This window comes from Mustela erminea, chromosome 9 (assembly GCF_009829155.1).
Source record: "Mustela erminea isolate mMusErm1 chromosome 9, mMusErm1.Pri, whole genome shotgun sequence".
Taxonomy (NCBI): Eukaryota; Metazoa; Chordata; class Mammalia; order Carnivora; family Mustelidae; genus Mustela; species Mustela erminea.
Genome location: NC_045622.1, coordinates 83,858,388 through 84,002,566, shown reverse-complemented (window position 1 = coordinate 84,002,566; position 144,179 = coordinate 83,858,388).

The window sequence follows — 144,179 nt, the reverse complement described above, 5'->3', positions numbered from 1 at the left end:
GACATCGCGTGGCTTCTGGAGCTGCCGTCAGGGCCTTGAAAGGAACCCAAGGTCGGGCGCTGCCGGGACCCTGCGCTCAGCCTTGGCAGCCCCTGGGACCGGCGGCTGATGCCTGCGGGGCGGAGGTAGGAAGGCTTGGACAGAGGCTTGGCATCCGCAGCCCCAAATTAGGGTACTGGCCTGGGAGAGTCTTCAGAGGACGGAAGGAGGGTGACAAAACAAAACACCTTTTTTTTCTATTATAAAATGAATACCTTCTTAATACAAAATAAATTGAAGACCACAAAAGGAAGGAAGGAAAGGGTTAGAAGAGCTACCTGGAAAGCCCGATTTTTTTGCTGCCCTTTTTTTTTTTTTTTTTTTTTTGCTGTTAAAAGATGGTTACATTGACACTGCAAATGCTGTTTTGTTCTCTGATTTTTGTCATTTTTTTCACATTCTTCATAAAATCTAAAGATCTCTCTTCATCTTTTATCATTATCCTCGTAAAGAATAATTTTTATACTTTTGTTGGAAGGAAAACAGTCATTGTCATGCGTATAGTAAATGAAGAAAGAGAAAAGAAAAAATTCGTCTGCAATTCCCCTCAGCGGTGTGGATATTTTCATGTGCATCATTCTAGTCTCTCTTCCTTCCCGTGCCTGAGCGTCTGTCGTGACGTAACACCGATGGTGACCACTTGCAGTATCCCTGTGACACGCCAAGCACTGTGCAAAGCACTTCAACATTTTCTGATTGAAGCATTCTCTCAGCCCAGTCAAAGTATCATTCCCCCCCCCCCCCCCAATGACAGGGCTGAGAGCGGGTTTAGAAGGATCAAATGCCTTGTGCATAGAAACATTCGAGAAAGAGTTGAATTTACCTGCAACTATGTGAGATAAAGCCACAGCCCTTACCCCCTAAGGCTCCTCCCCCACCTGATCCCCCACCTCTACTTTTGACTGCTTTGTAGCCATCCAGAAGGGTAAGGTAATCTCCATAATAGAGGTGCTCAGCACTAGCTGTGGATTAAAATCAACTGAGGAGGGGCACCTGGGTGGCTCAGTGGGTTAACGCCTCTACCTTCTGTTCAGGTCATGATCCCAGGGTCCTGGAATCGAGCCCCGCGTCGGGCTCTCCACTCAGCAGGGAGCCTGCTTCCCTGCCTCTCTGACTACCTGTGATCTCTGTCTATCAAATAAATAAAATCTTTGGAAAAAAAAAAAATCAACAGAGGAACTTTAAAGAAAATGTGGATGCCAGGGCCTCTAGTCCAGATCTTCCCACGGGGGCTGAGTCCCTGGTGTTTTCCAAGCTGCCCAGACGGCGCATGTATGTAACCAGGGCTGACGTGCCATGCTTCGGAGTTCACTTGCTTTGTGGCGTCTGGACTACGGGAAAGCCAACCAGTTTGCTAATAAATAAAAACAAAGCAGCGTCTGGCCACCGGGCAGAGGACGATTCCCACGTTCGCACACCTTTCCCTGGTGCTAAATTGAAAGCAAAACTCACTCCCTGATCCTTTGACCTCTGAGGAGAGGAAGGTGGGCCGGCAGGATGGCTGGAAGCTGGTCTTCAGGGTCCCTAAATGCGAGCGACCCAGCCTTGGACCTGTGCAGAGTATTTTGGGTCAAGGGCCTGTGTGCGCCTGAGTGAGTGCTTAATTTCCTTTTTCAGACCTCAGTAATTTCTAGCAGAGTGTGTAGAGTTCATGACACAAGCGTATCTGGATTTGGGGGTGTGGATCTGAAATGTTTGCAGGCTGATATGTTGGGAGCAGATGTTGAGTCGGCGGCCAGGGACGACGGGGTGATCTCATTGGAGGCCCCATCTGGGGCTCCACTTGGAGCAACATGGCCTTCCCTGCTGTCTCGAGATGTGCCCTAAATGTGGCTTCTTTGCCGCCTGCCCAAAGGCACCCTGTAGCCTTCTCCCTCACAACCAGGGACACCCGGAACCTCGATATCACTGCATCTGTGCAGAAAATGTCAGGAGGATGGAAAACAATTGCTTCTTAAAGGAGCTGAGGCCTGATCCACTCATCAGAACTGGTCCAAGCCAGCCCCAGGGTCAGCTCAGAAAGGAGCTCCAGAGCCGCTGGCCAGTCAAGGCTCCCTCCCTGTGCCTGGTGAGGAGAATGGGCTGGGAACCACACAGTCAGACAGAGCTGGGTCTGGGTACAGATTCTCCCACTTTCTATCCTTTCGATCTTTCGTGGAGGAGTCGTTTCTCTGAGACTGTTTTCCTGTCCATAAAAGGGGGACATGAAAGCTACTTAATGGATTGTTCAGAAAATGAGATGAGTGACTGTCACCCGTGGCCGGGTGTCCCTTCCCCTTCACAGAACCACTTCTTGATCGATACCGTCATCTGAGACGCATTTGCTGTGGCCGAACTAGCAGTTCAACAGAACGCCAGTCAACAAGTATTTCACCTCCTGAATGCCGGGTACTGTGGTCCTCATGGTTCTAGGTGTGGTCTGTCTCTGAGCATCAGTCATGTGACATCTTTGCCCGGCACGTGCTTCTCCTTATTTCCACCCTCCAGCTGGGTCTCTTCTTACCTTCTTACTTCCATTCTCCTGAGTGGATGTCATCTCTCCCCTTCCAGATAACTACAGTGTTTAGGTCAGACATTCTCAAACGCGAATGCATGTAAGGGCCACCCAGAGTATTCCAGGCTCGGGGCTTCCTGCCTGTGTCCATAAGACAGACATAGCTATATCACCCCCTCTCTGAGTTGTTTGTCAGGGGTTAGATGAGACGTCATGTGGAAAAGATTTAGCACAGGGTTGGACATACAGTAGGTGCACAATAAATGTTGGCTAATATAAAGACAACATATTCCAATAAATAATCATGGTTTATATAATGTAACAAATTTTGGCCCTAAGTAGAAGAGGCGGAAACGTTCTGGGCCTGGCAGTTGAAACAGCAGGATTGCAAAATCCAAATGGATTCGCAGATACCAGCTTCTGGAAATGCGACTACACTGCTCAGAGTTAATGAGTTGCTAGAATAAAGTTCTGTGTGGAAGGAAGAGATTTCAAGTGCCAAGTTCTATCCACTTCAATTCTCATGCATTGTAACCCTTGGCAAATCTTCTTCACCCAAGAGTTCTGATTCTGGCTCAGCTTTCTAGCCTGGTACCAGTTAATTACGGTAATAGGGTGAGGCATTCTTGGGCAGCGGGGTGGTTCTGGACAAGTGTGGGACAGCAGGGTTTGGGCTAGGGGATTTATTATAAGCCAAATAAATGGCATCAGAGGATTGGTGAGGAAATTGTGACCACTGCAATGAAGCCAAGGCCTGATGGGGTGGAGGGGAGCATATTGGCACGATCGAGGGCCATCCCAGTATATGAGCATGGAAGAGAATGGGATGGGTTGGGAAACTGCCCTGGATGAAGACAGAACCAGTACAGACAGGAAGAAGAGATGGGAGTCATACATCAGGCCCAGGACTCGCCCACAGGGTCTGGAGGAGTCTCCCAGCATGGGTACCTTTCCTCTGGTTGGATGTAGCAAGCCCAACTGCTCTGGGAAGGGAGCCCCCCACCCCCTCCACCAAAACAGCCCAGTCAGAGCCCATCCTGAGGCTTCTCTCTGCCACCTAGAATGTGCGCGTGGGTCCTAAGATCCAGAGCTCCCTGACTCAGATGCCAAGCATCAGTAGTTCTTTCTGTCTTTGACATCAGCCTACTTATGCCCCATTTCCTGTGGTTAGCGCACGATTTGGGTTAGAAATCTTAGCCTTGATCATCTCTCTGAGTCTCAGGCTCCTCACCTGTCAAACAGGGAGCATTCAGCTTATCTTACAAAGTTGTTAATAGGAGCAAATGAGAGAATGGAAGAGTGTGTGAGAGAATTGGGATAGGATGGTTGAAGAAATGAGGTCTGTCTCAGCAGTTAACAATCTGAGGGCTGCTGAATTCATTTCATTCAACCCTCCCAACCAAGCTGGACCTCTCCCCCGCCTTGCTAGATGAGGAAATGACAGCTTGGAGAGGCGAGGTCCCTGGTCCTATGCCATGGGACTGGAAAGTGGCCCAGTTAGGGTTTGACTCCAGGGCTCTAAGACTCTAGAACACCGCCCTGCCTTCCACATCAGTACCTGTGCATCCGTGGGCTGTCTTCTCTCTGAACACGGCCAGTGTTGGCTGCTCTGCTAGGTCCAAGAAGCCTGCTGGACTTGCTGACTCTCGCTCTAAGAGGTGCTTTTTGCCCTTTCTCTTCTCATTTATCCACAGACCCCCAGATGGTCACGGAGGTAGCCAGGTGGCCAAGAAATTCAGTTAGAGTAAACTCCATTTGCTTTCCATCCAAGATGACGGTGCATTTTCCAGGTACAGTCCGGAGCCCCTAATGCACAAGAGCCGTTGAGTGTGGCCTGGGCGGCTCGTGCATTTCTGACTCAGTCCCAGCAGAGAGCCTGTCTGTGTTGTTATGTGTCCTCACTCGTTAAGGATTCTCTGTATTGAGATGCAGCCTAATTAGGGTTGAGCTCAAAGCCTGTTCGTTTGGGGGCTTAGTTCATAAAAGATTAATGTTCATTTTCCTTGGGTTTTGTTGCAGAATTCAGCTGGAAAAAATCCAGGGTGCACTTTTTCCAAGAGAAGTAGCACTTTGGTGGTTTGTGAAAATCCCTTTTCCCTCATGTTAAAACCTTGTTTTTTTATGTCCTCCCCCACTCCCTGGCCTTTACCCTAGCATTTTAGTTTCTGAAGATGTATGAGAGGGGAAAAAAGTGAATTCTGGAGTCAGAGAAAGCTGCTGGACATAGTATTCAAAAGGAACATCTTTACTTATGATTAAAAAAAAAACAAAAAGGTGGCAAATTAAACAGGACGTATTGTAAAACAGCTCTGTGTTCATTCACTTATTCGTTCCACTGTTTAGCAAACATTTATTGAATGCCTGTTGTATGCCAGACACTGGTTATGTGTGTGTGTGTGTGTGTGTATACACACACACACACACACATATATACCGTATTTTACCTGATTTTTCTTTTTGTGATTTGCTTGAGCAACTTAATTCCATTATCAGAGTGCTAATACCTAGGAGTGAGTAGCTCCTGATGGTACTTCTTCAGAAGGAAAAACATACACATCCAGTTAAAAGAAACATTTTCTGTAATTTCTGGTAACAGAAGCAATATATGCTGACGGCTATGATACAGAACAATCTGGTTTGCTTCCATTTAAGAAGTAACAACATTTTATAATCCTAACCCCTAGAGATTTCAGTTGTTAATGGATTGATTGGTATATATTTTTCCAGGTTTATTTTTCAACAATAAACTATAATAATAATACATCTTTATTTACAGAAATGGGAAACAGCACTTTTGTTCTACAGCTTGTGGCGTTGGCTTTGTCATGTACCCTGTCCGGGTATGCGGGCCATAGTAGCCCAGAGAGAAGCTGGTCGTCACCGTAGTGCCGGGAGGCATCCCCTGTATAACCTCACTTATTCCGAAGCTTCTCCCCTCAAGGTATTTTGGTTGTTTTCAATTTGCTGTCATCACAAGCAATGCCTAAGTGGATCTCCTCATAGCTAAGTTCGAGCATTTCTTTTTTTTTTTTCTTAATATTTTATTTATTTGTGAGCGAGAGTAGAAGAGAGAGAGCACAAGCATGGGGAGGGGCAGAGGGAGAAGCAGGCTCCCCGCTGAGCAAGGACCCTGATATGGGTCTGGAACCCAAGACCCCAGGATCATGACCTGAGCCGAAGGCAAATGCTTAACCTACTGAGCCACCCAGGCATCCCTAAGTTGGGGCATTTCCAAGAGTGTTTCTCTGGATAGATCCCTAGAAGTGAAATATACTGAGTCAAAGCAAGGAATGCTTTTTTGCTCATTTCTCCATCATATGCAATGTCAAGACCCTTTATACACTGAAATGGTCTCTTCTGCAACTCTTTCCTTCACATGTTCTCTTTTCTCTGATTCCAAGCCTCTCCACATAATTTTAAAGTAAGCTCCAAATGCTAACAGGTGTTCGGGGGCAGAATGGTGCTCTAGATTTGAAAGGAAGAAAATGTAGAATGTAGCCATTATCTTTTTTGCTCAGGGCATCTCTGGCTTCCTGAGAGCAAACAACAACAACAACAAAAAGTAGCTGTTTCTCTTCTTTTGAGTCAGCATCTTTGCAAATCTTTGCTGAGGTGATCTTTTCCCCAAGAGAGGCAAAGGCCAGATTTGCTTTTCTAGGTGTTCCATCGGAGACCTGGCTGGCAGAAATCAATACTCATGGGTGCTCGTGGGGGAGGACATCGTGCACGTGGAATAGTGACCATATTTACCTGAAGGACACAGCGGCAACTTGACTTTCTAAAACCCTGCAAACTGCCATCACAGGATAAAGCACCTTAGTGATGTCAGGCGAGTCATTTCTGTGTTGCATCAGCTTTGGAATAAAATCATTCTATCCCTCGTTCTTCAATGTAAAATATTTACCCACATGGATCTCCCCAAAACCTACATTTTACTAATTTTGATATTTTTATCTTTGTTAAAACTGAAAACCCATAAGTGGATATGTTGTAGAAATGTATATCTTATTGATGTGGGCGTCTCCAGCATTCCCTGTCCTTCAGCTACAAGCTCCCGAGGAGGTTTTCTCCAGAAGGCTGAAGCTACAATGCTTTCTCAACTCTTGGGCCATTTTGCTAACTCGCCAACAGAGGGCAGTGCATTTCTCTCATTTGGGCGGCTGAAGTTTGTGAAAAATATTAGGTAAAAACAGACTTTTAACTTTCAGCATCTCAGAATCCAAGCACCTTTGTCTTCTTTAAACTCGCTCTGGCCCACTTCTGAGAACAATATGCCAGGGACTATTTCAAACATAAGAGAGACTCCCAAGATCCAAGTGTTCCTTACGCTAGAAACGGTGTTCTTTCAGGTTCAAAACTAAAGGTAGTCAAGTCTTTTCCTAATGTCTTGAGGTTGCTCTTTTTTACTGCTTTGGATTTTTGCTTGAGTATTGGTTTTTTAAATCTCACTATGCTGGAAGGTCAAGAGAGTTGATTTTGAAGACTCTATGATTAGGAATAGTTTAATTTGTCCCAATATTCTTCATTACCGAGTTTCATCTATTGTCAATTTGGGTATTTCTTATGGGGGAAAAAAAAAAAGAGGCAGGAAGCCTGATGAGTTCCAGAACTAAGAAGGGGGGCTGGGAGTGAGCATACTTTGTTGTGCTGATGGAAGGCTCTGCCACTCTTGGCGAAGAGAATTTTGCCATCAATTGCAAATAATCCCACTCAGTTTCCCTTAGATTGGCATGATGATTTTCAGCATAATGAAGAGTTGGGTCCAATGCCAATCACTGTCTGACTGCCAGTTAGAGTTTCCATCTTTCAAACTTCACCACAAGGGAGATAAGGCTGAGGAAGAAATGCCCAGAGAATTCTGGGAAGAGAGTACAGAAAGGCAGAAGAAGGCAACGGTCACTGCCTGGGCTTTGGTTTTGCCCTCTCTGGATCACTGTCTGGAGACTGTCTGGTATCCGGAAGGCCTCAGCCTACGCGACCTGCTTCCTGATGGAGCCACTCTGACCTGAGCAGGGTTCCTATTGTTTGCTTTCAAGTGGGAATTTCAAGGGAATAGCTGCCCTAACTAAGGGTCCTGGCATTCATACCCTGTGGGACCCTCTTCCTCCCCAGCCCGGGAATCTCCATTGTGCCTGTGATTCATTTCCGTCAATAGGATATGGCAGAAATGAGACCGGGCCAGTTTCAAGCCTTAAGAAGGCCTAGATGATTCCACTTGTGTGCTTTTGGAAGCCATCCACCATGTCAGAAGTGCAGCTGCCCTGCCAGAGAGAGTTCACCCAGAAGGGCCCTGGAGGGTGACTCCTCATGGAGAGAGATGCCACATGCGTGTGAGGAAGCCATCTTTGCTGTCCTCACAGAACTCCAGCCCACTCAGCATATGATTACAATGTTGAACAAAGGACGGAGCCTGCTTCCCTTTTGTGAACCATCAGGAGAATCAGCAAAGAAAAACGCAAGGTGAGGAAGGAGAGGTAGAAGGGAAGGAGATGAGGAGACCCTCACTCGTTACAATGCATTGAGCATCTACAATGTGCCCACTGTGGTAGCAGAATTTCCCCCTGCATTATCTCGTTAAACCCTTACAGTGGGGGTGCCTGGGTGGCTCAGTCAGTTCAGCGACTACCTTCAGCTTGGGTGATGATCCTGGGGTCCTCAGATCAAGCCCCATGTAGGGCTCTCTGTTCAGTGGGGAGCCTGCTTCTCTCTCTCCCACTGCTCGTGCTCACTCTCTTTCTCTCAAATGAATGGATAACAGCTTTAAAAAAAATAAAATAAAATAAACCCTTAGAGCAAGGGTGAGAAGCCGATTTTATGATTGCCATATAATAAATGAGAGGCTTGAAGCTCGGAGGGGTTAAGTATATTACCCAAGTTCACACAACAAGGAACTGGCTAAGCTGGAGTTTAAACTCAGCCTTGCCTGCTTTTATGCTTATCTCACATTCTGACAACTCAACACTGTTTTCCATCTTCTCTGGACCAAGTATGTGACCTTGCTTTTCATTGTCTTCATCTGCAAAATGGAAATAATAATAGTATCTACTTCACAGGTTGTTGTAAAGATGAAACTAGCTGAAACATATAAAATGTTCAGAATAGTTCATAGTAGTTGCTCAATAAAAATTAGCATTCTGTTCATTTTTGGTGTTTTCCTTTGTTACCCTTCCAAGCACTCTGTACAACACTGATTGCACCAAAAGTCAGGTGCTGCTCCTGGTTAGTTGCCAAAAATTCAGAATCTGTTGTCTGTTTTTACATTTTATTTAAAAAAATTTTTTTTGTAGCAATTTGTCTCACTTCCTTCTTCTTCTTCTTCTTCTTCTTCTTCTTCTTCTTCTTCTTCTTCTTCTTCTTCTTCTTCTTCTTCTTCTGTTTGCCATCTATTTTTAAACATCCGTGTTAGCTGATCATGAGCTAGCTGATCAGAATCATTTCTTCTAAAATTGGACCAGGGGAGAGAAGTTTTGGTGTACAAGATGTTTTCAGATATTAGAAATAGCAATGGAGGGAGAAAAACCTAGGGACAGCCATCCCTGCTTGACTGTGTGAGGCTGGCAGTTCACGCCATCTGTCAGAGCCTCAGTTTCCCCATCTGTAAAATGAAAACAGTAGCAAACTGCTTATGTCCCTCTCGGTGCTGCTTTAAGGATCCCCTGCAGAGCTGCCTGGGGTTGCACGGTGCCATGGACAAATGGGGGCTTAACCCAGGATGCTGCAGGGTCCCCGGAAGCTGGAGCAAACACTAGGCAGATCGCCAGCCCCTGGAAAGAGGCTGCATCTGAATAATGAACGTGTTATTTAAATGGAGCTGTGGCCCTGTGGAGTGCTGAGAAGTCATTTTCCACAGCTCACTGTTCTCCTAAGTCAATGGGGCTTGACTTGATTATCCTTCCTCCGGGCTCCAGGAGATGTGGGCAACATTTGAGATTTGTTAAAAATTCACTAAATAAAATGGCCCCCTCCTCCCAGGCAATAGTTTCTGTGAGTGATGGGGCTTTCAGAGGCTAATTTCTTAGGTGGGTATAAATTGGAACACAGAAAATACACGTTGTATGTCTATATACGTAGGGTTGTGCGTGTGTGTAGCTGGGATTTTTCATATTTAGAGAAGAGAGAAATTAAAACAAAAAGCCTGAATACGAGCCTCCAAATAAGAGGGAACCTCATCGGGCTGATTTCCCAGAGGCTGCCCCTCATCTCACCCTTTTGGCCCCCGTCTGTCAGGCAGACGTCAGTGCTGGTGTTTTTACGGTTGTGAGTCGTCAGAATAATAATATTGAAATGTTTTAAACAAAGAAATAACATTTATGAGTAAACTGTTTAAAATGTTATTTAAAAATAATTTTTAATAAAGAAAGAACCCTATGTTCAGATTTCAGAAGTACACTGTGGAAAATTTGACAAGTGCCGAAAATAAAAACCACTACGACCACCCCACTCGGAAATGACGCTTGAAGGGTTTACTTGCTGCCTTTTTAAATGGACACACATAAATCTATATAGAAATGCCTGCGCAAAATTGGACCATGCTGGATATATGGTTTTCCACATTGCTTTTTTCACCTGACATTGCGATGTGCACTTTTTGGTCCCTGTATTTTTGAATAGCTTTCAAAATCATGCTTCTTAATGGTTGCATAATTTCATCAAATGGATGAGGGATGATTTATTTAAATACCTCCCGGTTGCTGGAAATTTAGGTTAAACTGGAATAACTTTTCCATGGGAGAAAAAAACGATGCTACCTATTTATGAGGCAACAATGATTTCTCACCCTGCCTGAGCAGCCAGCAATAAAAGTCAGCGACACAATCTGGTATGTGATGAAAGGTCCAGAAATGGCCAGGAAATGGATGGGGAAATAGTAAGGGATGAAGTGAGTTATTAGTGTTTATTATTTATATGGTACAGTAAATACATGCAGCTCAGGACCACGCATTCACTCATCAGCGACTCGCAACCAGTCAGTGGTCCCTCGGAGCCTGGACCAGACTGAAATCCCCATCAAGGCGGCACCATTAGGGGACATGGCGAGTCAGCCACTCCTGACGGAAGAGCTCCTTCTGGACCATCTCAGGGCAAGTGCGTTCCCTCTGCCTGGGGATGAGTTTCATTTCAGAGGACAAGAACTACAGACCCCAGACCACTTGCAAGAGAGAGAGGGAGAGCGAATGTGTGTGTGTGTGTGTGTGTGTGTGTGTGCGCGCGTGAAGGAGGAAGGGTGGGCTATTTCCTTTATATCTTCAGTAGTTTTGTCTCCTCCAAGAGCCACTTGCAGTGGCCATACCCTGACCTTCATTTGTTAATCTCAGAGGAAAAGGCTTCTCTGTCTAGCTCATGTACAGAAAAGAGAGATTATTATGTCCAATTGACAGATTAACAAAATACAGTCAAAGACAAGTGCAGGGATGATCAAGACTTCTCATCACAAATGACAAACTAAAACTAAAACTAAAACTCAAGACCCGGGGGCACCTGGGTGGCTCAGTGGGTTAAGCCTCTGCCTTCGGCTCAGGTCACGATCTCAGGGACCTGTGATTGAGCCCCACTTCGGGCTCTCTGCTCGGCAGGGAGCCTGCTTCCCCCTCTCTCTCTGCCTGCCTCTCTGCCTACTTGTGATCTCTGTCTGTCAAATAAATAAATAAAATCTTCAAAAAAAATAAAACTCAAGACCCGAAGTCCCATGCCGTGACAACATACCAGCTGCCGCTGTAGGACCGCATTTGTGAGTGTCTCCCAGGCTCGACTTTCCTTCACTCTTTATACTTACTTGGCAATAAATCTCTTTATGAAGTAGAGGAAGGTAATTTGAGAAAGAAATTCTTTCCCAGAAATGGGGCTTTCCCTCAAACCCCCCAACCCCAGGGCTCTTGATTCTTCTTTTCCACTCTATTTTTCTCTAAAGCACATATCCTATCTAACATAGTGTAGATTTTACATAAATTTTACTTATAAATGTCTCCCCATTAGACATCCCCATTAGACTTCCTCCACTAGAAGCAGGTCCTTTCAAAGCAGTGTGAAGACAGTAGAATATATCAGTGATAGCTATGGTTTATTGAGTAGCTACTATATGTCAGAAACCTTCCAGACATTACTTTAATTTTTGGAATAACTTAGAAGGAGGAAAGCCTTTTTTACCATGTTTCTACAGGTGAAGAAAACCACAGCTCAGAATGGTGACTTTGGCATCTCCGAGTTACAGAGCTCTTATAGATTGGGTTGCTATCCAAGTCAGGCTGACTCTGAAACTGTTTCCCCCTCATACTGTTCTGGCTGAGAGGGTTGAGGAGAGATGGAGGCATCCAGCTAGGTCTCTCCTGCCTGGTGTCTAGGTGATGACTCAAGGGACATGGAGAAGGTCCTTGTTCCCAGGGCTTTCCAGGAAGGACTCCCGATCCCCCTGCTTATGAATGAGTTTATCAGAGTCTGCTCTTGGTGCCAAGAGCAAAAGAACCCCTGGCAGCCCAGAAAGGGGAATATTAGGAACAGAGGGTGATATGGAAGTCAAATTTTTCCCACTTCTTACATATTCCTTTGAACTGGAACCTAGCCCCTGATACAGACATTGCTCCAAAACAGAGACATGGGGAGTTTTTGTTAAAAGGCCCCAGAGAATCTAAAGCTATATGCCTTCTAATGAAGTCATCACTTTGCACACCTGCATGCATTAAGTCTGAGATGGGCAGCTCCTTGGGGGAGCAGGATCTAGATCCCTGACCTTATTCTTTGCCAGCTCCTTTGGCTTTGAAGATAAATATTTTAAACTCCTTTTAAAGAAATAGCACCTGAAGATTTTCATCAAAGAAAATCTGACATTGCAACCTAGCATGCAGATCAAAGCAAGACACGGGATATTTGGACAGGAAGTTGGAAGTCTCTCCAACAGCCCAGCCTTGCCTTGCTTTCTTCCTCCATCCCAGACCAGTCTTGCCCCAGACCTTTAGGACCTCTGGAAAGACTGTCCTAGGTCATCTGGGTCAGGAGAAGACGACTTCTAACAGCCCAGAGCCCAGATGCCTAGGGCCATCCCACAGGTCTCCGTACCCATCACATGTGGTGATGGACCCACTGAAGAAAGTGCATTTCGGTACATTCGGGTGGACAGCAGTCATGACTCGGCAGAGGCCAGTGTCCCTGAACCCCCAGTGCTGGGGACAACCTTCCTGGGTAACCCACACGGGGCAGTGGGCACAAGAAGGAAGCATATTATCTGAATATGGAATTGGTAGTTTTCTATGATGTGGCTCTCAATTTTCTGTTCTTTTTTTTTTTTTCAAGATTTATTTATTCCTTTATTTGGGAGAGAGGGAGAGGGATGGGTGGAGGGGGAGGGAGACAGAGAATCTCAAGCAGACTCCCCACTAAGCTTGGAGCCTGATACCAGGCTCAATCTCACGACCCTGAGATCACGACCTGAGCCACAATCAAGAGTCAGACGCTTCACTGAGACTGAGGGGCCCAGGTGACCTTCAATTTTCTCTTCTAAGTAGCCATGGACTTTATCATTTTTATATCCGTTCAAAGAAAAATAAAAACTTCAGATTAAGTTTTCTAATTTGTGAAACTGATTCTACTCTTTCATTAATTCTGCAAATACTGTCATGTGCCTATAATGCGCCAAGCCCTATACTGGACACTGGAAACATAATAATGAACAAGATGAAGGAAAATCATGTACGTTTCACAACTCAGTCCTGTTTCTGACCTTTACAAAGGATATTTTTCCCTCTGAGTCGTGGAGTTTATGTTCTCCAGTTCCTCTTCCCATGTGAACACCCAACAGTTAATTTCTTTCCTCCTAAAAGGAGACTTTTTTTATCTGAACTTCCTTGCACCATCGGAATGGTTATTTTAAACTGCTCTCTGGAAAAAAAAAAAACCTATATTCAGATTTGCTGCACTACTTAGAACAAATTTAAAACAGTTTATGATCAAATGGCATTTTAAAATTTGTCTTGATTCATGTGAAAGTAATTTGGATTCACATTAGTGTTCTGGAAACTGATCATTAACACTTTTAAACTGGTTTTGTAAACACATTTTGCTTCCAAAATAAACATAAACAGGCAAGGAGAACACTCAGTGTAGCTGAGGCATGAAGACACACACATTAAGAGGAAGGCCAGGATCCCCACCATCAAACGGGGAAGGCATTCGGGAGTCGTTTGATTACCAACTCGCTTCATGAAAAATCTGCAAGAAAAATGTGAATAATTTAATATTTGCCTGATGGGGGGACTTCAAGCTGCAGAGTTGTTTGTCTATCACGGATCATTGCAAATAATTAAGACGGGGTGGGAGGTGGGGACTGATTAACGTTTGATAAGTCAGGAGAGGGACAACATGTGGCAGGGATGAGCAAATTGGCTGGGCTGCCTCCATGCTTGGCCAGGATGGGAGTGTGGGACAGACACAAAACCGGAAACGTGTCGTGGTCCAGCCCGCCCCCAGGCCATGCCGGCAACTTCTCCCCAACATCTCCATGGAGGGGGTGCCGGGCCTCGGCCTGGAAACATACCTCCAGCAGCTCCACTCACCTTCGCATGACATCCCATTGACCTACCTGCGTTAGTCCAGAGCAGTCTGGCATTTAATGATACATCTTCCAAAAGAGCCAAAAATAATTGTACACGTCTGCGGATTCCATGGGAATCTGACTCATAACCCCCTTCAAACTTTCCTCGATTGCCTCCGTCCCGCTCTAACCTCAGAATGCCTGCTACCTCTCCTCCAACCATTTTGCTCTAGATTTTGTAGGCAAATATGTGAAATAACTCTGGAATCTTCTTGGAGGGCAAGAGAGGAAACGGAACTCCTTACGTAAGACTAGACTCCTCTGTTGTGCCTCTTACACCGAACGGCAGTGTGACACTCTGCGTTGACAGAGCACGGCTGGTTTCGGAACAGGTCTGGGAGTTAGAAAGACTTGCGTTTTCATCCCGCCCCTGCCCCTGGGTGAGATCCTTCTTCCTTGCTGAGCTTTACTTTCCTGATCCATAAAACAGAGAGAACAGAACTTACGCCCTCTGGGTACTAAACAGCCTAGATATATAGCAAGCATTTGGCACAGTACACGTTAGGTAAATGGACAGGGTAATTCTTCTTACCACTCCAGTCTTGCCTCTAAAACTTCCAACATCTTCTGGTGCTGGAATGTTCTGAGCTGCTCCCCCCTCAGTGTTAATTCAATCCAACAGTTACCAACTAGGCTTGTGCCTGTGAGGAACTGTACTAGGCTGTAGATCTTGAAGTGATGGAGACAAGGTCCCTCTTCCGCAGAAGCACCAGCACTCACTTGTCATTCCTCATAGAATTCATCCATTGTAACCAATAAACTAAAGTTCACATCTTTGGAAGGAAAGGGAGAGAGTCTGCTTTCAGATAAGCCCAGTTGTTTTGTATCTGTGTTGGTTTGAGTTTGGTTGAAGTAGAAGACACAGTGTTTTTCCACCCCTTAACTAGAGATGGGTCTCTGGTCTCTTGAAGCCTCAGTTTGTTCTTCTGTGAAATGGGGATTCCACAGCTTGCCTTGCCTGCCCCTCTAAGACTTTGTGAGGGAAAAAAAAAAAAAATAAGAGAGTGAATGGGATTTGGAACTGTAAAGTGCCACACTAATCTAAGGGGTTGTTATCCTTAGTCACTTAGTGTGAGTGACCTTGGTTTCGCCACTTTTTCCCCAGCTTCCCCTTACAAGTTGGAGAAGTAGAGCCTTAAAGATGTTCTAAGCATAGGAATGCTCCGCTGGCCCCCGACCCCTATTTTGGCAGGACCCTAACAAGCCAGAAGTGCCATGAGGCCCACAGCCGTTGCCATCAAGAATCAGGACTCTTTGGTTTTAGGGGACAAGGATGAAGTTATAACTGCCTTGAGAAAAAAAAGACAAATGCACTGAGTACGTAGGGTACTACGTACTCATGAGTCAAAGGCCACTCAGAATGCGGTTTCAGGAGATGTTCCTTCAATCCACATAGCTTTTGGAAAGCCACGGTGCCTGGTCCATAATGGCCAGCGGGCCTGATGCTGACGGCAGCTGTCGAACCTGCACCCAGAGCAGGCTGGCGTGCCAGGGTTCCTTCAGACACCCCCGGGCAGCCTGGGACAGCAAGAGTTGGTGCATAAATGTTCCAGCTTCCTCACTCCCCCATGGTGTGTTTCTGGTCTGGAACTGGATGCCAAAGGGGAGTTCCAGAAAACTCGGTAATCAAATTAAATCAGGCTTGGAGGCAATAGTTCTGAAAAAGAAAAGTCAATGCAAGGATGCCACGCCTACAAAATGTCAAAATTTTAAGTAAGACCGGCACTGATATCCCTGACTTTTCCTTTCGCCTCAAGCTTTCATATGGCCCTGCTGGGTGTGAGTGTGTGTCTTTTAACTGCTTGTTTGCAAGTTCAGTAAAAAAAAAAAAAAAAAAAACAGAAGGGAAAGTAGCCTCAAACAGGCTGAGGTGTCCTCCTCACCAGGCTTCTACCTGGGGCCACCAGTGGTCTGCGTGGTGCAGGATGCTAGCCCCCACGAGCGCTGCCCAGGACTCCCAGGCAAGGCCAAGTACAGGGACACTGTGGGAGCAGGAGGCCGAGGACATATGGCCGTTTATCCTTTGATGTCCTTGGAAGAGTGGTCACAGATTGCAGGATAGACGTCAACAACCAGATACATAACCTTCAGGGGCGTGAAGGTCATTTCAACTAACAAATCACTTGTTCCATAATGGAGAAAGCAAACAGATCAACACGCAATCCTGGTAAGTTCCTATGAGAGGGCTTTAAACCATCTCTCCCTCTCTCTCTCTCTCTCTTCTTTACATCTGTGGGTACCCTTGCCAGGTAACTGAGTAACACAAAGCACATAACAGAGAGGATAATGGCTTCTGCCGAAGCACACCCCAAACGACGACGGGAGTATGTAGAGAATAGTGCCTCTTTTGTGCGGAGCGTTTGATCCTTGCGCCATTCGAGACCAAGGTTGGGGGAAGCCAAGCCCACAATCAGAATGTAATTGAAGTATGTTTCCTATAATAGGTTCAGATGTTTGTGATCTTCAGCACTTTGTGAATTCCGCAGCAGATGGGCGAGGGCCGGGGAGCGGGCGAGAACAGACTGGGTAAGGCGGCCTGGCATTCTGACAAGGGCAGCCCCAGCTGTGGCTCGGGTGTTATTCAGCACGCCCACCCACTGCACCAGCAGCCTGCCTTCCCGATCTCGCGGCCACGGCCGCCTTAATGAAGAGTGGAGGTAAGCACGAATCCTGGCTTTCCAGGGATCGCAACATTTGAGCAACCCAGAAGAGTCGACATGATGGAAATGGTGCCAAGTTCTTTTGCCTCTTGCTTTTCAAGGAAAAGAGAAAGAAGGAGAGAGAAGAGAGAGGGGACCTGCTAATAAAATGCGTATCTAAACACTTTCTAATTTTCCTGGGCTTTTCATATTTTTCCCCCCTCAAAAATTCAGTGCTGGAGAGGGGAAAGCAGAGGACAAGAGCTGACACAAGGAATCTTGAACAGACACAAGAATTTACCTGTGCTGCTGTAATGGACAAGGCGTGGGAGCTGGAAGTCAAACCCTTGCCCTGTCAATTTCCCATTGTGTGACTTGGGCCGGGTTCTTAACCTGCCCAGCTTCCTGTTTCCTCACCTGCCAAAGGACCAAAATACTGTCTGTCTCTTAGACCGTGTGTCTCATGGAATGAGAGAACATGGTCATAACTAATATTTACTGAGCACTTACTATGGGTCAGGTTTTTACACATTAACTCTTAACTTCTCCTAACAGCCCTGTGTGTTAGGCCCTGTTATCATTCTCACTTATAAATGAGAAAACTGAAGGCAAAGAATATAAATAATGTGTCCAAGATGATAACCAGTAAGGGGTGGGACCGGATGAACACCAGTTCTGGGCTTCAGGCACTGGGCTGTGCAGGCTCCCATGTTCTTGCTGTAGTGCCCAACTCCTAACAACCAGTAGGGCTTCCAACTCGTCCGGCAGCAGAACTGGACCCAGTTTGGATTGTTTAGCACCAAAAACTCACCTGAGCTCACCTCAGATTACAGTTTTTATTTGTCCCATTTCAGGTGTATATTCATACATTTTCAGAGCAAAATAGGTGCATTTGCTGTTTGACCATGGGGTGTTGCTTCAGTTCTTGCTGGGAGTTAGACAAAATATCTGTTACAAAATCTGGAAATTCTGAATCCTGAAACACTTCTGGCTCCAAGGGCTTACTACGGCGTGGTGCATCTACGCTGCTTTTCCAGGGTAGGCACTCATCATGAGTTTGAGGACATCAAGAATTCCTTAGAATACAACAAATGCAACCAGCAGTGTCATTGTTTAAAAATATATTTGTTCAGTATTCATTCAACAAATACTTTTTTTTAAAGATTTTATTTATTTGGCAGATCACAAGTAGGCAGAAAGGAAGGCAGAGAGAGAAAGAGGAGGAAGCAGGCTCCCTGCCGAATAGAGAGCCCGATGCGGGGCTCGATCCCGTACCCTGGGATCATGACCTGAGCTGAAGGCAGAGGCTTTAACCCACTGAGCCACCCAGGCACCCCCAACAAATACTTTTTGCATGTCTGCTACATGCTAAGTCCCATTTTAAGCACTGGGGACAGAGTGAATGAAGTATGTCCTTTCTTTGCCCACATAAAGCTTAGAGTCTATGAGAAATAATAATTGGAGAAAATAAAAGAACAAATGTTAGCAATAGGGTCCGACAGACCAGAGTACATCAGGATGCCCTGTGTTCTTCTATGTCTCTAAGCATATACAACTGAAATGAACATGACCTGTAATAACGGAGAAATAAAAGAATTTGGGAGAGAAAAAAACAACAACCCATAATTATTCTGAAAGAGTAAAACTGTGTGCCTTGAAATATTGAAGTAATTATCAGGTTAAATTTCTATGATCCCTGCAATTTCCATGAAACCTGGAAATGTTGGGAGCATAGGCCTGGCATATCTCTTAAAGTAAAATTATACTTCTTTTTCACTCAGACTAAAAGGTCGTAATTAAAGATATAATGAAGCTAAGTGAGTAATGGGATCTGTGATTCACTGGGGAAGCGGATGCTGCCGGAGGCCCCCTCCTGCCGCTCGCTGGAAGTGGGGGTCACCAACTCATGGGGCCCTAGAACCACCCCCTTCCCAGGGCCCACCAGACTCAAGGGGTGAGAGAATGTAGAGCTGTGACCAGGGCCAGCAGGAAGTGGCCCTTGAAATACTGGGCCAGAGGAGAAGCTTCCCAAATTTATTATCCCCCAGGAATTTTAGCATTATTTTTTCTGAATATTAAACAAATATCTGCTCATGGTAAAATATTAGGAAAGTTTCTATTAAAATCTAAAGAAGTATGAAAATGTCACCTATATCATATCACTATCCTGAAGGAAACACTATTAGTATTTTAATATAGTTTCTTCTAGGTTTTTCTATGTGCTTTTCCTTTTAGTTGAGATTTGCCTATTTCACTTAAAATCGTCATTGATGCTAACAGAAGGAATTCATTGACCACTTTTTATGCCTCTTATTTAAATCTTTAAACAACTCATAAAATTAGTTCCACAATTGGCAATTACTTGATATCTTTGTGCCTCAGTTTCCTGTCTGTAAAATGGGGTATTTACAGAGCCTACCTTGTAGAATTAATAAGGTTGTTGAGTTAATATATCCAAAGCACTTGGAACAGTGCCTGGCATATGATAAGTACAAGATCATGTTGACTCTTACCATTATTCCACTTTACCAATGAGATCACTTAGGCATGAAAGGTTAAGTAGCTTGTCCAAAGTCAGTAAATAGAGGGGAGCAGGATCAGGACTTGAACCCAGGTAGCATGACTCCAGGGTCCATGACTTTAAGTCGATTATAGTAAAAGTAAAGGTGCTTTTGAGAGAACAGACTAGAATTTTGTCTACACAGTTGGGATTATGGCATTTCTTATCCAATGGATTTCCTGATGCTCTTTATGGAAGCCAGACTGCCAGAAAAGACAGCGGCGTCCTGAGGAACATCTTTCATAAGGAACGCTGATGTCTCAGGGTCCTTGACTGAGAAACCATATTGAGTATTCTTCGCTATTGTATCCCTAGTTCATAGAACAGTGGAACCGCACCTGACACATAGTAGGCATTCAGTAAAAGGTTGTTGACATGATGGAGTCACACGTAGCAAATGGCTTAGAGATCTGAGGGACTGATGGTTTCAGGGTGGCTGTGGACATCGGGACTCATCCTGACTTACCCACCTCAGCAGAATGTCTGTTCCTTGAGAGAAGGAGCCATGAAAACATATTATATTATAAAGCCTCTCTACTCTCTGTAATGCTTGAGACCCCAAATTAGCCACATCATCTCCCGTTCATCTCTCTTTTTCTTTTTAAAGATTATTATTTATTTTCGCAAGATAGAGCACAAGCAGTGAGAGCAACAGAGGCAGAGGGAGAAGCAGGCTCCATGCTGAGTAAGGAGCCCGATGTGGGACTCGATCCCAGGATCCTGGGATCATGACCTGAGGCGAAGGTAGACGCTTAACTGACTGAGCCACCTGGGCGCCCTTCCAGCTCATCTCTCGAAACCGTCATTGGCAAGGGCAAACTGCAATGGAGTCTCACTGGCATCTATCAAGCGGTGGTAGAAGTGTGGTCCCAGCGTGACCTGGGCAGATGGGATGGTGGTTACTTAGGGTACGGTGGGGGAGGTGAGCCTCGAGTCAGAAAAAAGACCTGTTAGTAAGTTCGGAAACATTAAGGGTTCTACCCGCTGTGTATCTCCACTTTCCTCAAAGGAACATAATTCAAGGAAAGGACAGTCTTGCTCATTTTGCAAGTAAGGAAACGGGAGAGAAATCTACAATGCGGGGGACTCACTAGCAGGACCCCAACTCCTTGACATCAAGACACTGCCAGAGAGTAAAACCTAAAAAAAGAGGTACATATGTGAAGTGATAATGTGTTAATTAACTCAGTTGGGGTGGGATAATTTCACAATGTATACTTACCTGAAATGACCACCTTACACATTTTAGATATACAATTTTATTTGTCAATTATACCCTGATAAATCTGGAAATAAGACACTTCCGGAAATCTGCCACAACAGGAGTGGCACTGGAACATTCCAGCTGAGTCTGTAGCAGAGGTTCTGGAGGACCAGCTTAGCTAGACATCACAGCAGGCATCAATCTGGACAAATTCATTTCAGTCCTTGGTAGAAGTCTGGGGAGGACTATCCTTCAAGGGGTTGTACTTACGACATAAGTTAGCAGAGGTCTGGGGTGATAAGGAAATGTGGGCACTAAAATGCTAATGGAATAACTGGGTTATGATGGTTTCCCCAGTTCCATATAGCTGGACAGGCAGACGGAGTGGTTGTTAAAGGCATGGACTTTAAAAAAATAAATTATTAAATAAATAAATGAAGGCATGGGCTTTGAACACAGATGGGCCTGGGTGAATGCCCATTCCCTTTCTTGACCTGATCATTTTAGCCACTCTGGTCTTGGTTTCCAAATCTATAAAACGGAAATGGAAATATAGACCCCACGAAGCTTTCTTGACGATTAAATATGCAAAGCGCTTAGCGAAGGCTCTGACATTTATCATCTATTCTCAATAAAGCATCCTTCTACGTTGGCACGGGCATGTTCACACCAATTGCCTCCTTTACTCCTTGCAAAAACTCTCTAAGGCAAGCATCGTTATCATCCCGTGTTCATGAAGGAGGACACCAGGACTCAGGGACCCTGAGCAGTTGTGCCTCTAACTCTAATCAGTAGACCTTCTGGGTCGCTTAAAGTGTATCGGTAAGTAATTTAACAATAAGCTAACGGACACATAAGAGGTTGACCTTTCCTAGTGCAAAATAATCCTGGATGCTGAACTTAAACCACAAGCAGCCCTTAGATTTAAGATATCGGGCTACCTGTTTTTGCAGGGACTTAGGCCCCCCAAAGTGACACCCCCCTCCTCTCAGAAACACCATCTTATTTCTCTGCTCCTTTGCTGCCTGAAATAGTTCCAAAGTCCCCAGGAAGGTAACAATGGTCCTGCAAACATGGAATTAAGGATGTGGTCAATATTTAGATGCTCTTTGTGGCATTGTTTAGAATAAAATGGGATCCTGTTAAGGAAATGCTCCTTCTTAGGAGATCAGTGGATTAAACTCTGATACACAGATAAAACCGAATGATATAAGGGACGTCTGGGTGGCTCGGTGTTTGGGCATCTCCCTTCAGCTCCGGTAGGATCCTAGGGTCCTGGGATGGAGCCCTGTGTCAGGCTCCCTGCTCAGCGGGGAGCCTGCTTCTCCCTCTCTCCCTCCCACTCCCCATGCTTGTGCTCTCTCTCTCTATCAAATAAATAAAATCTTTTTAAAAATAAATACAATGGAATGATACAGACTTAATAAATATGCTGTTACAGTCAGGGGGTGGGGGGGAGGTGTGCCTGGGTGGCTCAGCCAGTTTCGTACCTGACTCTTGACTTTGGCTCAGGTCATGATCTCAGGGTCATTGGATGGAGCCCCGTGTTGGGCTCCACTCTGCGTGTAGAGCCTGCTTAAAAATTTTCTCTCTCGGGTGCCTGGGTGGCTCAGTGGGTTAAAGCCTCTGCCTTTGGCTCAGGTCATGATCCCAGGGTCCTGGGATCGAGCCCCGCATCGGGATCTCTGCTTGGCAGGGATCCTGCTTCCTCCTCCCTCTCTCTGCCTGCTTCTCTGCCTACTTGTGATCTCTGTCTGTCAAATAAATAAATAAAATCTTAAAAAAAATTCTCTCTCTCCCTCTGCCACTATCCGACTGCTTGCGGCTCTCACATACAAATGAATAAATCTTCAAAAATAAAAAAATAAAATGCTGTTGCAGGAACATGTCTAATGGTAAGGAAAGTTTATCATGGAATATTATTACAACACAGTATGCTATGATCCCTTTTAAACAAAATATATAGTACTGAGTATGGAAAACACTTGGGAAGGGTATATATTAACTTGGTGCATTGGCTGAATGAACCAGATTAAGGATCTTTTTTAAATGCTTGTTTTTTCTGTTTAAGGCAAATCTAAGATCTAAGATTGGCAAATCTAACAATCTAAGATGGTTTCAGAAAAGCTGGGTGCACTGAACATATTACCTAGAGTTAGATATTCATGATTTTCTTCCCTTCAAAAGGGCAGTTAGGTTAAGACCAAAACTTCTTTCAGTATCAGGACTCAGTGCTCAGATGCCACATAAACCAGCACTCGCCAGGACTTCCTAACCATCCGTTTCTATCTTCCTTAGAGTGCTTAGCACCACTGCATATCTTTTAATTACTTGATTGCACCCTGAGCTCCCACTAGAAACAGATAAGTTCTTGAGTGCAGCGGCTTTGGTCCGTTGTTCACTGTCTCGCACAGAGTATGTGCCTAATACCTATTTGTTAAATCCGACATTTGTTAAAAGCAGTCGGATGCCTGAGGACCCTGTCGAACTCCGTTGTCCCATGAGAGGCAGATCTTCCTCTTCCACAACCATGCCTCTCCCTCCCCTCCCCCTCTCCAGCATTCGTCATCACCATCTACTGATAACTGCTGGGCACCCAGAAAACCCTAGAGTGTAGCAGGTAACTATGACATAAATTTGTGTGAGACAATGATTTACATCTTTTGTGTTGTATGATGGTTTTCTGTATATTGTGCTTTCTAGTGTTTTCCTCCTGTTAGTCTTAAAGGACAGTGGCAGCTCCTTGGATGCTGAAGGAGGGAGAAGGGGGTGGACTCTAGGGGTAGGAGTAGGAGGTTAGGTTACGGGGGAAGAAAGAAGGGGCTGCTACTCATTATTGTTAGTCCCTGGCCTCAGATGCAGAAAATGAGGATAGTGAGGCTCAGTGGCCTGCCCTAAACCCCTAGGATGTTGAAAGCTTCCCTTTGGGGACCCATAACACTTTCCACCAAAGCACCCATGCTTGTCTGATGTTCATCAAACTGTCAACTCTTGAGGCTAGGGTTTAAGTTTTGTTTGCTTTTGTAATCCCATGACCTAGAATGGTGCCTGGTACATCATAGGTGCCCAGTGAACATTTGCTAACTCAGTTGCCAAGAACAACATAGCTAGCAAGTGACGACTTTTGACTAAGACTCATGCCTTCTGATTACCTATGTGTTAGATGAAGTCTTGGAATGATCCATCTTTAACAAATGTAGTCCCTCTCTACATTGAGTTTCTCATTTCTTGTTTTCCTGTTCTCATTTCACTTTTTGTTGTCACTCTAGCTTCCCAACAGCCACCGTCTTGCCTGGTTCTTTGATGGACTTGATATCAAAAGCATGTTTCTGGGCAATCATCAAATGATCTTTGCAAGCTGAGTCTCATTTATGGGCAGGAGAGGGGGAGGAATCCAGGGATCCTCCGGTGCCCGAGCCGCTCACTAGTGGGCAGGGTTCCAAAAAGCAGCAGAATCTTTCTGCCTCTTCATCCATGCTTGAAGAAGAGGGTAAGAAAGGAGGGATGTGCAAGCAAACTGAAATTTTAAGGAGCTATAGAAATTCGGCAACAACAATAAAGCCTCAGGAAGTCAGGCTTTGAATAAAATCAGTGGCAGTTAAGTTTCATGTACATGCCAGGCATTGTGCTAAACACTTTTCATAAGACTTCCTATTTAATCCGCCTAGCAATCCTAGAGGACAGGTCTTATCATACCCATTTCGCAGAAGATAAAACAGAGGCCAGTAGAGGTTAAAGGACTTGCCCAATAGCACACCCCTAGTTTTAGAGTCGATGTTAGAACTCAGGCATATCTGTCTCCGGATCAAGTATTATTAATGCTTATCTGGGATGCCCATGCAGGACTTGTCTTTCCGGGGGTCCCTCTTCCGAGCGTCCCGCCACCCAGGGGATGGCGCTGTCCACCGGCCGGTGCTGGAGCGGGGCGCTCGGAGCAGGAGCCGGATGCGCCGAGCCGGCAGGGGCTGGGCGCGCAGCTGCCGCGGTTCGGCGGGGCCCCGGCGGGCGCCGGCGGGCGCGGTAGAGCAGATGGCGCCGGCGGGGGGCGGCCGTTTGGCGTTCGTAGCACTTTCCTTCGCGCATATGTTGCGGACGGGCGGGAGGAGGGGACGACCTCAGCCCGCTGAGGGGGCCGGTTCGCTCACTCTGAACCCTAACTCTGACTCGCGTCCATGGGAGAGGGCATCAGCACTGACGCATCTGCTCAGTGCTCCGGGTGGCAACCACACACGTACGTGTTATTCTCATCGTAGGGCTACAAGAATGCTTAGTCCCATTTTACAGCTGGAAAACTGAGGTCCAAGAAGGAACTGACCATCAACAGGACCAGGACTAGAACAGGAGTTGACGGACTCCTGCGTGAGTGCTTGGCTCCACAGGGGGACAAATGTGTCCCCAGCTGAAGGGTCCCATCCAAAAGCAAGGAACGTTCTTGATCTTGCCTGTCCACGTTCCAAAAATGTTCTTCCTTCTGTAAGGCCTTTGCATATGATGTCCTTTATTATAAACCTTCTCCCTGGTTCCTGCCAGCACCCTCCATTTCCTCCATTGGCTCCTTCAGATCTCAGATCGGGCGTCACTCACCTTCCTGAATACCACGAGAGCCCTAACCACCGCTAATACCACTGGATTAATGTTTGTGTTCTCACCCCTACCCCTCAAGGGTAAGCTGCATGAGGACCGGAAATGGGTGTACACTTTGTGCTCAGCCTTCTATTCCCAGTACATAGTAGGCACTTAAGAAACAGTTGCGAATGAATGAGTAGTTGAATACATGAATGAATACATGAACAGGCTTTGGTAACTAGCACCTGCTTCCTCACCATCCAGTGATCTGCCGCTCAGGGTCTGGGGTGAGGGCGGGTAAGACAAGAATGAAGGGCTCTTTGGAAATTCTGGGCCATCTCGACTACAGCTTTTTATTAAATTAAATGTGTCCTGTGGCTATTTCCCTTCCTTTCCCTCACCCGACTCCCCGGCACCGTGTGACTAGAGACCCAGCCTTTCCTCTCCTGTTGACAGAATGGAGTCTTCCTTATGTTGATGAATGCAGTGACCCTTAATAAGATGCAACCAGGCCAGAAAAAGCCAAATGAGAAAGCTGGCAGCATTGTAAGTGGTTTTTCAAGAGAAAAGTGGGAAAATGGACATTAAAATGAATCCTTTAAGTTGCTTTTCTGACCTGCTTGGTGGGAGAGCTAGGGATTCCAGGACGTTGGAGAGCTTCCCAGATGGGAAGAATTCAGAAGCAACAAATATTTACTGATGTCTACTAGGTGCCAAAGGCTCCTTGGGGCTTTTTGACAAATAGCTCGAAAGACGCTTGGCACATTCAAGACCTCATTTGAACCTCCCCCAAACTGGGGCCTGAGTTCATTGCCTTAGTTCTGCAGAAAAGGGAACAGAGGCTTATGGAGTCAAATGGGTTTCATTGCTTTTTGAAAAATACAAATGTGATTTTTTTTTGGTGATTTTTTAAAAACCTCTTCAATGGGTTGGTGCTTGCAGGTTGATAATTTGGCTGCTTTTATACCATTTCCCTGACTGGAAAAATGATTTCCTCCTTGAAAGGTCTTGCACTAACAGGGGCTGATGTACCTCATTTACTGAATTCAGCAACTTGCCGTTCATTGAGAAGACCAATAGCAATAAGTCCTTAATAAGACTAACAGCAATAGCTCATTAGCACTCATCATTTATGGACTAAGTGGTATATTAAATTAACATGTCGAATACTTTATATACATTAGATCACTTAAACTTCACAACAACTCTAATGAAGCAGGCATGATTTCAGTCCCCATTTGCCCATGAAGGAACTGAGGGAGTTAAGTAATTTCTCCAAGATCAAGCACTAGTGAGTTACAGTATCAGGATTTGAACCCAGACAGCTCCCCACTAGGTGCTGCCACGGTAATATTTTCCAGGCTGTTCTCCAAGGAATCCCAGGGTTCCACCCAGAGGTGAAAGAGATTAAGGCAACAGGACATGTGGCCGGGCAGGTCTGAAAGCCTAGTTCACCACAACCAGCTCTGCTCTTTTTCCCTAGGGTGAATCTGCATATTTTCTTGGGCAAAGAGTTTCCAGGGCTACATTTATTTATTTATTTATTTATTTATTTATTTATTTATATTTTAAATATTTACTTATTTGAGAGAAAGAGAGAGACCATGTGTAAGCCAGGGGGAGGGGCAGAGGGAGAGAATCCTCAAGTAGACTCCCCGATGAACATGGACCCTCCCCACCCCCACCCTGATGCAGGGTTCCATCTCATGACCAACGAGTTCTTGACCTCAGCCAAAACCAAGATTCAAATACTTAACCAACTAAGCCACCCAGGTGCCCCTCCAGTGCTAAAAATACTTAAGAATTGGGATGTAATAGACAATATTATGGGTCCCACAACTTCTGGACATCCAGCCTTATCTCCTTTTGGATTACTCCACAGTACCCAGGTCTGTGTCTAGTAAATAAAAGGTGTATTGAATGAAATGCATTGGAGTAGTTTGGGGTAACTATTCCAGTGTACTTTATACTTTGCTCCTTACAGAACTTCCAGGGACACCTGCAGCCATACAGTGAAGACTTCTCCAGATCTACCTCCAGCTGGTGGTCACAGAGCAGGTCAGAGAAGCGACTTGGTGGAAATGACTCTGAGAACAAGCCCAGAGAACACCTTGAAACTGTGGCTTTGATTTGTTTCCAGGAATTCCCTGGAGTTATGGGGGTAGGGAATGTTGACAGCATTAGGATAGAGAAAATAGGAATCCTGAGGCTTTGGAGGCAGGGGAAGGGCACTCCACTACGTGGCAAAAAGGTAAGGATTCTGCCTTTAAGTGATGTTGAAGATTGAGGCACTCATATACACACAGTCAGCCTGTTGGCAGCCTAACCTAATTCCCTGTCCATACCTTTCTTCCATCCATACCCACAGATTTTTGCGGTTAATTTCTTCAAGGTTACTCTTGATATTTACTAGGTACTCAAATCCCATTATGTTCTCCAATGTTAGACATGACGCAAAATTGGGTATTAGGGAAAACCAAAACTAAAACTAAAAACCATCAGCTAAAACTAAAATGAGATAAAGATATAAATTAAAATAAATGGTCAGGACAGAGAAGAGAGTTAGAATGCAGGTGTGCAGATGGTAACAACCTAGCCAGTTGTTGAAGTTGAGCTTCAAAAATAACTCTGGGCTTCCTAGTGGCCAGAGTGAAAAGAAAAACACAATCCATCATATGATTCTGATTCTTTTTTGAGGAGTTGCAGTATTGCTCAGGAGATGCTGAGCTTATTTTGGAACCCAGAACAAAGAGAATTTTCTTGTGCAGGGCTTCATCTACTAAGAAATGTAGATAGTAGTGTCCTTTACAAAAATCTTACAGTAAATTTAAGGTAGTTTTCATTTCAGTAGATAAGCTGACAAGTTAATGTACAAAATTGCACCTCAGTGAAAACAGTGCTTTGAAGGGCCATAAAGATATGGTTTTAAGGGTCCTGAATGCAGAAATTAAAGATGGATTTTGTGGGGAAATAGATGGAACAATATGTCCTTCAAAAAACCCTCTCGAAATAGTACTTCCCTCTACCAGGCTTGGGTTAGGACTTGGGCTGGAGATAGTTCAAGCTTCAAGTATGGTTTGTTGATCAAGTGCAGGTCCAATGTCAGACATTCTATCCAGACCATGACCAAATTTACTCACTCAGTGAACATTCTTCAAATCCAGAGACAAAGATGACAAAGTTCTGTGAAGTGGATCTCACCTAAGTGCATATTTTTAAATTTTTACAAATAAAATTTGCATTGATCTTATATAGGTGCTCTTCTGCTGTTTTTTTTCCAGATCCTTATCCAAGCCAGTTCTGCCAGTCTATTTAGACCTGGCCTTGGTATTTCTGGTTCATTTAGTGGGTGCAGCATTCATCTGCAAGGAAGGAAGAGAATAAAGAAGTCATCAATAATATTCCTACAGAGCCTCCAAGTCAACCAAGTTCTCCTAGTGTGGGAGGCAGTAATTTGTTCCCTGATATATGGGGATTGCTTTTCTTCAGTAGCTGAGACCCAATCAGTCTTCAGAGGTGGTTGTAATTAATAGGTAAGGAAGTGCAAATACATCTGAATTAATAGAGCCACTAGGTGTGACTAACTATAATATGATTACATGTGAAATTAACCCAGAGATCAAACTTAATCAATCCAGACTAATAACTGCCAGGACAACAATTTGTGGTTTTAGATGAGTTTATGTTGAAAGGAACTAAGGAAAATGAACTCTGTTAGAATGTAAAGGCTGCATTTTTTTTAAGTGTGAGCAGCATACTAAGACTATAAATATGCATGTAGATGATATTAATGTCCAGAAGTCATATAACTAAACCATTATTTATATTGACAAGTGAGAGTAAACAAAATTAGAAAATCAGAATTTAATGAAGAGAAGCACAAATTTTTTTTCAAAGATTTTGAAGTGATCTCTATACCCAACATTGGGCTTGAACTCACAACTTGGAGAATCAAGAGTTCATGTGCTCTACTAACTGAGCCAGTCAGGCACCAAAAGAATCACAAATATAAAAAGTGAAGCTGAAAGACTATAGAATATGAGACTCCCAACGTTGTAAATTTTATTGTTTTTCATCTGATTCCAGTAACTTAAAAAAAATACTAGATAGTAGGTCATTCATAGAATATACAATCTGTAAAGAGCAAGTTGATAAATAGCCATGAACTTACAACCCACCTTGAGAACCACAACCTCAGCAATTCATTGCAACCCCTGTGCATCACATCCTGATTGTAAACCTTCCTATTGTGCATCACATCCTGATTATAAACCTTCCTATCCCTTTCGCACCCCAGAAGCAAACACTCTCTTGACTCTTGGGTTGCATTACTGAGGGAGATTATATTGCCAGTCCTGATTCTTCAACCCTTGCTGTATCCACACTTTTTTCTATGTCATTTTGCAGAGCCCCCTTACTGTGAATAGGACACCTTTTTCCAATTTTGTTTTCTTCACTTGGTCACATAACTTTCTTTGGCTGGTAGAAAGAAGCAGAAATGTATGTTGCTTCTAAGCCCAAGCCTCAGTAGCGCCCCCTTCCACCCACCCAGTGTTCCGACTTGCTTTTTTGCACTTATTTCCATTACCATAAAAAGAACATGCCTGGACTAGTATGCCAGTCAAAGAGAGGATGAAAGACATGTGGAGCAGAGCCGAGTTACCCAGCAGGGCCCAGCCTAGATCAGCCAAGTCCCAATTCCATGAGAGTAAGTGATTATGGCTTCAAGATGCTGAATTTTAGGTGATTGCTTCTACAACACTTTTTTTTTTTTTTTTGTGGCAGTTGCTAACTTTCACACACATTCTTTCTTTTCCTTACAGTTGTATTACAGACATGCGTTTCAAACTATGAAAATGTGTTTCCAAACCTTATATAAAAGGTTAGACACTGGTGAATTCTTTTTCATAGCTGGCATTAGGATTTCAAAGGTACAAGTCAGTGATTGAGAAGAGCCCTGTATCTGCCAAGAGTTTTATAAAATTACAGGAGTAAGCAGGTAAACAGACTTCCAAATGGGCATCTTTCCAAAGAGCATCTCCAGCCAGGCCAACATAAACATTCGGAGCAGCACACAGATGATAATGCTGTTGGGGTAAATAGCAAAGAAGACGAAGGATGAGCCCTTCCTTTGGGGGTGCATTCCATCCAAGGGACGCCGTGGAGTCAAGCAGACCCATTTCACAGCCTCACACTCTCCTTCTCCCCTGGTGTAAATTTGATCAGTTGTTTTGTACTCGCGGAGGCTCAGTTTTGCTGTCGAAAGAATGCGGATGATAGTGTCTCCCAGCAGAACACTGAAAGCCCATCCATTCACTCACACCTATGAAAACAGGGGTTTCAATTCTAACTTTGTGGAGGGAATAAGAGGTGGTATAGTAACAGAATGGGATAGAAAGGAAGAGGAATTCTTTTTCTTCAGGGCCATGGAGGATTTGTGAATTGAAGGAAAGACATCACTTCCCTTCTCAGTGGCATAGAAAGAGAAGTCATCAACAGATTTGGGTGAGTCAGTAACAGAGTTAAGGTTCTGTGGAGGGAGCTGTGAACAGCCAGAGGAGAAACATGCCATTGACACTGCTTTGTGGAAGAGATCTTGAAATACTTAGAGAGTATATCATAGTATATTAGATTATGTAATGATTTCAGAGGTTTGTTAGCTCAACACTCCCATTTTACATGTATGAGAACTGAGGTCCAAAGAGATCAAATCTTAAAAAGTCATACAATGAATTGGTGCACATCTGGGATTTGAATGGTGGGCTTCTGAATCCCATTCATTCTGGTGCTTATTTGTTATGATTTATTTCTAGAACCCCTAAACTTCTTGAGGAATGGCATGTGTAGTTGTGATATTTCCACCCCAATTAAGACTGGGCCAGCCACGTTTCAGTAACCTTTCCTCATAAATTCCATTGCACTAAACTTTAACCAAGTTTTTTGTTTTTGTCTAAACTCTTAGCTCACATTCTCTCAATTCTTCTTCAGCTTTTGTCCCACCACTCCTCCTTAACAGCTCCTATGAGGGGTGACCAAGACTGCCATGTTACTAAGTCCAGTTGTCAGTTATCAGCCTTCAACTTACTTAAGTTGTTAACAACTCTTTTTTGGCATAGCCGATACCTCTTTCCTCCTTAAAACACCATTCTCACTTGGTCTTTAGGACACCTTGCTCTCCTGGTTTTCTTCCTACCTCACTGGCTGCTCCTTCCCAGTCCTTTGATATTTTATTCGTATGTCCCTGCCCTCATATCATTGGAGTGTCCCAGGTCTTAGTTCTTGGACCTCTTTATTTAAATCACTTACCTAGGTGATTTCATCCAATTGTGTGTCTTAAGGCTATGTACATGCTAGTGAACTTCAAATTTATGTTTTCAGGCTGCATCACTTCCCAGAGCTCCAGATTTATATTTCTAGCTGCTCAATCAACATCTCTACCTGGATGTGTGAAAGATTTCTTAAACTTATGTCCAAAACAGCTCCTCCAAATTTTTCTCCCCAAATTTGTACTTCTGTAGTCTTCTCCAACTTTTCTAAGAAAATGGAAATTCCATACATCCAGCTGCCCAGTTCAAAACTCTTGAAGTCATCTTTGACTTCTATCATTCTCTTAGCTCTCACATCCAATCTATGAGATGCATCTTAAACATACGTCCAGAATCTCGCCATCTCTTGCCATTTCTACCACTGCCATCTTGGTCTAAGCCACCATTAACTTTCACTTGGATTATTCTGACAGCTGCCAAGTTGGTCTTCTTTATTTCATGTTTCCTTATGGTCTTTTTTTTAACATTATCTTGAGAGAAACTCATAAGACACATGTCATCTCGTGCCATATCAGGCCACTTTTCTGTTCAAAATCCTCCAGGGGCTTCTCATTTCTCCCCCAAATAAATTCAAAGATCCCAGTCTTTATGTAGTTAGCCATGTGGTAACTCTGACTCAGCTACTACTTTCCCGCTTACAAACACCCACTACTGTCCCCTTACAAATGTGATCACACCACAGAGATTGTTTAGCCATTTGCTGGAACTTAACACTATATCTTGACAACCTTTTCACATTGGCACAATTTACTCCATCCATCCTTTGAAACAGCTTTTATTAGCAAAGGAAAATGTTTATGATATAGTACTTAAGTAACAAAAACTCTGTATAAATATACATAGAGGAAATAATTGCCTTAATTCTATAAAAAATTGAAAAAAAATACTGGAAATAAATATGCCAAAATGTTCACAATGTTTACAACCAATTGATAAGTTTTTTTGAATTTTCCTCTGCTTTTTTCTGCTTTTCTTTGATTACCAAATTCCCTACATAATAATTACATAAATTCACACAATGGTTGAATACAAATGTGTATGTGGGTGGAAGAAAGGCAGGGAGAGTTCTATATGGAATCAGAAGGAATGAGTTGGTATGTCCTTTAGAATAATAAGACCTAACATTTACCTAGTACTTAGTATACAGCAGGTCATGTTCTGAGTCTTTTGGAAGTATTATATCATTTCATTTTCCCTAGAATCCCTAGGAAGTCGATATCATGATTTTCCTACTTAATAGACAAGAAAACCGAGGCACAGAGGGGTTCAATAATTTGCCCAAAGTCGCACAGTTAGTGTGTGTTGGAGTTGGGATTTTACCCCAGGGGTGTTGAAAAACCACCTGGGGGTGGACAGTGTCTGCTGCTGGCAGCCAGTGGGTGGATGCCATGAATCCCGATAAACACCCTACTATGTATAGGACCGTCCCTACCATCCCCAACAAGGTATAATCTGGCCTCAAATGTCAACTGCTTGTAAATCCCACACACTGTTTAATATTGGTTAAGGGCTGTGTCCATGGGAGCCAACCCTCCTCCCTGCCAGGAGTCAAGCTACATCAATACTCTCGGTGTTACACTTCTTTATAAGAAGGTGGACCTGGTCAACTGCAGGGGGTTTGTTTTACTAAGAGGGGCTGCAAATAAGGAGCCAGAGCTGAATTGTTTAGGACAATAAAGGAACAATGGAGCATTTTGTGGTGGGGGTCGGGGGAGCAAGACCACAGGTGAGGGTGGGAGGGAAGGTCACCGAGGAAGGACCCTTACATGTGGTGAAGATGTTTTGACAGTTTGGCTGTAAGGGGTGCGTGTAAGGCCTGTCTTGCAGCTCTCCCACAACTTTTTATTAGTCTGTATTGCTTGGTAATATGTTTTGCATAGAGGATTTTCTTTGGAGAGAATAAAGAGAAAGGTAGAAGCCATGCCCCAGACATACATGTTGCAGAGTAGGAGAGGCTGCTTGCTCATGGGGGACATGGGAGTCACATGCCTCAGTCACATCTATAGCCTTGGAAAGAAGGAAGGCGACCTGTCACCTATACCCCTAGCCTTATCCATAAATCATCTCTTCTGTTCAGCTCTTCGGGATCAGCTCTTCCATTCTCACAGCTACCTCCTGATGATCCCCAGATGTCTGTCTCTAGCTCAGACCCTGCTTCTGAGCTGCAGACCTGTTTATCTAGCTTCCTCCTGGATATCTCCACCAAATTCTCAAAAATCAGCATTTTCAAATCTGAACTCATGACCTATCCCTCTCCCTCTCCGCCTTATTCCCACCTTCCTGGTTGTTGGAATTCACCCTGCAAATATTGTTCAGCCAACCACCATCAGAGCCTCATCTCTGCCTCTCCACCTCTTCCCCATTCGATCCCCAATCCCTCTCCAAAGTACCCCCTGACTGGGATCCCCATTCCTGTCCACAATCCCACAGATGTCTGTCTGTTGTTGTTATTACTATTCAACAGCGAAGTGGAAGGGCTGAAACACAGTTCCTCTGAATCAATATCTTGGGCTCTTTCTGCCTCTAGCTTTATAAATGACCCAGAAAAAAAAGAACAAATGTAAATTCATGGTGAGTGCTGATGATACAGAATTATGTGGCAAGCTGAGGCCGGGGGCAAAGAGCAGGAAAGATTCATCATGACTTAGATCAGCTCAGCAATTGAGCTGACACATGGCCAATTAAGTGTGTTCATGGGAGGCACCAGAGAAGTCTGCAGCGAGGCCCACAGAAAGAAGGCAGGCATGGACACGCTGATTCAGAACCAAACCTTATCACCTCGCCTAGAGAGGGAACCTCATCTCCTAACACGTGAACAGACAGGGTTGAAGAGAGAAGCTTGGATCCACCAATCCCAGACAGGGATATTTCCCCCATGTCCTCTCCAATGTCAGAACAACCATAGTTAAGTTGTCCTAAGGATTTTTTTTTTTCTTACTACTAGGCCAATGTGTCATTTGGATTGCAGATTTTGCTGAGCTAGAAAGGCCCTCAAAGGTCACCCATGCTGAGGTTCCCATCCGTGGATTACTAACCTCTGGGGAACCTTGGAGCTGTTGCAAGAGATGCCCGAAACCACCTTTACATTATGACTGTCTGTAAAGCTGAATCTGAGGACTATGGATCTACCCCTAGGCAGTTCATGGCAGACGGTAGGCTTCTATGAACCTTCTGAAATTGACTGCGAAAATTTTTATATGTATGTATATTTGACAATTTTTCTGGGAAAAAAGATCATTGCATTTTATTAGCATCCCACCCACAAAAACTTTTTACCCAAGCGAATACCATGTATAAATATTTCAAATATATGTTACATTTTGTTATAATTAATACAGTACGAATTCACTGAAGGCATTGGTTTAAAAAAAGAGCAGCTCTTTGTTATTGTATATTTTCTCAGTCAAAGGATTCATTAGTACTATACATTATTATTTCAGGGATTTTCAGGAATATTTGGTAGTGGGAGCTGGGGAGACAGGTGTCAGACAGGGGACTGAGGTCTTGCCTGAGTAGGCAATGACAATTTGAACTATTGCTGTAAACATGACCTTGTCAATATCCTCAGAGCTCGGGAAACTCTGATTTCACACAAGCTACACTGGCTGGCCAGTGGCATAGAAGAGACTAGAACTTAGCTCTCCTTTTTCCTTGTCTGAGTACTCTAGTTCATTCAATTCCTTATAAGTCCCTAACTCTACTTTCAAAAATTGTGGGGTGTAAGGGAGGGAAGAGGCAGGACTTTAGACCCTGTACAGAGGCTTTTAGAGTCCATTTCTTTTTAAGGTGAATAATCATCTACTCGTAGTTGTTGACTTTTCTTTTTTTAAATTAAAACTTTTTGGGGGGAGCGCCTTGGTGGCTTAGTCGGTTAAGTTTCAGTTCAGGTCATGGTCTCAGCCATGGTGAGATCGAGCCCCACTTCTGGTCTCTGCTCTGGGCATAGGGCCTACCTAAAGATTCTCTCTCTCACTCCCTCTTTGTCCCTAATTCCCTGCTCATGTGCATGCTTTCTCTCTCTGTCTCAAAACAAACAAACAAACAAACATTTTTTAAAGCTTCCTAACCTTCCCAAAATATCCTCACAAATCCACTTGTTTCCAGAGTGAAGTCCCAGGGGTTAGCTTAACCTGTGTGTGCAGCAACTACAGACCCAGACATGACCAGGCATCCCACAGACCCAGAAGGTGACCTCCTGGGGGCTCCTTGTAGAAGCAACCAAGACACCTCATGGGAAAGACCTCATTCTGAGCTTGAGATGGGAAATTTTGTCTTCCAGAATTCCTCTAAGGGAAACCACAGAATTTATTAGAAGGAATGACTTGATGAGCTCTCTTGGGGCAGGTGGTGAGTTATCAGGGAGGGTGTGTTGGCTGACTCCAAGACTTTGGGTTAGAGGAAGCAATGTGATAGAGGGTGGGGATTTGAATCCTCCAGAGGTCAATCCAAGAAGGAGAAGGTGAGCAATAGAGGCAGAAGGAGAGAAGAGAGAATACAGTAAGCCTGTGTGTTCGTGCATTCCCCCTTACCCATCACCACTGTATTTGACTAAGGTCTTATCTAAATTGATGAAGGGACTGAGGTTCAGGTCTGCATGGTCATAGGAGTGGGGAGGGCGCAGGGCCACATGGGCAAAGTAGAAACAGCACGTGTGCATTCAGGAGCTGGACCACTGGAAAGAAGCTCTTAGAATTAGCAGACGTTGTGCCAAGAACTTTAGACCATCACAGGCCCTGGAGATGGCTGGGATCCAATCTTAAATCTCCAAGGATATCTAGCGTACATATGGACAGAGAGAAGAAGCAAGCTTGACTGAGAACAATGGGGAAAGTTGTGCCACTCATATTTCTATTTTCCCCTTCCTCCAGCATCAAGCCAGCAAAGCAGCAGCTCAAAAGGCAGTGATTCTGTTGGAGCCCATCAGTCACTTAGGGGAGCTCTGTGCTGCTGTGGAGCTCTGGTTGGGGAGATAGGGGATGACACCTGCTGGCACAGGGGAAGAGGACTGGAGCCCTTACTCTGGACTCTGGGATGGCTTGGAAGAGTTCGAGAAGGGCTAGAAGCCCCCTAATTTTGTAGGTGGGAGAGGAACCAAGAACTATTGTTTTGTTACTATTGTTATAGCTGTTTTTATGCCTAACTGAACAGAACTTAGATGGGTCATGCCATTTTGAGTGTGTTGACACCTTGGTCATGGAGCAGCCATCTGGTAGGAAAGCGTACACCCAAGCAAAGTGCTGTGGTGATTTAGATAATTCAGTGACTGTGGACAAGGGCCAGGAGTCAGGAAATGGGGAGAGGAGGCACCGGGTGGCAGAGACTATGCTAGATTGGCCTTCAAACACCTGAGGGCAAGTTTCTGTTCTATTGATGGGCAAATTACCTCTTGTCTGTGGTACTTGGATATTTGAGAGAAATCAGCAAAACAAGATAATGTTACCAATGTCACAGTGGGTGACCCCTCTCTGTGCATGACCCCACAGTTTGTAAACTGCTGCCATAATCTGTAAGGGTGCTGGGCTCTCTCTGCCTCTGGCTTTATAAATGATCCCCCCCGCCAAAGAACAAATGTAAATTCATGGTGAGTTTTGTAAGCCTCAATTGTACCATCTGTAAAATAGAATCAGTAACCCCTACCTCATATGCTTACTACAAGTTAATAAGATAAGGATGGTAAATGTACTTCACAAACCATAAACGGTTACACGTGTGTAAGTTACCGCCATTAGGTTAAACCATATGATAGCCAATCATTTTAGAACTACAAAAACGGAAATTTCATACGGTTCGACCTTAAACTATTATTTTTTATGATTGTCAACGTAAGGACGATGAATTATGTCTGTGGAGATTTCAGGTAAAGGTAGAGTCTGGAAATGACTTTGTTTCAAACAGGATGTTGTCAAAAAGCTTTGCAACAGGAGAAAGTGAGTGAGATGTCTCTGCCGGGCAGATATCACAGGACTGCTTTCTTCTGCCTATTGGCCCCCTCAGGCTGCGGTGCTAAACTTTCAAGAAGAAAGGGAGAAGGCATTCCTTGTTCTCTGGAGCAGCAGGATTGGGAAGAAGAACTTTCTGTTCTACCTTTTGTGCCAACCCCAGGCCCTCATGGCCAGGCCTCCTTCTGGAGAACAGGCTGAAGGACAGTCAGCTTCAGGGCAGAGGGAAGTCATGCTGAAGGTGTGCAGGAATTTGAGAGAGAGGGAACTTGAACTCAGCGTCTCGGGGCTCTGCACCAAATTCGAATCCACATAATGAACCTGTTGATTTGTACCTTAAAGCAATTGTGGTTTAGACTGTGCAAGTCTTCCTGAGAACATGTAGCTCAATCCAGCTTTTATGGATGACTTACAGTATCAACCACAGCAATAGTATTAATGGCTAATTTGCCACGTGCGTTCTATAGGTACAATGTTAAGATCTCAAAAGCAGAATTTAAATGTTGGGGAGAAGACCCTATTGAGGTCTGCAGGCCTGTGACCTATCGTTTCAACCTATCTCCTATTCAAGAACCCTCATATGAGGGCTTGCCCGTCATTAAATAAGGCGAGAGCATGCGTAATGAATATCAAGGCAAAAGTGAAATGGTACTATTGGGTCTCATCCTCTGGAGCAAATTAATCCCAATCATTTCCTTAACATTACAATAACACATCCCTGATTTTTTTTTTTAAGATTTCTCTATTTATTTAAGACAGAGGGAGGGAGAGAGAGAGAGCATGTACCAGCAGGAAGAGGGGCAGAGGAAGAGGGAAAGATTTTCAAGAAGATGCCCCACCAAGCTTGGAACCTGACCAAGGGCTTGTTCTCAAGACCCTGAGATCATGACTGAAGCCAAAAATCAAGAGTCCAATGCTTAACCAACTGAGCCACCCAGGCGCCCCAGTATCACAGCATGTTATGTGACTATTCTTTGTAACCCTATTTTAAGCATTACATTGGAATTTCACTGCATTTTTATTTCTCTTTAATTGGTTCTTTTCTTAGAGAGAAGCCCCTTAGTTTAGCTGGTAAGAGACCCAGTTAACTGACAAGGCAAGACTTAGACATGCCTAGTCCCCTGACCCTAATCCTATCAGGTTTAAACATGGACCTTTTTTGTGCAGGAAGCTCTCTTATTGCCTCTTTCACATGGGCTCAGTTCAATGGGTCATCTTGGCTCAGCCTAAGGAAATCAATAACCAGCCATACCTCTGCAGTATAAATTGCTAGGAAAGGGTAGCCTGTTTTCAGTTCTATAATAACAGCATTTAATTTGAGGTCTAGGCATTTCATCTTGAAAACAAACATTGTGAGCACCAGAAGATACTGGTGGAAATTTGTACAATTCGAGAATGGCATCTTGGGAATCTAATTTTGCAAACTTGGCAACCTAGATCTCTTCCCTCCATAACTGCTGCCATTCTGATTTCTGGACCCTTCCATTCTATAGGAACAAACTGACATCTTAAAAGTGATTCACATTTCAATGTCGGGTATTTTCAGAAACATTTAACAAGTAAGGGATAGACCTAGAAACAAGTTCTTTCATTTTCATTGAAATAAATATTAGTATCCTCATTATTCAAACTGAGCCTTCACAGAATATATATGTTTCCTGAGAGCTTACATCTCTACTGCTTTCTAGACTTTTGTCTGTTGGGTATTTTAACCATTTTATCCTTAATGTCTCACAAAGAGCCAATACAAAGTAGGCACTCAATATTTGTTGGATAAATTAATACTGTCACTGAGACGGGGTGGCAGAATGGGAGGAGGAGACCTCCAGTCTGGCCTCTACCCTCCTCTGGAGAGTGAAACTTGTTAGCCTCTAACTTGTCTTCTCTGTTCTGGGGCTGACACCTTGAAGGGTAAGAGAAATGCACGTTCTTTCTAGACCAGCAATGAAGCTTGGAGCTTAACACTTTGCCCGCAAGTTCCTTCCCTCACAAAAAGGAGTTTTTGTTTTTTCTCTTTTCCCATCTCCTGTGGGGTTACAGTCAGAAGGGGTCAAAGGATTTCTCCATGGTTGCCTAGTAATGGCCTTCTCTGTTCCTGAACTCCTCCCATGTTTATCTTCTGTGGCAGGCCAGCGATGAGGTAACATTTCCACTCAGAAAACTCCCCCTGTGCCCTTGACCGCTGAGGGTTCACTCCACTTCTTAGGAAAGTGGCCACCTGGGTGTGGACAATCTCCTGCTCTTCCCTGGAGAGCTTAGACATAATCCTTCATTACACAAACAAATACAAACTTGTATTCTTTGCCCACAAACATGCCGGTGCATGTGTCGCCTCCATGGCGGCCATGTTGCTGATGACACTCGGGGACGCAGCTCCCTCTGCCCCGGGAGTCGTGGCTCATTATATTGTCTCCAGGGAACGCTTACCCTGAGCGAAGCATAATGGAATGACAGCTCTGCAGCTTCTTAGCGTGAGGGAGATTCCATTTGATTCATGGTTTGCCTGGAGGGGCTGAGAGGCCAAGAGGGCATGGGGTTAATTCACTCACCCAGCTTAGGTTCAAATCCCTCTACATGCAGAAATGGACAGGATGGGTGGCAGTCAATTTAGCATTTTAACAGACAGCTGTCTACCACCACCAAAGCCTCCTGGCTTCCCAGGACGCATGGCTAGAGCTGAGGAGAGCAAGGTGTTTCTGGAAGGTGAAAGCAGTAGAAATACTCCATAGCTGAATTGTGCTCCTGGACTCATGAGCTTCTGAAAAATCACTCTTTAAAAGAGCTCCTTTGGTCCTGGAGAGAAAGGAAGCATATTGTTCCACAGAGCAAGGAACTACAGAAATCTAGCAACTCAATTGCACCAGTGGGTCCTATCCATCCAAGCACACACTGACTTGACTGAAGACCAAGAGCTTTATGACACAAATTCTGTTATGTCATTAAAAGGGAGATGTCTTCTTCTTCTCCGAGCCTGGTTGTGTCAGGTGTTGAATACAGTTGAGGGATTTCCACGTGTGTGTATGGAGGGAAAAGGATTCTATACCAGAAGAAAATAATCAGGACATGTGGGTATAACTGTCCTGAAGACTGAGGAGCCTGGTTGTTACAAACTGGGTTTTGAACCAGACTGCCTGGTGTACTTCCCGCCTCTGCCACTGACAGTGAATTTGAGCATGTCTGTCTGCATTTCTGTCCCTTGGTTCCCTCAGTTGTAGAAGGAAGGTAAATAGCATTCCTAACTCAGTGGGTTGTTGTGAGGATTAAATTAGTACCTGTGAAGTGTTTCAAATTTGCTAGGCAGGCAATGGGGATATGATAGATATCTATTAATAGATAGTAGTTTGGTGCAATCATATATGTATAAAGAGGACAGAAATTAGGAGAAAGTAGGGACTTATGTGTGCTTTGGGCTTACTTTCCTTTGGTCTCTTGTTTCTTGACTCTTTTGACATCTTTTTGCTTTGTCTCCCCACCGCACCCCACGCCCCCACAAACCTCCCCCACCGCCACCAACTTTGTGTCAAGAGCAAAATCTGCCTAGAATAAAGCATATTTTTTATTGAATTTTTTAAAGATCCAGTGTTTGGTTTGGTTTAATTTTCCTCAGGAAGCTCTGAGCACCATTTAAGATTGCTTCTGAGATTCCCATTTCATAGCTCAGAGCTCTACCATAAATGTTCCCCAAATAAGACATCCCTGTGGTTACAAGAAATAACTCAAGAATGATCTGAAAGCTCAAAAAGAATGATGAAGGTATTTCTTAGGCTCTGGAGGAGATCACATTTTGCTTTTCTTTCTGGAATTTCCAGTGAGCAGGAAGACTGCCACACCCCATCCAGCCACCACCCCTGAATATCATAATTGGAAACCTAAGGGGTGCCTTGGTGGCTCAGTTGGTCAAGTGTCTGCCTTTGGCTCAGGTCATCATCCCAGGATCCTGGGACCTATTGGGCTCCCTGCTCAGTGGGGAGCCTGCTTCTCCCTCTCCCTGTGCCAATCCCCCTGCTTGTGCTCTCTCACTCTCTCTCTCTTTCTCTGTCAAATACATAAATAAAATCTTAAAAAAAAAAAAGAAAGAAAGAAAGAAAGAAAGCCTTAAAAAAAAAAAAAAAAAAGAATGAAAACCTAACACAGAATCTTCTGCTGGGAAAGTATGAAAGATCTCGTTCTTCCCAGGCTTCCAGACCTGAATTATCCTGAATAAACAAGGTATATAAGACCAGAGAGTAACCAACCCATCAACTCTTTGTTTCATAGCAGGGAAAACTAGAGCTCAGAGAAGCTAGGGAACTTGCCTCAAGGCACTGCCACTTAGGCAGGCCCAGGAGCCCCAGCTGAAATTCAGCCCTCTGCTACACTCCACAACTTTCCATCTCTGCTGACCATGGCACGATAGACTGAGCTTCCTCCCGGGGAGTCTTATTGGAACCAGTCCTCTGACTGGTTAGCACATTTAGTCTCCTGTTGTTCTGAAAGGAAAGATCATGGATTCTCCATGCCAGAGTCATCAATGAGGTGTGCCCACCCATTAGTCACGATCATTTCTCTCCACAGGACACTTTGGTTCACCTGTGATGGATATTGTTCTAAGAGCTCTATGGCTGGGAGGTGTGGAAGTATGACCTAAGACCCAGGCTGTGTTCCAGGACACAGAGATCCCGAGAATGCTGGGACCATGGAAGGAAGTGCAAACCCTCAACAAAACCCAGGAAGTCCTGAGACTGCACATGGTCAAGACCAAGAAGGGTACCTAGTTTTTATCAATCCACTTTAGGACCCACTTTAAGGATGGTATGGGGTGCCCGGGTGGCTCAGGGGTAAAGCCTCTGCTATCATGATCAGGTCATGATCTCAGGTCATGGGATTGAGCCCCACATTGGGCTCTCTACTCAGCAGGGAGCCTGCTTCCTTCTTTCTCTCTGCCTGCCTCTCTGCCTACTTGTGATCTCTGTCTGTCAAATAAATAAATAAAATCTTCAAAAAAAAAAAAAAAAAGAAGGATGGTATGGCATAGTGGAATGGGAGAGTCTCAGTTCTGCCACCAGTCCACCACGTGACTTGAGCTCCTCCCTCCACATCTAAGCCTCAGTTTCCCCTCTGCAAAATGAGGAATTGGATGATCTCTGAGTCCTTTTCCTGCTGCAAGAGGATCCTCTATGAAACTAAAGGTGTATTGCCGAATGATTAAGGGCCTAGACCTTGACGTCCGATGGACTTGGATTCAAATCCTACTGCCAGCATTGTTTGGCCTTGGGCAGGTAACTTCTGTAAACATCCATTTTTTCTCATCCGTGAATACAGAAAATGGTGCCGTCTACTTTGAAGGTTGTTGTGGAGGCTCAGCGACATAATACCCAAACAGTACTCAGCGTGGAGATCAATGGGTGTCAGTAGCTGCTCCATCTACCAGCCTCTCCTTCATCATCCAGAACAAAGGCTTGACATCCAGTTAGATTACACCCGTTTTACAGAAATGTCCCTGACCTTCCTATAAATCTTTCAGCAGTTGCATCAGGGTAGTGTGACTCTGTCATGATTAGACAAAAGTAGAAGAACCCTCTGCTGTTCATTCTACTTTGGGTTTGTTGAAGGTGGGAAAAGTTGAACAGCTCCTTGATTGGCTCTGGTGTGAACCCCTTACTTTGCTCCTTGCTCAGTGAGTTCCAATTTTAGTTGGCTCTTCCAGACTGTGGGCTGAGCTGGAAACATCCCCCAGTTCCGCCCAATGAATGCTGAATGGCATTTCCTTCCAAGACTCCTTGTACCTAGAAACGTCATTGAAGAATCCCAGAGCCAATGAAGGACCAGGTAAAGGGCAGCTTCATCTTGCCTATACATCAACACCATTAAACGCGTTATTACAACAACGACTGAAGCTGTCTGATGATATCATCGGTGGCAACTGGTCAGTGAAAATGTTTTTTAATTGTGACTTGAATGTGTTTATCAACCTTGCTTTGTGACATCGAAAAGACAGCAACAGAAACACAGGGAGCCCCAGTCCTCGGGGGAAAACGTTAGTCATCTGCGAGCGCGCTGGCCTTGGCAGATGGTCTGCTCCTCTCCTCAAGTCAGACTTCCAAGCCACCGCGCAGCGTCACTGCCAGAAACGAAGAGTGTTATCTTGACATTAAACATCTTTATAATAAAATTACTAATTGGTGACTAATACCACAGGCTTTGAGTTGGAAAAAAAAAAAAATCTCACAGAAGCTGGTGAGTGGTTGGCTGCATATTCCGTAATTAAAAACTCCTCCTGAAAGTCCACCAGTCCCATACCATGGCCTTTTCTGACCCTCTGGGAGATCCTGGTTGCCCAAAGAGCTATTCTGAAATATTTGGATACCTCATAATATCACAGTAGTTACACTCCTATTTTTTTTAACATCTTTAATTATATGACTTTGCATTACGGTTTCCAGGATCCTCCCCATCCCCCTCCTATTTGGCAACTCCGTAGCATCTGTCAAAACAAATTAGCCCTTTGGGTGGTAGAAATATATTTTTTATGAAAGAAGCAAATGTGTCAGTATTGGACAGAAGCTTCAACCTGATTTATTGGTTTGTTTTCTTGGGTTCCAGACCCAACAGGCAGAAGCTTAGGAAAGAATTTTTCCAGCCGCATCACTAGGGCACTTGCAGAATATATAAAACGCATTCAAATTCCGCCAGAAAGAGTCACTAATTATGATATGTATTTGCATATGTTTAATCACATATATCTTATTTCATTTTGCTATTTCTGCAGGGCCCCTCGCCTCAGGGAGGGCCCCCCCGCCGGCGCTGGCACTGCCCGCGCTCGGCAAAGTTCTCTCCAGCAAGCATTCCGCTGCCGCACTGTTAGTTTTTTGTGTTATCTTTTCCAATGAAATTTGAAATTTACAATTTTTAAATGATGTGTGTGAAATTGTATGACTCTATTATGTCATAATATTATACATCCCAAAATATTGGTAAAGGGTTCTCCCCCTTCATCACCTCCCCCCCAACTAGAGATCAGAGCATTACTGAGAAAATAATGATTAACCTTTAAAATCAGATTGGCATTTCTTTTTTCTCCAAATCTAGAATTAATACGCATTTTTTAATCATTAGTGTAATGTTCAGGATGATACTTTTGTTCTTTTGCCTGTTGAACTGTTACGGCTGCTAGTAACCCTTCAAATTGTTTGCTTCATTCAAGCATTCTTTCCTGAATAATTCATTAGGCATTATTATCCAAGCGTGGAACCCCTCATTTAGCACTGCTGATCTTTTCCTTATGTGTAGCTGACAGGCAATCAAAGTTTTTATCAGTGCAGAAAATTTGCAATTCAGAAATGTAGTTGCAGCAATTAGTAGCTATCAGGTAGCATTGGAAGGACAGCTTCATAAAAAGACAGAGTTGAATGAGCTCCACTGATGTTAGCACAAAAGTAATGGGTAAAACTAACCAGCTGTTTCTAAATTTACCAAATGGAACATTCCCTTCTTCTCAGAGTGGAGGCTTTAATTAACTTGGAGTTCTGTGTGGCTTCCCAGAGGGGGAAGGGTGTGGGTTAGGGTCCTTCCGTTCCTTGGGGCTGGGGCAGCTCTCCGCCCACTGGATATGTCGGGAGGGAGCTCTGAGCTCCCGTCTCATACGGTCCTGGAGGCAAAGGGAGAAAGTGAGTGGCACTTTTGCCGGGAAGATTCCAGAGGGGAAATGCCCATGAGATGCCAACTGGGTTCCCCCTTTTGGCATCTCAGATGGGATAGCTCTGGTGCTGCAGTTTGGTCCCAGTTTTAAACTTCTGCCCTTCACCTAGGCTCTGGCCCCAGGACCCAAACTGACGCGGAGGCTTAGGGCTGATCTGGGCCTCGTTCATTCCTTCGTTGTCTGACAGATTCATTTTTGTCTTCATACTTTCATTTCTCAGTTCATTTTGATTCATTCATTTGTGCATTAGTTTGTTAGATCATTTATCCATTAATTTGTGCATCCAAACATTTATTGAAACCTTAGTGGAATATAAACTTGAACCCACCCATGAGGCTCCGGGTTCTGTGTGTGGGACTCATAGGATCTCAGCCCCAATCTGTCTGTCAGAACCTGCTCTCAGGTCTGAGCCGCCCATTTGCACAAGGGGTAAAGTGCAGCCCATCTGGGGGAGGGAAGTGGACGGTTGCTTGGTAACACATTGGCAGCATCAGCCCCTAGGGTGGCCTTGTGGGGGTCTCTGAAACCACAGCATGGGGGTGGCCTCTGCTCTGTGTCCACTTGAAGCTGCTGCAGCCAGGAGTTTATTCCAGAGATGGTGGGGATGCTGAGGAAGGACCCAGGTCTTGTCTCTTCTCTACCGACCAACCCCAAGATGGTCCGGGTGCCTCTCGCGGAGCTGAGTGGCCACCCAGAACCAGTGATGGAGGATTCAGTCTGCAAATCCACTGACACTCAGCTCGGTTGACCAGGTAGCAATATGGCTGCCCAGACCCACACCTCCATGTCTTGTCTCAACGTCAACTATGTTCACAGGCTGTCTTAGAGAATGGAATATCACAGTACTTCACGTCTCAGACGTTGGAGTTAAGCAGACCTGGGTTCAAGTTCCATCTTGGCCACTTAAGGAGTTGTTATGTGCCCCTTGGAGTCCTAATTTTTTTCATCTTATAAAATAGAATATTACTCCTCATGGGGTCATTGTTAGAATTAAATGCAAGAAAGTGTGTAAAGTGCCTGGCATGGTTAAGCACGTGGTAGGTGTTTAATCAAGAGTGTCATTATTGTCACTAGGCTGTGGCTTTTGTAGCAGGAAGAGCCCTAGAGGTTAGAAGCACTGACCTGAGCCATACCGCTGGGTTCTAGTTCTTGTTATCTCAATCAACTTGAGCAAGGAACTTAACTTCTATGTCTCGGTTTCCTCATCTGTAAAATGGGAATACAAATAGTACTACCTCATAGAACCATTCTAAAGATTAAATGGATTCATATGGATAAAATTCTGAGAACAGAGCCTGGCATGATAAGTGCTACAGAAATGTTCACTGTTATTGTTCGTTCGTTTGTTTAATTTTTATCTTCAAGGATCAGGTAGTGCTTAGCTAGTATCAAGTTTTGATAAATATTTGTTGAACAAATGAATGTAAGTCCCTAGAAGTCTTACTTCTCAATCCACTCATTTTATAGATGAGTACTATAGGGCCCAGAGTGCCTTGACTAAGGTTAGTGGCAGAAAAACAACCGATTTCAAACCTCTGGACTCCCAGGGCATTGCCCTCCCCACGCTCACCCTGAAGTATAGCTTGTCCTTGGCCTTGGATGACTTGGCCAAGAAAGCAGCCAGTCCCCTTTGCCCACTGCCCTTGCTCTGGCCAGAATCTGTCTACTATTTCTACAGGACCTCAGGCTGTCTGGAGGGGCTGTAAGAACTCTGAATGGGGGGAGTGGTCTGCTATCTGCCCCTGCCTCCTGAGAACAAGACTGCAGAGCAGATAAGCTCTTCCCCCCCTTCTAGCACAACACACACTGAGCTCATGGGTCTGGCTTCCCTCTGGTCTCTAGACAGTCAGTTGTTGGAGAAGAACAGAGCAGCTGTCCCAGAGGATGCGACAGGCCATGAACACACAGCCACTTAGCCACCTGGTATTGTCCTCAGCGTACTGAAGGCTATTTTGGTCTCATGAAAATAACACTTCTGTACGTTTTAATGCAGGTTTGCATTTTCACATGCATTGCCCTATTTTATTTCTAATCCAGAGAAAGGAAGTTAGTCACTCAAGGATGCACAGTGAATGGTCAAGAACTAATCTTTCAGCTCCTTGTCTGGTGCACTTTCCACCACACCACATACCTCTTTGGAAGGGGATGCCTCCTTTGAAATTTGAATAAAAAGACTTCCAGAATATCATGCTGCTATTGAAATAGAGTACGTATTGTCATGGAGAGATGCCCATTGTTTGGTGAAAATAGTAGCTTACAGAATGTGTGTAATATAATTGCACTGAACTTATATGTGTTTAAGGAGTCTAAGAGAATATTCAACAAATGACTAATGATGGTTATTTCTGTGGCGCCTGAGTGGCTCTGTTGGTTGAGCATCCAACTGACTCTTGGTTTCAGCTCAGGTCATGATCTCAGAGTCATGAGATCAAGTGCCACATTGGGCTCCCTGATGAGCACAGAGCCTACCTGAGATTACTTTTCCCTCAGCTCCTCCCTCTACGCTCTTTTAGTATAAGTAGATAAAGAAAGAAATCTAAAAAAAAAAAAAAAAGAAAAGAAAAGCAAAAAGATGATGATGATTCCTGGGAACATGAGATAATGGGAAAACTTTTGCTCTGATTAGTTTATACATCTGTATTGCTTGCCCCCGACTTTTTTTTTTTTTTTTTTAAACAGGGAGCGGAATTGTTTTATAATTAAAAAATGATGAAGATATATTTCTAGAGAGAACACTAAATGTTCACATCTTCATTGCCCAGGAGGGCCTGGAAAAAATGAGGTTAACTTTCGTAGTGGTTTGGTAAGTTTTGGCATATCATCATACTTAGTGAAGTCCCAGCGACATCCGATGAAGGCTGGAGAGAAGGCAGAGGTCCCGGGAGGGTTGGGGGTGGGCAGGTTTCCTGCGATGGAAGTGGATGTGAATGGGGAGGGGCAGAGCTGGACCCCACACAGGGAAGCCCTCTCCAACAGAGTAGAAAGTGCCCAGCGAATCGTCATGTCCACAAAAGGTGCCTGGCATGGCTGGGTGCATCCCTCTCTTCCAGCTCCTTCTCTTTGGGAAGAAAGAGGGAGGAGGCATGGATGGCATTAGGCAGGGGACGAGAGGATGGAGATGGTCCAGGAATGGGAGGAGGAAAGTGATGGTGCTAGGCTCTAGCACCTCACACGTCCATCATACCTTTCAACCCAGCACTTTGACTTCTAACCACTTGTCTTACATAAATACTCAGAAAAGTGTATGAACTTGTACTCACTCAAGGATATCAAAGTGTGAAGCAATAGTTGCATCACATCTTGTGTTCTAGGAACGTTCCCTTTATTGATTCATTTAATCCTTGCAATAATCTTGGGAGGTAGGTGCTATTACTATTCTTCCCACTTTTGAGATGAGGTAACTGAGGCACAGAGAGGTTAAATCACTTGCCCAGCATCACAGCTATTAAGTGCCAGAGCTAGAGTTTGAACCAAAGCAACCAGGGTTCAGAGGCTGCGCTCATAATCCCAGGGTTGTAGAGCCTCTCACTGCTGGCACTTTTTTTGGTTTAAATAAATAAATAAATAAAAGCTCTGGAAATCAACTAAGTGTCTACTAATAGTAAATTGTTTCAGTTACAGTTCATTCATACAAGGGAATATTATGTGACTGTGGAAAGCAATGAGGTCTATCCATAGGTGGTGATGTGAAAAGGGTTCCAAGATGCACAACTAAGTGGAAGAAGATGAGCAGAGGTGTGTATGTATAACGGGGACCCCTTCACACCCCTTAGAATGGCTACTGTCACAAACAGTAACAAGTTTTGGAGAGGAGGTGGAGCAATTGGAGCGCTGTGTTAGTGGGGCTGTAAAAGTGTGCAGCTGCTATTGAAAAGAGCATGGCAGTTCCTCAAAAAATTAAAAATAGAATTCCCGGATGATCCAGCCATCCCATATATGCTGCCAAGAATTAAAAGCAGGATCTCAAAGGAATACTTGTATCTCTCCACTCACAGCAGCGTTAGGCACATAGGTCACATAGACGGTGGAAGCAACCTGAGTGTCCATAGACAGACATACGGTAAACAAAAGGAGGTATATACACACAAGGAAGTACTATTTAGTCTTTTAAAATGAGGACATTTTCATACATGCTACAGCATGGGTGAGTGTGGAGGACATGATGCTAAGTGAAATAAGCCAGTCACAAAAACAGACAAATACAGTATGATTCCATTTATATTCCGTACCCAGAGCAGTACAGTTCCCAGAGACAAGGAAGTAGAATGGTGGTTGCCAAGGGCTGCGAGGGGAGAGAGACATGAGGGGTTGTTTACAGAACATAAAGTTTCAGTTTTGCAAGACAAAAGAGCTCTGGAGATGGGTTGCACAACCACGTGACCACAGCTGACCCTGCTGAACTGTACACTTAGAAGTGGTTAAGATGGGGGGCACTGGGGTAGCTCAGTCGGTTAAGCATCTGCCTTTGGCTCATGTCATGATCCCGGGGTTCTGGGATCAAGTCCTGCGTTGGGCTCCTTGCTCAGCAGGGAGCCTGCTTCTCCCTCTGCCTGCTGCTCCTTCTGGTTGTCCCTGCTCTCTCTCTTTCTCTCTCTCACTCTGACAAATAAATAATTTAAAAAAGAAGTGGTTAAGATGGCAAATTTTATGTTGAATGTGCCACAATTAATAAACAAACTAGGGATTTTTGTTTGGGAGAGAAACAAAACTGCTATTCCCTAAGTGCTTAATTGTACCCCCTGGGGCTCTCTCACTTTATCTCACCCACACTTTAGAAAATACAATAGAAAGATCCAGAATCTGAGGGTGCAACCACTCCTATTTGTAGATAACTTTACAGCTTACTGCACTTTCCTCAATTGAAATCCTGTGAGAAGGGCGGTGTGGGTTTTCTGTCCATTTAGTTCTATGGATGGGGAAACTGAGGAGGGCTTGTCCCATATCCCTCGTTCTCTGGCTTGGAATTCACAAGGGTGGGCCTTGAAAAACCCTGGGAAGTGTGACAGAGGGTCAGAGAAGGGCAGGAGGCCCTCAAGGGTATGGAAAGTTCTATAGCCCCAGGCACTAGGGGGTGGAAGCTGGGCTTTATAGAGGGTACTAGTAGTTCAGGGTAGTAGTAGTTCTCATCCCTTGAATTGCACAGACCATTGAAATTCTCTCCTGCCCAAGAAACCCTTGGACCTTGACTTACTGAGATATGGATGTTTATATTTGCCAACTAACATTAAAAATGAAAAACAGAAAAAACATTAAACATGAAAAAAACATTAAACATGAAAAAACATTAAACATGAAAAAGCCAACTATCATCCTCTGCCACCATTTTAATACCAAAAGATTAGTTATTTAAACAGAATGAACTTAGTTTTCTGAAAAAAATCACTGTATTTTCCTATCTTTTCACATTTCATGCAGCTTGGAGAAAAGAATGGCCTCCACCAGCCTTTGAGGACTTCTGATCAATACCAGTTGTGAAGTCATTCACAGTATTTGTGATCGATAATGATTAAGGCAACAACATGTGTGAATGAATTTTAAATAATTTTGAGCAGATTCGAGGTTATCAGATTCGAGGCAAACCAACACCACCACCCCACACCAAGATGTCCGGATCCTAATTCCCAGAACCTTAGAGCATATTATGTTACACGTTGTGGGTGAACTAAGGTTGCAAGTGGAATTAAGGTTATTGATCACCTGATCTTAGAGAGGCTACCCTCATTATTGGGGTGTGTCCAATATAATAAGAAGGAGCCTTAAATGACGAAGGGGGAGGTAGAAGAGCTAGAATCCGAGTGACTGCATTGTGGGAGAGACTCAGCTGACTATTGCTGGCTTTTAGGATGGAAGCAGACACATGACAAGGAATGGGGCAGCCTTTAAGAGGCAAGGGGATAGAGTTCTGTGATAGAGCATCCAGAAGGAACACAGCCCTGCCAATACCACCCCTTCTTTTTTATCCATTGAGACCCTTTTCAGACTTCCTCCAGCAAGAACTGTAAGATAATAAATTTGTTTTGTTTTAAGACATTTGGTTCATGGTAGATCATTACAGCAGTCACACAGAAAACGAATACAGATTTTATGCAATCTGGAGTAAAGTACACACGTGCATTAAAGGACTTCTGATGGATATCAGTTACAAATTTGTTCTCAATTTCTTACCGATAATGACTAAAGCAATAGGTGTGAATGAGCTTTAAACCATTTTGAGCCATTTCAAGTTTAAGCTTACAGAAATGTTACTTTGTTTTTTTTAACTGATACAATAATCTTTATTTTTCATTAACTTTTTTATTTTAATTCCAGTATAGTTAACATACAGTGTTTTATTAATTTCAGTGTATAGGGATTCCAGATAGAGAGTAGAAATCTACCTTTCTTTCTCTTTTATTTCCTTCCTTCCTTCCTTCCTTTCTTTTTAGAGAGAAGGGGGAAGGTCAGGTGGAGAGGGGCAGAGGAGAAGGAAGGAGAGAATTTTAAGCGGCCTCCACACCCAGCACAGATCCAGTCATGGGGGCTGAGTCTCATGACCTTGAGATCATGACCTGAGCCGAAATCAAGAGTCAGATGCTTAATTGACTGAGCCATCCTGGCACCCCGAAATGTTACTTTCTAAGCCACTTCCCTGGGTGGGAGGGAAAGAGGGTAGGGTTATAGGTGGGGCTGAAGTCATGCATTAGTCACAGCTGCCTTGCTTTTCTTTTTAATTGAGCACTCACTTTGTGCTGAGTACTATCCACAGTGTTTTATGTGCACAATCACATTTACCCAGCCACCCCTACAAGCCTGTGAGGTAAGTATTATTAATATTGCTGGCTCGCAGACTCAAGAGGTTAAATCGCTTGTTCAAGGTCAGGCATTCGGTACGTGATGGAGCCAGGCTTTGGACTTGTCATTTCTATGACGCTGATTGTACTCCTGGCTGTGTGTTGGGCATCCTCATGCTAGCGGTCAGGTGCGTTGTCACGCCTGCAGAAGGCTGAGAACTCTGGCTAACACGATAGCTCGTACGCTACACGGTGGTCCTCCCTGGGCCATGGGACGCAGCTGCTGTCATCACACGGGGCAGCCTTCTGCTGCTTCTCCCAATTTAGAAAGACAAGACAAAATTAATAATCATTTCAATGGAAAGACATTTGTCGATTTAACTTTTTCTCTGGTACTCTTTTTTTTTAAAACGTTGGTTACTTGGCTACTGCTGTTGGAGTCTCTACAATGTGCCAACACTAGCGGGGATAAAATAGAGTACTTTTTGTCATTCAGTCCTGACACCAGTATCAGTCCCTTTTACAGATGAGGAAACTGAGGCACAGAGATGTGAAGTAACTCGTTCAAAGCCAAACAGCTGACAAATGGTAGAACACTGTCAGGATTATCTATGACTTCATAGTCAGATGGCCCAAATTGTGTATTTAATCCTCTCACTTTAAAACACTGATGCTTCCTGGTTTTTTGCAAAAATCCTCATGACTCCCAGGTGCTTGGGCACGGACAGGAAGATTTGGTCACCTGCTGTCCCCCACTAGCAGACTGTCGACCAGACTTGAGCCAACATCTCTCTCCTCCCTATCCCCTGGCTGTTATTAACTTGACGCTTCTGAGGTTTAAAGCAAATCAGGGACTGGCTAAGAAAACATTCTAAAGCAGGTGAGTCATGGCTAAGTCTCGCCCACACAAGGAAGCCAAGTGCAAAGTCTGAGGGGATTCAAAGGAATTTCCCTGTCTCTCCCGCCTTCCTCCCCTGGAAACCTGACCGTGCTCCGGAGATGCGTGCGTGCGTCTTGGCAAAGTCACGGCTATTCCAGCACGCTAATGGGATGGATTCTGGGAGCGATAAAGGCCACAGAATGGAGGCACTAAGAGAAGCTTTTGTGTCTCCAAGACTCTGACCCCTTTGATGAGACAGATGTTTGAGCTGGGCCCTCCTTTAGAGGGAAAATTAAACCTCATTAAACAGCAGGACAACTTCCTCAGTGGCAATGGCCAGCCCACATGCTGGTCTTCCCTGGCAGCAGACGGGCTGGGAAAGAGGTGGTCTCCTGTCATCCAGCCCAGCGCCACCCCCCCCCCGCCCCCGGAGACTCCAGAGCTGGTGTCTGTGACACGTGGTCACCTTGGAGGCTTTGATTTATGGTTGACTTTCGGAAAGGCCAGCCTCCGACCTTGGCAGCCTGTCGCGTCACCATCTTTCCTCTTGGGTGGGAGGACCTTCCGTCGGGATCAAGGGGCATCCCAAGTCTGAACCCCAAACAGAGCTTCTGAGAGACCCTTCTTGTTCAAAGAAAGCAGGAAGGCTTTAAACAGAGGCTTTTCCCGAATCACCAGTATCCTAAGACCATTCTGCAGACACGTGTGGGGAAATCCAGGGCTTGAATTCTCCCCTGAGTTGAATCTCAGTGCAGCATCTGAAGAGAGGATCGTCCCCAAGCCCATCTGGCTTTTCTAGGTTTATTCCAAAGCATCGACTACCCAGCTGCCTTGCCAGGTTGCATTACAAAACAAAAGACATGGGAGTTCCTCAAGGATGACTTTCTCAAAATCTGCCAGGGAGTCAACGCACAAAGTTTAGGGTGTGGGTTTGGGTGGGGCCAATTATTTCAACAAAATTACGGATTTAGCATCATCTTCCTTGAACTGGAAACATCTACATGGAACATATCAGTGAACAAGAAGTTAGAAATGGGGGGTGCCTGGGTGGCTCAGTGGGTTAAAGCCTCTGACTTCGGCTCAGGTCATGATCCCCGGGTCCTGGGATGGAGCCCTACATCTGGCTCTCTGCTCGGCAGGGAGCCTGCTTCCCTTCCTTTCTCTCTGCCTGCCTCTCTGCCTACTTGTGATCTCTGTCAAAAAATAAATAAAATCTTTTTTTAAAAGTTAGAAATGGGTCTAATGGGTGGGTATCAGAAGGAAGAAATATGTATGAGCTTTGTTTAACTGAATAATAATACTAGCTAATACAAATTATGGGCCCAGCACTTGGTAAGCATTTTACATGTATTGACTCTTTGATTCTTTCAAAGGAAACAGACAGAGAGGTTAAATAACTTGTCCAAGATTGCACAGCTATTAGTGACAAAACTGAGGTTTGAACCCAGGCAGTCTGGCATCAGACTTCGTATCCTAATCATATGATCTTGCCCTAAAGAACTACCTAATAGTGAGAGAAGAGTGTGGCCCCTCCTAAGACAAAATCCTACTCCAACTTCAAATTGGCCGCATGTATATGAGACACATAAATGCACACATACACATACGTCACGAACTGAGACTCGCGTAGCTCTCACAACCCCCCTGTTCCCATCTCCTGGGAGCCAAGAGACAGGTCTCACCTCCCCAACTTTTGGGCAGGCCCTGAGGCTGGGGAGACCTAACTTCAGCCAGAGGCCTCCCCTGGCCAGGCAGCGGCCGGGAGGTGGCGCTGTGTCACTTTCCTACTCCGGAGCTTCTGTTTTCTGAGGCCTGAGGGCGGGAGGTGGGAAGGCTGATGTGAGCAGAGCCTGTCGCCAATTTCTCTGATTTGAAATCTCACTCTCTTCTGTCACTTCCTTCAAATGAGCTTGGAGATGTTCACCAGATGACAGTCTTGAAAGCGAGCCAAAGCTGTTCTCTTAATCCCGTCTCAGGTTGGATTTGAAAAGGGTGTTTCCAAAGGAGATTTCATCTGCCAGAGTTACATTCAAGTTGACCTCTGGGCCCTGAAGGGGAGAGAGGAAGAACACACCAACCCTCAACCACCTTGGAAGTAGCTTTGAGAGGGTCATGAAGAAGGCTCTGGTGCTCACTGTGCCCCAGGCGCAAGTCCGGCTGACAAGCAGGGACCTACATGGACCGTCTACCTGCACCGCACTCTGAGGCCAGAGCTTCTCGTCTCCCCAGGCCTCCATGGACTTGCTCGACACTGGTCCAGGGTGGCCCACCTGCCGCCATTTTCTTTCTGAGGAGTTGAGTAGTAGATAGCCCAGGGCCCTGCTGACGTGTGTAGACCAGACGAGCCCCAGGTCAGAGGAAAGATCACTCAGCATGGTGAAGCTTGGGGCAGGGAGGGGCCCTCCAAACTGAGTTTCTAGCTCCTTATTTTTCAGATGAGGAAACTGGAGCCCCGAAAGAGAAAGTGAATCACAAATTTGAAAAGTGGAAAAGCTAGTGGAAAAACTGCAGCTGGTTCTCAGAATACCAACAGGATCGCTGTTTCCATAGGATAGAGTTTTCATCCTGAGGCATAGCTGGGGGGTGCGAACTTTGGACTCAGACAGACCCCAGTTTGAATCGCAGCTCTGTGAGGCTTTGTCTGTGTGACCTGGGGAAAGTCACTACACATTCCTGAGCCCCAGTTTCATTTGAAAAATGGGGGCAATAATAACACGCACATCGTGGGGTGTGATGCAGAATAAGTGAGATAACATACACATGAAAAGAGTCCACCACATCTGTCTTCATCCCTTTGGAGGTGGGGGTGTTATTTTAAATCTCAACCAGAGACGCTGGTTTTGAATTGAGTGAGCACACAGCCACCGTGACAATCAAACTGTGGTCTATATCTTACCCTCAAACCCCAAAGCTACCTTCATCTTAACTTGTTAAAGAAGAGAATTGTCTTTTATATCCTTTTAGATCTGGAAACCAAGCCAGACTTAGGCATAAGCAAGTATCCACAGAACGTGCTAGGGAATCTAGGAAGGTTCTCCATTCCTTAATGTCTTATCTTTCTAAAACTCATCCTTTGGCAGCCACATGTCCTAAATACTTTTAGTAAATACTAGAATTTGGGTGCCTTTGTATTAAATCAGATACCCCCATGAGTGACATGGGGGTATCAGTGACATGATATCAGTGGTGACATCAGACTAACACCTTAGTATGAATTTTTTTTTTAATCCGATTGCCTTCTTGCTAATATCTGCACTAAGGAACTAAGCATATTTATTTATTTATTTATTTAAAAGATTTTATTTATTTATTTGACAGAGAGAGAGATCACAAGCAGGCAGAGAGGCAGAGAGGGGGGAAGCAGGCTCCCCGCTGAGAAGAGTCCAATGTGGGGCTCGATCCCAGGACCCTGCGACTATGACCTGAGCTGAAGGCAGAGGCTTAACCCACTGAGCCATCCGGGTGCCCCAGGAACTAAACATTTTTATGGGGCTTGGGGAGGGGCTGGAAAATAAGGGGGTGTAATTTTTCAGATGGCCCAAGAAGAAGCTTGAGCAGCAAGAGGTAGCATGAGGGGGCGCCTGGGTGGCTCAGTGGGTTAAAGCCTCTGCCTTTGGCTCAGGTCATGATCCCAGGGTCCTGGGATCGAGCCCTATATCGGTCTCTCTCTTCTGCGGGGAGCCTGCTTCCTCCCCTCTCTCTCTCTGCCTGCCTCTCTGCCTACTTGTGATCTCTGTCTGTCAAATAATTTAATAAATAAAATGTTTAAAACAAAAAAAAAGGTAGCATGAGAACAGTGGGGATGGAGAAGCACCATTAGGAAATGAACTTCATCTATCTGGAAGTTTAGTGCAGCAGGTATCTATGTAGGTAAGGTGACTCAGAAGTACCAAAAGGCTCAAAGGCTCCCAAAACAGCATGTAAAAAAAATTTTTGAATAAGATTTTATTTATTTATTTGACAGACATCACAAGTAGGCAGAGAGAGAGGAAGGGAAGCAGGCTCCCTGCTGAGCAGAGAGCCCGATGTGGGGCTTGATCCCAGGACCCTGGGATCATGACCTGAGCTGAAGGCAGAGGCTTTCACCCACCCAGGTGCCCCCCCAAAACAGCGTTTGTAAGTCCTTTGGAAATGCCCAGCACATGAACCCAACTTTGAGACTTTCTGAAGAAGCCATGAATGTAAACTTTTGTTGAACTCAGATAAGGCATATTCCTGGTACACTCTTCGCTCTGGTCTTCACAGAATGGACCCCTTCTCATTATTCAGTCTTAGCTCAAAGGTCCCCTCCTCAGAGAAGCCTATCCTGACCCCCAGGTCCAAGCCCACCCTTCCCACCCACCTCTACCCTTCACCCCATTCTCCTCTATTGTACCACTTCTCAAGAAACTCAAGCTCCATGAGAGCCAGGAGCTGGTCTCCCTCCACAGCTGTGTTCCAGCAAACTGTTCTCTCTCCCAGTTGGCTGGTTTTTTCCTTTGCCTACAGTATGCTCAAATTTCCAAGCTCCAGCTATAATTCAAGTGGAAAATATGTCATTTTCCCTCAAGCCATTTCTTTTTCTTTCTTCCATTTCCAGACTCTTTCCAAGGGTCCCCTTCACGGGCGCCAACTCCTACCTCACCTCCCATTTCCACCTCAGCAGCTTACCATGGGGCTCTGGCTTCAGCCCTTGGCTGACAAGATTCTCAGGAGCAGGCTGTCCCCGCCAGCCACAAGGGTGACGCACTACGGAACTCCAGGGTTGCCATCCCCACAGACAAGGGTGTGAATGGCTCCCTCAGGAGGTGGGCAGCTCTCATTACGTCTCCCATCTCCCGCTGCCTTGCTCAGGCACCTTAATCACCAACCATTTCCTTTTCTCAATTTTTAATCTCCTGATCTCTTGGCAACACAACACTGCTGATCTCTCCTCCTTGACATGATGAGGTACTATCTGCTCCCAATTTCCTTCGTACTTCAAGTTCTCCCTCCCAGCCTCCTTTCCTAACTCCTCTCACTTTCCCTCTTACAAACCATGGGTGTTCTCTCAGCCTCTCCTTGTCTCTACACGGCCAGCCTCAGGGATCTCTGCTCGGACGCCCATGACATCCACTGTTACTTCTACACAAATGACCTGCCTCATAGTGCTGGCTGGACGCCTCCACTTGACATGAGGGGAACCCCGAAACTCAACTCTACCTAAATCTCCTTCTTCCCAGGTTCTTGCCCTATCGGGACCGGTACTGGGGCCATGCAAGAATGTACCAGGAAACATGGCGCTGGGTGGGATCCTGGCACCTTCACTTCGCCTCCACAGCCGGCCCCCGAACCACCTCATGAATAAATAGTTCCTCTGAAGAACAGACTGGTGAAAAGGTGAGGAAAAACACCCAGCTGAAACTGTCTCTGCTTTGAAAGAGACAGCCTGATTCCAGGGACTTCTCAGGTCACTGAGAGTATTTACTGAGGACGGAATCTGTCCATACAGAGATTGGAGGGAGCCAGCTCTGACAGGTACAGAATAAAGAGTTGGCAGGAGCAGTGAACATTTCAGAGAAGAATGGCGGGGGGAGCCCTGACGGCAGCCTGACCTGATAGTCAGAGCCTTCTATTTACACTTGACTTCCAGTGTGGGTGTAGGAGGTGAATCAGCACGAGAGAAAGAAAGGAAAGGAAGGGATAGTTGCCTTGCACTGGCATCTACCTGTCAAGCTGTGGGGAAATGATGCTGGAGCCTGGAGATGGCTCTGGGTGCTGCTGCTTCTAGCCTGGCTGAGGGCTGTCCAAGTCCAGTAGACACAAGACACCCTTCATCTATCTGCACATCAGTTGGCTTGCATGGGAGTGGGCATACTGTCCCCAGAGACAAGGAGACAGTCTTAGCTGCCTTGGAAGGACTTCCTATTTTGGCAGCCTTCATGGAAGTCCAACCCAGAGTCTGCTGTGCCTTTACTGCATTTCTGGGTCTATGGAGAAGGAAAAGGAGGACCTCGATGCATTTTGTGTCTTTTGTGTTTGGGGTTCTGTCTGGTGTTTATTCGATCCTCTCCAGAGCTGGCACAACTTAGGAGCGCTGGTCTTTTTTTCAAAGTTCTGTTTAGACTCCAAAGATTCAACTGCTCTACTGGGGCAGGACAGGAAATGTCCCCACTGCATGGGGACAGATGTCCAGCTCTGACGGAGCTGCACTTTCCACAACGGCTGCATAGAACTCCTCAATGACCAGCTCAGGTCATTGGGATTCACTGGGAATCCCAGTGAGAGGAGGAAAACTTACTGGGGCAGGAGCAAGGTCCATTCAGAGCTCAGCCAAGTGCTTAACACAGTACATGCAGGGAGAGACCCACAGACAGGATAAGTACAAAAACTGTGGGTACACCATGAGAGATTTTGATAATAGCTGGTCATGACCTAACCATGAACTCATCCAAGTCATATGGTGAATATGTAGGAGCCATGAATTCATCTCATTAAACAGGGCTTATCTAGGTTGGGTGTTGGCAAAATTGCTCGGTAAGTTGCACACGGGGACAATAGGATTGTGTATTCGTTGGAAATTGCAAAATCTAATGCATCACCGAAGACAGTGCAAGGAGAACCCCTTTAACCTGTTAAATTCTCTGAGAAGTAATGCCATAGAGAACATGTTTACCCTTGTTAAATCCAGTGTTTCCCAAACTTATTTAGCGATCAACTCCTTTTGGAGTCAGAAAGGGGGTGCTGCTAACATATCAAGGACTTGCAATTCCTCAAAACACACTTCAGAGAAAACGTACTTTGGAGAAGACACTGTAGATGGTGAGAATGAGCAAGCAGATAATCCTTTGGTCCAGAATCTCCAAACATTTTCCAGCCACAGGTCCCATTTGGCTAGATGAGTCAGGGCCTCAGGTAACTACTCTGTTTGGATTAACTGGAATAATTTAATGACTACTCCTGATCACTTGATGTCTTGAAGATCTTTTTTCCTGCTCTCAGGGGCCCAACTTCCACCCAGGGTGGGACAGCGGGCACCACCAGCCCATTATCTCAAGCCTCTGGTTTTAATTAAATTACAAAATGGCGCATCTGAGGTAACAACAGCACAACAAGGCCAGGTAAGTTGGTCACTGAGGGAGAGGTATTAACTCCTTCATGCCACAAGGGGCCCATTTACTGCAACCTGGAGCTGGACCAGGGCACCTGGGATCCAAGAGTCGGGTAACTTCTAATTCTTGCCTCTCAGTCCTCTGTATGTTATAAACACAGACTTGTATATTTTTATCTTAAGTTTTACTAGTTATGTTAACTACTTGGAGTGCCAAGACATACAAAGACTTTGTTTTCCTTTCCCTGTAGTAGATAGTATGCTGGTGAACATTTCACAACTAGCTCTCTGTGAAGGTGAGAAAGCCTTGTTTTATAGCATTTGCCCATTTCTGTGGTGTAAATACTACCATTATGGCCAAGTTTAACCTGCCATGATGACCTTACCTACTACAAAGTGATAAACATCATCAAATCTCAGGGACTGGTGCCAGCCAAGTCACCACAGGCAAAATGTTGCTCTAGTGTCTAACTCTTCATAATATTATAGCCTGATATTTCCAGCTTATGGGTCTTCTGTAGGGCAGGCTGTCTGCAAGGCTAAGGTGGTCCCCCCAAAAAATCCAATCTGAGTGCACGGAAGCCACAGGAGGCAACCCCCTGATGTTAAGAGACCTGTAGGTATCTGTGTCCTTCTCTCTTTCCTGCTACGATCCTGGAGAGAACCATGCCTGAATCCTTTCTATGTTCCTGGATCCCTTAGTACAGTGCCTGGCATTTGGGAGGGGGCTGATGGTTTTGGATGGATCTGTGACCACTTTTATGGTATGCCCTGAGGTCTGATTTTACCTTTTTTGTTTCTAGACAATGTTGCCTCTGAATTCCTGGAAAACAATGACCCCCACCCCCCACCTTTTGTGCTCCAAGAAATGGCTCATTCAGAGAACTCTCCTTCCCCATGTGACTCAGATAAGATTCACAGATGACCCCCTTGTTAACCTGTGACAAGGTCAGACACTGACCCTCCACATCTCTTCTTTGTCTCATACATGATTAGCTGAAGAGTATGTCCCCATTTACCAATCTAGACAAAAGGCCTGCCAACTTGACTTGACCAAATTTAATCAAGCTTCTTGTCTTCCTCCAGGTCCCTGAACTTTGGTCTACCCTCAAGCATTTGAACATGGTACAACTCTTCCTTAACTTAAGGACCTGCGAGAGAATCAGCTGACCTCAGGGAAAAATGTTCCTTGAACAACTGTCCCATAATATAACCCACTCATCCCATTCCCCTGTGCTGCGTTTTTTCCAGCCTTATTTATTCCTTCCTATAAAAGCAAATCCCTTTCTGACAATGGGGACACTTAACTAACCTCATGGTTAGAGCAGCGTCTCTCTGGCCGTATTCAGCCTCCCCTTATTGAAATAGTCTTTTCAATAAAGTCTCCCCTTAACCTGGCCCAGATTTGTTTTCATTTGACATCCTCACCACCCTGTGCTTCAGTGCCCTGGGCCCTTTGATCTTGACCTTGGCATTGCGGGCTCTCTCCCCACCCTCAATCTCCATCCCTCCCCTACCACCAACAGTGTTATTGTTCAGAACTTATCACCGCACTATTTTCTTCTCCACAATTTCAAAAGTCAGAATGCTTTCTGAAAATGCTTAACAGAAGACTCAGTTCAGAATACTCTGCAAACAATACCTGAAACAATAAAGACATTTCATCATCTCACCAAAAATAGAAAGTCTGGAGGTAAGTGACCTTTCACCAGTGATGTCACTAAGAACCCAGGCTCCCTCCGTCTGCCTGCTCCACCATCCTTAGAATATACATATATTTGGTTGCTCACAATCACAAAAACAATCAAGATGGCCCATCATCACATGACATTGTCCAAAGCACGAAGGAACTGAAGGGAGAAAGAGTTTTCCTTGATGGTCACTCTCTTTATCATAGAGGAAATGTTGTTCACAAGCCCCTTGGGAGAGCTCCCCTTGCCTCTCATCAACCACAGCTGCTCACATGGTCACCCCTAGATGAGGCTGGGATGCTGAGTTGTTGGAATTTTCTGTCCCAACTATGGCTGGTGGTGGGTTCTGTCAGTTGGAGAAGAAGGGGGGAGAGGGGTGGGGTCTGCCCACCTTGTACAACCCATAAGGCCTGTTCTCTGCTCTCCAAGGAATCAGTTAGCCATTCTGATAGATGCGTCTCTGGGTTGATGGGCTGGAAAGCCTCTCTCTTCTTAGTCTGCTGGATCAAAGCAAAGCTTTTCTGAGTGCAATGTGTCCACACAATGACCTAATACTTCAGAGAAACTAGGTTTTTCAGGCTGGTAGAATAGCCAGGTGGGGTCTCAGAAAACTTTCGAATGAAAAACCACTCTGGAGAGCATATTCCTCAATGCCCCCATTTCCCCATCTGTAAAATGGGGGTAATAATACCAATTGCAAAGGGTTACTGAAAAGATCGATGAAATGGTGCCTATTAGGGGCCAGGCACGTGGTGAGGGCTCTGTATGGGCTAGTTTCCTTCTCCCAACCAGAGAGAAGGAGCCTGAGCCCTAGCTTCAGACTAGTTGCTCTGTCTCTAATTTGGAGCAGAGTAAGAGAGAACAGGGAGAGCCTTTTGCACTCCCTTCCTAGGGAGTCTCTTCTCTTTAGTTCACTCCCACCAGAGTACATTAAGTCCCTGCTGTGTGTAAGGTTTTTTCCCCAGGGGACGAGAAGGAGATGTCAGACACCATCTCTGCCAGGCCTGAGCATGTACCCTACCAGCAGGAGGACTGTGACGAGAGCGCACATAAGTATAAAGCGAGGCAGACATTTGACACTCTGGAACTTGCCTCATTACCTCTGAAAGCTCCCTCGCATAGCAGGGAGTTAGCAGGACGTGGTTCTCATAAACCCCAAAGTGGTGATTTCCATATTCAGTAACTTTGATTTCCTCCCCCCAACTACCATTTATGCTTTCTGTTTCAAGAGATAAAGCCCTTTGGAAAATTCTAATGCATTCTCTTTTCCAGACATAGAGCCACTTTCAACAGCCCAAGCTAATTGGAAATCTCTCTTAAAATCATGCTGCACTTTCCAAGGCCCTTTGAAAATTTGTGATCAATATTCAGATTGCCTCTGTGAGTCTAGCCATTGGGGTCTTCTTACTATTTAAAGTCCCAGCCTTGACTCTGAGAGCCCTGATATTAACCCATTGATCTGCAAGTTACCCTTGAAAGTCACAAAAAAACCCACAAAGCACTCAGACTAAAGAAAGGCCCTCTCTGATGAAAAGTGGATCTTCCATTATGAGAAATGAGATTGCCTCCATAGATGTGATAGAACTTGACATCAAGGGCCCTTCCTACCTACAAGAAGTCCAGGGGAGGGCAAGATGCCTCCGAAGATCAGTGTACTGAGAGTTTCATTAGAGCTCTGACCACACGGGCAGGGATTTTGCTATACCGTCTCTCTGACCAAGCTGTCAGTGCCCATCTGATGCTGGGCTTGGCCCATCGTGAGTACTTAGTAAGGAGTGGATGAACAAATGAAGGAAGGAGTGAATGAATGAATGAATGAATGAATGAAATAATAAAATGTGTCCAAAATTGGCATGAAAAAAGGTGATTCCTTGACAAGATGTGATCTTTTTATTTTTTTAAGATTTTATTTATTTATCTGAGAGAGAGAGCATGAGAAGGGAGAAGGTCAAAGGGAGAAGCAGACTCCCCATGGAGCTGGAAGCCTGATGCAGGACTCCATCCCAGGACTCTGGGATCATGATGTGAGCTGAAGGCAGTCACTTAACCAACTGAGCCACCCAGGGGCCCCCAAAAGACATGATCTTGACAAGTCTTGACAAGGCAGGTCGTGAAAGTCCCCAGGAGTCACTTGGCTCTACCGCCAAGAGACCAGGAAGAGAGGGTTTCCCGATCATCAAAACATCATAACACATTTTCAAGTTTCTTTATTTGATGCTTCAATATTTGGGGGCCTTGAGGGCTCTGGAGGGACTGTCCCTCCCAGGGTTAGGCAGTAAGATAGTAGAAAACTCACCTACAAGCCCAACTTGGTATGCAACCAACCAGTGCAGAGCTCACCTCGCCTGCCTTTACTGAGCTCTCACACTTGAGACCACATTCCCTTGCTCTGACCACCCCAGGCACAGGTCCCAGACAACCAGGGACAGCCTCTTTGCCCAGGGCCTGCCAAAATTATTCAAACTAGCTGACCCTAGACTTGTTTACCCTACTTTGCCCTTTCCTTCCTATGGCAACCACAATAGAGTCTCCTGCCCATGTTTTCTCCTCACTGTCTCTGCCTCTTTGGTGTTTCCCCCTGGGGCCCCCTGTGGACCTCCTTTTGAGGTCCATGAGTATAATAAACTGTCTTCTCAATGGCAGTCATCTCCTCATCTGCTGGCCTCACCATATGTGAATAATAACAAACCTACATTTTAAAACACAAACAATAGACTTGATCCCAGAGACAGAAATACCCCTACCATGAGAAAGTAAAGGATATCAAAGTATTCATTTATTTATTCATTGACTCGTTTAGTCACAAACATTTATTGAGCACCCACTGTGAACCAAGTTCTAGGCTAGGCTCTTAGTTCGCTTGAGCTACTATAAAAAAACACCATGAACTAGGTAGCTTAAACAATGAATGTTTACCTCTCAAAGTTCTGGAAGCTGGGAAGTTCAAGGGTAGGAGGCCCACAGGTTTGGTTCCTGGTGTGAGCTTGATTCCTAGCCTACAGATGGCACTGTGAGCTCCCTGGGCCTTTCCTCGGTGTATGCACATGGCTAGAGAGAACTCTTGCATCTTTTCCTCTATAATGGCACTAATTCCATTGGTAGATCCAGGGTGGGGGTGGGTAGAGGAGGCACGTATTATAGGAGAGAGAAAAGAGGTTCATTCGGCAGGTTGGAGTAGCATAGAGGTGGAGAGACACAGAGCAAAGGGATCATTCCTTCCCATCCATCTTCTTCCCTAACTATAGTAGAACCAGAGATGGTAGAGTTTTTTGTCTTTTCCTTTGTGTCAGGAACTGCCTTTCCTCATATTCTGATTTCCACTTGGGGCTGATGTTAGGTCTTGCCAGTCACATTCTCTAGGCTTGACTCTGGATATATAGATAGAGCTTACAGATTCTAGAAAAATTTTTTCTTTTCAACAAGGCTTGGTTTCAAAATTATGGCCTTATTAGAGACTCAAAAATCTCATTTGGAAAGTCAAAACTGGAAATTTACTCTTCCCTTTGCAATCTTCTTGAACAAGGCCAGTTGTCGCCAAGGCCAGTACATGCCCCTGGCATAATAGGAGAATGTCACAAGACCAGAAATATATAAGAGAAAATCTTATATCTATTTAAAAATATTATTCCTTAAAAGAATGAGAGGACAAGTCACAGACTGGGAGAAAATACTTGGGAATCACATATCTGTTAAAAGGACTTCTAGTCAAGATATGCAAAGAACACTTAATACTCAACAAGAAGAAAACAAACATCTCAATTTTAAAGTGATCAAAAGACTTGAACAAATACCTCACCAAAGAAGATATACAAATGAAAAATCACCATATGAAGACATTCTGAACATTATATGTCATTATGGAACTTCTGATTAAAACAACAGTGATAGGAGCGGACCAAGATGGTAGAGAAACCACTAAACACCTATTAGAGAGGCTAAAACCCAAAAAACTTATAGCACCAAATATTGAGCAGGATGTGGAGCTCTTTTATTGCTTGGGGAACCCAAACAAAAATGGTACAAAGCTGTATAACCACTTCAGACGATAGACTGGCGGTTTCTTATGAAACAAAGGTAAACATAGTCTTCCATGTGATCCAAAAATGATGTTCCTAGGTATTTACCAAAATAAGTTGAAAACATACATACACAAAAAAATCCTGCAATAAATGTGTACAGTAACTTTACTCATAATTGCCAAAATCTTGAAGCAACCAAGATGCCCTTTAATAGGGAATGGTTAAACAAACTGTAGTATGTCCATACAATGAAATATTACTTAGCAATAGAAAGAAATGAATTATTAAACCACAAAAAGACACAGAGGAGCCTTAACTGCATTTAGTATGTGAAAACAGCCCATTTGTAAAAACTACATATTATAGAATTCCAACTGTATGTTCTAGAAAAATCAATATTATGGGCGCAAAAGAAAAATCATTGGTTTCCAGGGACTCAGAGGGAGGAAGGATGTCTAGGTGGATCACAAGGGATTTTTCAGGTGGTTAAAATTGTTCTGTGATACCGAAATTGTGGGTACATAATGCTATACATTTGTCAAAACCCCCAAAATACAAATATACCAAAAAAATACAAAAAATATGAATATACAACACCAGAGTGAATCCTAAGATAAACTGTGGGTTCTAGTTAATAACAATGTATCTATATTGGTCCATCAATTATAACAAATTTACCACACTAAGCAAGATGTTAATAATAGAGAAAACTGTGAGGGGGTGGGGGAAGGAGGGTACATGGAAACTCTGTACTATCTACTTAGTTTTTTATAAACCTAAAACTAATTAAGATGTAATATAATAAAAATACCATGTATTTTTAAAATAAAAACTTGGATACAACTAAAGTTAAACTTACAGGGAAATTTATGGCTCTAAAATGCTTACATTAGAGAAAAGGAACATCCTAAAGTGAAGAAGCCAAAAATCCAAATTAAACAGTTAGAAAAATAAGCCAAAGAAAAGAGAAGACAGAAAATACTGAAGTCACAAATTAATGAAAGTGTAAAATAAACATGGACATAGAGAATCATCTAAGAGAAAGTTGTAGCTTTGGGGAAAAAATGAATAATATAGACAAATCTCTAGCAAGATTAATAATAGAGAATCCAAATAAGTAATATTAGTAACAAAAGTGAGATGAAACCATACATTTTACAGAAATTAAGCAAATAATAATATGTGAACATTTTGTATTAGTTTTCTATTGCTGCCATAAGAAATTTCTACAAATTCAGTGGCTCAAGGCAACACCAATGTGTGATCTTACATTTCTGTAGGTCAGAAGTCTGACAAAAGTCTCACGAGGCTTAAATCAAGGGGTCAGTGGTAGTGCATTCCTTTCTGGAGGTTCTAGGGAAGGACCTGTTTCCTTGCTCATTCAAGACTGCTGAAAGTCATTCCCTATTTCCAGAGGTCACCTGTAGTCCTTGGCTCATGACCTCCTTCCCCAGCTTTAAAGCTTGCAGTTGTGGGTCAGGTCCTTTTCCTGTCACAGCTCTCTAACTCTTCTTTCATCATTGCTTCTCTCTCTCTCTCACCACAGCTGGGATGGTTCTCTACTTTTAAGGACCCATGTAATTTGACTGGGTTTACCTGGATACCCAAGGTAATTTTCTCATCTCAAGGTCCCTACACTTAATCACATCTGCTGAGACCCTTTTGTAAATAAGGGAACATATTCATTCACCAATTCCAGGGATTGGGACATGGACATGTTTGGGGGCCATTATCCTGCACACCATACAATTCTAACTTATAAAATTTGAAAATTGAATGAAATGGGAAAATTCCTAGGGAAATATTACTTATTAAAACTGACTTGAAAAGAAGAAGAGTCCATAACCACTCTTTTAAATTTAAAGAATAGTTTAAAATAGTCCCACAAAGGAAATAGTCCAGATGGTGTCATAGGTTAGCGCTACTGAAATTTCCAGGAATAATATTAATTCTAATATTATATAAATACTCTGGAGGATAAGAAACAGAGGAAGCAATAATTTTATAGGGCTCAAATAATTTTATAGGGCTAGTCTCAGTAGGATGGTTTTATTTATTTTTTTTTTAAGATTTTTTTTATTTATTTATTTGACAGAGAGAAATCACAAGTAGACAGAGAGGCAGGCAGAGAGAGAGAGAGGGAAGCAGGCTCCCTGCTAAGCAGAGAGCCCGATGCGGGACTCGATCCCAGGACCCTGAGATCATGACCTGAGCCGAAGGCAGCGGCTTAACCCACTGAGCCACCCAGGCGCCCTCAGTAGGATGGTTTTAAATCATGTCACAAATTCTTTGACATTTCTCACATCAAAAAGTGAAGTCTCCCCTTGAGTTTGCTTTGACTTCCTCACCATATAGGATATGGTAGAAGAGGTGTCACGTGACTTCCAAAGCAAGATTAGGAAAGACTATGCAGCTTTGCCCAGTTTCTCTTGGGACACTTGCTCTAGAAGCCTCTGGAAGAAGTATAAGTGTCTGAAAGCTGCCATGCTGGATGGCCACAAAGAGAGATCCCACAGAGGCAGAGAAAGGTACCTCGGAGTCCCAGCTGTTTGCATCTTTCCTGCTTAAACTGCAGACGTGTGAGTGAGAGAGCTTTCCAGATTCCAGCCTTAGCCACCATCTGACTGCAAACACATGAGCAATCCCCAAGTGAGAATCATCTAGTAGAACGTAGGCAGACAACCCCCAGAACCACGAAAGATAATGATAAATAATTGAGTTGTTTTATACTGCTAAGTTTGGCATAATTCGTAATATAGCAACAGATCATCACAACACATTTTTATGTAGCAAAAATGAATGCAATGAACTAAGTACCCACATCACACAAAGAAAAAAAGGAAAATGACAAAAGTCCTAAACAAAATATTTGCAAACTGAATCTGGCTGTGTCTAAACAAAGATAATGTGTATGGCCAAGTTGGGTGTAGCCCAAGAATGCATTATTAGTAAATTAATTCATGAAATATGAAGGACAAAACTGTACAGTCATTTCAGTATATATAGGAAAAAGCATTCAATAAAAAGTAACATCTATTCAGGATTTTTTTTTAAACAAAAATCTTCTCAAATGAGGAATGAAAAGGAATTACCTGATAATAAACATCATCAAAAACTGGAAAGAAGGAGGGAAGGTAGAAAGGAAAGAAGGAAGAAAGGAAGGAAGGAAAAGAAAGAAAGAAAGAAAGAAAGAAAGAAAGAAAGAAAGAAAGACAGACTATCACAAATATCACTCATAATGATGAGATGCTGAAAACATTCCCTGTATGAAGGGCAAAACACGGATGGCCATTATCTACACACCTATTCAACCTGCTATCAGTCAGTGAGACACAGCCTGATAAAGACTGGAAACAAAATAAAACTGTGTCCTTTTGCAAATCATGTAATTATTTACCTAAAAGCACACCAATCTACAGATATTTTAGAATTTGAGAATTTAGCAAGGCTTCTAGATGCAAATGCAATATGAAACAAGTGAGCTGCACCTCTAAACACCACCAAGTTGGAATGGGTAATTTTTAAAGATACTATTGTCAATATAGAGAAAAAATAAATAAAAATAAGTAGATAAAGAGATCATGCAAATGTGGTAAAATACTAACCTTTAGAGTCTGTGGGAAATCTTTGTATTAATTTTATAAACTTTTTCTAAGTTTGAAAATATTTTAAAATAAAATTTTTAAAATAATTTCTCCTCCAACAAAGCCAAGAATTCCCTGAATAGAATAAAGAGAAAGCTTGAAACTGAAAATATGGGGTGCCTAGGTGGCTCTGGCAGTTGTTCTGCCTTCATGATCCCAGAGTCTTAGGATCAAGCCCCACATCAGTCTCCCTGCTCAGTGGGGAACCTGCTTCTCCCTCTCCTCCCTGGTTCTGCTTTCTCTCGCTATCTCTGTCTCTCTCCCAAATACATATATAATTTTTTTTAAAAGAAACTGAAAATATGTCTACAACACATATAACTCACAATTAATATCTAAAAAATATCAAGCCCTCCCACAAATCAATATGAAAAAGAAAACCCAAAAGAAAAATAGGCAAAAGGGTTTAACACACCTTTCATAAAAAGGAAGTACAAATGGCCCATAAATATATGAAAAGATGCCTAAACTTATTAGTAATCAGTCAATGCAAATTAACATCATAACGAAATACTATTTTACACTCACCAGAATGGCAAAAATTTACAAATTGGTCAATATAAAGGTGGAGAGGTTGCAGAACAATGGAAGCTCACATCCACTGATCATGGGAATGAAAACTGGTACGGTACCTTCAGTAAACACTTAGCATTATCAAGCTGAACACATCCTATACAGGAAACTAGAAATTCCACTGGAGGTATTTGCCCTAGAAAAGCTCTTACACATGTGCGCCCACAGATATACACAACAATGTTCATAACAGCGCTGTTAGGAAAGCCAGAAACAATTCAAATTCCCATCAGCAATAGAATGGATAAATAAATTGTGACATATTCATGCACTGGAAAGCTGTGTAGCAGTAAAATTGAATAAACCACAGCTACATGAATCAATTTGGATGAATCACTAAAACATAATGTTAAGGAATTAAATTATGGGAAAATATATAATGCGTCATTCCGTTATATAAAAACAGGCAAAACCAAGTGATATGTACACCTATAGATGATAAAGGAGAGGGAACAGGAGACCAGACCTCAAGCATAATGGTAACGACATTCTGCTTTGTAAGCCTGATGATTAATATATGAGGGCTTGTTCTATCATTATTTTTTAAACTACATATGCATAAAGCACATTTTTATGTGTGATGTAGTTCCCATTTTTAAAAAAATCTATGGGGGTACCTGGGTGGTTCAATCAGTTAAGCTGCCAGCTCTTGATTTTGGCTCAAGTCAAGATTTCCAGGTCTTGAGATTAAATCCTGCCTCTGGCTCTGCACTCAGCTGGGAGTCCACTTGAGACTCTCTCTCTCCCTCTGCCCTTCCCCCTACCCCCACACTTTCTTTCAAATAAATACTTAAAATCTTAAAAAAAAAAATCTATGAACATACAGAATACCTATGACCCTTGCCCTGAGGATTGGGAGTTGAGCTCATTTCCGCCTGCGGCACTTTATCAGCAGCCAGTGCCGTTACCACTGCTGTGCACTTCTTACCACATGCCTTCAAACACCTTTCTTCACCTTTCCCAACTGTGAGGCAGGCAACCACACCTACTGCATGGACAGTTGGTGAGCCCTGTATGAAGTGACTGACATATAAAACACCTAACACATGGTAAGCTTTTTTTTTTTTTTAAAGATTTTATTTATTTGGCAGAGAGCGATCACAAGCAGGCAGAGAGGCAGGCAGAGAGAGAGAGAGGAGGAAGCCGGCTCCCTGCTGAGCAGAGAGTCTGATGCGGGGCTTGATCCCAGGACCCTGAGATCATGACCTGAGCCGAAGGCAGCGGCTTAACCCACTGAGCCACCCAGGCACCCCACATGGTAAGCTTTCAAGATAACTTTTTAAAAAGTGGCAACCCTGATAGGGTCACTAGAAACTTCTTCCAAAAAATGTATTTTATTGAGATATAATTGGTGTATAATATTATCTTAGTTTTGGGAGTGCAATGTCATGATTCAATCTGTGTGGTGTGAAATGATCACCACAGGAAGTCTGGTTATACATACCACCACATATAATTACAAATTTTTGTTCTCATGATGAGAACATTTAAGGTCTTCTCCCTTAGCAATTTTAAAATATAAAAAGCAGTATTTTTTAAAAAAGATTTTATGTATTTATTCGAGAGAGAGAGCACAAGCCTGGGGGTGGGGAGAGGTAGAGGAAGAAGCAGACTCCCCACTGAGCAAGAAGCCCCCCACGGGGCTCCATCCCAGGACCCTGAGATCATGACCTGAGCGGAAGGCAGACACTTATCTGACTGAGCCACCCAGGTGCCCCTAAAAAACAGTCTTGTTTACTACACACTACATCCTCAGAACTTTCTTGTCTTATAACTGGAGGTTTGTACATTCTGGTAACCCGGAATCACTTAGCAACTTTTAAACACACGTTCAACGGGCCTTTTTCTGATTCTATTGATATTAACCAGTTGGCAGCTCTCCCAGGGAGCCCTTGTTGTTCATGGTATTTTTGTTTGGGGGTTTGATAGTTCTTATTTGTGGTGCCCCGCCCCCGTCCTGTATCGTCTACTCCCCAGAAGGATTTCTCTGCCAGTAACACGGCTGCTTTACTGAAATAGCTCCAAACTATTACTAGGTCTGGTTTTTTAAAATATATGCTGCGTCCCCAGAATTGTCTCTCATTAGCAAGAAATAACAGCAATGGTCCTTAGCCCTTAACCTCCAGGAGGACTGTTCTTTACCAAAACAAGTTTTTGAAATTCCTTGTGCACTTGAAAACAGAATAAGTACAGCCTGAGCTGTAACTGAAGGGCAGGGTCCTTGTCGGATTTGACCCCAGAACACCGGCTTCAGGTCGTGATGAGAGGTCAATAGCTCTTTTTATCTGTCTGATTCCCCAGCTAGACCATGTGAGCCCCTCAAGACCAAGATTATATCTTACTTACTTCTGCATCCTTTCATGCAGGCTTGGTATACAGTAGGTGCTCCATAGATGTTTTCTGAATAGCAATAAATTGCCTGAGAAAAATGTCTGATGGCCAGTGTCTAGCCATCTGAGGGTCAGCAGCAGCTTTTTATATCTTTCCATGGTACCTGGCACCATGAACTAATAAATTGCATGGATTAATAAATTGCATGGATAAATTAATTTATTAATTGCTTAATTAAATGATTGCTTGATTTGGGGTTTGGGAACTGAAGATTACTTGCAAACAGACATCAAACTAGGATCTGTGATGGTTGAAACTTGGCGGTAAATGGGCTTCCCCAGACGATGAATGAAATAGAGTGAATGTTCCAGTGCTGATGGCCAGAAGGAGGAAAGGCTCTTCCCAACTTTGCTCTTCCTTCAACCACAGTGACCTTCCAGCAGTCACTGAGGAGCCTGGCTGGCACTTATAAATCATTCCTCATCTGCTCATGGATCATACCCTCTTTCCACCATCAGGGACCCCTGCTAAGCCAGGTGCCTGCGGGCTTTTCAGCCCAAGCTCTGTCTGCCTAACTAGGCTAGGGGCGCATCCTTATTAAGTCTGAAGCAATGGGGAACTCTCTCGACTTTCTACTCAGGCTGAAAACTAGAGAGCTTGAGTGCAATGTACTGATTGACTTTAGTCAGTCGGGATGTACCCCTAAAGCTGGAATGGTGTCAACTTCCTCATGGGTGGGAGAGACAGCCTTCCAAATAAAATGAAAGCACCATTAGCAAGCAGAAGGGCAGCCCCCGAGAGCCAATGCCTACCACCTCAGCCAGCTATGGGAGTGAGGAGGAATGATCTGGCACAGGGAGGTTTGGAGTCGTGGTTCTGAATGGTAACTCAACAGAGAAGGGCTCATACAGAGGAACCCAGCGGAGCTCCGAGGCCCGGGGTTCCCACTCACCTGCTACTTGACCGGGAGCCAACCACTTCTGCTCTTTAGTCTGCCATTTTCTCTTCTGTCAGAGAAGGGGGCTGGGCTAAAGGGATTGCAAAGCCTCTTCAAGTCCTAACATTCTACAGGTCTCTGATTTCTCATTCCTGCCTGTCACCTGAGCAGGTACGAGAGAGAATAATTACTAGCTGTGGGATGACCCTGGCTGTGGTTCTTTTGAACAACAAATATGAGCTTGTTGCTTGTCACTTGTGAGGGGGTTGCTTAATTGGGGTCAAATTACCTGAGGTCCCTTTTGTCAGATTTCTAATGGTAGTCATATTGTGAAGCATTGTCTGAAAATTTGGGAATTTCAAGTGTCTCGCTGAACTTTTCTCAAAGCTGAGCAACGTGACTAGTTCGAATCTGATAAACTGGCAAAATGCCATTATGTAGGGAAAGTCATGAATAAATTGCATGAACTAGCCGGATTTATTCCAGAACAGAAACTGTATTTTACTCCTTTTTGCATTTCTAGTATCTACGGCAGTGAGGACCACACAACATAACAAGACAGCCCATTGCTTTGTCAGATGCTCAGTGAGCACCCGCCGTGTGCCAGGCACCTTGCAAGGACCTAGGGATACAACTGGGATGAGATAATGCCCTCAAAAGCTCCTTCCTGAGTAGGAGGGACAGACAGGACACAGACTGACAGAAGAGGCAGCTGCTGTGAGAGGAGAATGAACAGCAATAACAGGGCACCTGGTCCATGCTTGGGGAGCCAGGGAAATTTTTGTGGAGGTGACAGCCAGTTAGCTCCCAAGCAAGAAGCTCAAAGTCCTGGAACTCTCTGACTGAAATGTTAGCATGGCATGGGGAGGGATGAGAGAAAAACAGAGAGAGGGCGAGAGAGAGAGAGAGAGAGAGAGATTGAGAGAGGCAGATCATAAAGGGCCTTGATGTCTTACTAAGGAGTTGCATTAAGGGCACTCTGCAACCAGGTGTCGGTTTTTCGTTGTTTGTTGTTTGTTTGTTTGTTTTAAGATTTTATTTATGTATTTGACAGACAAAGATCACAAGTAGGCAGACAGGCAGGCAGAGAGAGAGAGAAGCGGAAGTGGGCTCCCTGCTGAGCAGAGAGCCCGATGTGGGGCTCGACCCCAGGACCTTGAAATCATGACCTGAGCTGAAGGCGGAGGTTTTAACCACTGAGCCACCCAGGTGCCCCCCAGATGTCGGTTTTGTTTGTTTGTTTGTTTGTTTTTAAGATTTTTTATTTATTTATTTGACAGAAAGAGCACAAGTAACAGAGAGGCAGGCAGAGAGGAAGGAAGCAGGCTCCCCGCTGAGCAGAGAGCCCGATGTGGGGCTCGATCCCAGGACCCCGGGATCATGACCGGAGCTGAAGGCAGACGCTTAACTGACTGAGCCACCCAGGTGCCCCCAGATGTCGGTTTTAAGCGGAAAACAAATACATATGCATCGATTAATATATGCTGGCGTGATTTGTTTGCACGGGCATGTCCTCATCTAAAAACCCAGGGGTGGGATAGATGATGGTCTCTTCTAGTTCTGACATTCCGTGAGCTTTGGAGTTTCTATTCTGATTCAGGTCAACGTTTCTCGATGTTTGCCTCCTCTTACTAGCAGCAGAAGTGGTTCTGGGCAGAGTAAGGGAATCGGCAGCGCACTTGGTCTCTCTCTCCCTCTCCCTCTCTCTCTCCCTCTGTCTCTCTGTCTCTCTGTCTCTCGCCCTCTCTCCCTCCCTCCACTAGACGGATGAGCGAGTTCCATTACAGAGGAGGAGAGCTTCCTTGTGACCAGCCTCACACCAATCCATCCATCAGCCTATTAACAGTGGCTGAAAGCCACTTATCAGGAAGGCTCCTGCCCTTATCACTGTCACCATCTGCAAATAAACATCGACTTTATGCTGAGTTTCCATATTTAACCACATTTAAGTAACTGCTGATACTTTCATTACATGACATTTGCACTTCAGAATTTAAAATTAGACACGCGCCTGCAGCTCGTCCATGAAATAGGAAAGACTGGGTTGTTTGGGGCCTTCCTGCCATTTGTTTTTCAAAGAAAGTGAGCTTCAAAGCGAATTCTGCAGAACACAAGAATCTCTTGTACTCTAAAAGCAGTATGGACAAGAAAGAGATCAGGACGAGGTAGTTTTATTTTTATTTCAAAAGGTCGGTGCCTCATGTAAAAGCTGTAATACATCCATAATGGATGAGATGCATAAATGATATATCAAAGTCAGAAAACACAGTCCTCTGAGGAGCAGAAGATCTTTCTTTCTGAGCTGGATTTCGCCATATAAAAGCTTCATGCCACACGCAAGTTTGTTACCTCATGATGAAAAACAACGTTGATCTAGACCGAAGCATGGATTAACAAACGCATAGCGAGAGCTTCATGGTGTGGGTGCAAATTCTGGGCCCATGGATTTAAAAAAATAATTGGGGATAAATGCATCCTTTTGAAAAGAAAATATTTCCGTATGATTTGGGGGGGGGGTTAAGCATAAGGTGTTGATACCATGCTCTTTTGAATCCACAACTTTGCTCATATTCCTCCTTTTTGTTCTCATTGTCTTGAAAACATTTTTTCATCCCTTAGCAGAGCATTTGGAACGTAGCAGGTGCTCAATAAAGGTGATCTGCATGAATAAAAGAATAAATAGCAACTACTTAATGTTTTGAGTGCTAACAATATTGCAAGCAGGTCCATGCGTGACCTGATTTAATCAACACAAGTAACCTTGATCTGGGTGATGTGAATATTCCCATTTTGCAAACAAGGAAACTGAGTCCCCGAGAGATAAAATCACTTGGCCCGGGAGCATGACTAGTAGTACTGGTGAGTGGTGACTAGATGAGGCATGGGTTTTATTTGAGCCCAGAGCTCATGGGCTTGGCCACAATAGGATCATGAATTAATAAACTGGCTGTTTGGGCCCAGTGAATTAAGTGAGAGGAGAGTATTAATGGATTCAAGGGATCAAATTCACTAAAAATAAAATGCGCTTACAGAGCTTTCAAAATCTTGTTACATAGAAAGAATAGAGAGTTCTACAACTGTATGCTTCTGCAAGAGTCATTTGTTCAATACCAAACGTGTGCTGTGTCAGGGTTCATCTACACTGTCCAATGATACAGCAGCCATCAGCCACATTGGGTTACTTCAATTTCACCAAAATTAAATTGAATCAAAAATTCACTTTCTCAGGAGCACTTGCCACATTTCAAGTGCTCAGAAGCCGCCCGTGGCTACTGTGTTGGACGGTGCAGATATGGAAAGTTCTGTTGGGCAGTGCCGTGTGAGGGTGCCTGGACACAGCCATGAATAGCACACAGACCCTGCATTCCAGGAGCTCGTCATCTGCTCAGGGAGAAGGACATGTAAACTGAGAGCTGCCAACCCGTAGGGTGATTCAAGCAGATAGAAGCGGTTTAGAAGTGAATTTGTGGGAGACGAAGGGGATACGGGATGGGGAAAGCAAAAGTAGGAAAGAGCAATGGCGAACTGCTCAGAACCTTAAAGGGGGAGTAAGAAATTAGCCAGCAGGCAAGGGCGGGACTTCCCGAAGACAGAGGAGTTTCAGACACAGGGAACCAAAAGCCTAATGGCTCAAAGTCAAGAGGGAACAGGGAAAAGCAGAGGAAGGGCAGGAAAAGTGTAGAAGGGAGGAGGAGGGAGGGAGGAAGAGACTAAAAGAGAGAGAGGAGGGGAGGGAGAGAAGAGAGAAGTATTAGCATCAGACACTTCTCTCAGTGTACTACCGGAAAGTGATGTTTAACCTGAGCCCTCTTTCTTAAACCCCATCCGCATTCTCAAAAGGGTCATTTATTTATGATTTGTTGCGACGAAGTTGGAATAAGTGATGTCAGCCACAGCCCTCTTTCCTTCAGGTCTTTGACACACGGCTGCCTTCCTGGCAGTCAGGGATTCGACGCAATGTCTCCTTACAGAAACATTCCCCTGCCTCCAGCCACTTCGTGTTACATCTTTCTATTTTCTCTCCTTTGGAACACATTTCACTGTCTGAATTGACACGATTAATGTGTGTGTTTGCTTACTAATTTATTATTGGTAATAAATAATGAATCTCCCCTAGAATTTAAGCTCCTTCTGGCTTGTGGACAGAGCTATCCCCATCTCTGGAATGTGCCTGGTATCTAAGAAGCCCTGCTAGGTATATGCATCAGCCCAGGCAACAATAGCGACCAGAATTATAATAGTAGCGGTCACAGTGAACGTGGCAGCTTACATTTCACAGGACCTCATCGCACGCCAGCCAGGCAGCCAAGTACTGTCACCACAGCATCTCGCGGGCTTCTCATAACAATTCTATGAGACAGATCTCTTATAAACCCCGTGTTACAGCTGAGAACACTGAAATGAGAGAGCGGGAACTCACCGCGGTCACCCGGCCGGGAATCGGGGAACCAAGAATTGAATACAAGCCTCGGAGAGTTCAGTACCTAAGATCCTAACCTCCTGACATCCTGATCTCCTCTTCAGCCTCCCTGACTCTGCTTCTGAAATTACAAGATCAGCAGAAGGAAGCCAGGAAGACAAAGCGACTTGCCAGGTCAAGGAATAGGTGTGACCAGGAAAGGTCTTCTCATTCCGTTGTCCCCAGCGCCTTGCCTGCTTTGCTCGGCTGGCTCTTCCTCAAATGGAAAGGTATTGTCTTGATTTGTTGACCTCAGATACTTCGACCGGACCCAAGGATGCTCTCCGAATGGTGCCTGGTTACACAGCTCGATCATTGTTGAAAGAATGAGCACTCATTCACTGATTCCGATGCCTCTACTGGACGCAGAGTTTCAGGATGTAATGCTCCTGCGAAATAATTCTGATTAAAATTTGTGAGTACATTCAGGTGACATGACAAAAGGCTACTCACTATTTCTCCAAATGTGCACAGTTAACGGCAGAGATCGCAGAGCAGGAAATTAGGTTATGCAAATACCTTCAAAGGGCAAATGAAAGTCTCTCTTCATTTGAGGGGATTTATTACCTTTTTCTTTCACGTGCCCTATTTTACATTTCCGCTGCATTTAAGTTGAAAGCTCCACATAGACAATCTCCAGTACAAACAAAACAGCTGAATTAAGGCTAGCGAAGAAGCTGTGTTGGTTTGTTGTGGGTTTTTTTTTTTTTCCTTTCTTTTTTTTTTTTTTAATAGTAAGCTTAAGTACTTGAGCAAATTATAGGCCGGCCAGCCCGAGCAGCAGTGAGCCATTTCAATTGTAAATGAACACCTACATGGCCTGTGGACAGCTAGGGTGCCTCACAGACGTCTTGAGCAATTCCTTAGAGCTTGCAAAAGGTTAAACCAGAAAGCAAGATGGGATAGGAATCGCTGTGTTCCCAGCACCGAGGACATTGGGAATTAAATAAATGCTGAGTTGATACATGGTCAGTGCTAAAATACATATTTGCCAAATGAATAAGGGAAGAAATGAGTTTGGAGTCCTAGAAATAGCTTCCATGGTGGCCTGTTTACCTGATGATGATGTTCATTCCTGCAAAGGGCCGGGAGGGCTCAGCTCCTTTCTTTATCAAGGCAATCAGACCTTGTTCGAGGTTCATATTCAGAATAAGAGCTCTAGGAAGCACCTTAAGAGAGGAGTGTTTTTTAATGGACACTTGCTATTCTTCCTCGGCTGGGGTTCACCCCCCCAGCTTCAGGCAACGCCCTCCTCATGCTCTTTGGGGGACTATGTCTCTCCCATTCTCAGTTAGTGTTGGTTTAAATGAAGATGAATCTTTGTCCAGGTGTAGGGAAAAGCATGTAAGCCAGGTGTGGCCAAAGAGAGTGTAATATCCCCTGGTCACAGCCACATGAGTCGATGTAGGCCGATCAGAGCCAAGAGGTCTCCATCCTGGAACTTTGCTGGGACTCTAGGAAAGAGGTACGCTTTCCCCAGTAGAGCTGCTGGGAAGGCAGAGTGAAGATGGAGCTTCTAGCATAATCTTATGAGCAAAAGGGGAGACCTTGCCTAAGAGTTAGGCCAGTAGAGAATAAGACAAAGTCAAAGGTTAGGGGGAAGAAAACCAAGGTCCTGGATCCAACCATGCCTGAATGCATAGTGCCTCTAGAGTTTTAATTAGATGAGCCTGCAAATGGTCTTTTTTGCTAAAGCATGTTGGACTTAGGGTCCTGATAATATTTGTAGATGGCAATGATTTTTCGATTGAAGGGCAATGATATTTCATACACTACCTCAAATGCTTAATATTGAAAAATTAGTATCTAGCAAGCCTCAGTTTGTAGTGCCTTGGTAAGTACACAAATATTGAGAAAAGAAATCCTTAGAAACCTAGAATAACCATTAAGCCAATCCCTTTACCAACATAATAATTACTATTATGCAGTATGGATTAAGAGCTAGAATGTTTATCCCTTCTGACTTAAGGAAATAATCTTAAATAATAAAAAAATTTATACTCATAGATATTTATTATGATATTATTCATAACGACAGAAAATCAGAAACAACCAAGTGCCCAATATATGGAAAAGGTCAGATAAATTTTATCACGAAGTGTCATATAGTTATTAAATACTTATTTAAAAGTTTCAATAACATGTTTATAGCATCATGTTTTGTTTTGTTTTTAAAGATTTTATTTATATATTTGACAGAGAAAGAGACAGCAATGGAGGGAACATAAGCCAGGGGAGAAGAAGAGGAAGAAGCAGGCTTTCCACCAAGCAGGGAGCCCAATGCAGGGCTTGATCCCAGAACCCTGGGATCATGACCTGAGCCGAAGGCAGAAGCTTAATGACTGAGCCACCCAGGTGCCCCTAGCATCATGTTAACAGGAAAAATTTTGTGTATTGTCCAATCATACTATGTTTAAAAAAAATTCATGAAGAGAAAAAAAAATTGAAAGTATTTTCAAATGCTAACATTGATTATCTTTAACTGCTAGAATTATGGATTATTTTTTTCTCTCTCCTTTCTACTTATTTGTAAATAAAAATCTGAATTGATCTGTAATTAACAGACCTTATTTTATAGAGGAAGGCATGTTATTAAACTTTCAAAATAACTCTCTCTGCTACCTCTCTGGAAGCAGTCAGCCAGCCTTGACTTGGATATGTCAAGCCTGCCCACTTTGGACCCAGAAAACTAGTGAATGCACACAATGGATCAGAGGTACAGCCACAAATCCCTCATGTGATTGATCTCCGGGCATGTATCAGTCACCTATTCCATGAGCTCAAAATGAGAATGCATTAAAAACTCTTACCACTGATCTACTTTCGTCTCTACAGGGACTTTGGACCAAAAGTTATAGTTGGGACTCTCATTACGTTACTAACCTTACTAGTGAGGAAAGTTCAAGCCTTAAATGCACATACCTCAAAATGATGCTTTTCAGGTTCTTCTGTTCTCTGGGGGCACATATGGAGGTCTTCTAGAGCAGAATGTTGAGACTCCAATTCCCAGAGCTCTCAGTCTTCTTGAATTAACCAGTAAGCTAGGCTCTGAAAAGACCCCAGAGTTTGATCTTGTCCTTGTCCAGAAATAAGGTCTTAGAAAGGTAAACAGACTAGGCCAGAAGGAGAAGTTAGGAGACATATTGATGAAATCAGTGGGCATGGTTATGATGTTACTAACAGATCTGAGCACAAAAGATGCCTCTGGAACCAAGGATCTCATTCAGGGCCTTGGGCAAACATAACTCTCCCTCCATATACCCAACTTCCTATCACTCTGTGCCCCTTGGAAAGCCATTTTGGCCGCCATTTTGTCTCTTGATCAATGAATATAAGGCATATTCTAGGCCTCATTGCTAAAGTAATGTACTGAACAAGTACAACTACAACAATTTTTATGAAATTACCTGGACGAGGCCTGTGAGCAGGAGGAAAAAAAAAAAAGGTAAAATGGATATTCATCCCAAAGAAGAATGAATGCTGGGAGAATTTGCCCCCTGATGCTCTTGCACCTATCTGGGGTAAGTGGCGAAATAGCAAGTTCTCTACAGAACTGTGAACTCAGCAGGTCGTCTTTCTTGGTCTCCCCTCTTCCATCAAAAGCTGGTACTAAAGTGCTCTTGGGTGGCTCAGCTGGCTAAGCGACTTCCTTCAGCTCAGGTCATGATCCCAGGGTTCTGGGATCGAGCCCCACATCGGGCTCCTTGTTCAGCAGGAAACTTGCTTCTCCCTCTCCCACTCTCCTGCTTGCTTTCCCTCTCTTGCAGTCTCTTTTTTTCTTTTTTTCTCTCTCTCTCTCTGTCATATAAATAAAAATAAAATCTTAAAAAAAAAATGCTGATACTAAGCATGTCTGTGACATCAATCACCTCCACCTTAGAAATAAGCGTACTACTTGGTTTTATCTGTACATTTGGTGTTGGAAGTGTTGGAAGCAGCCAAAAGCCATTGATTCCAGAATCGAAAAATAATTAAGCCCTTTCCAGGAAGCAGCCTATGTGAAGGACTTCACACACATCTAATCCTCATACCTGTGAAGTAAGTATTATTAGCATGCACCCCCCACTTCCCTTTAACAGATGAAGAAATCAAGAGCCTTTAAACAAACCTCCTGAGGTCACATAGCTAATAACAACGGAGACCATTAAAACTGGGGATGATGTGATTCCAAAGCCTGTGCCCTGACTTCTTTGCTTTCTAGAGATGCAGATTCTGAGCATACCCTATTTTTCTAGGGTCTAGAAATACAGTTCAAAATGAACCCACAAGTCATTCTACAAGGTCGATGTATATCAAATCATCACATTGTACACTTTCAACATACACAATGATATTTGTCAATGACTACTCAATAAAGTTAAAAAGAAAAAAAAAAGAAAGAAAGAAAAAACCAAACCACAAGTTCAAAGGAAACCCCTGCCCACACAGCACCCTCTAACCCAGCCTACATTTAAAATATCTATTCGCAGTCCAATTTCTCAATGAGCTGTGGAAGACATCAGACCCCGGTAAAGGACTGACTACAGCTGGTGGACAGAAGTGTCTGGGGACAGGGTGGCTTCAGAGTGAACCCAATTTTCATTCGGGTCACTTTCACAGGGAGCCAGGGGAGAGACCAGAGGATATGCCCTGTGGTCCACAGCTTAAGTGGCCCACAGTGGCACAGGAGGGCCGGGTGAGGAATGGTCCACCCCATCACTGGGATCAAAGCCTTTGGCAAGGGTGTCTTCCAGGAGCCCCCTCGCAGAGTCAGTGACCGCTGCTACCCAAGCACCAGCTTGTCTCTCTGTGGTCATTGAAGTGTCACCAGGAGACCAGGAGTCAGGGGAAAAAGAGAACAAGCCCTACAGGCTCCCCACCCATGGTGCCCCTCTGCCTTGAACCGGAACAGAGGCCTCAAGTCTTCTGACAGGCTCCAGAGGCACCCTTTAAAGGAGGAGGAAGATGGAGGGGTGCTGGGATCCCAGTCGTGAGAGCGACCCTCCTGTGTAGAAATCACTGTACATTCTTTCCAGCGTCTTCTTCCTTCCCAGGGACCTTACCATGATTATCGGGAGGAGTTCGCTGAGGGACACTGTGGTCACAGGGGAGGAGGGTGGGATGTTGTGGGCCACGTCACAAGTGCCATTCCTCCAAAATGCTCTGAGGGTACATGTGGCGAAAGAGGGGTCGGATTCCAGTATGCAAGAAAGCCAAGAACTGCCTCTGCAGTGCTGTGCAACCTCCCCCAGCGAAGCTTCTCAGAAAGGGTAATAATGTAAACATTCAGCCATTAGAGGAAAAACCTTAGCCTTCATGCCACCCTCCCCACCATTAACGACACTGGCAGCCCTATTAAAATACAAGTCTGATTTGTGTTTAATGATCTTGAAAGGAAAGTAATTGCTTGGGTATTACCATTCGAATGTTCTTAGAAGCGCAGATAATATTTACAATCAGATTGTCCTTTCTGAGGGGGGCAGGCAGGTACCACTCCCCAGGCCATTTGAAGCTGAGGCTAGGAGAAGTGACCTCAACAATTGGCTTAAGGGTCTTGGAGCTCGGCGTGTATTTTCCTCTTTCTCTTTTCGCTGTCAAGAGACTCCTGGGTAATGATCCCACCCCTGTCCTTTGAAGAAGGGGATGTGAGGCAGTGGAAAGCAACGGTGTTTTGGTTTTTTTTTCAATGAGGAGCAAATTTTACGGTACAAGTTTGAATGCAACCCAGTTGTGTCTTGGGAAAACAGCAGCCGGCATTTCTGTCAAGTCAGTAGTTGAGGAATTTGAGGAGAGCAGACTATATCATTCCTGAGTGGGGAGTGAGACCGAATCAAAAAGCAAGGATAAAAGAGAGAGCGAATGAAGTCACAGCCCAAACAGATGGATTTAAATGTAAGCCAAACTGTAAGGCTACGGCAGTGTTCCTGGAGCATCAGTTTATAGATTTATGAGGCCAACATCGCTGTTCCAAGAAATACACAGCTGAATGCATGGAGACCAGTGATAGCACATGGTATGGACCACCCAAACTGAGGAGAAAACCAATTCCAGTTCAAATCCCAGCTTGGCCACCTAACAGCCATATGACCTTGAGAGAAAGTAATGTAACTTCTCTGAGCTTCAGTGCTCTCATCTAAAATATAGAAATGATAACTGGACCCACCATGGAGGGTAATCCCGGGAATCCAGAGAGATTCTGGAAGCAAAGGGTTTTGTACCACATCTGACAAAGAGCAGGTACTCAACCAATGTCTTCATTATTATTATTAGCAGTATTTTCAAGATCTTATTTATTTTTTTAAAAGATTTTATTCACCCACTTGAGAGAGAGAGAGAATGGGCAGGACCACAAGGGGAGGGGGCAAAGGGTAGAGGGACAAGCAGACACCCTGCTGGATGCGGAGCCCAACGTGGGGCTCAATCCCAGGACCCTGAGATCATGACCTGAGCTGAAGACAGATGCTTAACTGACTGAGCCACCCAGGTGCCCCTTCTTTGGGAATATCAATATTAAAAGAGGTGAATGAGGTGAATGAGGGTCTACCTGTCTTCAATACCCAGCTTCACATTACTACTACTCTGCCACTTGTGTGTTTTTCATGCTCAGTCCTTGTAGCTTCTTGGTCTTCTGACTGCATGCTCACTTCTTGGGACTCCTACAACCAGAAGCTTGTAGAAATCATGGTGATTCTGCCCATTTTTAAAAAGATTTTATTTATTTATTTGACAGAGAGAGACACAGCAAGAGAGAGAACACAAGCAGAGGGACTGGGAGAGAGAGAAGCAGGCTTCCTGCTGAACAAGGAGCTTGATGCGGGGCTCTATCCCAGGACCCTCGGATCATGACCTGAGCTGAAAGCAGATGCTTAATGACTGGGGAAGATGGAGGGGTGCTGGTGCCCCAATTCTGCCCATTTTATAGGTTAAGAAACTGCTGAAAGCTTTGTCAAGGTGATAACCTCAGGCAGACCTCAAACAGGAATGGATTTGGTTTGGTCAGATTCAGCCTTCCCTCTCCCTGGCCGTGCAGTCTTCATCACTACCTGCCTTTTATGGACAAGTCTAGCCCATGTATCTTCCCTTTGAGCTAAAAATCTGGGCTGGAGGCCACAGAGAGTGAACCTTCCTAACGAGAGCAGAAAAATCTGGAAGAATCAGAAAGGGTCTTGAATCTGAAAGACGAGGAAGTATGTCAAAGGAAAATCATCTTAACCAAATCCCAGATCATGGGGTCTGTGCCCCAACGAAGGGGCTGAAAATGGAAGGCAGCATCATTGTCAACATTATGACATGGGCTGTTTGTAATCTGCGTACGCTTTTTTCTTTCCTCTCCTTCTTCCCTATGGCCACTTCCCTATCTCATAGAATGGGGTTAATGCTTTGCTAGGGGAGGAGCTCACTCCTTTTCACTGAATAGCTGTCAATTACAAATGGCTTCTCTCACCAAACTTTATTAAAACAAAGACCTCTGGGGCGCCTGGGTGGCTCAGTGGGTTAAGCTGCTGCCTTCTGCTCAGGTCATGATCTCAGGGTCCTGGGATCGAGCCCCACATCGGGCTCTCTGCTCAGCAGGGAGTCTGCTTCCCTCTCTCTCTCTCTCTCTGCCTGCCTCTCCATCTACTTGTGATTTCTCTCTGTAAAATAAATAAATAAAATCTTTAAAAAAAAAAAAAAAAACAAAGACCTCTATGTATCTTTAGTCCCAGATTTAAAACTACAGTCTGTGGGACGCCTGGGTGGCTCAGCTGGTTGAGCGGCTGCCTTCAGCTCAGGTCATGATCCCAGCGTCCTGGGATCGAGTCCCGCATCGGGCTCCTTGCTCAGCCGGGAGCCTGCTTCTCCCTCTGCCTCTGCCTACCACTCTGTCTGCTTGTGCTCACTCTCGCTCCTCTCTCTCTCTGACAAATAAATAAATAAATAAAATCTTTTTTAAAAAATAAATAAATAAAACTACAGTCTGTGGGTCACGGTAGCCTCACATTACACCTAAAACTTTTCTTTTATTCCTGACTCTAAAGACTTAGCATGCACATAAGCCATAGAATTTCACTGCCAGCAGAAATCTTTGGAATCACCAAGCCCCATCTGGTCATCTTACAGAGAAGAATACAGGCCCAGAGAGGTTAAGTGACTTGCCCAAGATACACAGCTGCTATGACCAGGGCCAGAATTTCTGACTCAGGTCCTGGGTTTTCAATTAATATTAGATTAACGGGTAACTGAGGTTATATTCATTGGAGATTTGACCTAGCTTGTGTGTGTGTATGTGTGTGTGTGTGTGCATGCACATGCATGTAGCAGACAACAGCTGGCCCTTTTAGGGGGAGTTGGGTGAGGTGGGGTGGGGAGATTGGGATTTAATGTTAAATGGCAGTGTCTGTAAGCATTCCTGGAAACCTACAGGACTTTCTCTGCTATTTATGCCCCATTTTGCTAACTAAGTCTCTTTAGCAGTGCTCTTCAAAGAGTGGTCCCTAACCTAGCATTTTCTGGGGGCTTGTCACAGATGTGAATTTTCAGACTCTAAAGGGACCTCGTGCCTCAAAATCTCTGGAGGGGGCCCAAGAACCTCAGTGGCATCAGGAACTCCCCACTGCTCTGTGGGCTCAAATATAAGCAGCATTATGTTCAGAGCCATCCCAGGGGGAAGGGGACTGTCCCACAAGCAGAGTGATTATAAGCATGGGCTTAGGCCAGACAGACCTGGGGTCACATCCTTTTCCTGAGCTCCAGCACTGTTCCCTCTTTCCATATTTCCATCCAGCTCCCTCCCTGCCCTCCTTCAGGGGCTTGCTTGGCTGTCATCTCTGCTGTGAAGCCACCTGACCTCTCTAGATGGAGCAACAAGCTACCCCCACCTGAGAGTCAGATTCTTCCTTTCTGATTGATTTTTCTCCATTGCATTTATCACTTGATGGGCACTTATCACTTCTACAGGTCTTACTTGTTTGGTATTGTCTGTTTCCCCACTCCCCGCTTGAACATAACCTTTGCTAGAGCAGGCATTTTTGTCTGTTGTTCCCTGCTATGATCTCAACCCCCTGGGTGAGTGCCTGGCAAACAGTAAGCACTTACTGAGTACCTGCTGGATGAGTGGATGAGTGAGTCACTTACTAGCCATAGGACTTTGAGAGAGTTAGTTAACTTCTCTAAGCCTCAGTTTCCTCTTCGGGAAAATGGATGTACCAGTCACCACACAGGGATATTGGGAGGAATAAATAAGAACACGTATATGAAACCCTTAGCCCAGTGCCTGGCACATGTGTAATCACCCATGCTGACCAAGCTATAACTTTGATAGAGTGACAGGAACATTTCTGAGGTTCATTCCATTCTCATGGGACAATGTTCAGGGAATGGCCAAGGAACTGTTCAAAGTTCATTTGTTGGTAATACATTTTTTTAAGACAAATGCTTAAGAATTCCATTTTAGGGTCACAAAAAAGATGTAAATGTCAGAATGGTAATATCAAAATGCCATGGTGTAGTACATTTGTCACAACACTGGGCCAAAGTTAGAGGGAGTTGTTCTAGAATGTATGTATTAAATTGGGAGGAAATTCTGGTTTGCACAAAACTGCCATAAACCCTTGCTCTCAGGAAATGAAGACTCCACATGCCCTTTTTCTATTCTTCATAGTTATGACAACTCACAGGGTCCATCCAGAGAGAATGAGATAATATGTTCCACGTTGGAGCCCAAGTTTGTGGCCATGGAGATCTGACCTCTTTGACTCTCCCACTGAGGAACTGGATCTATTCTCAATCTGTTAAAACTAGACAAGCCTATGCCTGCTTCAACAAAAGAGAGTGGCCAAAGTGATGCTCTGTGACTTCTAAAGCCAGGTCAAAAAGATCATGTGACCCTGCTTGGATTACTGTAAGAAGCTTGATTGGAGAGGCCATATGTAGATCTGGTGCTTGGTCCCAGCAGAGACTGGCCTTGAAACCATCCCTGCCAAGGGGCAGACAGGTAAAGGATGCCTCCAAATGTCATTTGGACCCTTGAGACCAGCCTATCCACCTGCTGAATTCCCAGGTGACCACTATTGATGCCATATGGAACAGATGAATCACCCAGCTGAACCCTGCCTGAGTTCTGGCCCTCAAATCTGAAAGATCTGATAAAATGGTTTCAGGTCATCACATAGCAGGGTCACAGGTTACAGAGCAATGAATAACTACAAAAGACATCTTTGGAAATAGATAGGCCACATCAAATGACTTCAGAGCACAGGGCATGAAAAAAGAGAATATTCCCTGTTACTTTCTTCTTTGTCCTATGAATAGCATCAATTTGAGCTGGTTTTCTGAGTTGTTTGAAAGTACTCCTTTTGGGGTACCTGGGTGGCTCAGGGGGTTAAAGCCTCTGCTTTTGGCTCAGGTCCTGATCCCAGGGTCCTGGGATCGAGCCCCTCATCGGGCTCTCTCCTCAGCAGGGAGCCTGCTTCTTCCTCTCTCTCTCTCTGCCTGTCTCTCTGCCTGTTTGTGATCTCTGTCTGTCAAATAAATAAATAAATAAATAATCTTAAAAAAAGAAAGAAAGAAAGAAAGAAAATACTCTTTTTACGTACAGAGCTCTGCTATTACAAGTTTGTTTCCATAATGCAGGCCTCAGACAGATCTTCTCCCCTTAACTTCACTCCTTTAGTTGTTTCCCGTCCTCTCTCTCAGCCCCTGAGCTGAGCCCTTCTTGCAGAGCTCAAGAATTCAAGTACTTCAATGGTTAAGAAGAAAATCTTCAAAAAAAATCTCAAAATCAGTTAAAAACAATAACAACGGAAGGATGAACGAAAGGAGTGCAGCACACAGAGACTTGAACTCATGGCTTTGGTTGGGTGCCTTTTCCTTTCTGTGTCTCACCCTTGATCATAAAATGATAGGGTTGCCTTGGATCTCTAAATGATCTCCCAGCATTCACATCGTGAATTTTCAAAGAGCACGAGGGCATGTGAGAGAGCAACGTGCTCATTTGCTAGATCACAGCTCTACAGGGGCAGGTGTACATTTGTCTTTTTCATAGCTATGCACCCAATGCCTCAGAAAGTATTATTTAAAGACAATATCAACAGTGATAGGAAACCATCATTGAGCTCCATGCCAGGCGCAGTGCTGTGAGCTGTATGTGCATTCTCTCCTTTGTTTCCCACAACAGCCATATGAAGTAAATACTGGTATTACCCCCATTCCACAGATGACAATTCTGAGGTATAGAAGTTTATGTAAGAATCCCAACAGTACAGAAATAGTAAACAATGCAGCTGGAATTGGAAGCCAGCTTTCTAAACTTTTGATCATAACTATTTGTAGAAGGAAGATCAGGAAAGAAGGAGCTATGTCTTCTCCCAGTCCACAAATGTCCACACAATGAAGAAGAAATTAGACCTAAGACCTTACTTTATCTTCTGAACTGCCAGTCTCCTGAGAGTCAGCCCAACCTCTGTCACTGGCCACAATCCCAGGCCTCAGGTAACTTCCTCCTTGACACCTCTGGCCATATGGACAGGTGCTTAGTTCCCACCTAATCCCCCACATAAAAGATGGGCTAGCAGCATGGGGTTCCTGCCAAAGCAGCAAGAGGCTCAGTTAAGCCCAAAAGTTGTGTCAAAAGAGCCATCATTTGAGATAGTGTCTGGGAAAGGCCTTTAGGGAAGACAACTTTTCCAAGTCTGTTATAAATTAAAGTATTGGGTTGTGTCTGGGGAAAGAATCTTTCAGGGCTGGTGAATGGGAGCTAGTGTAGAGTGGGACAAAGAGCTATGGCCCAGAAGCCAGGAGACAGGAGTCCCTGCTATAGTTCTGAGGCAGATTGCTCAGGTAGACCTGAGAAAGCAGCTTCACACCCTGGGTTCTGTCTCTAAGGCCACTCCTTGCTCTAAGATATTCCATCTTGTCCCACGATGCAGAATATCCCCATGATAACACTGAACAGGGGGCATAACAGTCTCTGGGCCTTTGATATGAACTCTCAAACAATTCAGTTAGTAACCAAGATCTGTTCCTAAATGTCATCATCCCCAAACCCTCTTCCCTGTCACAGTAATAGGACGTCATTTATATGTTTCTCAAATGGATATGAGACACCTAGCAGTGAGCTAGTCCTTTGGAGATTTATAAATGAGAAGTAGAGTGATTTTTGCCCTCAGCCTTCATCACTTAGAATTCAGGCACTGACTCTATCCCTTCGTGCTTCTGCCTCTTTCCCACAACTCACCTGTAGCTCAGCGGTCAAGATTCCTTTAATGTGTCTGGCTCAAAATTTGTTCAATTTTGATGGCACAGGGAGCAAGACAGAAGAAGCCAATAACAGTGACAACAAAAAAATTGCTAAGACATAAATCTTTTGACTTGTGCCATCATCCAATACAGTAATCCAGTAAGTCTTGGGGAGAAAGCCATTTCTCTCTTATTACTGATGTGGGTGATATTAGCAACAGTGTCTGCTGGTGGCCTATACTGGGGTCTTTCTTCGGAGCAACTTTGACACATAGACATGGAAATACATAATCCCATCTTAACTAATACATCTCAAGGAAGCCATAGGTTCATATACTAATATGTGTGGACTTATTCACATTGTATCTAGTTCAAAAAATAAGGAGAGTACTTGAGGAGAAAATGATTAACTGATTGATTTTCCCCAAGTACTTCCTGCTCTAAATCACCTCCCCTGTAAGCAGTAGATCATGTGGCATTCATGACAGAAGAACAAGAATAATTCTTGGCTTTGGTGTTTCAAAAGCCAAGCTGTTTAACTTATAGAAGTCTGATTTGAGAGTCTTAAAACACGATCATAATTTGACTATATATCCCTGTGGGATATAACCCAAAGGCAAAAAGAATCGAAGAGAAAAAAAAAAAAAAAACACTTTGAACTTTTTTTCTGTAATTATATCTTTGGCGGTAAAGTTGGTGTTCTAACACTGTTGTGTATCTGTTGGGGATTAAAACAAATGAATGATTATGCTGGGATTCTTGGGAACCAGGATTTGGGTTACACAGAAAAAATAGATGCAGCCAAGTAAAAACCCTTAATATTCTGCACCCAATTCCAATATATGGGATTTTTCCCACGCACCGATAAGCATTTCATGGACACCTTATAGCTGAGTGTCTACCATTCAACTCAGCCCTGATACTATCTACCTGGAGATCACATCAGATTCCAGGGTTAAGGGCTCAGTCCCACGAGAACACTCTCCACTTCAATTGCAAAATTGCAAGTTTTGTTATTTGTGCTACTGAGTGGCCGGCTATAAATTAGAAGTTCCTAGGCTCCTTCCTTGGGTTCAATTTATTTGCTAGAGTGGCTCACGGAATTCGGTAAACTAGTTCACACACCAGATTACTGGTTTATTGTAAAAGGATATAGTTCATGAACAGCCAATGGAAGAGACACTCGCAAGGGGCAATGTACATGGGAAGGGGTGCAGAGCTTCACGTTCTCTGAGCACCCACTCTCCCGGCATCTGCAAGTGTTCACCAGCCCAGGAGCTCTCCAAACCCTCTCCTTCTGGCTTTTTATGGAGGCCTCATTATATAAGCATGATTGATTAAATCATTGGCCATTGGCGATTGAACTCAATCTCCAGCCCCCTCCTCTTTCTGTAGGTCAAGGGGTTGAGCCTGAAAGTTCCAAACGTATAATCACAGGATTGGGTCCTCTAGTAACCCGCTTCCACTCCTTCAGGACAGCTACAAATCACCTCATTCACATTACAAAAGACACCTTTACTGTTCTCATCACTTGGGAAATTCCAAGTGTTTTAGAAGCTCTGTGCCAGAAATGAGAAAGAAGACCAAATGTATATTTCTTATTATGAATCACAAAATCACAACCCTGTCATCTTGAATCTGACAGGACATATCAGTATGAACTCATTACAGTGTATTTTATCTTTATCCCTACCTTTGCTCACTGAAAAGGACAGGAGACAACATCCAAACCCATAGATTGTTTACACCAAGACTGAACTCCAATGGAAACTATAGACTTTGGTTGATAATGATATGTCAATGTCGGTTCGTTGATTGGAACAAATGTACCACTGTGATGGGGGGTGTTGATAGTGAAGGGGCAGCGGGTGGTTTCCTGAGAGCCCAAGTGTGGCATGAACACCTCAAGACCCCAAAAACCTCCCCAAATTCCCCATGGACCCAGTAGGTCGTGAAGGCAACCGACAAAGAGCCAAATGAGGAGAGTCTCTGAAGTCAAATGAGAAGTTGGCAGAAGCAGCCCCCAAGAACCAACATCCCGAGCCCAGAGGAAACAAAAACATCACAACAGATGCCAGAGGGACCGCGTGGTGGTGACCGAGGCCCCGATGTGCCCATTTCACTACCTCCAGCCAACCCCCTGCTCTGAAACGAAAGGAGCTGGATTGCCTCAGATTATGATCCCACTGTTTAGCAGGTGAGAGCTTGAAGTATAAAACAAAGTTTTTAAGTTCGCTTACAGAAAGATCACGTTCTAGGATCCACACATTTAAGTTTGTGCTTAACGAGGTTTCATTGATCTTTTTTTAAAGCCAACATCCTCTGATCCAGTCCTCCATTCTGCGCCCTATTGCCTACATGGCTTCGACGACAAATCACAATGAAAAGGACTCTAAAAACGCTGGAGAGAGAAGGAGGCTCAGGGGAGGATGAGAAAAGAGTGAAAGGGCCACTTCACCCTTACCGTTTATTTGGTTGGTTCTGAGAACTGGGAGCAGAAGTTTAACTTTTTCAAAGCACTAACGGTGAAAGACAAAGATTGTGTATGATAGGATTTGTTTCCAAGTCAAATAATACTGATGGTTGGTTAACCCGAATGATGGATATGTCCCAAGCGCTGCATGTGACTATCTCACGTCCATGACTGCTACCATAGGGGCTCCACACCTGCGCTCGGGGACCAAACTAGTTTGTTTGAGAGCCGTGCACCTGGATTTTAATGGCAATTTGGCATAGAACCAAGCCTGGTGGCTTTAGGACCTAGGTTCTCAGACACCCAGCTCTAGGGTCTCTCCTGGCTCAACACAGCAGACGTGTCTAGTCCGTGGCCCACCACTTGTGGGCTCACTGCAGGCCTCCCTTCTGGAAGGTCATCAGAGACTTGCTCGCACTCAGCGATTTTAGGAAGGAAGGGACCCGCCTTCGGAAAACTGATGCGGACAAGCTCCAGATGAGGCCTGAGTTTGCTTTAACAAAAAAGTGTTTGTTTTGCGAAGACAAGTGTCAGTGGCTGTCACAGAAAGCAGAAGGGGGCTAACTAAACTGCAAGGGGTCAACCAGGGTCACTTCTGACCTCGGGGCTCTGCTTAGAGTAGGGAGGGGGGAAAAGCAAAACACACTTGCTTATCAATGGACTATTTCACTCCGTCTCTAAGTAAGCCATGCGTGAGAAAGCAGGTCAAAGTTCATTTGTTTTAGATCAGGTGTGAGAAGGAAATATGCAATGCACCTCTCAGAGTTTGGAGGTCTTTCTTTGTTCTATAACTTGACATTCAGAATTGGTATGAATAACATGAGTAGATAGAGTCAATTTATGGTCTCAGTTTTCACTGCTGATAAATGAACATGGTATCTGTAAAGCCTGATGGGAGATCTACCCTGGGGGTGTCCAAGTTACTCAGCCTGAGGCCCAAGTATAAGTCTGGTACTGTTTGTCCTGCTGCCACCAAGCAGAACATTCTCTCTCAGCTGATGTGGGACACAGAGGAAGGGACCTGACGAGCTTCTGGGTTATTGTTGGACATGAAGTGACCTGGCTCTGGGTCAAAACAAATTTGGCCCTTTAAAGGCTCTGAGGGCTGGGACAAGTCCTGAAAAACAGTGACAAGGCCATAATGGGTCCTTTATGAACAGTTCCGTTCTCATACGACTTTGAGTCTGGTGTTCACAGACCTGACCTCCGCCGGTGTCCCCTCGGGAGCAGCCTGGGGCTGCGGAGAGATGGGGCTACAAATAGATGTTGTGCAGCTGTGAGGGGAACTATTTGGGAATCCAGGGGGTCTCCTTTGTGCTTTTGGTTAGGAGGCTTCCAAGTGAAGGAGGAGACTTGTGTGTGTGTTGGGAGGGACACCACACCCAACCAGACCAGGCCCAGCAGGTTCCTCCCTGCCCCTCTCTGCTGCTAGGCCCAGCAGGTTCCAACCCCTCTTTCGCTTTCTTTAAAGATTTCACTGGCACAGGACATTGGAGTTTTGTGGAGGAGAAACACAAAAGGGAGAAGAGGGAACAAGTCCTCTCTCAGCCCAGAGGGTTTGGGGAAGTTGCTTCCTCAGCTGTGTTCTAGATAAGACCATCTGACCTTTGCAGGGCTGGTGGAGGTGCCAAGGCCTCAGGCTCTCGATGCCTTTTCATCCATGTCCGTGGCTGTCAAACAGGAAGTAACCTGGGAGCAGAAGTGAGAAAACAGGGTGTTAGACTCCTCTTCGCAGCTCAGCTGTGGCCCACTCTGAGGGCCAAAGGGGCTGGTTCTTTCTCTCTCATGGCCCAAGTGCCATGGTTTAAGTTGGTATGGCCTTAGAGCCCTCTGAGCAGTATAGCTTCTTTCCCTCCCCTTCTACCTGGCTTGAAATCACCTAATGGTCATGTGAGGTTAGAGGAAATGGCAGATTAATGGTCTCCTCTCCTATTAGTCCACGCTTAATGGACCACATTCATGGTGGCCATCTTGAAGACAGACCCAGTATCTAATGGAGCAACTCGAATGGCTTGAGCGTGTGCCCTTTAGAGCCCACGGACCTGGGTTGGAATGCCACATTGCTACATCTCAGTTATGTGGCGTTTGGCAAGTCTGTTCATCTCTCCAGGACTCAGTCTTCACTTACAAAATGGGAACCCTTCACATATCTGCTCATGGGATTGTTGAGAATCAGCTGTGGCAAAATACTTAGTACCACTCGTGCCACATGGTATGGGCCTTGTAATGTATCACGTGCTTGTAATGGATGTGTTTCATCCGTTCTTACTAACAGCTGGGGAGACAGAATTGAAGAGGAGAGCCCTTGGTGTTTGGAGCTGCGTAAGGACCCTAGTTCTGACGTATCCCGTCACTGTGGAAGGACCCTCCTGAGGCAAGAAGAAGGAGAGTGACAAGGGGAAAGAAGGGAGCAAGGATGTAGGCAACGTTCCTCTGCCTCTAACTGGACCTCAAGCAGGGCCCTGCTGGTTGAGCTGGGAGGAGCTCCCAGTGCTGAGAGCCCAGAGTGCCAGGCATTTAGGAGAGAGGGGTCCCTGTGCGGGTGCTCAGGTTACAACTTCTGCAAAAATATCTCCATAATTCTGTAGGGGAATTATAGCAATGACGCTGCAAGGGACGATGCAAACAGAGGTCGTATCTGCTCCTTACACAGGCGGAAATGAAGGCTTGGGGAGCTGAAAGGACGCATCCAGCTCACACCGCTGAAAGCAGCAGATAGTTGGTAAATATAGCACAGGGTAGTCTGGATTTTGTCGTCCCTGTAAAAGAAATCTTGTTGGTGGATGGGAGGGAACATGCACTCCGTCAAAGGACCCACACATCTATTTAGGAAGCAACAGGCACAAGACCTTCCCCAGCACCCTAAACTGATCCAATGCAAACTTTCCAGCTGACCTCACCCGTCACTTGTAAAAACCAAGATGAGCAAATGAGCCAAGAAGGGGTTCATTGTGATTGTAGCTGTTGGTAAAGAAGGACCCTATCACCCGCATATCAAGAGCCAGATGGCAGCAGGAATTCCTTGATGGTAGGAGGTTCCCCAAATTTTAGTTGCTTCTGAGCAAGTACAGATCTGTGTGCTGCTCGAAGAGTGTCCTGATTCTCAAAGGAACCCAGTGCATCCTCAAGGCCTTAGTCTTTCCAGAGGACCTTTGAGATCCCTGTCTGATCCCTCTGTAAAGGCAGATGTTGAAGCTATTTTCTGTGCGGTTATTCGATGTCCCTTTCAAAGACTGTGACTTTCTAATACAGCATCCAAAAAAGACACGTTTGAGTGTGAAAGAGGGCACTATTAACAAGTTTAATGTGTATAAACCCTGATTGTCCTGGCCACATCAGGATGTGTGGTTACTCTACTTTTAAAAAATCACCCTGATAATGTCCTCTTGAAATGTAAAGCTTAGAAGTATATGTCTTCTTTGAATTGATGCCTTTCTTTCTTTCTTTCTTTCTTTCTTTCTTTCTTTCTTTCTTTCTTTCTTATCTGACAATGAGGTAAGGAGGAGAAGCTATATAATCTGTTCTTTCCTTTCTGCCTGGGCTGCTAGGAAGTTCAGAGTTAAGTTTTATGTCAATTCTAACAATCATCACCAGCCAGGGCGCCTGGGTGGCTCAGTGGGTTAAAGCCTCTGTCTTCAGCTTGGGTCATGATCCTGGGGTCCTAGGTTGGAGCCCTGCATCGAGCCCTGCATCGAGCCCTGCATCGGGTTCTCTGCTCAGCAGGGAGCCTGCTTCCTCTTCTCTCTTTGCCTGCCTCCCTGCTTACTTGTGATCTCTGTCAGTCAAATCAATAAATAAAATCTTAAAAAAAAAAAAAATCATCACCGGCCGTGTGACGCCTAGTACAATTATCTCCTCATCCCTTCCCCCAGCCCTGTTCTCTCCCTTTAGCGCACATGCTCCTTGACCCTACTCTTCACACCACACGAAGGTAGGAATTTGATGTTATTTCAATAAATTACCTCAAAAATCTTTTGGAAGCAGGTCAGTGCAGCAAGCGCCCGTTATGGATTTTCTAAGACAGTCTGCTATCACGTATTTCAGCTATTTTCCTCATAAACTATATGAAGTTCTAAGGAATTCCCTTATTTTGCCTTCCAAAATGTATTATTGCTTTAAGCAAGCACTTTTTGAACTCCCTCCATGCACTAGAATGGGGACAGGAATATTATCAGTCAACAAAACAGACAAAAATTCTTCCATTTGTGTAGTGTACATTATAGTGAAGGAGACAGACAACAAACGATAATTTCAGGGGTGCCTGGGTGGCTCAGTTGTTGGGCGTCTGCCTTCGGCTCGGGTCATGATCCCAGGGTCCTGGAATCAAGCCCTGCATCGGGCTCCCTGCTCAGCGGGAAGCCTGCTTCTTCCTCTCCCACTCCCCTGCTTGTGTTCTCTCTCTCACCGTGCCCCCTCTGCTAAATAAGTGAATAAAATCTTTTTTAAAAATGATAAATTCAACAAGTAAGGACATTAAATAGCAGATTAGAGGTTAATAAGTACAGTGGAAAAAATAGAAGAGAGAGGGGTGTGGGGGGTATTAATTGTTAGGCAGGACAGTTTAAATTGGATGATCAGTGTGGGCCTCACTGAGAAGGTGATATCTGAGTAGAGTGAACATGTGATTTATCCTCTAAACTGGGAAACTTTTTCTTAAATTTCAGTATGGTTGACACATCATGTACCTTAGTTTCAAGACAACAACACCGTGATTGGACAAGTCTTATGTTAGGCTGTGATCACCGTAAGTGTACCATCTATCACCATGCAATGATATTTCAATATATTCCCTATGCTGTATCTTTTATTCCAAATTGGAAAATGTGAAGTGCAAAGGAAAGCTTTCATAATGATACCAGGAAACAGGTGCACACTGGGATAGTCCTGGTCAAAGAGGGACATCTGGTCACCCTACATATGAGCAAAGACTTGAAGGAAGTGAGAAAATCAGTCAGGTGAAAGTGGTTCAGGCAGAGGAAATAGACACATTTTAGAGGCAACAACCTATGGGTGCTGTAGAAGACATGAGAAGGGTGGGGACTCCCCACGTCTCCCAGACCACCTCTAGCACCTTGAAGCAATGCATAAACCCTTCTGTGGATCAGATTATGGTACCTAACTTGTCAACAATTGGAATGCTCATCCTCCAAAGCCCACCACAAATTTTCATTTTTCATGAAGTTTTTCCTAATTACCGTAGTCCCTATGGGATCTCTTAATTTATATAATTGTCTGCCTCACTGATTCATCAATTAATAACTATCTACTGAGCAAATTCTGTGTACATGGCCCAGCACTGGGAGCCACGAGGGATGTGAAACATGAACCCCTGGTCCCTACCCTCAAAAAACTGAGAAAACAGAACAAATGTTATCCAGAGCATGGAAAAACATCAAGTTCTTTAAGGAATCAGGGTCCATGACATAAAGGAAGTATCTCTTGAGTTGAGTCTTTAGAGAGAGTACACGCGGGTTTGGGAGGGGTGGCACAGAAGGAGAAGGAGAGAGAGAATCCCAAGCAGACTCCAAGCTGGGTGTAGAGTCTGATGTGGGCCTCCGTCCCAGGACCCCAAGATCAGCACTTGAGCTGAAATCAAGAGCTGGACACTTAATTGCCCGAGCCACTCAGGAGCCCCCTTGAGTTGAGTCTTCAAAAGGCAGTTTCTGGGGACACATGGAATTTCTCTCCAGAGGCATATAATAGTAGGGTGGGGTGGGGGGCACATGGGAAGTGGTGGCCTAAGTAACAAAGTGTTGGGGGCAGGCATGAGCATGGGGTAGGAGAGGAGATGGTCAAAGATAACCTCTGGGGCAGACATTTCAAGTGGCAAGCTGCAGAAAGGGAGTCTGAAAATAAAGGAACATCAGAGTCCCAATGGAGTGTGAGATCGCAGATGACATGGGGTGGCACAATTAGCAGGGTGGGGAGAAAAAACAGAGGAGGAGTTCTTGTCATTATTCAGACATAAGGTAGATAAAGGCTTGACTGAGAGAACTAGTTAGAAATGAAGACTGGGGCACCTGGGTGGTGCAGTCGGTTAAGTGTGTGACTCTCGGTTTCAGCTTGTGTCCTGATCTCAAGGCTGTGAGATGGAGCTGCACATTGAGCTCCATGTTCAGCACAGAGTCTGCTTGAGATCCTCTCTCCCTCTCCCATTTTTGCTTTCTCTCTTATTCTCTTTCAAATAAATAAATAAATCTTTAAAAAGGAAAAAGGAAGAGTAATGGTGAAACAAGGAGACCTTTCGAAAAAAGAGGAGAACAGTGTGGCCACAGAAGAGATAAAGGCCAAGAAAGAGATGCTCAATGCCAAGATTCCGGGCCCAAGAGGGGAGAAGGAGTGGAACCACTAAGGGATGGGGGGCTTGGAGATGGCATTGGTGGATCAGGTGAAGTAAAAGCAGAGCCCCCAGGAGCAGGAGAGGGGCCCAGACAGAGATGGAGAAGCAGGACTCAGCCATGTGGAGCCATGTTGAAGCCACAAGGCGGGATAAGCCCAAGAGAGATGTACTTGGGAATCACTGACCTATGTGCATCTTCATGTCTTAATCTTCCCAACCAGATGCTTGACATACTCCTTTCTTATATTCTCGCATTGTGTTGGGAGGCAAAACACTGTGGTGATTAAGCATGTAGGGTCTGGTTTCAGACTTCCTCCGTATGAGCGCTGGTCCTACCCAGCTCTGGTCCTACCCAGCACTAGTTCCAGCTTCTTGACCCCAGACAAGTTACTTACCTTCTCTAAACTTCAGTTCCCTCATCTGTAAAATGGGGGAGACTTACAGGAGTTGCCTCATAGGAGCTGTGAGGATTAAAATAAACGTGGCACAGAAAAAGTAATCAGTTGTGTTGCCATGACTACAAATGGTCACTCTTGATAAATATTCATTCAAAGAATAGCCCATAGAACTAATATTTAAAACCATACAATTCCCTAAGCCAGTTTATCAAAGGGAAGGTTAGGAGAGAGAATAAATATTTACTGATCACCTACTATATGCCAGATACTCTGTTAAATGTTCAGCTGACACTCACAACAACCCTATTATTATAGACTAAGAAATAGTGGCTCAAAAATGTTAAAAAGCTTACCCAAGGTCATACAGTTAATAAACGGTATGTATTTTTATGCATTTAAAACTTCTGAAAGGATACGTTCCACTTTATATAGCTCCATATTTTTTAAAATTTGTAGCAGACTTCTGTTATTTCTACAATCAAAAAATTTCCATTTGGGGGGCAGGAAGGAAGAGTGGGGTCACCTGGCAATCCCAGCTCCTCATCTAGAAATAAAGAGCCTTGGGGCCTCTGTTGCAACGTTGCAACAGTTGCCCTGAGCCACGGGGAAAAACGATAAGCTATGTGTAACACTAAGAACTAAAGAAGTCAGCAGGGAAAAGACAAAAAAGGAAGATGGGTAAGCGTGTAATGTATTTGAAAGAGATTTCCATCTAGGATCGTTAAAATAATAGAAAAGCTTTCGTGCTTAAAAGGATAAACTTCCTTAATCTGTCCCATACTCTTAATCCCTAGATGAGATGTCTCTGTTCTTGGAAAGTGGACATGACTTCCCTATATATTGACTCCAAGGGCCTCAGACAAGGTACAAGCATGATTAATTCTGTAACACTAACATATGTTAAAGGAAAAAAAACATGGGAGACTCCAGAGTCCAGATTATGTCTGAGGTCAAAAGTTTGTTCCCATCACAATCAAATAATAACCTTCTGGAAGAATACAAGGGGAGATAACCTGATGAAGGGTGAACCACCCTGCAAAGGATTAATTTGATTAATTGAATTGCTTTTTAAAAAGCATCTTTGGAGGTCCTCTGGGGGGTCTCAATCAGTTGAGCTCCCAACTCTTGATTTTGGTTCAGGTCATGATCTCATGGTCATGAGACAGAGCCCTGTGTCAGGCTTTGTGCTCAATAAGGAGTCTACTTGAGGTTCTCTCTTCCTCTCCCTCTGCTCCCTCCCTCCCCAAAATAAATATATAAATCTTTTAAAAAGGCATGTCTGGTCTGGGTCATGTTATTTGTGTATATAGAATGTGGTAATAATAGTAGACATGTTAGAGGAGTTTGTTTCATTTTAGAAGTCTGTAAATTATTGTGCTGTAATTCTAAGAGTGTCATAGAAGGAATTTGATCTTTGACAAGAATCAGAGTTTTGCTGAAACTCCCAGGGGAAAGTAGGATGGTCTGCTAGAGAGCAAGCTGAGGCGACTTATAAGAAATCTTGACAATCAATCAATCAATCAATATAGCATTGTAATAGAAGTTCACATTTCATAGATTCCCTTCTAAGGAATTTTTATTCTGGCAGGTGCATACAAATGTAATTCAAGTCAACTAACAATTAATTTCTGAACACCTACCGTGTTCCAAGCACACGAAAATGAAAAAAAGTGTAGTCTTTATTCTCAAGAAGATCATAGCAGATTGCAATAGAGTGTGATAAGTTCTATCTACACACACACACACACACACACACACACACGAGGTGGATAGACAGAGAGAGAAAGGGAAGGAGAGAAACACTGGGATGAAGGATGGAGTGGACATTAATTCTTCAGTGGGTCAAAATAAAGGACCTAGAAAGTGAGTGAAAATTATCAAGAGATGCTTTGGGCTGAAGGTTTTCTTGGGTATCAGTGATCATTTTATCATTCATTTGTATCACGCTGCCATCTTCCTCTTGAGAGTCAAGAAATTCATTCTGCTATTCTTAACTTTGCTTCAAGAACCCTGCGTGCTACTCTTAGCTTTCAAACAAAGTCTGGTGGGAAAACAGTGGCAGGTCTGGATCTTCAGAACAGATTGAACAATTTAGAAAAAAAAGAACAGATTGAAGAATTTTTCCAAGAATTTGTACAAATTTTAAAACTTTCAACATACGAGAAAAGAGGCAGGATAAGAAAAATAACTTCTTACCTCCAACAAAAGTTAGTGTTACTTGGTAGAGGTGGAAAGGGAAAATATAACAAATCCCACTCCACTCTACCTTGACCTCTACTCCCTCCAAAGAAATACTGAAATCCCACCAAATGTATGGTTGCCTAAGAAATAAGGAATGGAGAAGAGTAGGGTCATCTCTTCATACTTAACAAACTCTGCATCTAGCTACTTCTCTTGGGTTCTACTCCCACTTGAAGGCAGTTGGCAAAGTCACAGACCAGGGAATTATAACAAATGGGCTGACAACCTCCCAGTCCAACCTATAGTCCAATGGGTCCACATTCCTACACACTGAAATTTAGGTTGGTCATGTGTTATTTGTGTTGGTCTTAAAGTCAGCCCACATTATCTGAGGTGACCAGCAAGTATTCCTAGCTTGACGATAATGACCCAGACGATGAAGGTTACTGTTTGTTTTCCTTGAAAACTCTAACGATTTCATCAGTCTCCCATGGCTTGCCAATGTGAACAATGCATTCTTCTTTGTCACCTTTGGCTATTTTCAACCCTGCAAATCCTCAGATCCCTGCGTTGGAACACCTTCCATGTTTCCCAGTGAAAGAACCACTGATTTCCCTAGTGCTGTGGGGCTCCTGGACTTTCCATTCCACTTGCTGCCTCTCGGGCAGTTAGATAACAGTTGTCCTTATTTGACCAGAGAAAGAGAGATTAAAACGGAACAAAATAAAACCTTAGAAGCAGTGGCCTTTTTTGGTGACCTCTTAGTTACCAACTTCTCCTTGGCCTCTAATAAAGGGGTGATGTGTTTCTTTATCAGCAACCTGTGCATGGTTTATCTAAAGGTCAATCTTCTATTGTCTGTATGTGTCTAATAAATTGGGCCTTTCCTGTGGGGTGTGGTACAAAGCCAACAGCTTCAAGAAGGACAGATTCCACCAAAATGGTGGATACAAAGAGTCATTGTATGGCTGAATCCATAATACGTTATGTTCCAGAAGAAGTCTGTTTAGTTTACCTCTCCACTCATGAGTTATTTTGTTCCCCATGCCTTTTAGATCACCAGCTTTCAAGACCCATGCTCCACCTGCCCCAGGATCCTCTTCGTATTGTTCCAGAAGCTGCCCATGAAAAGTAGACAACCATTAACATGGTGGCTTCCAGGGGGAACTGCCAGTCCTCAAGCACTCGTTAATTGTGAATCCAGAATTACGGTAATCTGGGAGTCAGATGGTAGCCAGCTGTCACCCAGGAAGTCTCTCTGGGGCCAGCCTGTCATCCTGGGGCTCAAGGAAAGGGTCCAATTCCTGAAAATATGGATGGCAAGAACAAAACAGGATAGTCGGAACCAAAATGAAAATTCATTCCTGGACATAGAAGCCCTTGGGGACGGGGACAGCAATACTTTGAGGAGCAAATGGAAGCAGGAGATCAACACAGGAGACCTATATTGACTTACGTTAGCCTAAGCAATTAGACAAAGAATAATACAGGAGTCCAGAGACCAGCCATAGGCTTAGGAAGTCCTGCTGCTAAAAACACAGGGTAAGGAGTCTGGGTTCATGGCCTGACCCAGCTTACATAGATATTAGCAGATTACTTAGATCTGAGCCACAGCTTCCCAGTTGTAAAACAGAGATAATAACACAACTGACCTCCCAAGGCTGTCCTAAGGATTCAATAAGATGATGGGTAAAGAGGCAGTTTTTTCCAAGCCTAGCGCATAGTAAACATTCAATTAAAGTTAGTTATTGGTATTTTTACTAGCTCATAGCATTGTACCTGGCACATAGTATACATTCAATAATCATTCATGATCAGATAGTGACTTAATGGGTCCTGGGCCTGAGAGAGAAGCTAATACCAACGCCTACCAGAAAGGGGAAGTGGGGCATCTGCTTAGCTCGATCCATTAAACAACCAACTCTGGATTTCAGCTCAGGTCATAATCTCAGGGTTGGGAGACTGTGTCCCAAGTTGGGTTCCGTGCTGGACATGGAGCCTGCTTAAGTTTCTCTCTCTCTCTCCCTCTGTCCCTTCTTCATCACTTGTGCTCATCACTCGCTGGCTCTCTCTCTTAAAAAAAATGAAAAAAAAAAAAAGAGAAAAGATAGGGGAAGAATTAAAGAATTATGGGGCTGAGCAGAGTAGTCTAAATTTGGTTCTGATCTAGTTTAATATGGAAATATGACCAAGGCAGAGGATGGCAGTGGTTATAGCCAAGGAAATGGGACATTTCTCTTTTTTGCAGATCTGAAATTTTCTCGAAATAATAGGAATCTTCAAAAATCACCTGGGCATTGGGGCACCTGGGTGGCTCAGAGGGTTAAAGCCTTTGGCTCAGGTCGGGATCCCAGGGTCCTGGGATCGAGGCCCACATCGGGCTCTCTGTTCGGCAGGGAGCCTATTTCCTCCTCTCTCTCTGCCTGCCTCTCTGCCTACTTGTGATCTCTGTTTGTCAAATAAATAAATAAAATCTTTAAAAAAAAATTACCTGGGCTTTGTTAAAGGTAATGCTAAGGAGATCCTCTCTCTTCAATCTACTCTGTAAAATGCCCACTGCTCTTCCCTTACTCCTCTCGCTGACAGCTTCTCTTGAAATTTGCCAGTGGTTTCTGTTTCCCTCCGATCTGCACACCATGGACACAGCCCTCTCCCCCTGTGCTATGCGGGACTGTGGCTCTGTCCTGTTATCTCCCTCTTCTTGGTTGGTTGAATAGCTTCCTGATTGAGGTTCCATCTGAAAAATCCCCATGTTGGACAGAAATATGGATTCCATGAAACATCCTATATGTCACAACCGAATATCACCCTAGGTGGCTACAGCCCAGGGGTGTGTCTGTTCTAATAATTCAGTCCCACCATCCCAGAGGCCACGAGCTGACCTAGTGAAAAACTCACGCAGGCCACAGCCCCTCCACCCCTCCATCGCACACCTCCAGTCTCCCTCCAGCCCCACGGCTTTCAGGCGTCAGGTTGAGGGAGTTTGAGGAAAGGTGGTTGATAATTATATTGTCTTCTCTGCAGGGTCTCAATGGCTCCGAATTTCATCTTAAGGTGTGGGCTCTTTAAAGCTCCTGTGTCTTGAGATGTGCTGGCATGGAGAATACAAAGCTAGTTTACTTCTCTAGAATCCTACCTCGGCCATACTAGAATCCTTTATGCGTCTGGAGCTGTTCTCTCCTTAGCCAAATGGGGTAGGACTGGCCTAAAACCTAAGAGAAGGCAGAGAAAGACTCTCTAGTTCTCTTCTCACATGTTATCTTTTTGTCCACATGGCATCCCAGGAAAGGCAAGGGGGACAAATATGGTTGTTTCCCATTTCCTGCATCAGAATTTTGAGGCTTGGAGAAATGAACAAACTCCCAAGCTAGGTCACGTGGTTAAGAGTAATAGCTCCAGGAACAGACAAGGCAAAGAGAAAGCATGTGGCATCTCTAGAACAACTGAGAATGAACAGCCACCCATCTTGGAATTCATCCTAGTTCTGAGGTTATGGAACCTTGGATAATTGATTTAATGCCACATCACATGAAATGACTCTGCAAAGCCAGGATAATAATAATCTACTTCCAGAACTGGTCCTGAGGCTCACGTGTAAGAACCCATGAGCACCTCGTCCAGGGCCCGGCAGACTTTAAAAACACCATCACTTCCCTTCCCCCACCTTCCTTCTCCTCTGTGCACTCCCCTTACTCTGGGACATGCATAAAAATCAGCACCTTAGGAAGGCTCTCCTAAGCCGGTTGACATTAGCTAATGAGATCCTTCATATTCTAAGTATCGAGTTTACAAACGGAATCAGGGGAAGATTTACTGCCAAATAAAAAGCCGCGCTCATGAGGATTGTATTTGCTAAGCACGGCTCGTGAAATATGTGCCAGTAAACCTGGGTGACCTAGTTACTTCTTTATGATTTTTAGGACAGCCTTGGGCATTATTTACATTCTCCTTCCTCCTCCAAGCGTTACCTAGGTTAAAGAGCTGACATCCCCATCCCAGGCAAAGACATAAAGACCTAATGAATGGGCTAAATCAAGCTCATTTTTAAGAATGACAGGAAGCGGGGTGCCTGGGTGACTCAGTGGGTTAAGCCTCTGCCTTTGGCTCAGGTCATGATCTCAGGGTCCTGGGATTGAGTCCCTATTGGGCTCTCTACTCAGCAGGGAGCCTGCTTCCTCCTCTCTCTCTCTCTCTCTCTCTCTGCCTGCCTCTCTGCCTACTTGTGATCTCTCTCTGTCAAATAAATAAATAAAATCTTTTAAAAAAATGACAGGAAACAGGGTCTTAATGTTTTTATTATTAGGCTCATAAAGCATTACGTATTAAGACTTCATATACCCAGCTATGTGCACTGATGAAGGAACAGCGCCCATCGAGACATGTTCTTTTACTATGGAAGCGGGAAAACAGAGTCCCGAAGACTGGACCCAGACAAGGGAGCTGGCTGGACAGAGCACTTAGCCTGCAGCATAAACAAGAGGATGCACTAGTTCTCACCACCCCAAATGGGGACAGGGTTTCAGGGTACACGCATCCGCTCAGGCGGGGTTGGTGGGTGTTTTTGCCCATTGCAGACAATACCAGATCTTGGACTGGGGTACCTTCGGAGCCTGCCTGGATTCTGTTCACCCAGACACAGGAAAGGGTGTCCCCTGATGCTTTGAAATATCCAGCCAGCCTCGGTCCCACAGAGAACTCTGGCCACCTGGGAGGTCAGTGGGCTGGACTCCTCACCCAGACAGTCTATTTATCAGAGACATGGCCCAAGGTCACGGAGGAGAATTTTGTGTGTGTGTCAAGCATATCTTCAGAATGACCACTTCCCTCACACCAGAAGGCCAAAGTCTCACCCTGCCGGGTCACAGAGGCCATTTTTAAAAGTTAAAAATGAACCCAAGTGAAGGAGTCATTGTCCTGGGACACTCCCCAGGCTGAGGACAGAATTGACTGTTTGGAGGGAATGAAAGTGGCCTGAACTTTGTGTCTCTAGAGCTGACAAGGGAAGCACTTTCCACCCCACCCCCCTTTAGTTTCCTTTCTAGCCACATCTCTTCTCAGCAGCTCCCTGGTAATTTTCTCAAGAGAATGGGGGTGGGAGGGGGGCAGGGGCGGGGACATGACTCAGCCATTGTGTGTGAAGCCTATATGGAGACAGGGAAAAGCCTCTTGACTCATTAGAGATCCTGGCACCAGAACTTCAGGGCAAGACAGGCCCCTGGGGGGGAACCACACGCTCATTACCCCCTCCTGCGTTTGTGAGGATATAGGCCCTGGAGGCTGATGGGAGGCTGATGTATTGGCCTCAGTGAATTTCCTAGGACCCTGACTCTGTGACTTTGACTGAGCCGGCTTCCAAATCGCCTTAATCATTTCCCATCTTCTGTGTTGGATAGTAATTTTAAATTTAAAAAATCAAGTGTGTCTCTTCATTTATTCCCTCCTATAGCACCAAAAGTCTTTGAGTTAGAATAAAAGATCCTCCTGTCCTAATAGGCAAGGTGGTATAAAAAACCGGGTGGCCCTGCTCCCCTGAACTTGGGCAGGTAAGAGTTTTCATTTTTTTCTTTCTCACAGAAGTGGAGAGAGGCTAAGGAAGTTACCCAAGGGCACACAGCTACAAGTGCCAGAGACTTGTGGGGGAAGGAGGGAAGGATTCCATTCTCCAGCTCCGAGTTGCCAGGTAAGAAGGCGCTCCTGGTCTCTGTGTGCTGTGGGCAGGCAGCTTCAGAAGGGACGATTTTCCAAATTCAAGTTTTTCCTGATCCCAGGTGAATTCAGTAAAAGAAAAAAAACTAAATAAATAAGAGAGGACTCCAGGAGCCTCTTCTGCACCTCCCGAGAGCAAGTGAGCTGCAGAGAAGCAGAAGCAATTCTACCCCTTACATCTACCAGGACACAGTTCCAGGTTGACCCTGGATGCAGTTTCTTGCTTGTCGCTGGCCCAGGCAGAACCTGGCGGCAAGGCGGCCCATGTGCCTAATGAGGAGCCTGGGAGATTCCTTTCTCCATCACTCTGGGGACAGACGTAGGGACAGACATGCCTTCTGTCTCTCCAGAGGATGTACAGCTCCATGTAATTACACCTTTTTCAAGCTGGGTCGATCGGGATTGTTGGGAAAGCCCCACTGATTGTGGGCTTGTGAATTGCTGGGCTCCAACTGGGACAGCTGATAATGGTAATGATCTTGCATTTATACAGACCTTTTCATCCAGATGGATCCATGGAGCTCAGCAGAATTTACAACCAACTGTACAACTGCGGAGCCAAACTCTGCCCTCTGCGAGGCGCAGCCAGCTCCCACAGAGGTCACAGTACTGCTGGGGGTCTCAGTCGACACTCTCCCTCCAGCAGGAACACGTTCTGGGTCTATGCACCGGAGCTATAGGATGAAATGGCAAATCACGAGAGCCCCAGAACAACACAGACTGCACAGGGCAGCTGGAGACCTGGGGCCATGGGGAGCTGCACCTGTGCAAAGGGAAGCAGGATTCAACCTTCTGCTGAGTGCAGAACCCCCTCCCTGCACATTCAGATTCCTTTTTTTTTTTTTTTAAGATGTTATTTATTTATTTGACAGAGAGACAGCCAGAGAGGGAACATAAGCAGAGGGAGCGGGAGAAGCAGGCTTCCCTAGGAGCAGGGAGCTGAAAGCAGGACTCGATCCCAAGATTCTGGGATCATGACCTGAGCCAGAGGCAGATGCTTAAGGACTGAGCCACCCAGGCAAGAGAGGCACGGAGGGGCCGAAGTTGGAGAGAGATCTGGGTCCCTAAAACCTATTCATACTGCCTCCAGATCAGCATTTCCTTAAGTATGTTCCACACAGCATTAATCTTTCCTGCAAGATGCTCCAAAATACATTTTGGAGTCAGCTAAGTTTGGGAAAGGCAGCAACTAGCTCCTCCTGCTGATAGGTCATAATGGCCATGAGCAAATGAAGCGCTGGGAGAAGCCCTGTAGTCAGGAAATCTACCTAGCCTTGACCGGTGCTCCCTGGGCAGGTGGAACCACCGTGCCTCTTTGGTCCTTGGCAGCCCACTGCAGACCACGCTCTGTACTTTGGCCTAATCCACTATAGATTTAGACCAGTCTGAAGGAAGCTTTCCCATCTTTATGTTTTTCAATAAAAAATGTATATATTCTGCCTGGGCTTAGGATAGTATCAAAGAGCTGAGCCACGGTGGGATGCCCGGGTGGCCCCGTTGGTAGAGCGTCTGCCCCTTGGCTTCAGCTCTGATGGTGATGTCAGGGGTTGTGAGACGGAGCCCCCAGGGTTGAGCTCCACGCTCGGAGCAGAAACTGCTTGGGATTGTCTCTCTCTCTCCCTCTACGAGCGTGCACTTTAAAAAGCTTTAAGAACTGAACTGTTTTTTATAAACCATCTTTACTCCACCCCTGTTGTAACCACAGGGAAACTGAGACCCAGAGAGAGATGTCACATACCAGATTCACACAGCAACTTGGTGGCAAAACCAGAGCCAACATAGGACCTCAGTCTGATCCCCTGGCCCATGATACATAGTAAGATTATAAATGTATTGACCTTTTAAAAAAATGGATACAAGGTGTACAGCAAAGAAATTCTGTATAATCTCTACCCTTATTTCCTGGATTCTATCCTGCCTTCTGCTTTTTTAAGGCAAAAAGTTTTCTGGGATGAGGCTTCATCATTTGAGTCTGAGGTATTGTGACGTGAAGGGTCTTAGACCCCTCGCTAGACCCGGGGGGAGTTCCGCAGCCTTCCCATACACTCATTAATCTGTGTCTCACGTCCCTGCATGCACACACACATATGCACACACACACACACACACACACACACACACACACACACATATATATATATATATATATACACATATACATATATATATATACACAAAGCAAACTTCCAAGAGACGTGGGGTGAGTTGGAAAAGAACCATCAAGGGATATACACCCCTAGACCCATGCTGTTCAAGAGAGTGGTCACCAGCTACATGCGGCTATTTAAAATTTTAGTTAAAATGTGTTAAAGTAATCTAGTTCCTCAGTTACACGAGTCCCATCTCAAGTGCCCAATAGCCACACATGGCTGGTGGCTGACATATTGGACGGCGCACGCTTCCATCAGCACGAACAGTTCTGTTGGACAACCCTGATCAGACTCAGCCACAGCAGCACGAGGCATGGTCTCCTTCTCATGCTCTTCTTCAGGGCTGTGGACAATCCTGGTTTTCTTCAACAGGGAGGAAGACCTGAATATTGAAGAGGAGGGCTTGTGGATCATTAGAAATTAACTGTATTTCTGAACTACAGGAGTTAAAGGCCGTGATCATGGAAAGACCTAAAGACATACCATGAAGATTCCTATAACATGGCAGCCATGTTTTTATCTACTTCCTGCCTCCAAGTTGCAAACGAAACTACCTTCCCCATCCAGTGGACCCCTCCACATCAAGACGTGAGCGATTTTATATTACATGGATGTCTGGGGTCTCCTTAGTCTCTTTTACCGTGATCAATAATCACTACTTATATGGTACCCTGATTACTTGTCTTTAGAGCCCTATAGTTTGTTGGCTTTGGGACCGGACGAGGAATACACATGGTCGATCTCTTCTCCGTAGCTGCTCAGTAAGTCTTTACTCAGCTCCAAGTTGGCAATATTACCCCCAAGGTCAACTTCTCTTACTATGTATAAAGAAAAAGGCCCCCTCCCAACCCCGACACAGTCTGGCAGCCTCTCCCCCATCAACATCTCCCACCAGTGTGGTACGTTTATTACAATCAATGAACCAAATTGACACATTATTATCACCCGAAGTTCCTACTTACATTAGGGTTCACTCCTGGAGTAGAACACTCTCTGGGTTTGGACAAATGTCATGTCCATGTCCATTGGACAAGTGACATGTATCCACCATCACAGTGTCCTACAGAATATTTTCACTGCCCTAAAAATCCTCTGTGCTCTGCCTCTTTATCCCTCCCTCCTCCTAACCCCCTGGCAACCAAACCTCTTTTGCTTTAGGAACTCCATTCATTTTCTGGACATTCCTAAACCTGGCTCCTGCTGAGAGCAACCTCACAGGGCCGAGAGGACAGCAGATGTGCAGCCCGTCTTCTAGCTGGCTCAACTGAGGTCTAAAAGCACGGAAAGTGGTGGCAGAAGGAGGGCTGGACTCTGGCTGTGCTCTGGGCTCCCGGCTCCCGCTCACTCGTGGGCACATTTGCTGCCTTCTAGAGCTCTCCCCCTTCTCTCATTTGTCACCATGACCTCATCCTCCCCACTGTGCGGCCTCCCAGCCAGACCCCGGCGGCAGAAGCATCATCACTGCTGATTTTGTTCTGGGATTCGGATGTTCATTCTTTTCTCAGGATCCCCCAGGTTGCTCAGACAGAGTGGCTGCCAGTCAGCCCCAAGAGTTCTGGAATTTGGCCTCAAACCAAGTTTGCCTGGGGCCAGGGCTCTGCCTCTCCTCAGCCCAGGCTGGCAGCAGGAGAGGAGAGACTGAACTGCGCGCTTTGGCTCAGGGAAGAGAGTTTCAGACTTGAGTTTTTAATGCCCAGCTTGCTTAAAAATTCCGGAGTCAATCTTACATTCCTCGGGGGGCAAAAGCTGCACAGTTATTTCCCTTGGAGCAGAAGCATGGTTCTCTCTGGACCCCATCACCTAGAGCAAACCCAGATTCCAGGGTTCTTTCCCACTGCCCTGTTGTGGGTAGACCTTCCCCTTCCCCATAGTAATAATAAAACTTTTAGCTGGGCACCGCAGCCCCTCCCCCCGAATAACATTATATTTTGCCTTTATCCTTGCAGCTAAGTGTGTGATTGAAGTTGTGGGTTTGCAGTTTGTGCAGGGGTGGAGGGGAGTTGCATTTTCCGGGAAGAAAGAGAGCATGAGTTTCTCCCCTTTTCCTTCTTCCTTCTGGCTACAGTGAGACATGATGGTTGACGCTACAGCAGCCGTGCTGGGCTATAATGGTGCCTTGGAAACAGAGCTCTGCAGAGTAGATAAATAAGATAAAAAGAGCTCCAATCCCTGGCACTGGGTAGCATCACACCAGCCCAGGACCATTCTGACTTTTGCATGAGAGAGAACTAAAATTCTATCTCATTTAAGCCATTTATTTCTGTCATTCACAGATGAGCCAAATGCTAATATATCTGTCCCATGTATTAATAATAATAGCAGTACTCCTGAGAAAAACAACAGCTACGATTCTGAATGCAGATAATTTTGCAGGCAGTGTGCTCAGCACATTAAATATATAATCTCACTTCATCCTCACAAGAGCCCTACACGGTGGTTGTTGGCGTCACCACTTACCAAAGAGGGAAGTGAGGGTTAGAAAGAATAAATGCCTTGCTTCTAGTGATACATTGATAAATGCCAAGAGTGGGGTTCACCACACTACTCTGTCATAGGAAGGGATAAAGCCAGGGATTAGGAAAAGCAGAGAAAGCAGCAGGTCCGACAAGGAAGAAGGCAACCCAATAACCTTCTATCCCAAACAGCACGAGGCTCCCTGGGGTGCCAGAAAGACCCCTCAGGGCTGCCTCAGGATGTTTTAAAATTTCAAGGGAAACACCTCACTGCTTGACATCTGTCAGACCCAGCACAGAACTCCGGCTTGAGGGAGCTCAGGGCTCCATTTATTGCGCTGCATCTCTCTCTCTCTCTCTCTTAAATTTTATTTATTTATTTGACAGAGAGAGCAAGAGAGAGAGGGAACACAAGCAGGGAGAGTGGGAAAGGGAGAAGCAGGCTTCCTGCTGAGCAGAGAGCCTGATGCGGGGCTTGATCCCAGGACTCTGGGATCATGACCTGAGCTGAAGGCAGATGCTTCGCGATGGAGCCACCCAGGCGCCCCAGTTGAGCTGCATTTCTCACGACGCTGGAACTACTGGGGGAAAGTTGCACTGTTGCTGCTGAAGATACTCAGCAGGTGGGACACTAGCCTGTTGCCCATCCCTGATAATGGAGCCAAAACAGAAGAAAAAAGAGCCCAGAGGGAATGAGAGAACATTCCACGTACCATACCAATCCGTGAGCAGCTGCATCAGCCGTGTTCGAAGTCTGGCCTTTCCAGCGTCACGAGCCCCTTATATCATATAACCACCTTGCACTGGGTTCCTACCCATTGCAACAGAGACTCGGTTCATACATCTTAAGTGGGCTTTGCCAATTGGTCAATGAGAGGGAGTTCCAAAAAAGCATCTTGCATTTGAAGTAATAACTTAGAAGTCTAAAAACCCCAATCTTATGGGTTCCCATTATCAGCCATGAGCTTTTAAAAATTCAAATGAGAGAGGGGCGCCTGGGTGGCTCAGTGGGTTAAAGCCTCTGCCTTCGGCTCAGGTCATGATCCCAGGGTCCTGGGATAGAGCCCCGCATCCGGCTTTCTGCTCCTTGGAAAGCCTGCTTTCTCCTCTCTCTCTCTCTGCCTGCTTGTGATCTCTGTCTGTCAAATAGATAAATAAAATCTTTAAAAAAAATTCTGAATGAGAGAGGGTGAGATCAGAAGTCAAGGTCATCTACAATGGCCCTCAAACCACTAGGATGTGGTGGTTTCTCTGGCAAAGGAGAAGAAGACACCTCCTCCCTATTGAGATGTCCATGACACTCCTGTCCTTACCAACTGTGATCCCTGCTATATAAATTTTAATCCCCCTGCCCCGTAAACCCGTGCAGGGCAAGGACTGAAGGCTGTTGTGGATCGTTTCCTCAGCCACTTACTATCTATGTGATTTTGGTCCACTTCCTTGTAAAGCCTCAGCTTCCTTATCTGTAAAATGGGGATGTTAAAATTTTTTTATATTATACTATAAAATGTGTGTAAATGTGCATACCACAGCGCCAGTCCAGAGTGGACCATGAACCTGTGATTTCTCACCTTCCCTTTTATCCCCCCGGGCTGGGCACCCAGGGGGTACTTCATAAATTTACAAAGGATGCTCGGTTTTGTTTTGTTCTGTTTTTTGTTTTGTGTGTGTGTGTGTGTGTGTGTGTGTGTTTCAGATGGTTGCTTGATCTGTATGTATTAACCCAAATTGGCGCTGAGTTTACATAGTGCATTTACTCTCATCAAATGAAGACTGACATTTTGCATTTAGGTTAAGACCTCAAGAGCTGAATGATCTCTCAACTGCAATGATCAGGATTCACTGAACTTCCATGTGCCACATACGATGCCTGGCCCAGGAATACTCGGGAGAATACGGCACAGCCCCGACCTCAGTGGGGTCTATCCCTAGTGACGGTATGTAGAAAAAGGAGGATTTTTACAGCCCTAAGCGATCTGCTTTACATGGAGTCTGATTTGGGGGGCTAGAATAACAGCAAGGGCCTCCTATTCCAACTACACCTTCACTCCCATCTGACATTCACAGCCTTGACACAATGTTCCCGTGATTGTTCAGCCAGTGCTTGAACTCTTCTCCTGATGGGAGACTCACTTCTCCCGCAAGATGGCCCGGTGTGTCTTTGCACAGCTCTGGCCATTAAGAACTACAGATAGGAAGTTTTCTCTGACCTCAAAGTGTCAGCTCTTCTATCAGCTCTCTGCCTGAATCTGACAGAGAACAAAATGGGAATTAGATACGTGGGCTGGTTTCAGCATGAGACAGTTACTCGGTGTAATGCCAAATACAAAACAGACAAGAAGGGGGGATGCATTTGCCAAAGGGAACCCTCCCCATGGGCTTTGGCTTGGCCCCAAGCTGCTTGACAAAGAACCACAAAGACGGTATGGTCAGAGCACATCAACCAAATGGACACACAGCTCCCAGGGTGGAAAAATATTGGGTCGCCATGATAACCATTTTTTAAATTACTATGAACTGTTCCTCTCCAATGAAAGTCTTTCCTTGTCCCTTCTTATTTTTTAAAAACCTGTCTTTCCTAGTCATTGAAAACTTTGACCTTCAACATTACCCCTTCTCTTTCAACCACTTCCCTCAGCATAGACCTATGCTGTTCAAGACAGTAGTTGCTGGGCACATTTAAATGAAATGTAAGATCCCGTGCCTCGCTCACTCGGGCCACATTTAAAGTGCTCAGTAACCACACGTGGCCAGCGGCCACCACATTGCACAGTTCAGACACAGAACATTTCTGTCATTGCAACAAATTCTACTGGACAGCCTTAGTCTACTCTATTTTTTTTTTTTTAAGGTTTTATTTATTTATCTGAGAGACAGAGAGCACGACGGAGGGGACAGTGAGAGGGAGACGCAGACCCCCGCTGAGCAGGGAGCCTGATGCAGAACTCGATTCTGGAACTCCAGGATCATGACCTGAGCCAAAAGCAGCAGCTTCACTGACTGAGCCACCCAGGTGCCCCAGCCTTTGTCTATGTTAGAGTGACTTTGACCTTTTTTGCTTTCTAGTATTGAGTAAGCAGCCATGAACTGTTTACCATACAGACCTAGAGTCTAATCCCATCCTGGTAACTCTGTGACTTGGGACAAGAGACCGGACCTTTCTGAGACCCACTCTGAATCCCTCCTCCCCCAGCTGTCCCTAGAGATGCCTAATCCGCACACACTATTTGCACCCCCCATCATGTCGTGGGCAATATACTGCTTTAGATCTGAGCTACCGAGGCCTGTTTCAGGCCTTCCCAAGAGCCCGGGAGCTCCTGGAGGCCAGTTTGGCAGTTCCTCCCCCACTGTGCCCAACACGGTGTTTACCGGTGACAGGGCCTCCACCAATAGGAGACTGAATTAAATCACCGTCTGGGTAATGTAGGCAGATTTTAAATAGGGTGCAATTCATGGTCTCCCTTGCTGCCTCCAAGAAAAACCCAAAGCTTGCATAACTAAGATGTTGGCTGGCTAGCACACTAGGTGGTCAGTATAAAAATGCTACAGTTACAGGGACGGGATGGACCTTTCCCGTGTATCAGGCACTGTGCTTGGTGCTTCATGTATGTTTAATCGTCACAGAAATCAGATAGATAAAAGCATTGCCCGCTAATTTGCAGAAGAGGAACCTGAAAGTCAGAGTGGTTGGGGGACTTCCAGGCAGATTCCAGGGACCCCAAGCCGGGGTGCTCGGCCTAGCTGCTTCCTGTGGGACAGTAGTGGAGATGAGTTACAGACCCTGCTGCCTGCATCCTGGGCTGCACGTGCCGAGCCAACATCACCAACCTGATGACTAGAAGTTTCTGAAGCTTGGATTTGCACAATCAAACCTGCCTTGAAATATCAGGCTGATATAATGGAGGGTGAGGATATTTACAAGGGGTAGGGATTGCGTCTAGGGTTGAGACTTAGCTCTACAGACCATGTTTTCAGACATCCTAGTAGACCCACAGGATGTCTGCCCTCAAATATGCACGTTAGTAATTTCTTTTTGAGGAATTTATTCTAAGATACTTCCCAGGAAGTTCTGTGCACCCTAATTTCGTCACAAGGAAATGCATTATAGCGTCGTTTATGAGACGGAAAAAAATAGAAAAAAGCCAAAGGTCCAGCAGTTGACGATTGAAGAGATAAAGCACGTTTCATCCATAAGTTGCAAAACTAATCATTCAAAATATGATGGTGGAGAAACATATTTAATGCCATGGAAAAGTTCTGTGCCACATTCATGGAGGAGAAGAGATAGTTACAGTGTGGTTTGCATCTTATGGTCCAATTTTGGCTCCCTAGTGGTAGAGAAAGCTCTCTAAGAATGAAAAGCACCAAATGTTAGCTCTGGGCAGAAAAACTCACCTGAGGTGTTCCCTTCTTATACGTATATGTATTTCTTTCCTTATATGTATTTTCTGATTTTTCTACAATAGTGTGTTGCTTTTTGTAGAACTTAACGTTTATTTTTTTTTTTTAATCTGGCCTTAAAAAAACTCCATCATTGGGGCACCTGGATGGCTCAGTGGGTTAAGCCTCTGCCTTCAGCTCAGGTCATGATCTCAGGGTCCTGGGATTGAGCCCCGTTATTGGGCTGTCCTCAGCGGGGAGCCTGCTTCCTCCTCTCTCTCTGCCTACTTGTGATCTCTGTCAAATAAATGCATAAAATCTTTAAAAAAAAAAAAAAACCTCCATCATTTTACCATACACTTGAAACGAATATAATGTTAGGTGTTAATTATCTTCATTTTTAAAATAAAATCTTCCTCAGGCCATTTTGAAATTCCCGTTTTTGCCCCCAGGCTTGTCACCCTGGGTCCCACTCTATCTCCTTAAGGAGAAGCTGCCTGGGGGAAGTTGGGCTGTGGGGTTGGCTGCTGTGGTCTGAGCAAAGCACTTTCCCATTCCTGGGTTCACAATTGGCCTGCGGTTTTTATGTGCAAGGCTATTTATTTTCCAATCAGAGGCATTGAGTCGGGACTTCTGGGGGTAAACTGGTAGCTCTGGGCAGCTTTGAAGCCTCACAAGTGGGACGTTTTGTCCCCTGAAGATTTAGGAGGGCCGGCTCTCTGGACTGTTTTATTGCCTTCTTTTACATACGTATAGCCACAGAGTGGGGTGAGAGCCGCTGCCCTGGAGGACAGGACGGACCTCCCCAAAGGCAAAAATCCTCAAAAGCAAGAGGAATGTTATCAACTTCTCAAAAGTTGGTCCCTTGCCTCCTACCTAAAGCACACCCCAAGAGACTCCCCCTCCTTTATTCTGTATTGTCTTCTGGTAGAAGTAGATCTTAGAGGGGAAGATTATGGACTTTGGAGTCAGAAAGACATGGACTGGCACTACAGCAAGTTACTTAAGTTCTTGGAACCACAAGTAAATTCCTCATCTGTAAAATGGGTCGATTATAGTTGCTCTGTCATGTCACAGGTCGTTGTGAGCAATGCATTGGAGAATGCCCATAAAAGTGCCTGGCACAGTTCCTGGCACACAGTAAGTGCTCATTCCAGACAACTGTACCATTTCCCCTGCCTCCCCTCCCTCCGTCCTGTCCTTCCTTCCCTCCCCCCCCCTCCTCACTTTCTTCCTCCCTTCCTTGCTTCCTTCCATCCACCCGTCCCCTCTTCCCTCCTTCTTCCCAAGGCCCCAGCTCATCTAATTGTCCTGCAGAGAAGTCTCAGCAACCATACCCCTCTCTCCAGACGTTCCCCAGCCCTCTGCCCCAGAAACTTCACAAACCACCCATCTCCATCTCCAAACACACACACATCCCAGTCCTGCCTGCTCCTTTCAGTGTGGCCTTCGCATTTCCCATTGACTCAGGCCCTGGTGTAGGGACAAATTGGACGAGCAGAGTGTAAATGTTACCACTTTGGCTCCTCCTCAAGAGGGCTGAGCACAGATGTTTGCAGGGGCAAGCGCAGCCCGGTAAGAATGGGGGCATTGTGTGCGGGCTCACACAAAGGCTCAGTGGCCCCACTCGGCTGCCAGCCTCCCGAGCATCCCCTCTTTACGCATTGATTTATTAGGCTAGGGATGAATGAAAACGTAATTAATATTACTGAAGCATTAGAGTCTATTTAATTTAAATGCCACTGAATATTTCACTTTCAGCTGGGAGTGACAATGTGCTCAGGCCTGGCTGGTGAAAGCTGGGGCCATCTGTTACCCCAGCGAAGGAGGGAGACCGGGGAGGCCGAGGGTGTGGGGCTTTGTGGACATTCCAAAGGTCCACGATCATCATTCAACTCAAGGGCAGCGGAACCACATTCCTCTGCACGAGCCCCTCTGGGGATAGGGGGAAGGGGCTTACAAATCAGGGCACAGAATGCAGAAAATGGAAAGACCTGCATCCTTGCCTGCACCAGGGGAGTCCACGGGAAGGGGAAGCCGGGAGGCCAGGAAGCTTCAGGAGAGTGGGGGTGGGGGCACATACACAGGGTTAATCCGGGAAATACTGTATCAGAGAAGTAAGTGCTGACCAGCTAGAACTGTGCTGTCCAAAGTGGTGGCCACTGGCCATGTGGTTCTTTTAAACCAAAATTAAAGAACATTTAAAATTCAGTTCCTCAGTGCCATTTATTTCACTGGTCCCTAAGCCACATTGGCTAGTGGATACTGGCTGCTGTATTGGACAGCACAGAACAGTTGTGTCATTGCAGAGAGTTCTGGATGACGCTATTCTAGAAGGCAGTTGAATTGGCCCCAGAAATCCACCTGTTGGTCTGGGGACTCTCTGGCCCGGCAAGAATCACTGATGGTCGAGAGCAGGTGCTATGGTGGTAGTTCATGTGGGTTCAAATCCCAGTCCTTTTTTTTTTTTTCCAAATTTTATTTATTTATTAGAGAGAGAGCACAAGCAGGGGGAGAGGCAGAGGGAGAGGAAGAAGCAGGCCTCCACAAAGCAGGGAAGCCTGATATGGGACTCGATCCCAAGACTCCAGGATCTTGACCTGATCTGAAGGCAGTGGCTTAACCAACTGAGCCACCCAGGCACCTCTCAAATCCCAGTTTTGTTGTTTGCACTTTAACAGGTTATCTAAGGTCTGCTTGCCTCAGTTTCTTCTGCTGTAAAATGGAGAGAATGATCTCTTGACTAATTACATTCCTGGGGAAAAGAATTATTATGTGCTTCCAACAGTGCCTAGCACACAGAAAAGGTATGGCTTACATGAGTCATTATTATTCGTGGACGGGGTTGCAGGGGAGAGCTGTCTCTGACTCGAGGGGGAACGTTGCCCTGATGTGTCTGAGCAGAGGGGACAGGGAGGTCCTGAATTCAAGAGAATCAATCTCCCGGCAGCCAGCTGGGGGGCCTGGATCCCAGCTTCCTGGGTTTCTGGAGCTGGGGGTAGGGGTGGGGGATCCCAGAGCACTTGGTGCTTCCACAGCGGCCGCGGGAGGGGGAGGTTCTGTCCTTAGTGGGATGATAATTAGCCCGGTGGGTTCTCTCATAATTGGGATCATTTGTTCTCCCGGTTTTTTTCTCTGACAAACTGATTCCATGCCAGGGGAAAGCTGTGTGACTCACACCTTGCCATGCCAATTAGCTGATAAACATCAAACGTAAACAAAGATGGCCTAATTAAAACTAGTCACTGAACCTCTGTGAGCATCTTGTCAAAATTGCACCAACATTCTGCACCCAGGCTTGTGCTGGGTCTCAGGAGCTAAATGAGGGATTCCGTGGAGAATCCGCAGATGGCCCCTCCGGAGGGGCCCCGATAGCGACAGAGGAAGCAGGCAGAAGGCAGAGGAAGGGATTAGCTCAGCCACTTGGACTGGCCCCTCCGGCAATTCCAGCTGCAAACCTCCACCCGGGAAGCTGCCTCGTGGCATGTCCACAGCCGCCCCTTGGCACTGAGGAACCGTCTCGGGGTTATTTTTGTTTCCATATGTGGTTCTCAGACGGGTATCTATTTTGTACTTTGGATATCTCTAATCTTGAAACACTCCAATCACGGTCACGTAGTCAGTGAACCTCTCTCTGTGACTCAGTGTTCCTCCTGGAAGAGAGAAGGATGATACTTGCCCCCACTGGCCACTCAATGTCATGGTAAGAATCGAGGGAGCCTCCGTACCTGAGACACTTTGCAGAGAGAAAAGCTTAACTCCTCTTTAGGTTGTTCTGTCTGGCCCAGGGCAAAGAGCAATGCTTTGGGAACTGGACGCGCTTCAAACCCAACCTCACCTCTGCCACGGCACCCTTCGGAGCCAGACAATAGGACTGGTGATATGTGCCCAAATAAGAATTACTGGGGCACCTGGGTGGCTCAGAGGGTTAAAGCTCTGCCTTCCAGCTTAGGTCATAATCTCAGGATCCTAGGATCGAGCCTCACATCGGGCTCTCTGCTCAGCGGGGCTTCCTCTCTGCCTGCCTCCCTCTCTGCCTGCCTCTCTGCCTACTTGTGATTTCTCTCTCTCTCTCTCTGTCAAATAAATAAATAAAATATAACAAAATAAAGTAAAAGAATTAAAGGCTGCCAAGCACTCAGCACAGGGCAGATAGTGGGTGCTGAAGGCTGTTCGTCTCCTACCCTTTTACTCCTTTACCGAAGGGGAAGGAAGGGCTCCTGAAACAGAGAAGGCAGGAGGACACTGCTCTCAAACATTCTAGACCCCGTCTCCACACACATCCTCATTCCATCCTTTGACTCTTTCTCCTTCTAACTTGACTACATTCAAGTGTCCGCTTCTTAGCCTGACAGAGGCCCCTGGGGTCTGGGCCCCGACCACCCTCCTGTCTCATTCTTCCTGACTCCATCTCACACTCCATCCCACATACCCACGCTCCAGCCGTACTGAGCTCCCGGGTCTCCCTCGAATGTTCCAGGCAGCGTTCACGGGGCTGTTCTCTGTCATATGCTCTTGCCTCTCCCTGGAAGTAGCTTCTGCCTCCCCCACCTGCTGAAAATGTCCTCCACCCTAAAACCTTTGCTCAAGTCTCTATGGAGATTTTTCCAACCACCCCCCTCTCTGCTTCCTTCAAGCTGGAGAAATGACCACTTGGGCTGTTTGTTGACCACCCTGGACGGTATGTTCAGCCACCACGCGGTAGTGCAGACTTGCGTAAACGAATCAACGGTTGAAATGTGTGACGGGTGTCTCTGTGTCACTCTCCGCCCTCAAGGATACAAAAGTTCGTGGAGGAGACAGACTTGTCGGCTCTTTATGCCCCCACACACTCCCGGGTGCTTAACCGAAAGCACAGCCTCCCCAGCCCCCATCCTGGGACTCCGGTCCCCTGGAGAGTAATGACCTTTTCTTTGCCATAATTGCATCCCCAATACCTACCACAGTGCCTGGACAGAGCAGGAGCTCCATCCTCTGTAGAATGAATGAATGAATGAATGAATGAATGAATGAATAAGCAAATCCCCCATTTTCTGTCAATGACTTGTCTGCCATCTGTCCATCTGAGCCACAGTGGTCTCTCCAAACTGGCTTTCCATGAACACCCTTGGGACAGAGTCCTGTGCAGTATGCCCTAACCTGAGGCCTTCGTTTTTCCTATTATAAATCCTTCTATTGTTTTGCATTTGCCCACAAAACATATATTGTAGAAAATTAAGAAAGGCAAATAACATGGGGTGCCTGGGTGGCTCAATGGGTTAAGCCTCTACCTTCAGCTCAGGTCATGGTCCCAGGGTCCTGGGATGGAGCCCGGCATCTCGCATCTCGGGCTCTCTGCTTAGCGGGGAGCCTGCTTCCTCCTCTCTCTCTGCCTGCCTCTCTGCCTACTTGTGATCTGTCAAATAAATAAATAAAATTTCTTTTAAAAAATGAAAAACACATTTAAAAAAAAAAGGCAAATAACAAAGTTAAAGGAAATCACCTACAGACAGTCCACATGATCCCTCTGGTCCTTGGCCCTCCCGCCCTCACGCACCAACTCCAGTCAGACTGCCCATGATCCCCCCGCAGCAGCTGAATGGCTGTGTGGACTTCAACCACATAAGTCAGCCCTCTGGGCTTCGGGGCTGCCTCTAGAAAGTGGGGATCATCCTTCTGCCCACCTCCCTGCTGTTGGGAGGAGGAATCAAGTTAACACATGTGAGGGGCTTAGTTGTGGGGGGCAAGCCGGGCTCAGGATGGCTGTTCTTACTCCTACTCTTCACAGAAGCTTCCACAGCCTGTCCAGCAGCCCAAAGCCACGTGTGACCCAGAAGGGTGCAAATGAGTCACGTCCCGTTGCGGCTCAGGGTGTTAGGATGATTACTCTCAAAGCTGGTTTCTGTGTCAGGACCAAGGGCAGACCTGCCCCTGAATTGAGGCTCCATCGTGAAGACAATACTGGTTTCACTGAATCCTCTTCAGGTAAACAGAAGGATTAAATCTGCTCCTCAGCCCCACGTAACACTGTGGCGAGGCCAAGTTTGCCATATAACTAGAGACGCAGTTCTCTCTCAGTTCCTTGAGCTGTGTCATCTGAACGAGGAAATGCCCGCTGCCTGACAGGACGCAGGCCCTGGCCACAGCCCTCCTGCCTGCCAGGCAAAGAGCCCTCTTCCTCCTTCAGGTGGATGCCTTAGAAAGGGGCTTTGTCACCAGTCAGGTCCTCCGGTGCCCGGGATCTGCAGGCTACCTGGCCTGGGACAGGGTAGGGCCCTCCCTCCCCCAGGAACCCAAGGTTTGTTTTGGCAGTGACCCTGTTTCCAGAAGCATTTGGTGCAGTGGCAGGATGGTGGACTTCGGAGCCAGCCGGGGGAGGCTGGAGTCCACACTCTGTCATGTATTAGCTGGAGAGCTCAAGCCTCCGACTCCTTATGGAGCAAAGCGATCCGAGTGGCTCTGGGCTGCACTGGTAGGAAGTGATGTCTGGCACACAGTAGGTGCCTGTGACACAGAAGCTGTCGCTAGAAATCCACCAAGGAGTCCGCGGGGGTGTTGGAGCAGGGGCTGAGAGCAGGCTGGATTCCCGGCTGTCTGCTCACCTCTCAGCCCTGAACAGTCCTCTTGGGAGAAATCCGGGAGATCCCAACAAGATCCCAGACTATGTCTCTGAGGCCCAGGCTAAAAGGGTGTCACATTCTTGTCCCCAGAAACAGGAGCAGTCCCAGCAGAATGGGAGAGAAGGGCGCTGTCCGTGATATTTCAAGGGGAGACCCAAGCCTTCCGCGTCAGTGGAGAAGAGAACCATCTTCAAGCCTTCACGGTGGCCTGGAAGGGGCTGCAGGGATGGTCTCAGCCAAAATTCACCCCCACTCTCACCCCGGGCCTCATTGTGTGACTTCAGGCTCGCTCCCTATTCAAATGCAAACACCAGGAGGCGCCTTTGCATTGTGGCCCGGCGCTCAATGATAGGCTTGACAGGCGCCGGCAGGGGAGGTGAACTCTGAGTGAGGAGGCCCAGCCAGGTCTTGGCTAGAGTTGACTCTGCCCACAGGCAAGGACCCCTGCTCCAGGACCCCTGTCTCCTGCGGGCCACACGCGGAGGACTGACTCTGTGGCAAGGGCCCCAGAAAAGCCTCCTCTGGGAAGGCAGCTAAACAGGAACAAAACTGTCTGATTTGAACCCAGAGTTGGATTCAAGGCTTCTGAGTGATCTTGATGGAGTGTCTCAACTTTTCTGAGCCTGTGAAATGAGGATGGAAATACTTACCCCAGAGTGCTGTGAGGGGGGCAAATCGTAAGCCCTCAGAAAGTCTAGCTCTTGAGGCTTCCAGTGGAAATGTGTTCCGTTCAGCTCTCCAAGGAAGTGGCTCCAAGTCCACTAAAACCCAGCAGGACCTAAGGCAACCCGCTCTCCTGGATTGTGTCCTGGCACAGAAAAAGCCCATTAGTGGAAAAACTGGTGAAATCCGATAAAATCTGAAGTTGAGTCAATGGTATTACTGATAGTCATTTGTCGGGTTTGATAACCGCGCCATGGTTATGGAAGATGTTAGCATTAGGGGAAGCTGGGTGAAGGGTAGATGGGGACCCTCCATGTGCTATCTTTGCGACTCTTCTGAAAATCTAGAATTATTTCAAAGTCAAAAAATATCGTTTTAAAAAGCAGAAAGTCCTGGTTCCTCTGGAAAGAAAGCAAACAGCCCTTCACTGCATCTTTCGACAGCAATGGCCTGGTCTTTCATACACATTCCTCCAGATGGTAAATGTAAAATGTAAAAATAATGACCGTCTCAGCATTCATGAGTCAGGCTCCAGACGAGATGCTAAATGTATACTATCCTGTTTAATCCTCACAATAACCCTGAAAGCTGATATTTCTATTCTCATTTTATAGAGCATGAAAACTGAAGCTCACGAAGTTGTCCAGCTAGATGGCAGAGGGCTTCTAACCATTTCTGTCTGGTTCTAAAGGATGTTTCTCGCTGGAGAAAATAAAAATGGGGAAAACTGGGGGCTGCAAGCTTTCATCTCTGGCAGCGTGGATTTAAGGACCTATGCCTCAGTGGGACCAATCTTGTAGGTTAGAGACTGATAAAGGATGGAAGGTCCCTGAAAATTGACGTAAAGTATTGATAGTCACCAGTCTTGTTTATCATGGCAAAAAAAGAAAAAAAAAAAAAAAAGGAAAGAAATTTAGAAAACAACTGGATGTTTCACAGACTTGGTTCTGGTATACCCATACTATAGAATAGGCAGTCAATCAAAGGTAATTTTGTATGATTTATTGCAAAGATCTGTCGAAATACTTTTGGCTAGGGGTGCCTGGGTGGCTCAGTTGGCAAAGCATCTGCTTTCAGCTCAGGTCATGATCCTGGAGTCCTAGGATCAAGCCCCATGTTGGGGTCCCTCTTCGGGGGGTCGTTGGCTTCTCCCTTGGACCCTCCCTCCTCTTCTGCTTTCACTCTCACTCTTTCAAATAAATAAACAAAATCTTAAAAAAAAAAAATAGAAGAAGAAGAAGACTTTTGGCTATAAGTCCCAGAAAAATAGGACTCCACCTACTCAAGTTAAACAATGTTATTTATTATCAAAACCAAAACCAAAAACCACCCGAAGCTGCTGTCGTTTTAGCTGTCATGTGTAGGAATGACAATATATGGGAGAAGTAGAAGGGCCTTTCCAGAGCATCTCTTTTTAATCATCAAAGAAACCCACTCCCCAAACCCCACCATCACTCTTGGCCTCACTTTGGCCAGAATTACGTCACATTTCATCATTATTCCAGTCACTGGCCAGAGGCATGGACTGCTATTTTAGCTAAGCCCAATCATCTTTTACCCTGGGGACTGGAGATAGAGTCTGCCTTCCCGGAAACAAATTGCCACTCAGAGAAGGGTAGATGCCTGAATCAAAACAGGGATTCTGTGAGGAAGAAAGAAAAGGCCAACAGCTGCAGGATAAGAAATCAACATTTTCTGTTGTAACATAGAAAAATTAACATATGATTGAGTGGAAAAGAGGGGATACATTTCAAAAGAGCTCAGTCATAGAATCCTATTTATCTAAAATTATTCACATATTGATATGTGTATATGCATAGAGAAATATCTGCACCCATATTCTTCAAAAGTTAACAGCGATTATCTCCAGGCAATGGGATACCAAGAATATTTTACATTTATTATATTATGTTGAATTCTTCTGTTAGCTATATTGAATTGTCTGCTATAAGCATGCACTGTTCTTACAAAGACAGTAAGTATTTTCTTTGAGAGATTTCTGTTTTGTTTGAAATAGGCAGGTTCTTTTTGGGGAAGAGGTTAGAAACGGCTTCAGGCTATGGAGACTTCTTAGACAAGTTAAAAATTATGAGTTTTTTTAAAGGTTGTTTTTGTTGTTGTTATTTGCATGTCCATTTTAAAATATGTCCACAAATTCTTTGACATTCCTTCTAGTGAAATGTGAAGTCTGTGTCACTTCACTTTGAACCTGGGCAGACTTGAGGCTTAATGTTCAGGAAACACCAAGCAGCTGGCATCTTGTTCCCTGGAACGTTGGCTTTTGGAGCCTTAAGTCTGCATGTAGGAAGTCTGAGTAACCTGAAGCCACGTTGTGAGGAAGCCCAAGCTACAAGGGGTGGCCGTGGATAAGCTACTCTGGTCAACAAGTTCCAGGTGATTTCAGCCTCCAGACATTGAAGTCTTCCTCACTGCGGACCAGATACCAGTGGAGTAGAGACAAGTTTTCTTTCTGCGCCCTGTCCAAATTCTTGACCCACAGAACCCACAGATTGTTGGTTTTGGGCTGTCGTGAATATAGCAGTACTAAGGAACCTGAGTCCATGTGTTCATTTGTTTTTAACGCTCTAGACCTGTTCCCAAAAGGACAAGGTGTGGAAGCCATGGGTTTGTCCTTGAGCTCGTCAGAGGAGCCAAAGGCTGGAACATACAAAAGTTGGGAAGGGATCGGGGCCCCAGGTTTCCCATATTCAGGTTGGAGGGATAGACGTGTACCTGGGGCACAACTCTGATGGGTTCCAGGTTTCGCAGCCTGTGTGATAGGCAACAAGTAAAGAAAGGAGACAACTCAAGAAAGGGCTCCTAGAAGCATGGATTGCTGAGAGAAAGCCACACAACAGAGTTTTAAAGGTAGGACTCCATAATTTCTAGCCATTGGAAATGTGACTTTGGGTGTGTCACTCAAACTCCCTCCCAAAGGGAGATCTCCACCCCCCAGTGATGTGTGTAAAACTCGGTGGGCCTGTGTGGTGACTGCTCCCCCGCCCCCTGCCCCCGACCTGGAGGCTAGACTGATTCCATGGTCAAATACCTCTTTTCCTTCCCATTTTCCCTTCCCTTTCTTTCTTTTTTATGGTTGGATTGAAGATGTAAGATTGCAGTCACTTTATTTTTTAAAAAAATTTAAATTTTATTTTTTTACTTATTTGAGAGCGAGACAAGGAGAGAGCACAAACAGGGGGAGCGGCAGAGGGAGAGGAAGGAGCAGGCTCTCTCCCCTTTCACCCCCCAGCAGGAAGCCCGATGTGGGTCTCCATCCCAGGACCTTGGGATCATGACCTGAGCAGAATGGAAAATGCTTAACCGATTGAGCCACCCAGGTGACTCCCTATCCCACACATTTTTTTTTTTTTTTTTTTTTTTTTTTTTTTTTTTAGTGCCGGGGAGGCTGTGAGTATGGTGAGGAGGCAGGAGAAGGGGCACGACCTGGAAGAAGGTGCTGGGAGAAGAGCCGCAGACAGGCGAACAGGCGGTGGGGCCTGGGGAGCTCGTGTCGTGGCGCCCGTCTGCACGTCGCTGTCGCTTGGCCCCTTGTTGGCCAGGCCGCCCTGGAAGTCTCCCATCCGCTCCGCCGTGAAGTGAGGAGGCTGGGGAGGCGGCCCCGGAGAGCTGGGTGAGGACTGGGAGCCCCGCTGCCCCCGACCCCAGGCCGGCACCTCCCGCGCCCGCGTCCCCGGGACCGCGGCCCCCCATCCCAGGCCGCGCTCCGGGCTCTGCTGCCACCCCCGAGCGCCGCCGCCCGCGGTGCCGACCACTGTGCCGCAGACAGCCGTGCGGTGGGCGCTGACCCCGCCCTGACGGTCACCCCAGTCCGCCCGGAGGCCCCTCGGTTCCCCGGGCCCCCGCGCGCTCCCTGCCCGGCCGGAGTGGGACGCTCCACTCTGACTTCATCCTTCCAAGACGGCCTCTCTGTTCCCGGGCCTCGAAGCCCTGTCCCCCCGGGCCGCTCTCCACCACGCTCCCCTCCCTTGCCGCGCTGCCCCCATGCCAGCCTTCTCCCTGCCGGCTCTCCACACGCGGCCGCCTTCCTCTCCTCCAGGCCTGGATCCCTGTTTCCTTCCTTCAGGCCATCCCTGACCGCCGCCCGCCACCAGGCTGCTTCCTCACAGCTCTCCTGGGCATCAGGGGGTATCAAAGTTATTAATCAATTATATACCACTAATAATAAATATTAATAAATTTAATAGGTCTATCTAGTGATATATAGTGTTCTAAGATCATTTATGATCTACCTCCCTCCACCAGAATGGGGGCCCTTGAGGAGAGGAACTATTTCGTGGTGATCCCTGCACCTCCAAAACCAAGAAGGTCCATAATCATTGACTGGTGTCTTTGAGCAGCCAGCTTCGAGAAGCCTGTGCTGATGGTCCCCACCCTGTCCACCTTCTTCTGGCTGTCCTCACTCACTCCAACTTCGCCATCCCTGGAGCTCCTGCAGGACCGATTTGGCACGAATTGCACACTGCTTGTAATGGCAAGTTTCTTTCCAGTGCGTCCTACTTCCCTGGGGAACACTGTAAGACACTGCCTCTCTTTGTCCCTCCCCCCACCAACACATACACACACGGTACATAGCACAGAATGGAGATGCTTTTTAAAAATATCTACTATTTAGATAGTAGTGGGTTAGCACTTTTACACTCTTTCTAGTCCTCATCTCACTTCCTTGGGCTGAAGGTTTATCCCTAATTGTTCTCCTCCTGTGGATTCTGACATGATCAGCTTTGCCTGTTGCTTGGTTGTGATATGAACTTCATTCTCCAAGGCCCCTCTGTGGAAGGACACCCACCAGGGCTCACTTAGGAAGTGAGTTCGCTGACTTCATGTCCGATGTAAACACAGGCAAATGTATAATTATCAAGCATTATTACCACTTGCAATTATCCCAGCTCTCCAATCAACATTGTGAACTAAAGAAATGAGCATGAAGAGTAGAGTGTTTAAATTTTGTCCTCTTGCCCCTTAAAATATTTATTTTTCAATCGTCACTCCAAACAGTTTAATTTTGTCTTGTTACCTAATTAGGGCATCTATGTAGAATATGTAGAATTTACAGGCCATCCAGAGTAAAGCTTCATAACTTTCTAAATGTCTGCATCTCACTGAATGTCCCATCAAATATTTCCAAGTATTCATTTCCAAGGCACTATTTCTAGATTGCTAAACACTACCATCAACGACATCTCTGTAGCAATTAAGAAGCTCCCTGAGTTTATTCACTAAGGATTTCCCAGGAATCCAGCACTGTGGAGGGTTCACCTCATCGACAAACGGTTCTCAAAGTGTGGCCCCAAGGACTGTGTGCATCAGAACATCTCAGGATCCTTTGAAAATGCTGATTCCCTGGCTTGTGCCAGACTTACTGAAGTCTGGCATGGCATATAGGGGAGCCAAGGAATTTGCATTTTGACAAGCTCCCCAGATCAGTCTCATTCACAATGAAAAATCACTGATAGCGCCGCTTTCCTACCTTATCCTTGTTCCAGCTCTTGCTCTGACAGCTGCACTGAAAGAAGCAGGAGAGAGAATCGCTGGAGAATGAAAACATGGCTGCTTACAGAACACTTCACATCTGTTCTCCTGGAATTATTAAATGTGTTTTCCAGAGAATTAATAATGACACCTGTGCTAGTTAGAACACCAGTTAGACGACTCCTACACTCTCCAAATGATGGTGGCTTAAGAAAATATAGAAGATTTTCTCTCTCTCATGTAATAGTCTGAGTGTAAGAAGCTGGGATGGATGTGATGTTGGGGATCCTCCCACTTTGTGGCCTTCCCATGCTCAAAACCAACACACAGCTTCTGTCTCATATCCTAATGTGGCTGCTCCAGCTCCTGCCGCCACATTTGTGTTCCAGCCAGTGAGAAAGAAAAGGTCAGTGGGAAGCATGCCCCTTCCCTTTACGTGCATGACCCTAAAATTGCACACATCACTTCCACTCATATCCCTCTGGCAACTTCCAGTTACAAGGGTGCCTGAGTTATAGACCCCCTTTTCTCTTTTTCTCAAAATTTTGCTCAAAATCAGTTTGGAAGTTCTATTACTAAAAGAAAGAGGAAAATGCTTGTTGAATGACAAATAGTTGTCTTTTGTCCTAGTACCTCCACACTTATATAAGGGCTGTGTGTGTGTGTATGTGTGTAACACAATATTCTGTTTTTGTTGTTGTTTTTAACTAACTTAATGCTCAGCAGCTTTACTGCAGTTATAAAGTTGCCAGATAAAACACAGGATACTCAGTTACATTTTCATCGTAGATGAAGAGCAAATAGCTTTTCAATGTAAACATGTCCCAAATATTCAGATTTAACGGGGTGTCCTGTATTTTCATTTGCTAAATCTGGCTATCCCATGTAATCAGGGACCAGAAATTAAGACACCAGGAAATAAATGGGTGTTTTTCAAGCCAAAGAATAGGAAGGAAGGAAAAGAAAAGAATAGAAAGAAAAGAGTAGGAGTCTTTTTCACAGCTCTGTGCCAAAGAGTCAGTACATTCCTCTCCCAAATGATGGGATTTCTGCAGTGAAGTAAATAGTCCCTCCCACAGAGGACAGAGTCAGGAACTGGGAATGCACCATGGAGCAACAGAAATGTGTCTAGTGTGTGAACCATGGTAGAAGCTATCAGCAGGAGCAGGGGAGAGCACACAGGCAATTGGCAGGAACTGAGACAATGAGAAGATGACCGAAATCAGGGAAATCGTACATCGTAGAGAAGGTTCTGTCTCCAAGGAAAATGAATGGATTGCAGTAATGCATGCATGCCCAAGAGTTTGGGAGCAAGGCATGAGGATCTGTGGCAAAAGCAGCGGAACCCCCATAACTTCTCTGACTTGCCAATGATAAGCCCTCGGTGAATAACATTGTATTTAAGGGGCTTACAAGTGGACCTCTCGATGAATAACTAAGATCAAACCCCAAGCTGTAGAGCTGGTCTGTAGGGCCGTCCAGAGGGGGTACTCACTGGCTGAGGCAGTGACACAGCCGTTTTGGAGCGGCCATTTACAACCCAGGTCAACCCTCACCTCTTCCCCCCTCCTTCATCTTCCCCAGGTGGGACTGACCTACAAGCCCTTGTGAGCCCCTTAGTCATCTGTGATGTGGATATTGGTGGCCTCCTGCCCATGTCTCACTCTGGAACTCTTGACTTCTCCCCAAATCCAGCTCCAGGATCCCCATTACAGTGGCTGTGTTGTTAGTCTCCTTTGCAATGAGCCAGAGAAAGACCTGAGTCTCAAGATTACCCACCATTCCTTTGGTTTCTGCCACAGATTCAAGAACCTCCACCCAAATCCTAGCAGGGACTAGGGCTTCAGCTCCCTTCCTGGAGTCGGTAACCTACTCTCGGGAGTCCTGTCACCTACAGACTGATCTCAGAATACAATTGCTTCCTCTGAATCTCATGGCCAACCGAACCACCCCATAACACCTTGCCCCGTGATATCATTTCTCCCCATATGGCTGGTCCAATCAGAGGTTCTCAGTTAGTGGGAGCCCATCAGAACCCCTCATGGGGTTTTTTCAAAATTCAGATGACCAGACCTCAGCCAAACCTATTGGCCCTCTGGGGGAGAGTGCAAGGCTATGTGTATTTTCTGAAAGTTCTATTGATGATTCTGATGTGCTCCCTAGATGAGGCTCTCCTGCAAGGTACTGTGCCCTGAACTAGGGATTGCTTCTGTAGCCAGTTTAGTTCCCTCACTGCCAACCAGCCTGTGCCCACCCCCCTTCTGCCACTATTTTCCCAGAGTGCCAACATGCCTTGCCCCTGAGTCTTCCAGGGTTGTGACAGTCAGGGGGAGGAGTAGACCAAAAGTGAATTTATGACCTGACCAGTAGGCCACTTAAGTTTTAAGATTAGATACTTCTCTGTGGTGAGAATAATTTATTCTGAAAACTGCCCTGAAAAAAAAAAAAAAAAAAAAAAGGAAGTCTTGACAGAAGGACCACAGACAGAAATAGTTGCTAGTGGCTACAAGTGATCTGAACCACCCTACTGACCACTGGTGCTCAAGAACTCCCCACGATTGCCATTTCACCTGACTGTCCTGAGCCCCTCTGAGGATTGGGGGTGGGCAGGCCTGAGAATTAAAAGCCAACTGTCATGGAACAGGGTGGTCACCTCTAGCTACATCTAGGCATATCTTAGGCCACAGTGTACAACAATCTTGCTCATCAGTCTCCTTCACACAAACATGGAAAAGGAAAAAAAACAACAACAACCCAATGCGAGAGCCACATTTCCTCCCATCACCTCCACATTTGCTCAGCACTTCTAGGCCTGAAATGCCCCCCTCAGACCCAATCTCATCTCCAATTCACACCCTTCTACTTGGCTGGGTCTCTGGGACTATATATTGATGTGCCACCAACCTGGCCTTTCAATATGATTCTGTCAGCCCACCACGTGTTTAGGCAGCACAACACCAAACGTCAGCTTTCACTATTTTCTTTGAAATTAGCCAGATATTTTTTTTTCTGCTGCAGATATGGAATCAATATGGTGTGTGTAGGTCACAGCATGACCTTACTCTAAGTGAAAGCTGCTTCCATGCTCTCTTAGGCAGTGGGGAGGGCTACTTTCCTTCAGCTTCCTTCTGACTGCCTTGTGCCCTTACCACTCAGTCCCTGGCTTTCCAAACTCAGTTCACATTACCATCATCAAGAGTTTTCCCATCCCTACCTTGGAACCTGGAGACCCTCCCTTTGAGACACATTCGTCCATCCACCTCTCCATCCATTTGTTGACTGTTCACCACACCCAAGACGTCGGTAGCCCAAATGTGATGAAGATTGGAAATCTGTGCTGGAGTGTGATAATAATGAGTTTTGAGTTGCAGACAATGGAATCTTTCCCAGTTAAAACACCGGTAGATCGGCTAGAGGATATCAGGCAGCTTACAGAATGTTCAGGAGGGTCAGACTTGGATGCTGTACATCCTGAAAAAAATGCGCTTACCGTCCGCTTCGCTCTACTGTTCTGGAGGTATCCCCACGTCTGCATCCCCTATCATGGGCATCTGTGACACCAGACACTAAACACTCGTGCTGCCACCTGTCCCATATGCTTCTACCAGGCTTGCCAGGAGAGTCTCCCCATAGGTGGTCTCCATCTTTGTTACTCGCTTCTACCTCCATGTGTCAGGTGTGTAAAGGTACTTGCTAGGATCTTGGTCACATACCTAAGTTTACTGCAAGAGTCTGTTTTCCATTTCTAGCCACTATAGTAAGGAAGAGGATAAAAGAGGAAGGGAGTGGAGGATGTAGAGAGAAGGTCAGAGGAGACTTTCTGGGTGACTAAGTATGACACCTTGAAGGTAAGTGTTCACCCAAGGGACAAGAGAAAAAAAAAATCCAGGCATAGGAGAAAGCTTGACATAAGGCACTGGTGTGTGAAAAAGCAGGCACATTTGGGGAAAGATGAGAATTTAATGGGGCTAACAGCAGGGCTGAATAGACTAAGGAGGGGATGGGAGGGTGAAGGGACAAGGGAGCCTAGAAAGTAGCCACACTGGGAAGGGTCCCTTCGTTTCTTAGAAGTGTGGCCCTTCGGTGCACCTGGGTGGCTCAGTGGGTTAAAGCCTCTGCCTTCGGCTCAGGTCATGATCTCAGGGTCCTGGGATGGAGCCCCGCATCGGGCTCTCTGCTCAGCAGGGAGCCTGCTTCCCCCTCTCTCTGCCTACCTCTCTGCCTGCTTGTGATCTCTGTGTGTCAAATAAATAAATAAAATCTTTACAAAAGAAGAAGAAGAAGAAGAAGAAGAAAAAGAAGAAGAAGTAGAAGTAGAAGTAGAAGAAGAAAAAGAAAAAGAAAAAGAAAAAGAAAGAAGAAGAAGAAGTGTGACCTTTCCCTGAACAAGCCAAGATTCAGGCACTTGCTCCACATCTGACTGAAGATTACAAATTGTCCATCAAGGCTTTTCTGCTCCAAACACCAACACTCACATCAAACGTTGCCTTGTAAAGCAGTTTCCCCTATTGCATGGTAAACCAAACAACTTTTGACAGTTCCATAAACAGAGAAGCATTTCCTTAATATTTTCAAAATATGTCCTTCATTCCAATATTCTAAAATGTAAAGAAAAAATATGGTCAAAACGATTTTTCTGTCCAACCACCTCTAGCTTGCCCCAACTTTAGAATGCTTTCCCTAACAGGACCATGTTAGGCTTGAAGAGGGGGCTCAGCAGCCCCATCAAGGCAGCGTCCTCATTGTTTCTTTGGTAGACACTTGTTGGGGTGCCTTCTCCATCTACAGAGCTCCTCTGAGAACCACATGCCTTCTAACCACCAGGGCCCTATAGAATCCTGACAAACCTGATTGGAACAGCTTTTTAACACCTGACCCAAGTTAAACCAGTTGGATTCCAACCCCTAGAAATTTAGAATTCTCTCCTTCTTCCACTCAACAAATATTTATGGAACCTTAACTTTGAACTAGGCATTGTTTAGGAGCTGGGCCTACAGTGTGTACATTTTCTCTGCATAGCCCATTGCAGCCTTCTGGTTCAGTGGGCCATCTATACTTACTTACACATTCTCTTTCTTTGTCTCAGCTGGTTTACTGGGTGTCTATTCCTTGCAACAAAAGAATCCTTTCTAAGACTGTTTCACATTGTTACTCATGATGGGAAATGCCTTATTTTCTTTCTTTGGATTGTCAAGGTCATTTTCTCATGGTAAAAAAGGTAAGAAATCTCTCCAATGTTTTAGCTAGGTGAGTTGTCATTGAATGGAATCGTATTTGATCTCAAGAAAATCTTATTTTTATGTTTTTAAAAGAATTGTTTTAGAGAGAGAGATTGAGTTCAAGAGGGAGCGGGGCGGATGGTGGGGGAAGGTAGAGGGAGAGGGAAAGAGAAACTGCAGCAGACTTTGCACTGAGCACAGAGCCTGATGCAGGGCTCGCTCTCAAGATCCTGAGATCAGACCTGAGCTGAAACTGAGGGTCAGACTCAACCAAGTGAGCCATCCAGGTTCCCCAAGACAAATTTATATTTGAAATGTAAACTATATTATCCATTTCATTAAGACACAGAGACCATCAAGTAATGTTTCAAAGCCTTCCATTTAATCATGATGATAAACCAAAATTTTTGCTTTTCATTTCTTTACAGTAATCACATGACAAGCTTCCTATCCCTTATAATACACACACACACACACACACACACACACACACACACACACACACAGTTTCTAATAAACATCTTGTGCAAGGAAGCAAAATAAAAAGACAGGAAAATGGATCGGTTAGAAGCAGTTTATAAGACAAGCCTGAGTTTAAATACCCCTTCCTCTGGTGATCTTGAAAAATTTAAATTTATAGAAAAGAGACAGTAACTATTTCATAGGATTATTGTGAGAACTAAATGTGTGGAAAGACCTTAGAGGCAGGCCTGGGTGGCTCAGTCAGTTAGCATCTGCCTTCAGCTCAGACCATGATCCCAAGTCCTGGGATAGAGCCCCACATCTGGCTCCCTGCTCAGTGGGGAGCCTGCTTCTCCCTCTCCCTCGCCTTTACCCCCAGCTGGTGCTCTCTCTAATAAATAAATGAATAAATGAATAACATCTTAAAAAAAATTTTTTTTTAAAAAGACCCTAGCTCATGAAATGTGCTCAGTAAACGGTATTCACTAAACAGGTCACGGTTTATAATTGGGATCCTTACTTGTAAGCCACAATGAGTATGTATAGAATTCCAGTTATGTGTATGCAATACACAGATCTATCTATGTAAGCCAGTTACACTCTATACCTTGCCTATGGAGAAACTGGATGGGAGCTTAGGCCAAGAGATGATTCAGACCCTTGTGTATAACTAATTACAGGACTCAACAATAAATTGTAATCTAATCCACCGGTGTAACCAGAGGTGTGGATTTCTGTCAGTTCAGGATCCAGTATCACCCTTCACAAACCTTCCGCATCCTGAATGTGTCTAGAAGCTCTAAATGCTTTACTGGAAACTGAAGGGATGAGGAGGGAGGTGAGGGGGGATTCAATTCCTCAAGACCCGAATGCTGAGCGGTTCCAAAGCAGAAGCAGACGACTCTTCTGCATCCCACAGTCTTAAAAAAATGACTATTTGAGAAGACAGCAGTGGGGCGCCCCTGGCTAGCTCAGTTGGAAGAGCAAGCGACTTTTGATCTCGGGGTCATGAGCTCAAGCCCTGCATTGGAGATAGAAATTTCTGAAATAAATAAATATTTAAAAAGAAAAAAAGAACACACCGACGACACTGTACGTGATCTCAGCAAGTGCCGCACATGGGACCCGCAGTCGCCAAAACTGCTGTGGTCTGTCCCCCGGGTCAGCTCCCTGGTCACGTGTGTTGACTCTGGATTCTGACTCCCAGGGCTCAAATCCTGGCTCTGTTACTTTCAACTTTGACCTGGTTTCTTGGCTTTCCTCAAATTTGGTTTTCTCACCTGGAAATGGGTACAGTGATAATATTAATACCTCCTGTATTCATTTCCTACAGCTGCTAGAAGAGAGCATCACAACCTTGGTGGGTTCCAAAAACAGAAATGTATTCTTTCACGATTCTGGAAGCCAAAAATCCAAATTCGTTTTCACTGATATCAAGGTGTTGGCAGGCTCAGGTTCGCTATGAAACTAAGGAAAAGTCTGTTCCAAGCCTCTCCCAGCTTTTGGTGGCTGTCAGCATTCCTTGGCTTGTGGCCTCATCACTCCAGTTCTACCTCCATAGCCACCTCACCTTCTCCTCTTCCATATATCAAGTGTCCCTCTACCTCCCCCTCATAACAGTGCCTGTGACTGTATCCTTGGGCCAGTGACAATTGATTTTATGTGTCAATTGACTGGCCGTGGGGCACCCAGATGAAACATTATTTCTGGGTTTGCTTGTGAAGATGCTTCTGGATACTTTTTGTTTGAATGGGCAGACTTGGCAGAGTAGACTGCAGAGTAGAATGTCCTCCCAAAGGATTGTGGGCATCTTCTAACCCACCGGCCACCTGAACAGATCAAAAGGCAGAGGACGGAGAAGTGTATCTTTTTTTTTTTTTTTAAGATTATTTATTTATTTATGTGACAGACAGAGATCACAAGGAGGCAGAGAGGCAGGCAGAGAGCAAGGGGGAAGCAGGCTCCCTGCTGAGCAGAGAGCCCGATGTGGGGCTCAATCCCAGGACCCTGGGATCATCACCTGAGCTGAAGACAGAGGCTTTAACCTGAGCCACTTTAACTGAGCCACCCAGGCACCCCGAGTGTGTCCCTTTTTATCTGCCCCACTGCTTGAGCACGGACACCTCATCTCATGTCATCTTCTCTGGCCCTTATTCTGGGATTTACAGCATCAGCTCCCCTGGTTCTCAGCCCTTCAGAGTCCAACAGAACTGCACCCTCAACTTTCCTGGGTGTCCAGTAAGCAGACAGCACATCACGGGACTTCTCAGTCTCCATAATTGGACATGGACTAATTCAGGGCCCACTCGGATAATTTCCTATCTGCAAAGACCCTTTTTTTTTTTTTTTGCCATATGAGAGAACATTCAGAGATTCACTTCTCAGCCTACCACATTTGTCTTGTGGTATTATTTTGAGGGTTGAATGACATACGCTGATAAAGCACAGTGGCTAGAACACAGAACGTGTTCATTCAGCATCATCTACCATTCTTAGGCAGATCTTGTCTACTGCAAAGTGGCCTTGAAAGGACCCTAGCCCAAAGAGATAAAAAGCAATACAGGAAGGGGAAGTTGACCTCTGTTAACAGCATCTGGTTCAAACATGCTTTAGATTGATGTTCTAAGCATGTACCTTTCTTTTTCTTTTTCTTTTTTTAAGACTTTATTTATTTATTTAACAGAGATCACAAGTAGGCAGAGAGACAGGCAGAGAGAGAGGGGGATTGCAGGCTCCCTGCTGAGCAGAAAGCCTGATGTGGGGCTCGATCCCAGGACCCTGAGATCATGACCTGAGCCGAAGGCAGAGGCTTAACCCACTGAGCCACCCAGGAGCCCCAGCATGTGCCTTTCTTAGACAACTCTGTAGCTCACAGCTCTGGGTGATAAACAAGATGGGGCATATGGGAAAGAATCCAGAAATTGATGTGAAAGATATTAATCCATATTTGAAAATTAATATATTCATAAGAATGTGATTTTCATTCCAATTTTGAAATAGTCATTATATTCTAGATGAAGAAAACCTTCATATTCTGGAAATTTTTAACTTTCCAAATTGTGTGATTTATAACCTATTCAGTAACGTTTTTTTAAAGCTGAGCATATTGGTCTTCTCAGTATTGGCATAAAACTGTTCTTTGTTGTGTCATCTGAATCTCTGTCAGTTTCAAAAACACAGAGTCAAGACCAAGATTCAGTATTTTAACACCTTCCGATCCTTCCCACAGGCTTGGCAGGCAAGCAGTCAGACCGGGAATAGATTTACACTTACAAAGTCCTTTCACTTACATTATTCATTTAAACCAGGATCCTAATAACCTCATGAGAGGGACAGGAATCAGAAGTCCGACTTTATAAATTGGGAAGATGAGACGGAAAACTTAGGGCTCAGAGAGTGGAACACAGCCAGTCAGATGTGGAGCTGGACCAAAAGTTGTGTATTTGGACTCCTTATGTCACCACTAATGAGACAGAAGGAATTAGGAGAGTCAAGGGTAGTCCTGAACAAAGGCAAGAGGTCACCTGGAAATTTAAGCCTGGAAAAGTCTGAGGGAATAACAGTAAGAGATGTGACACGAAGGAAGTCAAAATCCTAAATCAACCTCCCATTTGCTCCTGGTTAAAAAAAATGGAAAGCTCAGATTCCAATGAGCCAGTGATTTGATGCACGTACCCACGTTCTTATTGAGTCTTTCCTTGGGCTGATTTCACATGATACAGTAAAGGGAGCGCATGGCCTTATTCACTAGTTCTTTTTCTAAACCACATTTTCTCACCTGGGCAGGTATCTGAGCTGGTGAGGTTTCTCTGCACAAGGACGATCCACTGCCCTTTGTTTCTTCCAGAAACCTTTCCTCGGAGAAGTTGAAAGACAGAGCGCATAGGACTACGCGGATCACACTGAATTGAATATTTATAATAATACAAGCGACAATTTATAGAGTAAATGTACCCACGTGTGTGTGATACCCAGCTCCTTTTTCATACTGTAATTCGGTCCTTTTCCAGGAGGGTGTCAGTTTCCCAACAGACTGCATTTCCTGTTTTTCAACTTTTGCAGCATTACTTGAAGGTTTCATCCAGGGCCGGTGATACCACAGTTACCAGCCTTTGGAGGAACAGGGCCACCAGCAACGCCTGCGGAAATGGATGGGCTCATTGAAACAGCCTGATCCGGAAAGAGAGACTGGGTGTGAAACTACAAATTCAGAATTCCAAAATGGTAGGGCACCTGGGTGGCTCAGTGAGTTAAGCCTCTACGTTTGGCTCAGGTCATGATCTCAGGGTCCTGGGATGGAGCCACCCCCCATGGGGGAGATCTCTGCTCAACAGGGAGCCTACTTCCCCTTCTCCTTCTGCTTGCCTCTCTGTCTACTTGCGATCTGTGTGTGTGTGTGTGTGTGTGTGAGAAATAAATGAATAAAATCTTAAAAAAAAAAAAATTCCAAAATGGTGAACTTATCCACTGTGACACCTTAATGGGGGAGAAATTTGAGAAGGGGGCCCCACGGGTACCTGGGTGGCTTAGTGGGTTAAGCTGCTGCCTTCAGCTCAGGTCATGATCTCAGGGTCCCAGGATCAAGTCCCGCATTGGGCTCTCTGCTCAGCGGGGAGTCTGCTTCCCCCTCTCTCTCTGCCTGCCTCTCTGCCTGCTTGTGATCTCTCTCTCTCTGTCAAATAAATAAAGAAAATCTTAAAAAAAAAAAAGAAAGAAAGAAAAAGAACGGGGCCTTGAGTAGAAGAGAACACTATTAATAGAAATCACTCCCTGCACATGAATTGAGGAGCACAAGGCACTGAACTTGACATCAAGGAGAGCTAAAACCAAGACGTAAATTTGTCATTCCTTCCCTTCAGAAACTTACTGTCTGTTCAGAAATGCCAAAAGACTCACAAAATGCTACGGGAGACTTCCTCACGCTATTATGCTTGTCACCAACACTTGTATGGGACAGATATTAGTTACTTCTGTTAAAGTTTTTTTTTTTTTTTAGGATTTTATTTATTTATTTATTTATTTATTTATTTATTTATTTGGCAGAGAGAGAAAGAGGGAGCACAAGCAGGGGAGGTGTGGGGCTCAATCCAGAACCCTGGAATCATGACCGGAACTGAAGGCAAATGCTTAATGACTGAGCCACCCCACACAGGTACCCCTAGTCACATCTTTCAGATGAGGAAACTGAGAGCATAAGTGATCTGCATGAGGTTTTAGAGCCATAAACAGTGGCTTCAGGCTTCAAATACTGACCTTGGCCTCCCCTCCACACAAAGTCTCGCATCATCTCTGAGCTCCCATGGGTGTTTTACCTCATGGCAGGGATCCAGTTGAAGGACAGAAGCCACACTAGTAATTTGAACAGAGACTATCTAATAAAAAAGAAATTAACTAGTAACAGGGGATTAAGCACTGAGGGGATTTATTTGTATATGATTGTTCGTTGCTCTTTAAGATTTTCCAATGTATTTTATATCCCAAACCAGCCTCTTACCTCAAGGGCAAGAAACATGTTTGTGCTTCCTTCATACTCCCCACCAATGTCAAGCACACTGCTAGGCAGAACATAACTCAGGCACTCAGACCCATGTAAGTTCAAATCCTCGTCCTGCTATTTCCTAGATGGGTGACCTTGAGCAAAACATATAGCCTCTCTATGAAACGAGGTTAAGAATGCCTATATTAAAGAGTTAGAGAAAGAATTAGGTGAGTTAATAAATGGAAAGGACTCAACTAAATACGTGAAGGCTATTATTATTGTTATTATTACTATTAATATTATCATCATCTTTATTAAGATTCCCTGGTCCCTTGTCTTCTGAAATGCTGCCCAGCATAATAATTGGGACAATATTTGAAAATCAACAAGATATCCTTTGACCTCATTTGCGAGCAGATCTTTCCTTTGGCGTGCCGTGAGGAACTACCATATGCTACTCAGCCCTATTTTAAACACTGAGTTTTTTTTTTTTTTTTTTTTGTAACTGAAATGTTAGGTCAACATCCACCTTTCCCCATCAAAAGTCTCTCGAGCATCAGCCTCCTGAAAGTTGGCCTTCTTTAATCCAAGGGTGATATTTCTGTGCCTAGTTACCTACCTTTCCTTCAGCTTCAACATGAGCCAATTGGCTTTAATCACAGGATATTATGGAAAAAGATTGAGTAGATTATGGGTAGTGATGGAGATAACTGCCAAGGAGAAATAAGGAAAAAATAAATGAATCTTCCATCTCAGAGAGGAATAAATGGCTTTATTATGGGGTCAGGAGGGATGATCCTAGAATTCCCTGTCCGACAGAAAATGCATAATGGTAGTTTGGGAGCTAGAACATTTGGCAGCAACAACATCCACGGATCAAAACAGCTTTTAAGGGATGACCTCAGGGGATTGCATTTCTATAAAAGGAATGAGATGTTTTTCCTTTATGCTGCAGAAAATGCAGAATCAGAGCCCATTGGAAACACAGCTAGCTCGTCTGTCATTATTTGCAAAGGACAAGGAGAAAAATGATGTTCTACTTTATTAGGGTGAAAGGCAAAAATCTCTCCAAGTTTTCTGGAAATCATTTGGGCAAATCTCAGGAAGCAGGGGAAGACCCCAAAAATCTTTATGGTAAAACCTTTTGGAAATAAGCTTTTCTGGGGTTATCTCCATAATATTGGAATTTAATGAGAACCTTTATAAGTGAGCCCCATTTCCCCTTCTTCCAACGCACCCAGGCCAGCAACATGGAGTGGGATTTGCCTGGAAAGGCGTTTTAGAAGAAGCTGGGGATGTGCGGGGGCTCATGCTACAGGGTACAGTGCAGCTCTGCACAGAAGACTACCAAGGTCAACAAGGACTCCGTAGTCCTCGGTCTTGAGGAGAGGTCCAAAGGCTCACCCTGTGCCTCACTGAGGCCTAACCACAAACACTCAAGTAATCCCTTGATGCAAACTCAAAGAAAGGCTCAAAGAAGAAAAAAATACGAGTGCTACGCAGTGCACTTTCTTTTACATTAAAATACCTACCTTCTCATCCGCTGCCTTACTCTGATCTCTCAGCAATAGTCAATGTTACAGTTTTCTTCAAAAACTTCAGTTCTTAAATATTTAAAGGCCTGGGGTGCCTGGGTGGCTCAGTGGTTTAAGCCTCTGCCTTCAGTTCAGGTCATGGTCTCAGGGTCCTGGGATCAAGCCCCACATTGGGCTCTCTGCTCAGCGGGGAGCCTGCTTCCCCCTCTCTCTCTGCCTGCCTCTCTGCCTACTTGTGATCTCTCTCTGTCCAAAAAAAAAAAAAGGCTTGCCGTGGGCAAGAGGAGAAAGCAGACACTAAGGAGTGTGATTGTGTCTAAGCTCTCCTAGTTTTTCAGGGAAGGAAACCCGAGTTTCCCCATGAATCCTAACAGAAGAGTTAGCCCACCTTGACTTCTCTGCTTCCCAAAGAAGCCCAGTCAGAGAGTGGACAGGTGCTCCCAGAAACCTCCTAGGGAGCAGTAATTCCCTGATGGGAAGGAATCTAAAACCAGGCGCAGTGAGCAAAAGCTACCCTTCACCCACGGCAGTGGTGAGGTGCTGACTGGTAGACCCCAGGATTATTGCCCAGGACCCCTGAACTCACTTAGCTGACCTCTGAGGAGTAGTTTGTTTGTTTTTAAGCACCTTAATTAATTATTTATTTTTTAGATTTATTTATTTATTTATTTATTTGAGAGAAAGAAACATCAAGAGAGGGAATACAAGCTGGGGGAGGGTGAGAGGGAAAAGCACGCTTCCCGCTGAGCAGGGAGCCTTATGCGGGGCTCGATCCCAGGACCCTGGGATCATGACCTGAGCCGGAGGCAGCTGCTTTACAACTGTGCCACCCAGGCACCCCAGGACCAGTTTACTTATCAGTGTGAATATTAAATGTTCACATTTTTAAACAAATATTGAGCCTTATTGGTATCTTAGAATCATCATCAATAAAGTCCTTCAACAAGTAAAAGTTCTTTTGTATGTTTGGAAATACTTGGAAGACCAGCATTATAAACATTGAGTGTGGATATAAATAATTACTGGGATTTGATTATATCATTCACTCTTTCTACCAAATCCTCTTCTTAATAAGGGCTGAATCTAATTAGAATAGCTTAAACCTTGTCCTTATTTCTCCTACAAGCAACTTCAGACCGCAGGCCTAGTTAGAAGAAAATTGGAGCTGAACAGGTATTCTATCCCACATTAACTTACTGGACATAAGACCATTAACATATAATCCACTATAGTAATACATAATAACTATAAAAATATATCTATAACATCTATATGTTTTAATCCTCATATATTAACAGATATATATTATATAATATATTATAAATTTGGGATATATTTGTGTGTGTGTATATATCTATATCTATTTATACATATGTATGTGTGTGTGTGTGTGTGTGTGTGTGTGTGTGTGTGTATATATATGATAGTAGATTGAAAAAAATTATAGCCCAAGTCACATCATTTGGATTTTAAAATCCATTGCAAGGATGAGAAAATCCATTTATTGTACTGAACTCCATTTATTGTACTGAAAGCAAATGCCTTTTTAGTAAGCAAAGAATGTACACCTTTGGAGAAAGTAAATTGCAGCCCATTTCCTACTCAGGTAATTATCTTCTCTGCTGGTTTAAATCTCCTCCCAAAGTACCGTGCCCCACACAAGGCTCTCCCTGCTCTGACTTTGAACCCCTAGACTCCGGAGTCCGCTGGAACGTCGTGTCCACTTTCTCTGAGCAGCCCCATCCCCGGTGCTGAGCAGACTTGATCTTATGATGGGGTTTGACTATTCATGCATCTGCCCCCCAGAGCTGAGAGCATCTTCCTGGGGAGGCTGTACTTAAGAGCGGTTGCAGCTTATTATCTGTCTATCTACAGTACAAGCCTGAATGGCTTTTAATTTTTTGATGCTTAATGTAGAGAAAATAGAATTGCTTTTGATTGATCCTTCCAAAGTCCTCAATGCATGCACTCTTTTTATTGTTCAGTGGGTCACAAGAAGCCAGCAGAATAAGACTCCATCGAGAGGGGCCAGTGCAGTGGAAATACTAGGCAGAGGGCCACATTTCAGTCTTGGACTACTAGCTCTGCTACTATCTGGTTAACCTCAACCAAGTTCCCTAAGGTCTCTGAGTCTCAGTTTCCTCATTTTTCAAAATGTGCAAAGCACACTGTTGTTGTAAAGAGTGAATGAAACTGTGCATGTCATATCACATATGTGCACATAGGCAGGCATTATGATTATTTACAAAATATAAAACTAGTCTCATAAAGATATAGAATATGTATACTATCTATCCACTCATCAGTGGAACATCAGTCTGCTGCCATTGTGTGGAAGATTCTAGACGATAGAGGAGATGTTTATACTAGCTCTCTTAAAGATATTGTATTAACAGAACTATAGTGAAACATTGAACAAAAATACAAGGTCTTTTTTTAAAAGATTTTATTTATTTGATGGAGAGAGACACAGTGAGAGAGGGAACACCAGCAGGGGGGAGTGGGAGAGGGAGAAGCAGGCTCCCTGCTGAGCCGAAGGCAGATGCTCAATGACTGAGCCACCCAGGCGCCCCAACAAAAATACAGGGTCTTAAGGAATGGCAAGACAACACTCACTTTTCCAAATTTTGGTCTATGTTTAATTGTCATTGAAGGCTGAGCTGGTATCCTGTACATGCCTGAACCTGGAAGAAGCTCAATTGTATTTTCATTGACAAACAATTCCACTCCTTCTATAAATCAACATCATTTCCTCCTGGCCTCTCCAAGATTCAGCAGCTGTCATAAGGTTGCCAGGTAGAATAATGATTCAGGACCCACAGACCACACTGTCTTATTGAACGGCTCCCAAGCTCACTGGCTCTGGGACCAATAAATCATTGCTTTACAAGTCATCTGGAACACAAGGTGCAGCCCAGAGTCAAGAGTCAAGGTTCCACAGTACTGTTAGGAAATATTTGTTAAAGGGAGGGGGAAAGGGTTTTCTGTTGTTGTTTTTTGTTTTTTGAAGTCACATTTCTCCTGATCCTTTGAATGATTTCCTATCTGCATGCTTTT